We start from the raw sequence: 144,179 nt of genomic DNA on the forward strand, positions 1-144,179 counted from the left end.
AAAGTTGATTTTAAGTACTCATCAGTACACCACAGTCTAAATTGTTTAAAGAGGAAGAAAAACCTCAGCCTGTAAGTCTGTAAGTCAGAGTCCTAAAGTATTAAGCTTGGTGGAAAATAAAACCCAGAAGTCTTCTCAGTTATGACCAAGAAAGGAAATAGATGCCTTTTCAAAAAGATATTAATATTTTTCAGAAGTTTAATAACAAGAGTACAACTTCCTCCACTATACTGCAGTACAATTGTTTCCCTTCTGTGCTGTAACTCAAAGGCAGCTGAAAACTTCCCTATAGGCAGCTACTGCTGCAGATCCCACAGTATCCCAACAGGGATCCCACAGTATCCCAACAGTTTGTATTACAAACTGTTGCCTTGCACCATGTTGGTTGTTATGCTCCAGATTTAGGATGACAAGTTTTGTGTAACCAGGTAACAGTTCTATCACAGGGGCCCATAGTGAATTCACTGGGGCCACTTGAGGAGTAAAGCACTCTTCAGTGGGTTTAGACTAAATTTTTCTTAACAGAGAAGAATTTTGCATTCATTGTATCAGGCACTTTTCCAATCCCAACTTGGACTGTTAGAATATAACATGCTTAGGCTGCCTGACTTAGTGTAAAAACAAGTCATGAAGATGTAAGTGAGCAAAATATTTGATACTTGCTTTTTTCAGAAGACTCTAAAGTATTGCTATGGTCGGCTAAAGGCTGCAGTTTTGTGTTTCCATGTCTCTGGCTTTTTAGGAAAAAATACAGGGTTTGAGGAGGTTTTCTCTTTCAAGAATTTTTCCTAGTTTCCAAAACTACATCTTGAGAGACGTTTGGAATAATTTAATCTTTTCCTCACACAGATTTATCTAGATCTTACTAGACCTAGCACCACTCTAAGATATAGAGAATGGGCGTTATACCAGTGTTAGCAATGAGAGTGGCAACTGTAAACTGAAGCCAGAAAGTTACAAAATAGTTCATCATCAGGCTTACCACATACTAGGAAACTTCTTTTCAAAATGTCATCAGAAGAAAACAGAAGAAAGTGGTAGATCCAAAATTTTTCTTAACAGCATCCCTGACCATAGTGATAGCAAGACAAAAAATACCATAGGTAGATGGTTGCCTTAGAGAATGCCTCAGAAAAACAAATTTTGGAACACATTGGCTATGGAGAAATTTACCTTTCCATGAACAAAGATATCAATTTATTCGGCATGCTGTAAGACAGAACGAATCCACACAACCAAAGTCCCCAGCATCTTTCACTCCTCACTAAAGCAATATATAGGCACCTTATGTGCAGTACTTTGCCTTTACTTGTATTTATAGCCCCATTGAAGAAAAAAGTCTATTGGATGTACTCACCGTGGGACCATATATACTCCAGCATCTGAGCAGGATATAAAATTATCCACCAGATGCAGTGACTGGCTGTGCACTATGCAGTCATCTCTGTGTAATACAAAAAAAATATATATATAAAAAAAGAATTGTGAAGCCATGTCCCATCAATAATACAAGGTATTGTAAAAGGGCTGTAAACTGAGAGAACAGCTTGTTGGTTTGGGCTTTGGTTCTGTTTTGTTTCTTCAGTGAATGTGTTTGTCCAAGAAAAACCTTGCAGTGAATCAGTGTTGTGGTGGTAGCTGTATTTTAAGAAATGTTTCCTAGCTTTTCAATGAGCAGCAAAACTGAGCAGTTGCTTTTAATAAAGAGGTGTTTTAACATCCGTTCAAATTGTTTTGGTTTTCTACATTTGTATACAGAAGATTTGTAATAAGGACACCTTAGAGGTGTGACTGCTGTAAACTGTGCAGCCTTTCCTTGCCCTGTTTGACCCTTTGCCGTGCTGCTGTAGCATCAATCAGAGGGTCTTGAAGCCTTTGGGGAACACTGATTAATTTTGCCAGAGGAGAAGGATGGCAGCTGGTAAGAGCTAGTTCTGCTTCTATTCATGTCAACAGTAGAACTCCCATTGACTTCAGCAGAAATGGAGGCATGCTTATCGGGAGAGAATTCTTCTTCCAAAGAGAAGAAAACAGATGCATGAACTTGCTCCCTTTCTCAAACATCCGTAGACAGCACAATGACAGATAGGGTCAAAAAATCACATGTGAAGGATGCGACAACCAAGGGCTGAGCCTGTGCTAGTGTTGCAGTTTAACCACCATCTCTTGGAGGTGCCCAGCACAGGACACTTCTAGCTGGCTTTATTTCTTCTGCTTTAGATTCTCTTTCTTTTAACTGGGCCAACCCAGTTAAGTGATACATTTGTCTTGTGCTTGAGTATTTACAAATGCACCTGCAGCTTGGACTTTTTCAGGTACATTCAGTGTTCTACATAATGTTTGTGGAGCACAGCTACCACTTTAAATTGCCTCTGCAATGCCATGCTCCACTGTGCATGTTTTCTGGCTGTATGGCTTAGTGTGCATGTTTTATTGATATTCAGGATGAGATCTGTAAACATCTTAACAAATTCTAGAGGGTGGGGGGGGGGGGGGGGGGGAAGGGGATATGGTCCAGTATCTCTTTGTTTAGTTTTTCATTTGAAAAAGAAATCTACAACTTTCCTTTCTCCCAAAATATAAATCCATATCCTCTGTAAAAAAATACTGTCTTTCCCTGTTCTGCACAGCTCATTAGCACTTCCCTCCATACACTTATTTCTGGTGCCATTTATTTCTTCTGATATCATATTATGCAAATGTAATACACAGCCTTGGTGTATAAATAAGAAGCCTTCCTTAGCACTTATTTCTTTTTTCAAGCTCTACAAAGTGCATTTCACAAGCACAGTTGCTCTAAAACAATTGAACAAATTGGATAACAGATTAAAAATATGTGTGGGAAAAAAATCCCCAAACAGTTAATCTTAAAGGTCACAGACTAAAGTAGTTTAACTTCATAAAATGGGATCCTGAGTCCTGAAGGCTGGCCAGGAGAACCTTGGAATGTCTTCTGTGAGGAGAGGTGAAAATCTTTGCATGTCTAATGGCATATTTATGACTAGACAAGCTCTAAGGATGTCTGTGGTTGGTTTTTTGTAATCCTAAACACATCTGTTTTGTTAATTGGAAAGAGCTTTTAATGAAACTGAATGGTGGGTGCTTTTTAAGTAACCCAATTCAGTAACTACATCCTTGCTTGAAAGCTGAAGCAAAAACTGCTGCTTTTCCCAATAGTGTACATATTTGGAAACAATTGTTCAGTTTTATACATTTATCAGGACGTGTCAAAATTAGAGATGGATTTTTCTGCTTGTGTCTAGCCTGGAAAGAATATATTTAAATGTCAGTCTCAGCTGACACAAAACATTTTGCCTGACCTAAGAGAAAGAACTTGATTTTCTAAGAGAGTTGTTTATGGCTTTTTCATCCCAAAAACCAAATGGGTCTGTCAGTTTCAAAATGCAGTGTTATTTTGGAACAAAAAGTCAAAATATTTCACCTAGAAAATGTCAATGAATAACATTTATACTTCTCTGAATTTACTCTTTTGGCCAAACTGTTTTACAACATGATCTGACTTTCTGAATAGTTTCATTCCCTCTGAGACTGCATATCTGTAAATTTTATGTACCCTGAAAATATTTTCAACCCCCTCGACTTAACATGCAGGTACTGCTAAGATCTGTATTAGCTTCAGTATCACTCTGCAAAGGTGGTATCACATCTTCAGGTGGTGAGGTCTGCCCCAGGCTATGACCAAGGGCAGTCCCTGGGACAGGTTGTCTGCAGCTAGGCAGGATCAGGCCAGGTTAGGGTCTCTTGCTCTCAGAATTCATGTGCCAGCTTGCTCTGTGACTCTGATCCTCTTATCTTCCCACAAAGTTTTGTTTTCCCTCATATCTACACATATCTAGGGCCTTATCCTGGAAGTTCTTGCTTGTGCCAGTAAATTCCATTGCCAGGAGATTCCTCTGATGGCAAGGCAACTGTTCCCAATGTGACCAGGAGTGGGTTCCCAATGTGGCCAGGAGTGGACGTGGGCAGGAGCAGACCTACAACCCATGCACAAACACCTGTGCACTGTATTTGTATATGTCATCTTTTACAGTGCTAAGGAAGCTGTGCTGGTAAAGCCCATTTTCCTTGAAGATTGTCAGTCTTAATAAGAACTAAGCAACTAGAACAAAGCCATCGTGAATTCTAATGTATTTGAACATATGGCCCTAGGACCTGTTATTACCATATCAGTCAGATAAAGGAGTGGGAGAGTGGTTGCAACAGCACAGAAGGAAAAATGTTAACACAGCAAAAGGACTCTTTTAATTTTAAGGAAATATTCAGTCTGTGAATTTAGTTTCCAACTTTAAAAAGTCTTGTGGATAGTATCAATTTCTTTCAATTCTTACTCAAATACTGTTTTTTCATTATTGTTGAAGTATTTCTTTTCTGTTTAAAATTGAGCTTTTTTTGTAAATCTGCCTTTAGAGGGAAGGGTGTTTGAAATACTGTATTTACTCATTGTTCATGGTAGGCTAGGGAGGTAAGTAAAATAATCTCAAGCAAAAAGTAAATTCAGGTCAGAGTCCATTTCCAAGGCACATCTAAATAGCTAATCAGTTCTTTTCGTCTCTGTCCTCCAGCTCTGAAATGTATATCAGCAGCAAATGTGCAGCTCCCAGGGCTCCAAACAGCAATCAGCTGATCCTGCCAGTTGCATATGTGTGAGAGAGAGAGGGAAATTTATGAAACCATTTAATTATATGTATCTGGAGCAAGAACTGGACCCAGGGTTGCCACGAGCTTAATGAGAGGTTTAATCAAGTTTGGCTGTAACTCAAGATCCTCTAGAATTCCCAACAATATCAGACATGGATAATGTGACATTTTCATGTTAATCTATTGTAGGCATAATAGTATTTACAGAATTCTTTGAGGAAGCAAAAAGTGCATTTAATAGATTTATACAACTTGCTGTAGGCATGGATGCCTGGCAGCAGGTTAGGGAGTCAGGATGAAAGGTCTGGTTGAGTTTCCTGAATGCAGATGGTACAGAGCCAGGATGGATGGTAGTGTCTTGTGATGAACTACTACCACCATGTTCCAAAGCATTGCACCATCTGGGTTGTGATAATTTCAAAATTTCATGGTTTATATGTCATTAAAACATTTCTAAAGCTTTACTTGGGTTTTATACCAATCTTTCTGCTAAGTTTACAGCTGAGCAAATAAAGAAACATTTGGATAATTGCTTTTAATACTTGCATTAGCCTGCATCAGCTTTCTTTAAAAGGATTTCTCTTTGAAAATGTTCCAGTGTCTTCTGTCCTTCTTTACACAGATACCCACATAAATCAGTTTGCTCAAGATAGATTTATCCTGTATAGAGGACCATCACAAAGTCTGCATCATTTAAGTATTGTGTTTGTGTTCGAAATAGACCTGAAGTGACATCTAAATGCAGCTTAAGAGATGTGCAGGCTTTGAGATGAACATCCCCACAAGGGGAAGTGGAAGGGCAGGTACCAATCTCTTCTCTCTGGTGACCATTGACAGGACTCAAGGAAACAACACAAAGCTGAGTCAGGAGAGGTTTAGGTTAGATCAGGAGAAGGTTTTTCACCCAGCAAGTGGCTGAGCACTGGAACAGCCTCCCTGAGGAAGTGGTCACAGCACCAAGCCTGAGAGAGTTTAAAAAACATTTGGACAACACTCTCAGACATGTGATGTGACTTTTGGGGCTGTCCTACATAGGGGCAGGAGTTGGATTCAATGATCCTGATTGTTCCCTTACAACTCAGTATATTCTGTGATTCTATGCCCAGCTGTGTTTTATCCAGTTTGATGTTTAAGAATTCAGGTAGAGCAAAGCAGAAAGTAGATTATTCTCTGATTCACTGGTAAAATTGAGAAACTTGGGGTAGTCATTTTGACCAATGACAGACTCTTTATATGAAGGCTACAGTAGCAATCCAGGAATGTTTAAGGGTCTGTGCCCATTTGGAAGGATGCATTTAGGGCATTAATATTAATAAAATTGAGTGATAAGGAAATTTCTGCATTGTACAACCAAGAGCAAAGAGCAAGCTGTGTGGTTTTATTTGTTTTATATTATTTCTAAGTTCTAAGTCTATTTTAGCTTCTGCTAAAGGAGAGGATGAGAAAGGAGCCTGGGAAGAGCTGAAGTAGTTCTTGCATTAGATCTGTTTTCCAACAGCTCCAGCATGAAGGAGAGTTGATGGTGGATTCTGGTTCTGGGTTTGCCATGCTCACTGGGGACTGGCATCACCCTGCCTTGTGCAGCATGGCCACGTGTCATTAGGAAATGTAACTTTTGCACTGAAATGTACTCACTCAGCCCAAGCTTTTGTCAATAGCATTTTCAGTCCTACCTTTTGTCAATAGGATTTAGGTTTACACAGTAAGGAATATGATTTTAGCTTGGAAAGGAAAGAATAAGAGAGTTTTTTCTACTAGATTCAGGGTTAGACTGAACATCTAAGCACTTTCTTCTGTTAAGGTTTAGTCAAAGAGGTTTCACAACAGGCTAAACCTCACTCTAGGAATGACCTTAAGGCTACAAGCCTGATTTTTTGCTTCTGACTCAATTTTGCAGTTAAATCTTACTGCAATGGCCACTGGTTTTGTTGGGCTTTTTTTTTTTTTTCCTTTGACATCTCCTTTTGTAATGTATGTTTGTGTCTTTATGATGTTTTAAGGAAACATTTCTCATTACCCACAAAAAAGGCAGGCAGAAAGTACTGTGTAATGCTGAATATGAGCAAGCTTAATACTAACTGACACCTAGTAAAAAGAAAGGGATGAACACCTTCATGAAAATTTGTCAACACCTTGAGATGGGAATATCCCAAAGACTTGCTAAAAACTCACCACATACAAGTGTAGAATTACTTGCCAAAAGCTTCTGAATAAAGCAAAACAAGCCATAAAATATTCACTGACAGATCACAAACAGAATGAGAGGCTAAATTTGTGCACTATAAATTCACTATAATTTGTTTACTCAGCTTCAGCCAGTTTATAGGTTATGCTGGAAATCTGCCAGGTCCTGGTACAGCTGAGGCTCAGTAATTCAAGAAGAAATCTTGTTACTGCTTATGATAAGAGGTTCTCAGTGCCCCTCATGATGGAAAGTCAAATGAAATGAAAGTAGATGTTGATGTGCTCCACACTAAATTTCAGTTCTGCTTGTGGCAGTCAGGTCAGAACATGTCACTGGATGTGTGCCACCAGTAGGGCCTGGGGGCCAGGCTGAGGGGTGGTGCCCTGTGCCAAACACCAGTGTCCAGGAAAGAACAGTGATACCCACACTGAAAACACAGAAACAAGGAATGGCCTAGGATGTTTCCAAGAGGATTATTACAGGGCCTCATGGCCTGAGAGAGCTATGGCCACCAACTGCTGAGAAATTTCTCTTTAGGAATCATGCCCAGCTTCTGCACGTGCTGGAGAACAGATTGTTGGTAATGCAGCAGAGGGCACAATGGAAAATGACCCTTGGAGATTCCATGCTCTGTGTATTTTGCAAACAATAAATAGGCACAGGGTAAATAAAACATAAAAAGACCAGAGCAGAACAAACCCTAAATAGATCCTCTAGGAGTAATCCTCCAAAAACAGAACATTCAGGCAATGGTACAACTTAGAAATTACCAGTGTAAATATTCTTTTCTTCTTATCCTCAGCTTTAAGCAAATCTTCTGCTAAAAGAGCAGGGGCCACAAATCAAACTGCCTCTGGGGCACTTGGAAGCCCAGTGGTTCAGTATCATGCTACTGAATGAGAAATACTGTGTGGAAAAGATTGTTCACTTTCCATTGTCTATGCAAGAAATATGAAGAGAGCATATTCATAGTAGTGAGAAACAGAAATTCAGTATTTAACATCTGTGCACAGTAATAATGGAAAAGGATGTTAACACAGTTGACCAGTTGATGCAGCCTCTGTCCTTCTGATGGGTTTAGTTGCCACTTGCTGAGGAGCAACGTCAGCATTGTTGCCATGCCCTTAAAAATCCAATATTTTTCAATGAGACAATGTCCCTTGGTTATTGAAAATAAATTAAGTTTATTCTATCAATCTGATACATTTTAATCCAATAAAATTTTAAAATCACTTCTGTGACTATGCCCCAGGTTTTTAGGGTTAAACAATTTTCAGTGAGTCAGCTAAGAGTAATCTACTACAATCAGAGCTCTGGATAATGACTATATTTCAGACATACATTATGTGCACTTTAAGTAAATAAGTGTTAAAAAACAAAGTTGAAATAGCCTTCTTGTGAACTGTGCTAATACAGAATGGGAAGGATAGCCTAACTGTGAAACTTGAACAAAGGAGGAAAAGAGATCATTGAAAAAACTTAATTCTGAAATGGTGAGTGTGCGTGAGGAACACAGGAAGACAGAATTATTACTGTGTCCGAGCTCTTCGTGCCCTGCAGAAGCAAAGAGGGTAATTTAGATCCATTTTCATTTACCAATCATGCCTTTTGAAGTGATGGATTTTGGCAAGGGTGTTTACGACTTGTTTAACAATTACTAAATAAGCCTTTCTGTTAAAAAATCAAGCTGACTGTGACTCAGTAACATTTCAGGTGCTACTGCTGGTTGATTGTATTAGATTGAATGATGTCTTGAGACTTGCATGGCCCTCACAGAATTGTCATTTACAGTATTTAATGTTTATTCAATGAACAAAGATTATGCTGAGCTAGAAAACAGTAAGCAAAAAAAAAAAAAAAAAAAAAAAAATCCTGGGTGATTATAAAGACAAGTGTGTCAGTATTTGATTTGGAGAGCTCTGATCTGTCTGCTCAGACATGCAGTGGAGATTTACACTTCCTTCCCAAATGTTCTTTTGGAGATATTTACTGTACCTACAGCAGACTTTGCTGAAATCACATTCTGGAGGATACATGTAATGTGATTTGAAATCAATAAGATAACTCCAGTGCTTCATTTTAAAGATGAAACTGTGAATTTTAAACAAATTCTAAGTAAGCACTTACACTGCAAATATTTCATAAATCATTCCCCAATTTTATCTTGACTGAATGGCAACTTGTTAGCCCCAGTATTTCTCAACACATTTGTTTCATAACCATATGAATGACAGAGGCAAACGATGCTTGTTAAATATACATTGATATTTTTTACTTTCTTTTGCTACTTGAGGTAATCTTAAAATACATGCTTCACCTTCAAACGTGACAGCTGTTGTGTTTTGTTTTTCTTTGAGAGCTTCAACCCATATTAGATTAGTCAGTCTTTGGTGTTCTGCAGAAGCTGTCTGTATTCCAGGCTGCTAAAACAAAGAATATTTTGTATCTGGCATATTAAAGCCAGCACATTATAGAATCAAGCACAGTATCATCTTTACAATATAAAACGCGTGAATCATTTATACATTTTTGCTGTCAAATGTTGTTTGACAATCATCGCACGATAATGAAATGTATAATTAATAATAAAAATGCCAACATCTGTTAGATTGCTATTACAGACTGATTCTAAGTGTACTACTTGGAATATGTCATCATTAACTTAATTAATATTAAAATCCTTTAAATACAATTTGTTTTCATTAGTTGCTAATTTAGGAAGATACAAGGCATACAGAGTAGGTTCTGTTTTTTCACTTTGTCAATAACCAAACTTCACAAATGCTTTTCAAACTGTTTAATTAATGTAAATGTCCTATTAGCAGATGAATCCAGTTAGATGAATGTTGTGTGATTGACTCAGCCTTTGCCTTAGCCAGGCTTGTCTTTTTATTGGGACCCTCTCTCTGGAGGTTGTTGTTTGGTCTGATGTCCTGCCCAGTAACCTCTTTAATTGTTCTTTTTGCTGCCAAAACCAGACATGTTTAGGTGCTCATTCCACTCCTACTGCAATATGCAGGCCCTTGAGCTAATATTATGCAGTTATACAATGCATGTTTATAGCCCTGAGACATTCTCCTGCTCATTGAAGAGAAAAGGTTCTGAGGTCAGGCTCCCCTGGAGGTCTGATCAGCAACTGAATGAAAAAAAAATCCCCATGAATTTATGCGTGTGTATATATATATATATATATATATATATATATATATATATATATGCACTTACCTGTCTATTTACTACATTAACACTTGCAAGGAGAATTACTGGGCACTTGGAAGATTGTGTGGTGAACAAACAGAGGCTGTTCTAGAGAAGAAATTCCCATTTCTTCTATCTTGCCATCTGCGGGGAAGGTCTTATCTGTGGGACAAACTGTGAGGGACTGCAGAAAAACAACCTATAAAGCAAGACTGCCTATCTCTTAACATGCAAATTAAAGTCATCCTCCAGTAGTCTGAGGGCAATCTAGGGATTTGCTGAGGCCATCTGAAAGCTGCAAAGCTGCTCAGTAATGGGGGTGAAAACATCTGGCCATGGAAGAAGATCTCCCTGAAACATCCCATTCTTCTGGTCACAGCTGAATTGGGAGGCATTTTGTAATTTTTGTGCTTGGAGTCTGCTGGTTGTGTGTGTCACTACCATCTTTCTCTGAAAAGCTACTAAGGCTATTGAAAGCAGTAGATCTGCATAGACAGGTTTAATTTTGATTTAGGAAACTGATATTTAAATGTTTGTGATGATTGATAATTATGTTTAAATAATCCCTACATTTTTGCAACAGTGGATGTTGCAAATGTTCATAGGAACAATGCATAAAGCAGAGACTGACCACATTGACCACTTGACATGCAATTAAAGCTGTCCACAAAAAGTGCCCAGATCTCCATTTTCTACCTCGGAAGAGATCAAGCTGGAATAAGTGAGAAACTACTTTTTTTTCCACTTTTTTTTCCTTTTCCTCTTCATTGAGTTCTCCATCCACCACTTTGTAGTGAATGCAATAGAAAGCCACTATTACTGGTTTTGTGGAGTTACAATAAATAATTCATGAGTTGGAATTAACAGATTGTGAAAATACACTAGTTAGGTAAATGAAAAAAGGAAAACCAGCATTTATGCTGACCACAAGGATAAGACAGCTTTCTTCAGTTCACAGTGATGTTAAGGAAATTAAAATCATCAGTGAGGCTTTGTACATAATTTAACAAGAGCAATGCCATATTTCAATATGAGCTGTAGTACTTCAGCCTCCTGTAGTACCTTTACTTTTGTAGCACCCTTCCATTGGCAGGAGAAAGAGGCAGGCACTTTCTCAAATGAAACTTTCCAATCTAAGTTGGTTCACTTTGATTGGCATAAATTTGGGGAGCTCCCAGGTGCAGCTGAGCTGGGTGACCTGAAGAAGCCTCCAGGAGAGGGAAAGGAGTGACCTTTGTGATATGTGCTGAGGGCACCCATCTCTTCCACCAGGACTGGGCTTTATGTCTGTAAAACCCCTTCAGCTAGATGGATCAGTCCAATGCCTATGGCTGAAGTTGGGTAAGTCACACCTTTTGTCTTCATCACTCATGGGAAGAGTGACTAATTTCTCCTAACCACACTTGGGAGCCAAGAGAAGTTTAAGACACAAGTAATTTGTTACAGCTTTAGTGAACAATAAAGCAAGCAAAAATAAGCCAACACTAAAAGCAAACAATAGAAAGGGATGCGGGCAGGAGGTTGCTCCGAGGCTCTGTTTTCATGTGAACAGTTTCCCTGTTGTATGATCTGTGTGGAGCAGTAGGATGGAATATTATTTTCAGGCAGGCTATTAGCAGTGGGTCAGAGATTTGGGGTTGGTTCCACTCCAGAAATTTTTAATAGTGAATTGTAATTCAGCTCTGGATATAAAGACTGCCTGAGTCAATGATTATTGAAGCTATTTACTTTAATGAACTTCGGACTGGATTTTTATGTGAAAATCTGGAGAAGAAAAAAAAAGTTCTTTGCATTTAGTTAGATTTTTCCATCCTGATTTTTAAAAAGTCACAGTTCTGGGCTCACATCCTCTATGGACTCCAGCCTTCTGTTCCAACCCAACTGCAAGAAGTGCCCCAGTGTGCCTGCGGAGCTGCTGTGACAGTGCCTCCCTCCTTCCTCTCAGGCAAAGCAAATCCTTGCTGTGCAAAATGTGCAGACTTGGGGGGTTAGAGGTGTGGGTTGACTGTTGAAGAAGCTTAGCTGGTTGATCAGAGTAAGCCATTACCTCTGGAACCAGGAGTGGAAGCTTATCCATGTCTAAGTGACCAGACCAGAAGCAGGCTGAGGATGTGTGAGGATGTGTGATTCCCCCTGTGCCTAACCCTGTTAGTCCCTTTTCCCTCAGCCTCCCCTTCCATCAGTTTATTCATCAGGAGCAGCTTGGTATGCAGCAGTTGATGTTGGCATTGCTGCTGTTACAGTATATGTGTGCTTTCATTTAAAAAAATGAGAAACTAAGAAATTTGTAAAATCTCTGATCTCGCTAAACACATTTTTGACATATTTGAATATATTACCCTTTAAATAGTTCAGCCAATAAGTAAGCTCATTTCTAAATAAAGATGAGCACCCTTTAGCTGGCCACATGTTTTATGCAGAGGAGATCAATAGTATTTACTAGTCTGCAAAAACTAGATAAATACAGTGTTCTGCAAATAGAGTGTGCTGGGTCTGCACACTGATACCACTGAAACCAAAATTAAAATGTACTGATTTTAATGGGAACAAATTTCAACTTTGATAAACAGAAATAAGGACAAAGCCAAATCAGTTAGGTATTTGTCAAAGAATGTTATAACACTTACTGTAAAGGAAAAAAATAAATAATATTCCTGACACAACTGGTCTATAGTAAGCGTAATATACTAATGCAAATATAATATTTGCATTGGCTCATGTATCCACTTTGTTTCACACATACAAGAATTGCATATGCCTAATAATCTGTGCCTTTAGCATGAGAGAAGCTGGGTGTGGTCTGGCTTCTTTCTTGCAGAAGTGAATCTCTCCACTGCACTTCTGCCACTGTCATTATTTGTCTGTCTAATTCCCATCATAAAAAATGCAAGCAAAAGGGCCTCTGATTTCTGCATTCTGTGTACAGAACTATGTGCCCTCTACCCTTTCCCTAGTCCAGGTAAGATTGTTATCTTAGATAGTATTGTTTAATCAGTGATTGAAATGTAAACAAATCCCATTTTCCCTTTGTGCTGGTAATGGTTATAATGCATCTTTGCAGCCTGCCTGGGCTTTAGAAGACAATGAATAGCTTCTGTGCAGAGGGTGAAGTCTTGCACTTTGTGCATGTACCATTAGCAGAGTGAGGGTATTTTATAAAGCATCCACAAGGTCTGAAGGAGAGAGCCCATCACATGGGGGAGTGTAACCAATCAGGTTTCATTTCTGGGTGTTTCACAAACCTCCTCAAATCCTCAGATTTCAGTTTCGTGGCAGTTCCAGAGTACTTGTATTATCATTTTATTGAATATAAAATAAAACAGTAATACAAGCACTCATTCAGTTCTATGATTTGATATTCTTTCCATACATTCTCAAATAACAGAAAAACTTCAGTGTTCAGATGTAATCAAATGAAAGCATGCATTTACTAAGAACTCTCCAGCTGTCAGAAGTTTTGCTAAGGAAATAAACATTCAGGTGAGAAGGGCAAAGTGGACAACCATGCTATTTACATACCTGAATTGCTTATTGAGACCAGATTTGATCAGTGCTTGTGAAATACAAACCATTGTAGCTCTTTAGCTCTTCCCTGATCATAGCAATTCCCAACCAATGGTGTAGAATAAAACATACCAATGGGCTGGCAGCTAAAATTCGTAATTTTGAGAGTTGCTTCACCCTGTAGATAATTTCTGTAAGATTTTCAGATCTGTCTCCCTTGGAGGCAGGTTTGTATCATGACTTTGGTTCTCCAGCTAAAAGCTATACAATATTAAAATAAAAGGACCCTAGGTGACCCATTCCCACTCTTGGAATGCCCCATCACCCTATTCCCTTCTTTCCCTCACAAAGTAGATGTAGCTCATATATTTCTAATGCTGAATATATTCAAAACTATGAGAGCAGTTTTCTAGGGCTTTTAGGATTACCTCTGCTCTGAAAGGAATCAGATCACATGCTTAAAGTGGCAAAGGTTCAGCTGTTTTGGGAGATGACACCAACCTACAGAGAGGTGAATATGAACACAGTCAAGCAAAGAATAGGTACCTCCGTGAGATACACCAGTGCCAAAGTTTCTGTCTGGCATCAGCAACATGTTTTGCTCCTCAGTATCTGGACTCAATGAATGAATCTTCATTCATCTGGTAACTGAAAGAAGCCTCTGATCAAATTTTGAAAACCACAAGCCAGTAACAGCTGTGTGGGTAGATGAGAGGTCGGATGTGCATCAGAATAAGACTTCCTGGGTGTTTTGATACTTCATAACAAAAGCAGCAAGTGTAGCAAACCACATCAAACTCGTACTGTTGAACCAATTAAAAACACCAGCAAGTCATCTGTGCACTGAAGTCCATAAAGGTTAGTGAGATGAATTATTTCCTCCTTAAGGACCACCACGAAGTAGGGGAAACTGGTCAATCTTCCTAAACAGACACATAGTATTTTCTGCATGTCTGAGTTGGCATGGCAGCATGGAGCTGAAAGCAGAGGCAGGAAAAAAGGAGTAAAGAGTGTCAGTATTCATCACTGTGGATTTATTTATATCTTTGTTAGGCCAGTGCACACCTTTCACTTGAAGGTGGTATTAACTGAGGGGCGTATTCATCATCTCCTTTGTTTGACATAAATTATAAATCTGGTCTAAAGACTGCTTAAAGGAAATTATTTTTGAGGATTGTGTAAAAACCATATTGGTTTGGTTTTCATCAAGGCTGCAGTTCTGGCCACAAATAGCTTAGCAGAACACCATTTAATTGGGCTGTAACTGGCAGCACGTTACACTGCCCTTGCTCCAAAGCTGCGTCTCGGGCCACTCGCTCCCGATTCTGTCACACACATTTAGCTCGTGATGCCTGCTCAAAGAGCAGATAAAGCAGTTAGCACCACTGTATTTATTTTTTGAGTCTAAACTTTGTGCTTACAGTTTTCCTTGAGAGAGTAATATTTTCTATGTAAAGTATACTTTACAATGTATTGGAATTTAACTACAGAGATATATACCTTCATAAGTACAGGCTATTAAAACAATTTACTAGTATGTCAACAAGTACCGATATGTACATAAAACCAGAATAATTTGGTTTGTTTTAATGCACTGAGCCAATCCAGCAGTGTGCTGTCAAGTGCTATTGAGAATCACTTTGCACTAACAGGATGACATGACTGGAATCACATTCACTGCACATCTTAGTTCTAATGAATGATGCAGAGCTGAAATGAATGACTGACACTTTGTGAATAAAAGAATAAAGCAATTGTGCCATTCACACTGCATTAAGGGTGAAAATTTACTTTCATTATATTGGGTGTTAAGATTCACTATGTTAGAGTTCATTAAAGTAAATGGGAGAATGGGACTCAGTGAATAATTAACAATAAGTCATTTATCAAGGAAATCTAGTTTTTCCTTCTGTTTGTAGAAAATCCATAAATAAATCACAGCTGCTTAAGAAGTGTTTGCTATGCAAACTTATTTTTTAAAAAAAATATTTTTTCCCCAATTCTTAGCTGTTTGGATTGATTGCAATTTCTTTGTGAGGCTATAAGGCACTTGCTAGTCACAGAGCATTGATTAGCTAGTTTGTCAGAAAGGTACATGATTAGCTGTCTCCCTCCTCCTCGGATGTGTTTGCCTACTTCTCTAGAGCAAATACCAGCACATGCACATGCAAATGCAAATTTTTTTCTTCATCACAATCTCAACAATGACACTTTGAAGGCTATTTGCCATGAATGCTTGTGCCAAAAAAGTGACATTTCTTGAATTTCTGTGAAATGTAAACAAAAAATCTGATGTACAAATAAATAAATTTGACATAATGTCAATATTTGCAAAGTACTTCTACAATATTTCACTTTCTTTACAAAGTTGTATCTCTGCATGTTCAAATTTGAAAGAAATTAGACAGACAAATAAGCAAAGAGTCAAAAATAATTAGTCTGACATACCAAATAAGCATCAAATAGCAAACATCTGCATTACGGTGTGCGGTGCTTTGTTACAAAAGGCGTATTTTGAATACAGAGACCGTGACAATGTTTTTGCCAAAGCTTTTTTGTGTTTATGGCTCCACTGAAGTAATTTTGCCATTAAGTGCAGTGAGATCAGCATGTTACCCAAAACAATTGACCATTGTCCTTTCTAACAGCCCAGTGCACATTGTTCTGCAGGCTTCCTCCTTCAAATGATAGGATCCCTCATGCCACAAATTTAACTTTCCTCTAGAAGTAAGTGCCAGTATCTGGTTGAGATCAGTGGATTAAAAGCTTTACAGGAGTGCTGAGAATTATTATTATCTTAGTTATCACTACTTTTCAGAAGTATTCCCCAGGACTGGAGACCTGGGGCCTCTAGATTGCAGGGCCAGACAATGCTGAGTGCCTGACACTACAATAACAAGAGAATTCATTCAAATACAAATGGTGGTTTTCTCCCACTAGTTCTGACAGCTGTCAGGTAAAGGAAGGATGTCAAAGGATGCGTGTGGGAGATCTATCTACAGCCCAAAGCCATCCATGAAGTCAATAAAATTAATTTCTCATTCATAGCATATAGAGAAAAAGGTGCATTTACAGTAAAATATAGGTACTGAATCCCATTAGCAAAATAGCACATCTCTTACACTTAAGTATATATAAAGCCCTCTTTGAAGCCCTTTTCAGAGCTCATGTTGCCAGCAGTTATGCCTCAAGTCTTTCATGTGACAAACTTGCCTGCACACCTGGCAGGCAGCGGGCTGTGCTCCCTGATGGGGGCGGATTGGGTTACGGGGGGGCAGTGCCGGGAAAGTCTCGGGGGGGTGGCAGAATTATTTTTTAAGAAGAAAAGCTTCAAATGGAAAGTGTAACCCAATGCTTTCTAAATGTGGAGACATGCTTAAAGAGCAGTGCTATTTAGTTTCTCTCTACTTTGGAGAAATTTAAATCCTCAGTAAATAAATCTTGCTCTTCAAGTACTGAACAAATGAAATTGCCTGATTAAAATTTAGGAGAGCTCCTGCTGCATGTTCCAAAAGCAGGAGGGATGACAAGAGAGTCAGACTTGCTAAAAGAGAACAAAAGCTTAGCCTCTAGCCCACAGAGCTAAATTCTGTCCTTGGGTCAATTCAGTGGAGCTGGGATAGCCTGGGTGTAAGCTGAGAGCAGAGCCTCACCTTCCTGGAGGAAGATCACAGCCAAAGTGAAGGCACTCCTGTATAGAAACAGCTGCTTTCAGAATAAAAGTCTTCCTCAGTTTGAAGCCTACAGGCATGACAAGCACAGGCTTAGCAAAACTAGACAAGGGGAGAAAGACTGGAAAACAGAATATTATAGGAATTTCTTTAAAGCACCTAATGTACGTAGAAAAATTCTTTCATGTTGGTGTGCAGTTGTGATCTCTAGGCACAGGTGTGAGCACAAACACATTCCCCCGCAGGGGAGGCTGCCAGCACGCGAGAGCAGCTCCAACTGTTCATGCTGCTGAAATGCTCTGCGAAAGCACGTGGCTGGGACATGCTCTCATAATATTTGTGCATGAGTATGATCAGGTCTGTGGCCAGAGAAGCAGCGGGGATGTGGTAGGGCTCATCTGCCCTCTTTCAAAAAACAGTTTGGTTTAGGGTTTCCTTTTCTCAAAGAAAAATGTCAATCAAGCAAAAGCAATCCCCATCCAGCAATTCAGCTGTGCCTGTTCACTCTGATGAGTCACTGGAGCAGAGACTCAAACCTGCATCATCGACACCAAAGGCTAATGCTCAAACTTGCTGGATTGTAGGATCCATCTATCATTAAATTGAATAATACTTAATTGTTCCTAAAAGTTGGAACAGCTCAAGAGTAACAGAAAAATCTCCTTTCAAGTGACCAGCTGCTAGTAGTTAGAACAGGTTTGTGGGATGTAAGAAGTTCATGTTTTGAGTCCTTGCTTTGACCCATCCTGAGCAGATTTGAGACCATGAGGTGAAAGATCCTAACCATGAACTTACTGGGTAACTCATTGTCAGGACTTCTCTCAACACTTCTAAAATTGAGAGAATATGTAGTTCCTCCTCATATAGCAGAGAATAATTGGGAATCTCCCTCCAAAATACTTGATAGAAAACCTTTTATGCTCCCCTTGCTCTAGGTAGGAGCACAAGTACATATTTGTATGAGGTGCAAGGAGGTCCTTCAGGTGCAGGGTAGCTTGGACAAACACAAGGTCCCATCTTGCAGAAACCACATTTACACATCTGTGAGGAACCCAGCCTTGTGTGGGAAGCTCAGAAAATGGCTTCTATAGTATTTGTTTCAACTTTTAAGCCAAGTAGGGCGTTACCTTTTCACAGTAAGATCTTTTCACCCCATTCCATGTCCCATTCTACCTTCAGTAGCAATTTTCTTCATTATTTTATCTGCTGTCATTGTTCAAGGTGAGAGTAGTTGGGTATTAAAGCCAGGGAAGAAGATGCAGATGTATGTAACAGTGGTACAAGACACATGCAAACTAAACCCATTCTGCATCCTCTTATGGCCCTTAAAGACTATTGAAAAAGGGCCAAGAGAGGTCCCACAAGACTGAGGGGCCTTCAGTGTATTGTTCATGTTTTTCCCACAGATAATTTGGAAGAAATACAGTGTATTTTGCATGCTCCCTAAAGTAAAATTACAACCAGCTGATAGAACTATCTCAGCAGCAATGAGAGTCAACTCAGAAAGGCAGGTTTTGTTGCCAAATAACACAGATTGTTTATAATGAATATAAACAATTACACTGCTGACCAGATTCCCAGTACACTTCCATCTACAGAATATACAAAATACTGCTCTGGCACTGGTCTCTCAAATATTTGCCATATATTGAGCACTTTCAATGAATGAAATTCAGTGGAAATGACAAAGAGGGAATTCCACACCACACTGTTCTCATTCCCCAGCATTTTTCATTCCACATATTTATTTTTGCCTTTCATATTATAATCCTCCAAAACAAAATGCTTCCCTAATTCTTTGATCCCACATTGATTTTCCTTGTCTTCTCATGTAACAGGTTTAACATTTGGCACAGACTAGAAGACAAGGGGAATTGTTGTGGTAACTCTTGCAGGTTTTTTTCTTACCTCTTTCTGTGTCACATCTCAGTGCAGATCTTGACAATATGACTTGTCTTTCCAAAGCTGAGACCAAATGTATATTGGTGATGGTATAGAAAAAAGGCTTTCCATTGTAGCATCTGTACAGGTGGACTGAGCCTGGACACTGCCAAGCATTTATCTGAAAGCAGAAACTTCAGAGGTTTTTAGTGCACTGTAAAATTTTAAACCCTCCTACGGGACAGTATTGAGGGAACTAAAGTATTCCCAACAAACAAGAAAAATCTTGCAAAAGAAAACTCTTTCCAAAGGTTAAGTGATAGAAATACATTACATATGATGTTAACACAGGTAATTTGCAAGAAAGTTCCATAAATCATAATTTCAATGGGTCATGAACTTCAAACTGTGCATTCAACTCAGCAATTTCATTAGAGCAGAATAACCTTATTTCCATACAAAAAGCAGTCATGGTGCTAATTCTAAAGTAACAAATTGTCCTTTTGTTTCAAAACTTATTAGTATTGTCACTGACAGATACAGGGAAGAAAAAGGAACCAAAACAACTGAGAAAAGCTGGCATTTTCAATGTTGTCCACAGAGGGGAAGTTGGAGAATGATGAAGACCACAGCACACTCATTGCAGTTTTCTGTTGGAAAGAAATGTGTTTTTCTGGCAGAAGATAACTTGTTTTAGTTATTACTGGAGTCAAAAGCAAACTCTGTGTATACCAGTCTGAAGAACAACTTCTAGCAACTGCTTACAGATCTCAGTACTGTAGTCCCACATCTTTGGGGCTTTTTTTACCGTAGAAAGCCACTGGTCCCCACAATGTTTTTCTTGTAAGAAACAAGAATTACTGTTACACATTGAAAAAAAGGTGGTTTTCTCAAACCACTCCCACCAACTTTATCACGAGTGTTAGGAAGACATCTGGATTGAAGCTGCATCTGTCTTTCCAGAAAGCTGCACGTGTGATGCTGCCCCATCACCTCATTGCTACCCCTCTCCTTGCCCATTCCCACCTGGCACCCCACTGGGGTCAGGCACTCAGCAGCAGGCTTTGAATTTCTGACTCTCATCTCAGCTAAACTCACTCTTAATACTGAACTCACTCTTAAAATTCTCAGTTTTACTGAGTTCAGTTGTGAACTTACTAAAGCTCATGACATTGACTATCAAAAACAGCGCTGGGCATGTGATGCTGTGATTAAAGTTTCGGGTGAAAATACAAACTCTCTTGAAAACAATGAACTGCCATATAATATTAAGTGCCAACCAACCAGACAAGTTATTTTCTTGGCTTCCTATAAAACTGCAGGGCCCTGAGTATAGCAAATATGAGAAAAATAATGATAGAGTATGATACATTTGAGTCTGGCCTTGAAAATCTGCAGTTACTGCAGCTGTGGGTGCCTTACACTAACTACATCCTGTTTATAAACAGCCAGCACAAAAATGTCACTTTTCTGATTTGAAGCCATTTGCTGTAGCCAAATATGCATTTCATGATAACAAAAGTGTCTCAGCCAGTTAGAACTCATTTCTCTCCCCTCAAATAAACAGCAATCAACTTGCCCATTGGCGGTGGTGGCTCAGTTTGTGTGTGCAGCTCCTGCTCTGAATATGCAGATCTCCCCACTCTCATTAGTTCCTGAAGTGCCTCTGTTCACCCTTCCTGCTGGAGTTGGTATTTCTGAGCTGTTTGGATGACAATACCACAGCTAAAGACAAAGATAACTTTAAAATGTATATAAAAGCATTAAAACATACTATGTCACAAATCAAACTGACTGTTGAAAACTACTGAGAAATACTAAGAAAGAGTGGTAGGAAAACAGCTCTTGCAAATGGAGGGACCTTATCTGTGAGGATTGGATCAGGCAGGATCTTGTCCCATGCCAGTAAACCTGGTGGGAGTGTGTTTGCAGGGCTAGGTCTGAGTATGGCATGTCTCAGAAATGAAGTTTTTTCAGTGTATATGCTCTTGTTCTCAATATAATAGTCTGCCTTCCCAGAACCAGCTGGTGCTATACTTTCGATGTTGTTCTAGTTTATTTTTTAATAAAAGAGAGTTTAGCATCGTGTTAAAAAATTAAATTCCAAAAAATATGTTTTTGTTATTAAGAAAACCCTGAATCAGCAACTCCTTGTAGGCTTATACGCAGGCTGCATGAGCAGGTTTGCGAAGGGTGTGTACATGCTGATCTTGCAGAGATTTACATCTGAGTGTAACCCATCTCTCTCTTCCCCCCCTTGCCCAGTAGTCTCAGAAAAGCAGTTGTGAAACCACAATATCAGTTAACAAATCTTTACTATGGTTAAGACATCACTGCTTTACTTTTCCCAGCTACCAATCGAGTGTCAGAAATTTCCCCACATTTATTCAGCAGAATGATCTCCAAGACTTCTCCCTGTTTTTCTGCTAGGCTGTTATGGCTTCAAAACTACATGAGGTTTAAATAGTTTAGCAGGTGGTTAAGCTGCCTGCCTGCTTTTGCCCAGAGAGCACAGGGAAGAGGCACGTGCTGTGTTCTGCCAGCAGTTAAGGGGAGCAATTGCTTGGCAGAGGGGCAGTAAAAAGCAGCTGGGCCTGGAGATGAGCAGCAGCACGTGGGAAGGAATGTGTGTGCCCAGCCTGAGCCTGGGCCTGCCCTGGTGCTGGCAGACTCCTCTGCCCCAGCAGAACCTCAGTGCTGCCCAGCACACTTTGGAAAGTCTTCTGGTTCATCTCATCACAGGACTGGAAGCTCTGGTCTCAATCAGGAAAACTGCTCAGTCTGTGTCGTGGTCCTTGAGTGCATGTTCATGGCTTAGCCACCTGCAGATGGAAGGGAACATCCAGGGAACTCAGCTAAGCCACAGGACTTGGCACTGAAGCAGCTGCCAAAGGCTCACACACCCTGCTCCATCCATGCCTTGGTGGGACACAGTGTCTGACAAGCAGGTGGTAACAAACAGCTCGAGGAAATCACTGCATCTGCTTTGTTAAGTGAGCATGTGTCTGAGCCCTGAATCCATCTTTCAATCAAGTCTTTAACAGGCAAATGTAATCCTGAAAATTATATTTCTGAATAGGACCCAGTAAGGAATAGATGGACATTTAGGTATGATTTAGAGTGAAATCAAACCAAAATATTGAAAGTGATGTTAAAAGGTCCCATGGTGCTGAAAGCAATTACAGTTACACCAATCAATTATGAAGTTTGAAACTGGCCAGTCTTCTTGGCTAGTTTGACTTGCAAGGTTGAGTCTATCCTGAACAAAGAAAATCAACAGTAAACCAAAGAAAAATTATGGGGAAACATGTATCCAGTGTTTACATTTCCATCCCTTGCACTGGGCTGTGATAAGGGAGAGACTAGAAAAATAGGGATTGTAAAATACAATCTTATCTTGCTACTCCCCTTTTAAGATTGATGAGTTATAAAAGCAATTATCCAGAAATGTTTTTAAAACTTGTCAAATGCATTATTTGACAAATATATTAATAAATCATGTATCTAGTAACAAACTGCATGAGCTCTGAAAACTACCTTATCATTTTAAAACAACTTGAAAATCTCATTTCATCCATTGATGAATCACCTGCCCACATTAGCAATAAACTGGCACAAGTAGGATAGAGACATTTTTATCTTTCAAATCATATGAAGTGCATTTCAGGACACTTTGCTAAATTTAAGCAAAGGCAAAAAAAGGCACATGTGTGTGTGTTTTGAGATAGTGGAGGCACACACATAGATTTGGGGCAATTCTCTACACCTGTGCAAACTGCCACTCTGGTTTCTCTGCAGGGCCTCTCATCTGCACAGGGAGTGGTGAAGGTCCAAAGCTGAATCTCTCTCAAATGATCCCCAGCCCACCTGCAGCTTCTGAACTGGGAAAAAAACCATTTAATCCATTAGACACCCAGAAAAAGAAGTCACTATAGGTCAAAGTTTACATTCTTATCAGAAACTTCAGTCTCAAGCAGTCAGGTAGCTCCATGCAGACCGCTCATGCAAAGAATCTGTGTCATCTCCAGTATAACCCAATGTATGTCCTTTAGGAAAGGGCCCTTCCTCCTCCCATCCAGGTGGCACACCTTGAGGTTGAGAAGCTCATTGCCCTGTCACTCCCCTTCTTCCCTCTGGCTGAGGTCTTGTCAACAGATGAATTTGATAAAAATGAGAAATTTAAAATCTGTATTTATTTAACCGTTTGTGTAATTGCAAAAGTGCTTTCCCTGCACATTTAACTGGCAGTGGCTTTCAGACCTGGTGGATGCTTCATCTGGCAACTCTTTTTTTGCCTCATACACTGCTCACGATGCATTGTCCCTAAATTGAGTTGAAATAAAATGAACAGAACCAGTCCAATTCTCCAAGGTTATGGACTCCTGTCTGTGTACGGGACTGTAGCACCAGGTTGCTTTGCACTGCCAGGGGATGTACATTGTGTGCTTGGTTTGGTGCCTGTGCAGCGTGTACTGAGCTCCTGCTGGCTTCTCAGGGAGCTCCTAAGCTGTGGCCAAAGCCAGCTTCACCAGGTACTTCTCCAAAAGAAAAGTTAAATTCTCGGTTCCTTGCAATCTGAAATGTAGCCATTCATGGCACATCTCCAAATCATGGTCAGTTCGTGCTGCTCCTGTTATCCACCATGAGAAAGCTCATCATATGTTGTGCTTTTTTTCTGCCATGTACTCACTGACATCTGCAGATGAGATGGCTGCAAGTATGGTGTCTTGGTGAGGGAGAAACAGTTCAGAGGGCCACAGTGGTTATCACAGAAGTTTCATCTGGAAAAGATTTGGACTAGTAAGAAGGAAAAGAAAAAAAGAAAAAGTCCTTTATTTAAAATTAAATACCCAAAAGCGTGGCTTTTGGTGAAGAGATGAGTGGGAATCCACTACTTAGTTTCTCAGACATTTCTGCAAAATAGAAGTGTTGCCTGCTGGATCATTTTCTCCATTTCACAGACAGAATGTCAGGTCTTAGCTGAAAAAGGAACACAAATCTTCACATCTTGAAGAACTGGTACACATTCTCTTGCTTTTTCCTGAGCATTGTTCCAGCTCATCTCTAGTCATTCACAGGAATCCATACTATATATTAATAGACAACTTGGCCTTGGAATTTATTTTGCAGGTTGTGTTATTGCCTCATAAACACAGAGATTCTTTAAATTGTCATAAAAATACATCACCATAAAATTACTGAAGCAATAGAAGAAAAAACTTACAGTACTGCTACACCAAATTCTATTTCAAGTATTGTGCTGCTCTTCTGTGAAATTCAGTGTTCTTGCAGAGATCTAACAGCTTTGCCATATTCTTTCACTGATGTAGGTAGTCCAAAAGAAGCAATCACACCTTTAGAAAAAGCTGATTTAATTTCCATGGGACTGTGGGCTCCAATCTGCTAGGACCATCTTAACTCTTTTTAGTGCAGCCAGCACTAACTGCTGTTCTCTGCTACTTTTCACCTTAGACAGACATTTATGGCTGAGTAAAGTGGCTGTAATTTATATCTGAGCAAAGCAGGTCTCTTGATTTGGAGCATTTTCCATGGGTGTAAATGACAAGCCCAAGGCAGCAGCAAATCCAGCCCAGGAGATACAGTTAGTCCTTTTCAGGGAGCTGAAACTCTGGTTATTGTGATCTGTACTGGGTAGATGTTGCAGGCTGTGTGACACTTTGCTGGAGAGGAGAAGTTTGGTTTTGCTGAGCCAGAGCCTCATTTCCCACACGTGGCATGTGAAGGGAACACCAGGCAGGGATCCCTGTGCTGCCCCAGGTGGGAGCATTTCCACAAGACTTCCTGCACCTCACTTTGAGAAGGGCTTTGGGAACCTCCCAGATGGGCAGACACAGATGATGTTAGGATAGGATCACTGTGATTCTCGGTAAATAAACTCTTGGGAAATGGCAGTACCCAATTAGATGGCAATAAAGATTTTGTTGTTTCAGTTTTATGCATATTTTAAGACAAAATCTGTGATGAACTGCATTGTGTATGCTTGCACCAAAATAAAGAGGATAGCACAGCATATAAATAAGTTTAGCATTGGACCAGTATGTTTTTCAAATTATGACTCACTAACAGAATTTTACAGCAATTTGATTACAATTTTACTGCATGGAGGACTCTTTTGCATCTGTTTCACTGATATCCACCTTATAAATTTTATTTAATTTGTACTGATTTTTCCTGCACTTTCATAAGCAGGCATCACACATCTGAGCACACACAAAAATGATTACTTAAGTGATGATTTTAAAAAATGGATGTACATTAGCACATAAATGATTAATTCTTTTTTGTGAGTACAAGCATCCAGGCTATGGTTGAGTAAAATATTGATGGTACAAAGGAAATGAGCTGTTTCTTAATTTAGTTTTGTTCTGGTAATGTGTAACTAATGTTGTTCCCTTCTAGCAGTATGCATTTAGTGACCCTTTTAAATTTTAATACCTAGTGATAGCTAAACTAATAGTTTCATGGGACATATAAGACGAAATTTTGAAAAGATGTAGGTAGAGTTTACATGCTTTAATTTGAGACTCTGTAAGACATATAACACAAACAGGCACTACAGAAGAACCTAGATAAAGTGTCCACACACAGGCTGGCATTTCACTAGAGAGAAGAGGCTTTTTTTGTACAAGACACATTGAAAGGTAGAGACTTCATTGTCATATTGGTCTCACGAGGCTGTGGCATATGAATCCCAGTTCATCGAGGCCTGATGCTCTTGTGAGGCACTTGAGAGTGTGGGGATTTCTGAGGCTGGAACAGAATGAGACTGCAGAACTGCTCTTTCCTGTTTACTCTAAACGCAGGGGGACTTGAGCACTGAGATTAACCTCTGCTGGACTCCTGCAGCTCCACTCAGAGGTACCTACATTGTGGTTTTTCACTGGTACACAGCTCTTGAGGTCTTTCTGGAAGCTTTTGCCTTGACTACAGCACCCTGAGGTGTTTTCCCACATATTTGCTACTAAATGCCACAGTGGGGAGAAAGGCACTGAAAGCCAAGTGCTGCTCACATGGTCCTGCCCACACCTTCATTGCAGAGCATGGCAGGCCAGGCTCACCCATCCCAAACTTAAACCTGGTGCCAGTAGAGCAGAGCAGGATGGGCTGCAAATCAAATAGAAACCTTTCAAATACTGCATAGATGTGTGTGAGCAGCAAGGTGTGTAAGGACACAGGTTAAGGTAGAGCACAGCTCCAGGCTTTGACATCCTCAGATGGGAATACAACCTTGTTACTCAAGGTTGATATCCAGACTGGATTGCTGGCACTGCCTACCCCCTGCCCATCTGCTGGAATGGCACTTTGCCCACAGCGTGGTGACATGCCAGGTTTCATCTCAAGTAGGTGTCTTCTAACAATGGGTTTAGAAAGCAGCCTGTTGAAGACAGCAACTGACACTTCTTTCTTCAGTAGGCTATTTTTGGAGTGGGAACACTTGCTGGCAGCAAGTGCAAAGGGCCTAAATCAGTTTCTACTAGTCAGCTGCAAGAAAGAAAAATCACATTTGCTACAGAAGGTTTGGGCTAAAAAGTAAAGTGATTGCTTCCATTTGCTCTCCCCGGCTTCACATGAGAGTGTTTATTGTGGATACTTAATCCTGCTTTACCAAACTGCATGGCAATTTGCAGGTGAGAAGGGAAAAAGAGGAAGAGGAATAATGTATTGCTTTTCAGACAAGAAAGGGTGCTGCTTTGTTTAATTTTAAGCCATGATCCTTTGATATTTTCCACTGCTGCAATGGATATTATATGGTAATCCTGCCAGGACATTTTATATGTGAGGAAGAGTTTGAGGGTTGGCTCCCCAGGATGACATTTGAAAAGTACAGTTCACATTTTTTTTTCTTTTGGCATCTGAAAGAACAGAGGGATCTTCACTCAGTCCCAACAAAAAATCAACAGGCTCTCTGTCATCAGGCCTGTTTGAGAGGTTTTTGAAGATCCTAGGGAAAACACAGACTTAGTCACTGTCAAAAGTTCATGAAGGGGTGTAGATCAGAGAGCAAGTTAATGCACGCAGTTCTCCCGAGTGCCATTCTGGATACAGGATGCCTGAAACGTGGGCAGGGTGTAAAACCACATGGCTTCAAGAGCAGCCCAGATGGCCAGCAACCCCAGGAACACATGCACACGTGCTATCCTGATCCTTCTAGGAAGGATTTTGAATCTAAATTGTCAGCCTGACATCAGTGCCATGACATTACTGATGGGCAGGACTGATAGATGATTCGCTTTGCAGAGAGCTCCTCAATTGGGTCTGTAGTAAGAAGTCATATGGCCTCTTCTGACACGTTCAAAGCTCATCTGAGCTTGAGTCCTGGCAGTGTGATGTGATGGGAGTCCAAAGCTGACCACAGCCCTAATCTGCTCTCCAAATCCCCAGTCAGCTGGCTGAGCAGTGGGCAGTCTGCTTTCTCCCCCTTTACTGTCTCCCCCAACTCTGACTCCACTCCATTCCTCCCCTGGCAGTGCAGGGGACTGGCCAGGTGGCAGGGAGCCTGCTAAGCCTGTGCCTTATGCAGCTGGTCTCCACACATGCAGAGTGTTTCTGCATGGTCTGGCTACACCACAGGTGGAGACCTTTCCCTCCCTCTCTGGTTTGGTGCTGAGCTCTTGGCCTGGTGCACATATGTGGGTAATAATGGCAGGGAGAGGGATTACCAACTAGGCATTCTCTGCAGCATGCAAAGTGCATGCACAAAATAAACAATCACTGAGATTCTTCTGAACGTGGGAAGCTATTCAGGCAGCATCTGAAGTACTCAGATAAAATATCCAAGTCTGAAACAGCTTTTGATAAGAAAGCTGAGAATAACCTGTAGTTATCTTTGGCCACTGGACAGTAGAGACTTTGTTATAAAATTATGTATTTGCTATAGCATGACTGCTAAAATCCTGGCACCCTATTATGCAACTAATTTTTTAAAAAGTCAAATCTATAAAAGGAGCTGGAAAACTTTGACTGGAACCACAAATACTGTTTCTTCCATTGCTTCCCAAGTAGTGAACCACTTTTCATGCCCTCCTCTTCCCCACAAAGACAGAGAAGAGAGGAGATCTGTAGCTAACAGCGACAGCAGCTACGACTGCATCACTCCAAGCAGCAGAGGGAACAGAGTGCCTGCAGCAGTCTCTGTGATTTGCCAAGAATGGAGATGTCACAGCTTACTCTTTTTTCCAGCTATGTCAGAGAATAGTGTTGGCATTCCTACCTGAGCCTGTTTTTCTAAGTCAAGCACCATCCAGAGTATTTAGTTATAACTTGATTATTACTGGCTGTTGCTTTGTTGTATGTTTTTGCAATGTTAATTCTTCCAGTATGTGATGCAAATAGGAGATTTTGTAGGATAGACTAGGTGCCATGGCTAATTTATATTGCCTTGGATCCAAAGTGCTTTCTACACTTTTGACCCCACACACCCCCCTCTCCTAGACCAAGCCTCCTCCCTTGACAGCTCCTTTGCATGACTGTTTCCTGCATGAGTTGTCACAGACAATGGTATTTCCCCAGACTCTGTGGAGCTTTGCATCACTCAAGATTAGTGGGCTGACATGCACAGTCATACAAGCAGCTGGCATACTGTGATCAGTGAGACAATGTGGGGCTGAAATGGGCCACCTATCTCATTGTCACCTACTGTCACCTCAAAGGTGAAAATGTGTCATCTTGCATTCTCCAAAGGAAAGCAGTAGGATATGTCCCTGGATCAGTGACTTCTAGACACTGTGCACATTTCAAATGTTGATGGGGGAAGGAGCAACAGTAACTCCAAAGGATCAAACAATCTGCACTCACTTCTGCCTCTTACTGTAGAGAATAGTAGAATAGAGAACATACAGAGAAAATATATAATATATAGAGAATAGTAACAGTGTGTGCTCACCTTCCATAAGTGGAAATTTTTCTTCTGCACAAACATGCAAAGCACAGAACAGAGGAAAGGAAACATTTCATGGATGGCTCTGTTACAGCTGCTCAACAGAAAGGATTTTGCAGCCCACAGCCAGCACACAAGAAGGAACTCTGAGGTACGTCAAAGCTAGAAGTCATTTTTTTCCAAACAAACAGTACTGTTAGATAAGGCCATAAGTGTTGAAAGACTAATTAAAGGTAATCACCTGTGTCTCAAGAACAGAATATCCTAGGCTGAAGTCAGATACTGAGATGTCAAGGGGCACACACTGAGCAGAAACTCAAGGTAATATGCCAAAGGCAGCAGCTCCTGTCATTACTGACTGTGTGTGGGTCATGGACTTTATTGTGTGTGTCACAGAGGTAAAAGTAGAGTTTGATCATCTTTCTTCTAACCTAGGATAAGAGTCTACCCTCTTGCTGGAAAGGAATGCCATATGGTAAGGCTTTATTTCAGAATTCATTCAGATACAAATTTGCAAGCAGTTTGTTTACCTTTCTATTCTTAGTAAGTAATGGTATTAGCTATTTTCTAAGCACCCTCCCTACCTCATCCAAGGATAATGTCTGTCTGATCCTTTACAACTGTTTCACTGTCACCCAAATGAGGCAGGCTTTTGGCTCCTGAGTCAGTGTTAGGCTGGACAGCTGCTGAGCTGTGACAGCCCAAGGAGCTACCTCAGGCTTGCCCAAGGGGGATTCAGACTGTACTAAATTACATTCTTAGAGACTTATTTAAAGCCTTAATCCGTGGAGTTATATTTGGTGGGCCAGCGAAGGAGCAAGGTTTATGTGTGTCTGTGTGTGTCTGTCTGCACATGCACACATGTCCAATTACTTGTTTTCTGTAATACTAAAACCTCCATGACTATAAAATGTCATCAGCTGCTACCTGTGGACTCACCTTTGTGTAGGATGTGATTGTTTGTGTACAAAGTCAAGCCGATTCATGTTGGATTTTATGGACTCTGGAATGAGTAACACGATACAGATCGCTAGATAAACTGATCTGCTGGTATTTATAACCAGTGAGCAATTGCTTCATCCCTTTGCAAGTTTTCAGATGTGACAGTTACAGTAGAAAGTAGCTTTACTGTAGCTCTGAGCTGTTTGAGAATGTGTATGATTGGCTACATTTCTATGGGAATATTTGATTTACCTTAAAGAAAACATCCATCATGTCTTTGGTCATTCTTACTGATAGGGAGTAATTCTTCTTCTTCTTCTTCTTGGTCAAGTCATAAAACACTTAGAATTCTGAGCCCAGTGAAGTAAATAGACAGATAAAATCATCTGCTCTCATCCTACATTATCTTGTAATTTACACATAAAAAAAGAGTGAAATAATGGAATGTTTTCAGGCCTGTTCCTGTTATGAAGGTCAATGGGTCTCCACAGGACAACAGGGACTCATCACACAGAATCAATTACAGGATTAGGTAATCCCCTAAAATGGGACTGAAAAGTGATTTTGTGTAACAGAAGTTGCTATACATAATATATAAATAGGTAACATTAAGTGTCTTGTCATCTTGTGATTATATGCCATAAACACAGATTTGTTACTAATACATCTTTTCATCTGTCTATGCCTGGAAAAGGCAGCACATTTTACTACGAGTGAAGAAAAGTGTAGGTTAACACTGTGATGGTGAATCTGTACTGAGTAGCAGTATGACAAATGAAATTTTGGAAATTAAAATTGTAGGCTGTGAGGAAGATCACCTATTAATCTTGGAAGTGTGCCATTAAATCTAATTACAGTATTTTGATGATATTACCTTAGATGTTTTGAATTCATTTCTCATCAAAAGATGGGTGCTGTAATACACCAAACTGAAAAGCTAATAATTGTACAGAAAATGGAGTTTGTTTTGCTTTCAGTCATTCCTGCAGACATTTAGAGTGCTGAGGGGAGTGAGCAATACCAGGGCTCTGTACCCAGACCCAAAGGGCACCATGGCAGTGCCTTCAGCTCGGCTTTGGTGTTGCCAGCTCTCTGCCCTGTCCCTCACTGGGATTATTTTACAAGATGATTCTTTTGCAAGGACCAGGAACTAATCATGTTTTACTATTGCAGTGATCTTTGTGTGAAAGTGCCATGGCCAGAACCACTGGCCTGAAAGAGTTGGTTTTCCAAAGTTAAGCCTGATGGGGAGCTTACAGGCAGGAAAGACCAGTTTTACAGGACTGTGCCCAGTTATGTTTATTGCTTGAATCCCTTTTAGTGGCTTTGACATACAGTCATCCGGATTTCACTCCAAGCACATTTCATCCAGATTTCACTCTAGGCACATTTCAAGTTGTAAAATACACGGGACAACACATTGCAAACATTGTGTCTGTGTCTCTTCTGTCTTTGCTGACATGGGGTTCTCGCCACAGCCTCAGCAGAGGAGGAATTTCTGGCTTTCCACTGTCTCAGGTTCTTCTGCACAGACAGGATCCTGCAGGATCCCTGCTGGCTGACCCATGCAGTATACTGACAAAGCTTTAAAAAACTGTTTTCCAATTATTTTTATTCATTACTGGCACATCTCCTCTGCCTCCTCAGAGTACAGATGGGGGAGTGGGAGAGCCAACACATGGAATTTCAGCTGGACCTTTGCCTGAGAGCAGCTATTAGATTTATCACTTAAATATTCAATATAGAGATTGTTCTGTGGGCTTCTCAAGGCAAACTGATGTCAGATGATGGTGGGTGGTCATGAATAACAGTGTGAACCCATTTCTTACATCAGCCAGAAAGCTAAATCACAGGAATGAAAGCACATGCACATGCTGGTCCTTTACAGAGACAGGACAAAGTTGCCAAGTTGGGGTGCACAGCCCAGCATCAGTATTGGCAAAAAAATTATCACTACACCTTCAAGTGACAGGCATACAGCATGAGATTTCTGCACATCCCTCTAAATGAGAAGGAAGATTAGAAAAATATTAAAAAAGGAACAATGATGTTACTAATGGTTGGACTCGATGATCTTAAAGGTCTTTTCTAACCTAAATGATTCTATGTTAAAGTGAATTCTTGACAGTCAGAAATACTTTAAATATGACTCTCAATACAGCACCCAAGAAGATGCTATAAAAAGTGTTGGAATTGTTTTCTCTCCTCCCTGTATTTTACAAAATTTTAATTGCTTAAAAGCACCTCCCATAATTTTCTGACAGCTGTCAAGGGTGAAAAGAGGGGTCTTCCATCATTTGGAAAATATGAGAAAATTATCTTCTCTCTTTTAAGCATTATAAAGATCTACCCTCATGTGATACTTTGGATACTGTTTACAAGGTAAATTCATTACATCTTTTCTTAAACTTACCCCTCTTTAAATAATACTTGACTTATGAACAATTATTTGTCTGTATCAACACAGCACAGGCTTGTTATATTAGCAATTTGCTATTTTTAGCCACTTGGTGTAAATCATGAGCAACAATGTTCTGAAATGTCTTACTTCTGACTTGCATTGATACTACAAGCTCAGGACTCAAACAAGGGAAATGGTTGGCTCAGCTTTATTGCTTTGCCAGCCAAACACTGGGATTTTCACCGATATTTCCCCTGGCAACGTTTAGGATGATTGAACAGGGATATGATTTGAATGCACTCAAGGCAGATTAAAGACCCATCTTCTCAGGATCTAAATCATGGGGAACGGGGAAGAATAGGGCAACACCTAAAAAAATGCCCTAAAAAAAGGGCAATACCTTCAGAAGGGATTCATGGAGATGGGGTGCTGAAGCCAGGAATGGTCGGCGTCCCTCTAACAGAGGTAAGCATTAGGAAACATGGAATTCTGCATTGTGCAGGCTGACACCATAATGAGTTATCAGTTTCAGCTTATGTGGCTTTAACCCTGTTCTGCTCATGAGCTGTGAGGCATTACAGCTTGATCTTCCTATTTTCTACATTTATGTTCTTAAAAGTCCAAAGGAGAGAATTCTTCACCAATCGATAGAGATAAAAAGCCTGTTTTTCTTGGAAATTGTCCTACATTTATTCACGTATTATACATGCCTGCCCTGCCCTGTGCAATGGCTCCCAGGATATTGAGAAGACAAGAAGACACATAAAACCAGAGCTGCATGAAAATAACTTTTCTAGGTTGTTAATACGAACAACTATTATCAGGCAGACAAATGTTTACCCTTTCTATGGGAGCATTACTCATTGAATAGCACCTTAAATTGTCCAACTAATTTTATTCACTCATAATAAATAAATTCTATTCTCTTTTACTATTAAACTTAATTACAGTAAAGGTAAGTCATAACATTGCACTTTGCAATTTAGATTTAAGGATAGTGAATATAAAAACTGCATGTGTACTTCATCAGGAATTACGTATCGATCCATATTAAATTACCTACCATTCTTCTATGCAATGCCTTGCACTAGGCAGATGTCTGTAAGCACTGGCAGAAAGAAGGGAGGAAGAAAACATTTAGCTAAAACAAAATGACTCTTAGGGTATAACATCATCACTTCTTGGCACTGCTGTGATTTGACCATCCCCCTGTAAATGACATTTGCTGTTTTTATTGGAAATGACACAGCTTAAATGAACATGTCCTCAAAATATAAGTTTGATGTTTCATTCAGAAGCCATTGTGTCCGTGCATTTGCATGCTGAGTCACTGATGGAGCTCTGGCTCAGCCAAGGGGCTCAGCCAAGGGGAAACCATCAATTCCATTTCCCTCGGTACTTGGTATTTCCTAGGGATGAGCTAACTTTTCCTGAGCTACCATGATCTGAAGGTGGTTTCCCAAACTTGCAAACTGCCCTGCACTTCCTCACCAAATCACCATGTGGCTGAAGTGGTGATGTCAATCAACACACCTACTTGCTGAAATCAGTTCAGCTTTGGTTGTAAACCTGGTGGAGGCATTCAAACAGAATGAAATGTCTGGTTTAAAAACAGTTTAATATTATCTATACTTTAATGAATAAAAAAATCACTGTTATTCTAACAGAGGGTGCTTCTGTTACCAGTATGAAAACACTTTGCTTGTATTTTCAAATTCATGAACAAATGTTGCTCAAGTCTGTAATGCACTTAGAGGGTGAAAAGTCCTTTGGACAGTAGGAATCACCCGTACACCCTACCCATGAGACCAGGTGGGTCTGTTACCACCTGGGACACAGGGACAGTCTCACTGAAGCCAAAGGTGGTCCTCGGGCATTCCTAGCTCTTGGGCTGACACTCAGTCCATTTTATTCTGCCTCTGTACTTTCAGATTCTGTTGATGTGTTTCTTTGGCAAATCAATCATTCTAGGGGTAATTAACATTTAAAAGCCAGGTTTCTTTTAATTCCATTAGTATATTTGTGACAAGAAATGTGTTGGCAGAATCCAAAGGTTAAGAGTTACAATGAAGAACAAGTTTTAGGATAAATGAAAGTTAAGGCCTAAAATAGCCTGACAATACCCCATTAATCTGCACACTATTGACACAATAGTGGTCTGTTGTGTCAGTGAGGATTTAAGAAGCTTTGCAGCACATGTTACTGATAGTTTATCATATCAATAGGAGCCTGCATATATTTGTGTTTAAAAACCTGTGGCTGTGTAATTCCCTGACTGCACACATATTGTAAATGCACATACTTTAAATCCTTCCATAAAGTGGTTTCTAGCCATGCAGCAAATTTTGAAATGATAATAAACTACCATATTTAAGTGTAGACACAAGATATTAGTCTTGGCTGTACCAAAATCCTCTAAAATGCTGTACTTCCAGCTGAAACCCTTTGCCCTACGGGAATGCGATCTGATTCTCAACATTGTGTCACCTGCCTAATTGAAGCAGAAGGAGATTTAAACCATATTAATCTTTCATCCTGATATATGGAAACCTTGAGTCAGCTTGTGGCTCGGAGGTATGGCAGGGAAGAAAGGTCCCTTCCCACAGGCTGCCCTTCTCAGAGCAGAGGAGAGCACGCAGCCACAGCCCAAGCAGTGCCAAGGGCTGGGCATCTGACACCCCCACAGCAGGGACAGCAGAACAACATTGAGGAGTAACTTCTACATGGCAGTCACAAAAGGGGTGTATTGAATGAAAATATGAGTGGCTCTTCCAGTGCTGCAGTCTTCCTGGCTGGCGCTACCATCAGGAGTTTCAAAAGCCAAGGAGCAAATCCCACATTTTTAATGCCCTGGTGTGGGTAGCCTGCACCTAGGCACCCATCCGTACCCACCACAAATCCCCACCACAGTGGGTCTGCTCCGGGTGTCTCACTTCCAGTGCAAAGGCCACAGAGCTATTCTGTGAAACAAATCCTTCTTTGGGAAGCACTTTCAGCTTTGTTCTCCTGAGGTTGTGATTCGATTCCTAACCAAGCAAGTAGTCTCTGTCGCAGCATTTTCATGTGCCGTGCAAATTTTGATGCTTTTCAGATTAGGGCTGTTCATGAAAAAGAGAAAATAATGTCTTTACACCTTTAACCAGGCAGCAGCTCCTGGGGTGCCACATAGCTGTGCTGTGTTCGCTGTGAGGAAGCCCATAATGATCTTGCCTTTAGCCTGTCACCACTAGGAAACATCAGAGAGAGACAGCCAAGGGGGACTGAGTTGCCAAAAACGTCCTATTCCCATGGCTGGGAGATTTTGTTGGCACCATCTCTAAAGAGAATTTACTATGGGCCAAATCCTGGCGCCCTTACTTAGATGAATCAGTTCTCAAGAGGCAACGCTCCCGCTGTGAGTGGTGCGTGCGTAAAAACCTGCCAGATCAGCCCAAAATACTGCTTGGGAGTATCAAGCACTTCTCTTCCAGAGGGGTAGGAGCGCTGTGGGAAGCAACCAGCCCAAGGCTTTGCTGTGGAGACAGTGCTCAGCTAAGGGGCAGGAATCTGGGAACTGCGCATGAAGGAAGGATATATTCCCCAGCAAAAATCTCTGAATTACTTTTACTTGGAGTTTTTCTTATTTCCCATAAAACAAACACAGATGAAACAGTTTGGCAAGTAATCCTTTAATTTTTTTCCCTGTACAGGGGCATCCAAAATACTCCATGGTACTTTAAGCCTTAATTAATTTATCTTTCATGTGAAGAAAAATGAATTAGTGACAGCTATTTCCTGGACTTCATTTCTGGGATTAAACCCTTTGTTTCTGGAATATCTGAAGGGATTTTGGACAGGCATTTAAAAAGATGTCATTTCAAGGACATCCCCCCCAGCACCACACGCGAAGTACTCGTCTGCAAAATCGAGTCTCGTTAGCCCGCAAAATTGCATTGCTCGCAATGACTTTTTCTTCCCAAATAGAAATGAAAATTTCTGTCTTAAGAAGCGAAGGTGGCGTCGACGATGAACAAAACAAATTCTCGATTGCTTCGCCCCAGCTGTTTACCTCCGCGGCCTCGGGGCGGGAGGGGCGGGGGCAGGTTTGCCGAGGTGGGCTGGGAGGGGTACAACTACGGGCGAAGTTTGCCGGAGCTCCGCGCAGCCGGCCGGGGCCGGGGCCGGGGCCGGAGCCGGGGCCGGGGCCGGGGCCGGTGTCGGTGTCGGGGCGGCGCCCGGCGCTGCCCGCGGCGGGGGAGGCGGAGGCGGGGGGGCAGCGCCGGGGCGGTGCCGGTCCGCCCCCGCCCCGCCATGGCGCGACTCGCCGAGCTCCGCCGGCGGCCGCGGGCCGCGCTCCCGCTGCGGTGAGACCGAAAAGTTGTCCGCGGTAGCGGCGGGGCGCGGGCCGGGGGCCGCCGCGGTGCTGGCGGAGGGACGGGCGAGAATAAATCCATTCGCGGGAGGTGGAGGCAGGGGTGGGCTCTGCCGGGCGCGCCTCCCCCGCGCCGCCCCGGCTCCCAGCGCAGCGCCGGGATGGGGCGCCCGGCGGGGGACGGCGGGCGGAGCGGGCCCCGCCGGCGGGCGGCGGCCGCGGGCAGCGGCGCGGCGGCTGCAGGTACCGGGGAGAGCGGCGGGAGCGCGGCGGCGCTGCCGAGCGGAGCGGGCGGGAGCCGCCGCCGGCCGCAGACGGGGCAGCCGGAGCGGAGCTGTCGGGTTTGTCCCCGGCGAAGTCGCCCCGGGGCGCTTGGGGTGAGTTGGGGCTGGCGCCGCGTCGGGGGCCGAGCCGGCCCGGGGCTCGGCGCTGCCGGCGGGGCGGGGAGCCTGGCGAGGCGTGATTTACGGGCTCCCCGGCAGCAGCCGGGCGCTGGGAGGCAGAGGGAGCCGCGTTTCCAGCTCCCCATCAATAATGGATGGAAACAAATACTGGAGTCAGTTCTGAATTATCCCCGTGCCGCGGCAGGGGCAGCTCCCCGCCCGCCCTCCTGCCGAAAACAATGCTCAGGTGCGGAGCGGGGAAACTTTTTCTTTTTTTTTTTCTGGGGGGGTGGGGGCGTTTCATCACTGCAGAAACCGATACAGCTGCTTTCAAGGAGTAATTAGAAAGGGTTTAAAGCCTTCTTTATTATTTATAAGGATGGATGGAAATGAAAGGTCACACAGATATATCTGGGTGGCTATTACGCCTGTGTTTTAAAGGGTTGTGGGGTGGTTGTGGAAGGTTTTTTTTATGGTTGTTGTGTTTTAGCTTGTGAGTTGAAAAATGCGATTAACTGCTTTAGGTTTATGTTTTGAAAAAATTGTAGTTCCGGTGGAAATCCCACTTGTTAGCATGAATATGGCTAGTCTTAAATTAGTGGGTTTCTGCCAATCTCTCAGTTATTTCTTACTTCTGGTCAAGATTATGTCTGTAGCACAGGCATTAGCCTGTGAGTAATTTGAGCCAAATTCAGCCCTCAGTGTGTAAAGTCATTTGTATTTGTGTGTGGCTTAGAATACATTTACTTTTGAGCATAGCAGCAGCAATGATGGTTCATAATGCTCACATATGTGGCACTTGCTGTACAGATGGTATTGTAGCTTATCCATGTACACACACACACACGCTTCACACATAATGTGCAGGAATTACAGCAAACTTCCTCCAGAATACTGTTCAGTGCTCTGTAAATATGTGGCATTTTTTCCCCCCTGGTTATTTCCTTTGGAGAAAAAAAAAAAGCATGCATCTTTATTGGGATACCTTTGTGCTTGAAGTTGTTGGTCTTACTAATGTTCCCTAAATATTATTTGAAGAAACAGCTTCCTGCTGTCTTAGAGGCGTTTACTGGTGGTCTGTTGCTCTCACATACAAATACTTTCACAGAGAATTTTCTGAGGTTCTCTCCTTTTTCCAAGTCCAACAGGAAGCTCATTGTAAAGCTTTGCAATTACTTTTGTGGCAAAAGAGAATAGACGTTTTTTTCCTGCTTTATTCACGGTATAAAATTCGGTGTACCTCTAAAGTCTATTTCAGTTCCTTTCAGTAAATTAAGCTGTATGGAATCATGTTTAATGTTGTAAGTGACAGGCATATTTTGTTATGTTGGCAGATATTGTATAAACATTTACTCTGGCTTAGATAAAAACAAATTGCCAGCTTAGTGCTCTGATTTCTTCTCTATATAATTATAAACTTCAGCAGTTTTTGTGTTAACTAATATAAAGCTCAGGGTTTTTTTAAATCAGGAAGGAAAAGTTTGTAGTAAGAATTTATTAGGATTCTGAATTATGTAGCTCAGATTTGTTTTCAGAAAGGCAGCCAAAAAAGTATAACCCAGAGGCTGTACATTGGTTTATTTAACCAGCTTCTCACTTTCATCTGCACCTTTAGTTACAGTGAACCTTCCTCCCCCATATCCTGCAGTCTGTCACTACCTGTTCTCCTTTATGGTGAGATGCAACAGAGATAACATCATTTTCTAAATGTGCTTTGTGTGATGCAGGAGTGTGTGCCAGGAATACAGTGATGGCCCTGTCAGAGCTCCACAAACCAGCTGTGTGGCTGCGGGTTTTCCCCCCAGCCTCTCGCGCCCTTTGAGCTGGACCATCTGAACGTTTCTGGGAATGGCTGAGCTGAGCTGACTGTTAGAGCAGATATTTTAGCCCTTGGAGCCGCCATAACTTTGCTGTCTATTTATGAAGAGCACATTTGGATAGAATGCTTAATTATAGATGCAATTCACTCGAGGTTGATCTTTGATCCAGTCAGTCCCGTCATGAGAGGAGTGTGAAGGAAAAGTCCACCATGGAAGTTCAGTTCAAAGTGTATGTTAGGCATTTGTAATAATGTATCTTCTGGTCTTACTACAGCTGATCACAGTCAGGTTTCAGTTCTGGTTTTTATGGGTATTAAATTCTTTCAAAACATTAGTGCACTTAACAGAGGACTCAGTATCCCCTGAAGTCAGGTGTAGCCAGTTAGACAGACAGAACCTGCATGGAAATGTTGAAATGCCATGTTTGTTTGTCCTTCTGAAAAACAAAAAGCAATTTGAAATCTGAAATCAAGTGGAGATCAGGGGTGAATATGGTCACTTTTCATCAGGTGTAGAAAAGTGATATGACTGAGACTGTTTCAGTTCTGGTTTTTTTTGGTAAAACAAAGGAAACCTTTACAATAGCTTCCGTGCCTGTATGAGCTTATGTGGAGGTTACTTACGTTGCAGTCTCTGATATTTTTCAAGGCTTAGACTGTGTGTTTGCTAACTGAACAGAGGAGATGATGGTTGATTACATACTCATATGTTAAATATACCTCTAACTCCAGATTGATAAAATCAGATACCTTTCCACTTGATAAAGTAACAATTTGCTCCACAAGTAATTAAGAAAAGATGGAATAAGGCATATTACTGGCATTGGGTAGTACAAGTTATTTTCAGTCTTAGCAACTCTGTATGTAATTAAAACAGTTCAAATGTTGCTTTCGTCAAAACTGCTGCTCGAACAGATGATCCCTTCTTATGCATCCGATAAGCTACTGCAGTTACTGTTAAAATCCATCTAAGCCATTTTATTAAGCTGTTATTTGTTCTGTGAATAGCTGCCAGCCCTGAGTTCAAAAGAAAGTGGGTTCTGATTTGTTCCCGTGTCACATGGAAGAGGTGTGCAGCGAGAACAGTGTTACTGCTCTTTCGATGCTGTTTGTGGAGCTCTGTGTGTTGTCTGCCATAGCCTGCTTTCCCTCGTCGTGGCTTGACAGTAATTACAGTACAGCTAATATCAGAATTTGGTTCCGTTTATTCAGACAGGACAACTGTTAAATTGTCCCACTTCCAAAGTCAAATGTTTGTGTTAACCACAGAGATCAAATCTGTAGTGCATATATACAGCATATGAGTAGTATTGATTTCCCTAACTTCTCTTTTCCATTCGGCTTTTGTTAACTAACCCAGATTAGCATTTTAACAACCCTGAAGTGAACTTCTGCCATTCTCCCTGCTTGGACAGTGTGTGTAGACCATCCATCATCCTGTCCTTGGCCACAACAGGCTACTGGCTCCATAACCATTTGGAGCTACACAGAAACCACCCGACTGTGAACAGCACAGCTGGCTACAGCAATTTTTTCTTCCACGCCACTGGCAGCATTGTCTGGCTATGGTAACTAAAGTTAACATCCAGAACGTGAAGTTTCTTTCATTCTGGCACCCCTGCCCAGCCCCACTGCAGCTCGGTGTGCACACCTGCAGAAGGAAGGGCTGCAAAATAGCTGGGAGGAGTGAGGCAACCGCTGGACTCTTGCTTTTCAAGGCTCCAGTTTGGAGACAGCAACCTGTTGTTTGGAGTGGGATGACATTAACTCTGTCCATAATCGAGAGGGAGCTTCTGGCTGCATCCTGTGTGTGCTCAGTGTGCAGATCGGGGTGAGCTTGGGAAGCGCCAGCTACAGAAACAGAACTTGCCACTTTAACTTAGCCACACAAACTGCCAAGGAGCACAGAAAGAAATGGAGAATTTCGGCTGTGTATTTCACACATTCTTGTAGAAGCCTTTTTAGTTCCACAACGGAAACCATGTGATTTCACAGGATCTGTGCCCAGACTCTAATACTTGCTACAGATGCTTTCCTTGGTTTGTTTTGCAGATCTATGAATGCAATAGGAAAGAAGTTACAGGATTTGTTGTTTTAATTCTGATGTGTACTTTGAATGGCAGGTAACCAGCAGGTGAATGTACTTGTGACTCTACGCTAATTTTACTTGCTGAGATTTTTGCATAATTTAAATAAATTGGCTAAGCATGGCTGTCTGTCATGTGTGAGACACTGCTTTCTTGCTAGAAGAGAACTTTTGCTTTCAAGAGCAAAGGAGGTCAAGAAGTATTAGTGGGAAGGGAGGGGTTTGGTGGGAGTGGAGGAGCAAAGAAGTGGTGGTAGAAGAGGAGGAGCAAGGATCTCAGGCAAGCAAGTGACATTTGTTCTGTCCAGAATGGTTACAAACCTTGTAAATGAAATCAGTCCCTGGACAGCTTTGATTTATATTCTCACACAGCAGATTGGCCTTGGTCTACCTGACCTTGGTAACATAACAGAGGTCGTATTTGCACACAGAGACTCTCCGTGCAAAAAGGTTTGTTGTTGCCGTTACTTTTTTTTTAAAACTGTTACATCTAAGAGCCAAATTGCAGCCCAGTTTCTAATTGGATAGGCACTGTGAAAACACAGAATGAAAGGGATGGCTCCTGTTCCCACAGTGGATGGTTTAAAGAAGAGATGGCAGATGGGTACAGTCGGGCAGTGGCCTCTAGAAGCAGGAGAGCCGTGTTGACCTGCATAATCAGCAGCTGTGCTGGTGCACAAGCCACCTAAACATAGCTGAGCTGCGTGTGTCAGGGACGGGGGCACGCACGCTTTGGCATCAGAGGCAAAGGGGAGCTTTGAAGAGGGCCTGGGATGAGAATGAGGAGTTAATTGGCAGGTGCCTGCTGGGGGGCTCTTCAAGTGTGTGAGGGACAGCAGGGAGGCAAGCACAGAGTTGCTCATCTAGAAAGGTAACGAGTGAGTGGTGGGGAGCAGCATCACAGACTGGCTGCCCACCAGCGCTGGGAGTGAAACCTCAGAAGAGAAGAGAGCTGATCAGCTGGTCACTCAGCTCAGCTATTACTGCAACAATAGGCTTTTCTTAATGTGAGCTACATAGTTCATCTTTATTTTATCAAATGGTCGTGGCAGCTGCGACTGCTTTCTCAAGCAGTGGTAAAGTACCAGCTCACACCTATGTTGGGTAGGGCCTTCCTCAGAGCTTTACTGTGGTGTGAAACAAAAGGTATTTCCCTCAAGTGCTGCTGCCTGGCTTCCCAGGCGTGTGTAGGGGTGCTGCTGGTGGGCAGGGACTGCAGCACCAGCACAAAGTGTTGCTGCTATTTCTGTGTCTGTCATGACAGATGCACTTTGGGGTTGAAAGAAAGTCTTCACACTTGTATGTCAAGCCCTTATTTATGCTGTGCCTCCATTTAGGTGCCCCCTTCCTATGTTGTGTGAGCCCCTACGTGTCCCATCGGGCTGTGTAACCGCTGTGTTTTGGGAGACCACAGAGAAGAAAACTGCATATTTAATTTTAAAAAAAGCTCCATGTATAGTTACAGCTGCAGTATTGAAATTTCAGATGGCACCTGAATGTAGCCCAGCGTGAGGGAGCGTGGCTATGCCTCTTGGTGTGATGGTAGCCAAAGCAAGAAAGGGCTGTGTAGGCAATGTGTGTTTCCTGAGCAGTGCAGTCTCAGGAGTGAAACACCAGAGCACTGCCTGGTGGGTCAGGGCCCTGTGGAAACAACTTGACCCAGCCAGCCTGGAAGGCAGGAGAGGGCCCTCTGGCTCTTCAATAGCTGCCCAAGAGCCAGCTTTGGCACCCCTTGCAAATATAGCTCGTTTGTGTATTGCCACCTGGGGACGAGTGCTGAAGAGAAGGGAACAGATAACAGAGGAAAAGCAGTAGTGGGAAAGCTGTCAACAGTGTGTGAACAATGTCCCCAGGTGCCTCATGAAAGGAGTAATAAGGGAGGGGGAAATAATCTTGCAGAGTTGAATGGTTTCCTTCAATTTGCAAACTTCTCTCTGTGACAGTTTCTTTAACCCAGCACGTGTTTATCAAAGATTAACACCGAAAAGCCAGTAATTTGTTTTTGCTCAGTAAATCATATTTTCTTCATAAAGTAAATGTCGTGTGGATATTTTTAGCATTATGTAGTTTTTTTTTCCCTTGATGATAACCTCAGACAAAAATAATCAAATCTCATGCTTTGGGGATTAATCTGATTTCCTGCAAGGGTATGGATAGAATTTTTTTTTTTTTTTTTTTGTGTTGCATAGCACTATACAGGTTTTACTGTGAGAGTGGATTATGGCTTTTCCTCCCCCTAAAGCATCAGGTTTTCATCCTCACCAAAAACATAACAAACACTGCTCATGGCTGAACAGTGGTCTTCAGCAGCAAGCTGTGCCAGCACAAACCTAAATATTTGGTGCAGATGGGTAAGAAAAATAGACCTGCAGATGAAAATAGTGTGGGGGGTAGGTATGATTATCTTGTCATGTTGTTACACTGGCTAATATTACTAGTGACAACCCAAGGATTTAAGGAAACATTGTAATTGTACTGGGGATCTGGGGAGGCCAACGTGGAAGAGGGAATGGGACAGGCTGTAATAGAAAGCTTTAAAGCCTTAAGTCTCATTCCCTGATTTGGCACAGATTTCCTTCTGACCTTGATTCAAGCACTTGCAGTCCATGTGTTACTGATTTGAATTTTTTTTTATTTTATTTTACTCTGAAAGGTCTGATCTGTGACTTCTCTGTGGCTCACAAGTCAAAATGCCAAAGTATTGTGATGCAAATATTTCCCTGTCTTGCAGAGTGAATGTTATCATGAGGCAGTGGAGCCCAAGTAAAACAGAGAGGAGGGAGAGCTGGTGCCCAGCATGGCTGCATCCAGTTGCAAACACTGCCATGGATATGGCACTGCCTACTTTGCTCTGTGGAAAGTGGGCAGTCCTATGGTGCAGAGTTCCCCAAATCAACACAAGGATGTGCCCAAGCTTGGGACCCAGAGCAGGGAGAGCCATGGCTACACATTTCACCAGTCCTGTCTCCAGCTCCAGACTGGCAACAAATAGGTGTAGTTTACCTGAGTGCATTTATATCAGTTTAATAACGTCAGCAGACTGCAGGGCCAGGAATCAGCCAGATCAAATGCTGCTCTAATACATCTGATTTCTAAATAAATAAAAACAAAATTTTCACCATTACTCTGTGCTTCTGGTAAGCCAGGTCGCTCCAAGAGACCCTCAGCACAGGCACCTCTCAAAGTGTGTCTCTGTCCCTCTGACCATCCCCCGGGTCTCACAGCATGAGCACCGGTGTTCCCCCCTCCCCTGTGAATATGTATATACATACTTTTACAAATACACACTTGGAGACTACAAAGGCAGCAAATGTGATAATGTGATCCAACTGTTCAGTGCTAGGCTAGAAAGAAGTATTTTTCTGCCATTATGTGAAAATTTAGCGTGACTGGAACAGAGTCTGCATTTGATTAGGCAATTTAAGAAATGGAAGAGACTTCATACTGTAGGGCAGTGCTGCAAAACAATTGCTCGGAACATGTTCTAAAATTGGTTTGCTTTCACCAGATTTCCATGTGTTTCTGCACGACATCTCAAATGAAAGTATGAGCAGTCACGTGACAAGTGACAACATTTTGGTATTATGGTAAATAAAAGCAGCAGTTTAAACAATTACTCCAAATCCTGAGGAGACTTTGAGATAAAGGAAAAAAAAAAAAAAAACACAAACTAAAACCAAGAAAACAAAACTCTCTATTTACTGTAAGCCTGGGAAAGACATTTCATAACACATCCTTTTACTGGCATAGTTAATCTTTAATCCTAACAAGATAATAGTAATTGTTAACTTCGAGCTCAAGGTTCCTCCAGGTTTTCATGCCTGTGTTTTGTACATGTAATTGATGGTGCCCAGGAAAGGGGCAGAGCACATGCTTTGCATATACAAGTAGGTAACTGGGTGGCCAGCTACCAGATTTGTCTGTGCAGAAAAAGCAAGGCTAGTTAAAAACACGTTGTTCCCCAGGCTCTGTAGGCTGTGTTCCTGCAGGCAAGGCTGGCTGACCGTTCCAGCCCTGAGAACGGCACACAGAGAATCCCAGCACAGTGTTTATGATCTTTCACGTGCTTCTTGCCTGTTGAGTCCTCTCCTGTCTGTCCCTTTGCATTTTCCGCAGCCATTTACCTTCTCTCTGAAGTGAGAGCAGTGGCATGCAGCAGCCTTTTCCCCAGCAGCAGCAACTCAAGCCAGCAATGCTCCAGCAAAGCACAGTGATGAGATGCTGGAGGGATGTTTGTAGCAGGGGAGAGTGGTGGGTGGAAAGAAGTGATGCTTTCTGGAGTGAGCTTGACAGCAGCATTGTCTGAGGCACAGCCTGTTGAACAGCAGATGTGCCCTTTCCACAGTGCAAATCCCTTTTCTCTCCCTCTGCCCTGCTTGTTGGTGCATACTCCTTCCCCCAAACCTCTCTTCCATTTCAAAACATCCCATTGACTTCATCCAGTAGGCAAACCCTGACCTCCTGGGCTCCAGCCAGGACTCAAACGGGCAGCACTTATCTCAGGATCGGGGCTGCAGCCCTGCTCAGAGGGAAGGCTGCTTAGACTGCTCTCTGCAGGGCTGGCAGACAGCAGGCCCGGGGTGCTGCCAGCAACTCCCTTGGCTGTGGCGTCGGCTGGACTTGTGCAAGTTGTGCCTGAGACCTTCATTACTCCTCACCTGCAAGTACTGGTTTCTACCTGTCTCAGAGTTACCTTATCAGATGATGCCTAATCATGCTGAAATGAGTGGCAGTTTTGCTATGTAAATCATGTTCTGCAGGCTTCCAGGAAGAACACTGACTTCCTTCACTTACAGCACTGACCCACACTTGTAGCCAACCCTCCTAGAGGGAGGAAGAGTGATACTTTGGTCTAGGTTTTAGGCTTTTGTTCCAGGCCAAGGAGGCCAGTTTGGGTGTTACTGAACCTGCATCCAAGCCTGTGTGTACTTCAGGAGCTAATTAGGTCTTTGCCATTATGGTTTAAGGGTTCTTCCTAGTTTTCAGGATAAAGTATTTTGGTCTAAAACACATTTATCAAAAGCATCAGACACCTCTGACACAATTGGGAGCTGGAGGTGCTCAGAACTTTACCCTGATGAGCCGCAGCTGCTCTCCCCAGCTTTGCTTTTCTGGGGCTGGGGTCAGGGCAGGGGTAGGAGTTCCTGCTACCAGAGCTGCTCATGGCCAGGAATTAATGGAGGATCAGTGCCCAGAGTATGGAACAAAGGTCACTGTACTGACATTCTCTGCACCAGTCCGTGGACACCTCCACAAATAAATTCAGTATATCCTAGGGCAGTCCCAGTTGGGCATGAGCAGTTTGAATTAATGAAATGCAGCTCTGCTAAAATGGTGGATCCAGAGCACTGCTTAAGTTAAAGCACCTTGCATTCCATCACTGATAGCCCAGCCCTGGCAAGCTTGCAAGGAAAGCATGTCCTGCAGGAGGTTTGCAGAAACAGAACAGATTTGACCATAGATGTGAGCTGAATCAGGTGCAGGACTTTCATGTCACCCTTGTAAGAGAAGGTAGTTAACATTCAGTCTCAAAAATTAACTTAAAATAACTATAATTGAGGCAATCACTTACAGTTTGCTTAGCATTTTATTTCCTTTCCTGCTGAAACTATCTGGTGTTCAAGTAAATTTCTGATCACAGGAGAATTTAGCCCTCAAAGTGCTTCTAATCAACCACTAAACACTTGCATCATTAAAAGTCACCCCAGCCATTTTGCAAGTTCTGTCAACTCGTTCTAGAGCAAGAGGGGTGCGCTTGCTGCAACGTTCAAAGCCTGCAAACAACTGAAGTGTAGCTGGCAGTGCCATAAGCCAATTAAGATGAAAGCTGTGATACTCACTGGTAGGGTTTCATCACTTTAATATTAAACTATCTTTTTTTACTTAGGCATAGATCAAGAGGTGTTAATGCAGAATCCTTAAAAGAAGTCAAGTATTATCTTAAAATAACAGACCTGTTATTTGCACTTTCATGCTCAATTAATATCTCAGCTCTAAATATCCTATTTTTTTTTTCCTCAGCGCTGCAGACTTTAAAGTTGTTATAAAAAGTAAGGATGGCTGCATACTGCAAGTCTACATTTGGGTGTATGTTTATAGGAGAGAAAGTTTTTATTACCTATCCATTCATACAAAATCATGTCTTATGTTTCTGAAAGGGACTACAAGAATTAAGTACCTTTCTTTTATTATAGCCACAAATATTTTCCTGTGTTATTTGATAATTAGCTGAAACAATCTATCACCAAATTCCACAACATGGATTTATCACATCATAAAGAATCTCTAAGATTTGAATGTACTGTAAACCTTTCTGTCAGGCATTGCCTTCAGGAACTTCATTGAAGTCAGACTTCATTAGAAGAAACATGTACTGGAATGACATTTAAAAGAATTATAAATAAAATCACACTTGCATTGATGCTGGCTGTTGTATCCCTGTTTTGGGAGAACTTACCACGCTATAATGCAATTGCATCATTGGAAAACCTATGTATAGATATGACCTAAAATGGGAATCTAATCCCCTGCCTTTCATATCATAAATACTGATACAGATTTTTAAGGCAAATGTTGCATTCTATGTGGAATACTTTCTGGCTTGTAAGCAAATGACTCATCATACACATTTCACACAGTAAGACATTGAAAAAAAAGACCAAGACAAAAAAATAGAGATAGGAAAAAGAATTGTTGGCTCCTCCTTTAGAGTTTGAAACCCCTGGGCCATGCTGGTCTTATATTTTGACTCAGATGGTACAAAAAGGCTCCATTTTCATATTTTGATTACTAAAACACCCTTTTGCCTGGTTCCCCCAGAGTGTGGCTCTGCTCTGGAGTTATTTTATTCTAATCACAGCAGGGATTAGGTGCTATTCTGGGTGAATGTTCTGGTGCATCTGTGGTTGCCAATGTGTACATTTCTACAAGTCTAGGGCGCCCCTGAAGGCAGCCTGTACCACCTTCATATGTTTTCTTTTGAATGTTTTATCTTCTGAAAGGATTGACCTGGTTGACAAAGCTAAACTGAGCAACACTCTCCCTTTCTGTACTCAGCACTCACTGGTGAGCTGTATTCTCTCTGCAGCTGGCTCAAGAAGTTGAACTTCTCCCACCTGGCAGCAGTTACCATCAGCAAGTAAACTCAGGTGCAAATCCTTAACCCCCTTAAGCAGAGTCACTGCCAGCAGGCTTTTTACTTCATGAAGCCCAGAACTTGAACCCTTTTTAGGTAGTGTTTTTTAACTGCTGTTAAAACTGCTGTAGACCACAAGTGATTTGTACATCAAAAAATAATCCCTGAGGCTTCAGTAAACAAGATTTTTAACCTTTCTACGCTGGTCCTTTGCATCCAAAAGAAGGGGGAGAGGTGCTGAACACAAGTAAGCTCCCATTCAGCCTTTATTTGGGTGCAGGTGGAATCTGTGACTTGCTCTAGCCTGGCCAGTAGATCTTTGTTGCTTGAGTGTTCTTCTGGCTGAAGAGCTTCAAGGCACTGCTTTGGCCAAGGGCTCAGTGCCTGAAGCCACAGGGGTGCCCTGTGCCCCTCAGCAGGACTTGTCTCAGGGCTCACTGGAGGTTGCTGGGTTTTGCACAAGATCAGCTTTGCTCTGCATCAGGGACTGAAGTCTCAGCTGTAGGCCCTGAGAAACTTGTTGAACATCTGTGAACAAGCAGCAGTAAAATATTTTTTGTTCTGGCTTAACTTTTATTATTAGAGTGTTTCATGCTCAAAATTTCAGAAGGTACCATCTGAGAGACACTGGTCAGTGCCTTTGCACTAATTAGTGCCCTCAGGGAGCCATTTGCATGCAGGAAGAAACAGAGGACAGCAGGGATTTCCTGATTTGCCCAAGTCCAGTCAGCTGGGATTGTGGGAAACCGCATCAACATAAATTGACTAGGCTCAGCATATTATTAATCAATTCTGCCTGGCCCCCCATAACATTATGTCCAACTTGTACTTCCAAGCACAGAGGGGATCCTTGGTCTCACCTAACAGCCCAAGTCTGGTGGAGGAGGAAGGTGATGCAGTCATTTACTCAGCTTTTACTATTGCAACCCTTTCCTCCATTCCTTGCCAAACTCTCCACAAGTGAGCTAACTTTTAGGGTGTATCTTTTGTTCTGACCTGTCATGAACTTGAGCCTGGATTTACTGTACTGCACTCCTGCCTGTGCTTAGCATTTTGAGAAGCATTTATCGTATTAAGAAGATTTTTAAGATTTTTTTTTTTTTCAGTAAGTAGAAAATATTGCATCAGTCTGGTTTGAAGCCATTTTATATGTTGCTTCTCCCCAGCTGGCTGAATGCCCTTTCCCTTCCCCCTTCTCTTTTACGTGGCAGTGCACGGAAAGATGATTGATGGAGCGTCACCAGCACGTTGTCAAAGGCTGGAATAGATTAATGGGCAAGAAACACCAGCCTGTTCCCCTTCATGTGTGATTGTTTGAAGGCAGGCTCATATTTTAACAGGAATTATATCCTGCTTCTCTGGATTCCCCCAATCAGGAATTGAAGGATGGGATTTCTATCTGAGATTGAAGGGTGGCAGCCACAAAGAGCCAGTTTATTACTTGGGACAACTGCCTGCTTCCCATCTGACCAACAGCATCTCCCTGAGGCCTGTTTCAGGCAGGTTGCTCGCCTCCTTAACAAGGTGGATTTTTGCCACCAGTTAACATTTACACCTCTAGTTCTTTCTCCTTGCAGACACAACTCATTATGGCATAGGCCACGTGGAGCTCTGATCTGTAACCCGATTTTCACCTGAGGGACACTGGTCAGTGTGCCTGTGCTGCAGGGAAGGAGCACATCTGACCCCAAGCAGCTCAGAATCTTTTAAAAGGCCTTTTTGGTGATTGGCTTGGGCCACAAAGTCAGCCTTGATCTGTGCCTCTATTCCCCAGCTGCAAAACAAGGATAGCAATATGGTAATTTCCAAACATTACGCTTGCCATGGATTGTTTTCTAGCTGAAATGCTAGGAATGCAATTTATAAGAGAAATTAATCAAAGACTGGGCAAGGGAAAATAATCAAACTGAGAGTATTCATGTTTTCTGCATTTTCTTGAAGGTAGACATTGCCAGCATTTCGTAATCAGCTATTTCAGGCCTAACAGATATTTCAGCATTGTTATTTGTAGTCCCCAGTAGTGGCCTCCACTAAAAGGTTTGAATGTGGCAGGAATTACGTCTTTCACACCAGTCTATCTGTGTCTACCAGAAGGCTACACCTGGCTGTCATAAACCCCTGCTCCAAGGGCTAGATGGAGCCCATTTTTCTGATTATCCAGGAAACAGCTGTTCTTCCCAGTTTATTCTCTCTTCAGTGGTTCTGATCTCAAGCCTGTGTCCAACCAGATAAAAGCTGCATTTAAGAGCCTCTTGAAGCAGGTGCATTTTCTTTTTGTATGTAGCTGGAAAGCAGAGCTACTGTTAATATTCTTTTAGTAATTTTGCAAACAAAATAATAAAGAATTCTGTACTTGTTGCCTGGCTGGTGAGAAGTGATTACCTGTGGCTTGCTGATCCAGTGCAGCTCTCTGTCTGCTTTTCTGTCTTGTTGTGACAAAGGTCTGTGCTTCATGTCAGTATTTTCTTTGATAGAGATTTGCAGCAGATGATGTTTAGTTAGAAAAGATAGCTGAACATAACTATTCCTGCCCTGTATGTTCTTGGGGTTCATCTCTGGAGTATCCTGAGATGTTTGGGGAATGTGAGTTTGTTTCTGCTCTGGATGCAGCCTCTGGGGAAACGCATTCTCTGGATTTACATTTACAAGACTTTGCATTCTTTTAGGGAGTTTGATACCCTGCCTGAAATTTGAATCTGTTTGAGAGAACTGATACTTTGTTTACCTGGCATTTCAGTTGTTTCCTGTTTGCTTTTGTGACAGTTTGCTGCATATTGGCCATGATAATCATGACCTAAAAACAAGTTGCCCTTTGACAATTGTGACCTAAAAACAAAAATAAATTGCCCTTTTTTCTGCAGCCATTTCCTGGAGTCCAGAAGTCAGCATCTGCCTCTGTAAGGCAGGTTACATGGAAGTTTTGTAATTGTCGCCCCAGTCAGTTCTTCTCAGATGGAACACTGGAAGGAAAAGGAAACTTCCTATTACATGCCCTTTCTTGGTACAGGTGGAATTTGTACAGTTTGCAAGTTGTGAGCAGTTTGAAGCTGGGCCAGGGTCTCTTTGAGTCATGATGTGGGCCACAAGCAGCCTCACCTTCTATGCTGACTGCTCCCAGCCTAAATGTCTGGGAGAGCTTCTTGCTCTTTGGCAATTTGTATTCATTTCTTCTCCAAGAAAACAAGGCTTCAGGGAAGACTTTTACTAAGCACCTTATAGATGTTACTGTGCACCAACTCAACATGCAGTTTATGTGTCTCCTCTTTCTCTTTCACTGGAAAATGAGTGGGCTGGATATTTGGAGCCTGCTTTTCCTTACAAAAAGCCCCAAAAAAAAAAAAAAAAAAAAAAGAAGAAGATTGTGTAAGCATTAATGATTTGTTATTGTGTCTAGGAGCCACAGTGCTGCAGGACTTTGCTCTAATGGTGCTTTCACAAGAAAGAACTAATTTGACTAACTTTATTAATTCCAGTTTGTTTTAAGTTTGCTCATTAGTAATTTAACGCAAGATGCTTCAGCTGAAGAGGCCATGTCAGGACAAGGAAGAGCAGAGGGAAAGTGCCAGGAATCATTAGTGTTTATTAACCACTGCACTCATCAATCTTGACTAAGAGCACAGCCCATTCGTTCTGGACTGGTGGTCTGAGATACAGAAATATCATTAACAGTGGAAAATGCTTCTTTCCAGGTCAGTCTGCAATGGGCAGGCATCCAGACAACACCCCCACCCCCATCCCCAAATGTTCAGCTGGTCTCCTCACAGTCCAGCCCAAACTGACAGCTCAGCAGCCTCTGGAAGGAGGAAGCCCTGCCCCTAGCCAGCCATAGTATCAATTAATAAATACAGCATTTTCGTCCCCCATAAGCATTACTGAAAGGTTAAGTGTTTTTAAGAAGGGTTTTTTAAATTGCTTTTCAAATTATTAAATGATTAATACTTTTGTGCTTTGCTGGATCAGGTCTGGCGCTTTGTGTTGGCAACATATTCTTCTCACTGAAAATCATGAAACATTAAAATGGAAAGGTTTCTCCTTTTTTTCTGTTTAGACAAAGCGTTTAATTACAAATTTCAGCAACTGCAAGGCACTGAGCTGATGACTCAGAGCTCTGACCTGTGAGTCGGGGCTGAATGAATGCATCCAAAAGGTTGGAGGAGGGAATAATACTACATTTGCCAAGTTTCTAATGAGAAATATGACCCCTGCCCAGTCCACTTGCACTCATTAAGGATCACATTTCACTTTGAAATGTGTTTTCTTGCATCCTACCCAAATTGCAACTTGAGTGGTTACATTCTGCTCACTAAAATATCCCTGTGGTTTAATTGAAGAAGTTATGTTTCCTTTCCCCTCTTGAAGGCTTTGTTGTATAATGTTGTGGTGCTGTCATGATCTGTGCTGTCTGATCTACAGAGCACACACACACAACCCTCAGGTGAAAGCCTCTGAAGCCTTTGACAGTAGGAAATAGAATAAGGGGGAAGTGGCACCTTGGGAAGGTGGTTCAGCATTGCATCCCCATTTGAGTCTCTTGCCACCCTTGTGAAGTGTCTGATAACGCTGTCACACTGCAGGGGCAGGATTTTGCATTGACTTTGCACATGTTTGAGTCACTGCAAAGGCAGAGCATCAGGTGTCTGCTCCTGGGCATCAGGTCTGTGCCAATGGGCACATTGGACTGAGCACTGTGATGGCACAGCCTGGAAACAAGCAATGTCATTAAAACACAGCATGGATGTTCAGACACATTGTGTGTGTCATGATGTTTTGTGGATGAGATTTAGGTACTTCATGGGAAAAGGGTTTGTGTTGGATGACATTCGGTGATTGAGGGGATGGAAAGAGATTGCAGTTTAATTAAAATTCTAATCCCAAGTTTGACAATTTTTCTTGCCAGGTCAGCAGCCTGTATGTTCTGTTTCTGATTCTGTGAATTAAATGGGCTGACAGTCATCAGCTTCTTCGGAAATGCCTGTAAATCCAGCTAAAAATTAGGAAACATCAATATGTTTCAGAGCAGCTTCGAGCAGGGCTGTGTCACGCAGCAGTTTCCCATCAGTGTCCCCTGCTGCCAGTGCTCAAATCCAAACTAAACCCCTCTTGTGCAGCAGGAAGTGGCGCCGGTGTCCCCTCACGGCTGTGTCCCTGTTGGCAGGTAGTTGAGCAGTGCTGTCACCTGTCCCCAGCCATGAGGCTCCCCGTGCTCTGTGCCTTGGTGACGCTGCTGAGCCTGTCCCGCTGCCGGGCCGTCAGCTTCCCCGAAGACGAGGACCCCATTAACGTCGTGGACTACCACTGTAAGTAATCTGCATAAAGTGCTGCTAAACATCAGGGAAAAAGTTCTGATGTTGATTTTTTTTCCCTTGCCCCCCCCCACTCCAAGGGAAATTTTTAAAAAATCTGAATTTCCTTTAAAATTGAAATGTGTTTACTGGCTTTGTGTCTTTAATAGAACACTTAATCATTTTCTTTAAAAAAGCAATCAGAAATACAGCAATAACTTCAGGAAAAAGAACATTTGCTGACATTAGCCATCTTTTCCTCATTTATATTCAAGACATTACTCAAGGAATTTAGTTTAAACCCTTCTACACCTAGTATATACAGCTAATCAATGCCATATATTGATTCTTTAGCTCTATAATCCTGAGTGATGGTGTAGCCCATTTTTACTTGCAGATTCAAGGCAATATCCAGTATTTAGAGGACGCCCTTCAGGCAATGAATCTCAGCACAGACTGGACTTCCAACTAATGTTGAAAATTCGAGACACACTCTATATCACTGGCAGGTAATTTTCCTTCACTCAGTTTATTAGATTAAAATTCTTTTCTCTTCCGGTTTTGCATTTATGTGTAAAATTAATTTAGAAAAATGTGCAGAATATGATAAAAATTAGAATTGGGGCAGAATTTCCCAGAGAAATATACCATATCTATGGCCAGTGCATGAAAATTGGATTTGAAGGCTGCAGTTACTGTAGTTAAGCTTAAACCAATGATCAAATGCTCTTTTCCCTCTTTTATATTACTGCCCTGCCTGATAAAAACCTCTCTTGATCATTCTAAACTTGGACTGACATGTCAGGGCTGTAGGAAGTGAGGATAACACATTTACATATTTACAGCCCAGGTTAGTCCTCAGCAGAATGGGCAGACAGGGATGGTCAGCTGGACACTGCAGGTGCTATCTCAGGACCACACCAATAAAAATCAAAGCCACCCCATGTTACACGTGAACAACCTTCTCCCATTTACATTAAACACAGAAAATCCATAAGCATTTCGTAGAAGTTGTTGGTCAAACATAACATTCTGAAAATAGACTTAGCTTATCAAATAAAGAGGCACAGAATTAATGAATTTACTTCTGTCTTTTTACTTTGCAAACAGGGACCAGGTTTACACTGTAAATTTAAATGAAGTTCCGAAATCAGAAGTTATCCCAAGCAAGGTGAGTAGATGCCCACTGGAAAGAGAGAGGTGTTTTCTTTCGTTTTAATGGGTTGTTTTAAGAATTTGCTGTGACAGGGAATTCAAATGTTCCTTTCTGGTCTGCTTTACAGAAATTAACATGGAGATCAAAGCAGCAGGACAGAGAGAACTGTGCTATGAAAGGCAAACATAAAGTAAGTTTAGCACATTATATGACACTAGTATTTATTATATACATGAAGTTTGTGATTAATACATCTTACTCTCTTTTCAGGATGAATGTCATAACTTCATTAAAGTCTTTGTTCCAAGAAATGATGAGATGGTGTTTGTCTGTGGAACAAATGCATTTAACCCTATGTGCAGATACTATCGGGTAAGAGTACTGAAGATGTCATTAATCTGTTACTGGTTTTACTTGCACTGGTTATGCCATAGTAAATACATCCACTGTGCCTGAAGAGTGCTTCAAGGTGAAATAAAACCAGACAGAAGCCAGTGTGCTGAATTAAGTTTTGTGGAAAGACAGTGTTTTGCTTTTGTGCCAGTGCACAAAATAGAAATGACACTATCACCCATTTCTTTTTCTTCTCTAGTTGAATACATTAGAGTATGATGGGGAGGAAATTAGTGGTTTGGCAAGATGCCCATTTGATGCCAGACAAACCAATGTCGCCCTCTTTGCTGGTAAGAACTTTTACTTGTAATGAGTCTAAATGATTAATGACACCAAAGGAGACAGAGAGCTTTTACAGCAAGCACAAGAAAGCTAAAGGTGTCATGGTGCCCCTGCTCTTAAATTTTTTAAAGAGCCTCCAAAGGATTAGAAGCTGACCTGTTAATAAATAGGTTACAGCAGTCTGGGGAAGTGTGACAGTAAAGAAATGGGGAAAAATACAGGCTAGTCAGAATTCTCTAGATTATTAAAGGCCTCTTAATACCATGTTTTCAACTTCCATTTTAGATGGAAAATTGTATTCGGCAACAGTAGCAGATTTCCTGGCAAGTGATGCTGTTATTTATCGCAGCATGGGGGATGGATCTGCCTTAAGAACAATAAAGTATGACTCCAAATGGATAAAAGGTAATTTGGGGAGTATTTTCCCATACACATGGCAAATGTAATTTCAGTGGCACAGAAGGTTAGGTTATTCACAGTCAGCCTGGTTTACACATATGCTACAATGTCAGCATATATGAGGCTTTCAGAATATTAAAAAGCTGCATAATGAAAAAAAAAAAAAACCCAGACAAAATTTTTGTTAAATCCTTCAACAAATGAATTTGCAGTAACAAAATACTTTAGTTGATATACAGTTTCTGTGGGACCTTGTTACAGTCCATTAGCCAATGCTAAAGACTTCAAGTTCATTTAAACTCCAGTGCACCTGTATTTGGACATCCTAAAGTATCTGGAAGACTGGAGCTCACCTTGGCTGGTTTGGACCTGGGGAGGAGCTGCCAAGTCTCACAGTGTCACTGTTGTGTGCCCACTGAGCAGTTCTTTGAAGTAACTTCTCCTTGCTCTTTCTTACAGAACCACACTTCCTCCATGCCATAGAATATGGGAACTATGTTTATTTCTTCTTCAGAGAAATTGCTGTAGAGCACAACACTTTAGGCAAGGTCAGTATCATCACCGTGAGCGTTGAGTCACAGCAGAAGGAGCTCATCCTAAAACAGCATCAGGAACGAGCACAGTTCATAATATGAAGAAGGACCTAGGACAAAGCTTGCATAGTTTTACCACGGTTATAATTTACAGGGATGGGAGAAAAAGAGAACTAGAGCAGTGCATTCTTCAACCAAAAAGCTGTTTCTGTTCTCCAGGCCTCACTGTTAGTGAGCTCACTACAGGTGTCTTTCAATGTGCTGTTGCCTTAGTGCTGCTGTTGCCTTAACTCTTACGCCAAGTACTGGAAAAGCTGAGGGTGTTTTCATGCTTATTAAAGAAACAAAAGAAAACAACACAAAAGGAGAGCTTCAAAGAAGTTTCTCTAATGTCCCTGGATATTGAATAATTCAGTCATGCCAGTACAGAGTATAATACTCATGCCTCACCATGGAACGATATTCTACAATAAATTATTAAATCCCTTACACATGGTTAATTAAAGTCTTTAAATCTCACTAACAATATGATTTTGAAGGTGAAAAGGGTGGGAGCAAACTGTGGAGATGCATTTGCTTGGTGATACATTAAGATGCCTGTGCACTGCAAGCTGAACACCATTTGCTTTCATCTTCTCTGTGCAGATAAATGGCAGCTTCCTGTTAACAACATTATCTTGGTGTTTTATTAAGAGCTCAGAAACAAGCACTGTTTCCCTTGCATCTCTCAAGCCTCTCTCCCTTCTTCCTTCTTTTTTTCTTTCACAGGCTGTGTATTCCCGTGTGGCACGCATCTGCAAAAATGACATGGGAGGCTCCCAAAGGGTCCTGGAGAAGCACTGGACATCCTTTCTGAAAGCTCGGCTCAACTGCTCAGTTCCTGGGGATTCATTCTTCTACTTTGATGTTCTGCAGTCTATCACAGACATAATAGAAATCAATGGAGTGCCCACCGTTGTGGGTGTATTCACCACACAGCTCAACAGGTAAGAGATGAGCAACCTTTCATCAAAGGCAGGTCTCAGGTTCTCTCTTACACTGAGATTGGTGCCATTGTAATCTGAGTTCTTGAAACTGTTTTTTGAATTTTACAGCATCCCTGGTTCAGCAGTGTGTGCTTTTAGCATGGATGACATTGAGAAAGTCTTCAAAGGGAGATTTAAAGAACAAAAGACTCCTGACTCTGTTTGGACAGCTGTACCTGAAGACAAAGTACCAAAGCCAAGGTAAAAGGTTCTTTCTCGTGATGTCATAACATTGTCCCTGTAAAGAGCTACCTTAAATCAGCTGCACTCTTGAGTGCCTTGCTGGGTAAAACCCAAAGCAGAGCTTGATGCTTCAGCCATAAGGATGCTCATTAACCGGCTGCCTTCTCTCATTAACTAAAATATCAAGAGGAAAACAATATTGTTCTCATTCCAGACCTGGCTGCTGTGCAAAACATGGCCTAGCAGAGGCTTACAAAACCTCCATTGATTTCCCAGACGAAACGCTCTCCTTCATCAAATCTCATCCGTTGATGGACTCAGCTGTTCCCTCAGTCACTGAGGAGCCCTGGTTTACCAAAACACGTGTCAGGTATGACAGTTCAAAAGTAACACCTGTGAAAAGGAAAACAGGACAACTTGCTGTTAATGATGTGCCTTCTGGTCTTGCTAGATACAGATTGACAGCAATTGCTGTAGACCACGCTGCTGGACCATACCAGAACTACACAGTCATATTTGTTGGCTCTGAAGCAGGAGTAGTACTTAAAATCTTGGCAAAAACCAGGCCTTTTTCTTTGAATGACAGCATATTACTGGAAGAGATTGAAGCATATAATCATGCAAAGTAAGTATTACCAGAACATCTAAGCTCTTCATCTAGTCCTTGGTACCTAGCTAAAAAAGATTATGGTAAACTAGCTCATTACAACCAACATCACCACTTGTTTGTCATTTCATCGTGTTCCTCATGTTGAATAACCTGAAAGTATTTGGTCACTTGCCATTTTGCATGGGTTGAATGAATAACCTAATTCCACTCCAGTGACGTCAGTGACACGGTCTAACTCTCCCACAAATACTTCTGAAACGTCAGAAGTACTTGGTGATGTTAAAAAGAAATTATCTGTGCTTATCTTGAGGGTTGCTCAAGAGTGGCTGATAGTATAACCTGTATCTGATAATTTAAACTTGCTTATTTCTCGGCACAAAGAATTTGGGAGTGGAAGCATTCCAATTAGACTCTACAGCCATCCAATACAGGATTCCTCCTTTCTCTCATGATACTTATGCTGACTGAGAGAACAAAGGAAATGGATTTTAATTTTTTTTTTCCTACATAGTTCAGTGAACTTCTCACCTAGCTGTTAGCAGGAGCCAGAAGCCAGCATTTGATAGCTCAGAGGTTTGTTTAGCAATGTCTCAGCAAAGAGTAGTAGGTTACATTTATGTATGTGAAAAGTTTCTGTTCTGTAGCTACACAGACAATAAATAAAATGTTTACTGCACAAAGTACTACAGTCACTAACGCAGTGGCCTGCCCTTGTTTTTGCTGACTAGGTGTAATGCAGAAAGCGAGGAGGACAGAAGAGTCATTTCCCTCCAGCTGGACAGAGACCACCATGCTCTGTTCGTGGCATTCTCCAGCTGCATCGTTAGAATTCCCCTGAGTCGGTGTGAGCGTCACGGGTCATGTAAAAAGTACGGCTCCATTCCTGAACCCGCCCTTAAAGCAAGGGCACCAACATTTCCTAGGAAGGAAGTAAAAAATGCATGATTTTCTGGGGTTTTTCTCTTGCAAGGGCATGTATTGCTTCACGGGACCCGTACTGTGGCTGGTTAGACCATGAGGCGTGTGGAAGAGTGACACCAGGCATGCTGTAAGTACTCCTTTTCAAGTTAGCCCAGCATCTCTAAATATGCTTTACACAAGCTCATGCCCTGTGCCTCTTCCCTTGCACACAGTTATTAAATCTCTGGTTTTTTAAAGATTTTTTTCAGTGCACTGTATATGTAAGAGAACAGAATGCTAAGTCTGGCCTAATTCTGGAATCTCTGGGTGGAGACTTGCTTTCAGTGGGAGTTCTAGATGTGTAGGAGGACAGGCACACCTGTAGGAAGCAGGAGGGCAAGCAATTGCAGCATGCAAACCTGAGCAGCTCCAAGAGGACAGGACACAGTATCTCCTCCCAGGCATGCTCATGGTCAGGGCACAGGCAATTGCAAATATGAAAGCACTGGATTCACAGTGGGAAGAGCAAGGTTGTGCCTCTGTAGTGGAGCTAGGGTGTTATATATGCATACCAAAGGCATTTTGCACAAATGAAGTCTGTAATATATGGTGCACTAGCAGCTGTATCTTAAAAAGAGGCCTTTGTAGCAGGCCAGTGCAAACATTAACTGGTATAATTGGATGGTTGTATCTAAACCCAAGAACATGCCCAATGGAGAAGACATGATATAGTTGTTAGAAAATGGGATTATTTTTCTTCTATTTCCTGGCATAAGCACACAGAGATAGTTTTAAAGCTGGACTATCCTGTACATTTTGTACAATCCTTTGGGCCATATACTGGCTGTTGTGTATGTTTCCATCTGCTGCTTCCAGAAAAAAAAAAATCTCCATTTGTATCCTTACTAATACTGTTAATTGCAGGTTCTCTTTGTTTGTTTCATACAACCACAGCACTGGAGGATATGTGCAAGATGTCGAATACGGCAACACAGCACAGCTTGGGGACTGCCATGGTAAGGCACAGTCACTGCTGCTCCTTTGGAATGTCTCACCATGGTCTGTGGCCACACCTCACTGTGGATGTTAAATTTCTGATGAGCTTTTCAGTAACATGATGAACACATCACCTGGTGTGACTGTGAATGTTCACAAAGCTGAGCTTTTTAGTCCTGGGTGGCAGTGTTTTTGTCTTTCCTTCACCAGTTTACAGCTATTTGGGGTCTACAGCAAAGTATTGAAGAATTTATTTTTTGTAACCAGTGGTATTTTAGTTTTTATTTTCCATTACTCAGGTTTGAGATCTTTTGCTTTCTTTTTGTTACTTTTTACTGATTACTTGTTCCTTTAATTCTTTTAGAAATTTTGCCTACTACAGCTACACCAGATTACAAAATATTTGGCGACCCAACATCTGGTTAGTTTTTTTTTAATTTTTTTGAATTAATGACCTTTACTTTCCTTCAGTTCAGCATTCTCAGCCCTTTTTTCCCTCCTTTTGCACAGTTGGCAATCCTCCATTTTTGTGCTTTTACTCATGTTCCCACTGATGGTAAAGATAGTCAGACTCTTCTCACTCAGCACTTCACCCTGTGTAGCCGCATGTTAACAGCTCATTATTTATTGAGACATCTTTTATTAAAGAGCCTGATTAACATAGATGACATCTTCACTGCACGAAGTCCACTAAGCTTTACTCTTGATCCCCAGCCATGCGTTTGTGAATGCCCCTCTTGGTCATCTCTAGTCGATGAATGGCAGAACTTCATCATCCTCCTCCTTACCTCTCCTTTTCTCTTTTCCTTCTTTCCCAGCAAGCTTTTAGCACAAATACACATTTTCTAAAATGTGTATTTCTTTATTTTTGAAATGCTTCAAGTAGTTAATGCTAATGGGAAAAAATTTAACATCACGAACTGTGTAGCTGAATGAGAAATTGTGTAGACAAAAGTGGCTTAGAAAAAATGCTGTGCATTGTTGTCAGATGGACTTTTGCATCCTTTTCTCCTCCAGTGATTTTTCTAATAAAGTGTTTACCACCAGCCCCTGGTGTTCAGGGACACCCAGTGCTCTTCTGTTGAACTCAAGAGCAGAACCTGTGTTGACTTCAACAGGAGCAAGACTCAGGCCTTACTTTCCAGTCTTTGCTTTTGGAACTTGGGTCTTTGCTTTCAAACCAAAGGCACATTTCTGACTGACAAATAGGAAAATAATCTGTTTGTATGTTAAATTTTTAAGAGTGCAACAAGAACATTATTTGTGGTTTGGTTTCTGACATTTTCACTTCTGTAACTTGACAAGAAGTAACATTCGAGTCAAATATTTTCCAGATCTATTTACCCACAATGCAAGTTAGACTCACTTAAGGAAACAAAACAAAACTGTCACACAGAAATGCTGCCTGGCTTTATGAGTGTTTATCAACTGAATTTTCGAAGTGATATTTTATGGCACAGATACAACTGAACCTTATTTTCAAGTCCTGAATGAGTGTGCTTTTGAAATACATTTCTCAAGTCTGATCTCAAGCCATAGACTTTCCTGCCTAAACCTACTGGGATGGTGAACACAAAATACTCAAGGGTGCAAATGAGACTGGACTGAAAACCCAATTTTATGAGTTTCCTCCTCTGTGCATTTTCATGTAGGCTGTGGTGGGTCTGTTCAGCAAACATATTACAGAGGAGCCAGAATCTCTGCAGGATTGTTCCTTAGGAGCCATTACGAAATAGGGGTTAAAAACATTCATTTTATCCCCACCTGCAGAAATGGCTCATTCAGCAGTTCCTGGTATACCATAATAGCAGTAATGGAGCTGATCTGGTTTCTCAGGCATAACCTGTCATGAGTGTGCATTGTTCCAAGTAACTTCTTTTCTTTTGAAGATGTTTAAAAGGCAGCCAAGTATGTTGTCTCCAGTGAAGAATATAGCAATTAAGTTGACTAAGTTGTGCTTTTCACCCCCACAGTTGCTTACTTTAACTTTTGCACTGCTTTCACAGTTGACTTCTCTGGCTTTTTGGCTAGCAGCTGTTGAAGTGTAAATGTACTATTTTCATACTTCCAGTTTTGAAGTAATTGATTTTAATCAGCCATTTGTACTTCTGCAGCGTGTGGGGGGGGGGGGTCACATTTTGCTCTGACATGTAACTCCCATAAAATACTGTGTCCAGCTATAGCTTAGATGTGCCATGAAACACATTAATAAAAATCTGTTTGCCACCACAGACATGGAGTTCTCCTCAGCTTCCATTACCACAATGGCAAGTATCCCAGTTATATCACCTAAAGTGATTGGTTCCTGGAAACCTAAAGTGACTGGCTCTCGGAAATTTGTAGTTCAAGATGACCCAAACACTTCTGATTATTCTGATCCATTATCAGGTGTCCCAAAGGGTAAGGCCTTACCAGGGAATACATTGCAGCTGAATGGAAACCTGATAGTCTCAGCATTGTCTAAGGCTTAAGTTAAATGTAACAGCTATGATTGTTGGGCTCTATTTTACACCCATTTCCTGTGAATATGCAGACAGTGCAATCATGTTTTTCATACCTACTTATCCCATGGACAAAGTGCTGCTTAGAGCTTATAATGGGAAACACAGATACTACACTCAGCTTTTTAATCCTGGAGTGGTCCAAAACTCCCATTGAAATCAATGGCAGTTCTGGATACATTAAAAAAATTACTTTCCACACCTCTGTTAAATCTTAAACTGTTTAAACAGTAACTTAAACACTGGCTTAGACTGTTAGTCCTCATGAATGGTTGCTTATGTTTTGGGTTTTTTTCATTTGGGTTGGGGGTGATGGCAGTAAAACAGAACACAAAGCAGAGCTCCATGAGATATCCATGTGTTAAATGGGGCCTATCCCAACCTCTGCTTGCCTAGAATATCGTCTTGATCAAGGGTTAGAGTAAAAAAGTGCTCTTTAATTTTCATCCTCTGGATATGAGCATCAGTTTAGAGATGATCTCAGTACATAGTGAGACATCCAGAGGTTTTAAGCTGAACACAAGAAACCTATTCTGCCTGTAGTTCATCTTTCTCTAGACATTCTTTCAGCTAAGTGAGCCTTTGATTAGGCTCTTATGGCAACTGAGACTTTAATTCAATAGGACTACTGCAGTCAACCTCAGGATTGAGAAGCTTCCAATCCCCTAACCAAAGCTTAACCCAAGTCTCTCTCAGTGCATAGCACAGCAAGGTGACAGACATGTTTGCACAATTCTGTATTTACTGAAAAAATCTCACCAGCCAAAAACCATTTCTGTTTTATTACCATTCACCAAAACATATCAGGTTTCCTATCAGCCATTATGGCCGTGCATTTGTCATTTTAATTTGTTGCAGTTATTTTCTGTTTGCTTTAAGTTTTTATTATCATCTGCTCTTGGTTCTCAGTCACATTTTGTGTCATAGCTATTTAGTGAACTTTACTCATGTTTTTGTTCTGCTTCTGCACAGTGCCATTAAATCCTGTAACCCTGAACATTAACAAGATTCAAAGGCCTTGCCTCTAACAAAAAGTGGCTCTGTTCCTTCCCTCTTGCTCTTTCATTTTAACATCTCTTGGGATAGCAACAGAATTACTTTCATTAAAAACTAACATTGTCTTAGCTGCAAGATGTCTGTGGTTGCTTTAAAAAATCTAAAAAAAAATCAAAGGGAGCTAGTTAATACCCAAATAAAAAAATTAATCAAATATTAAATTTCTTGGTCTAAGCGAAAAAGTTTCTAAGTTTTAACATTCTCTAATAATTTAACCTAAGTTGTTTTTATAATGTTATGCAAGTATTTATGTTTGTTATTGGTAAAAAATAAAAAACAGTGCTCTAGCAGGATCATATTATCTTCAAACTTGGACATGTATAATGAGTACAGGTGTGCCACTCCAGGACTAGCAGCCTGGGAGTGGAGGAGTTTACAAGTTTTCTACTGTATTCCATTAGCGTGGCTGTAACAATGCAGTATATATGTTATACATTTTTACACAACATTTGCATAATCTTGTCTCTCCTTTGATACTGATTTATGAGTTGGGCAGGAAAGTGAGAGAGAAATCCATCCATGAGTTATTAATTGCTGTCTGGCCAGTAGGACCTTCTAACCTCAATTTTCCAGCAGAAATCATTAATGTTAATAACATAAGGCCCCTATTTGTGAGCCTTAAAAGAAATTTGGGGACAGGCTAAACAAAACATAATATAAGGAGAGGAGCTGCGACAAGCATTCCTCATTATCAGAGAAAATGGACAGTCTTCATTTAGTCTTGTTGGTGCACACACAGTCATTTTATAATTTCTATAAAATTATTTGCATTCACCAGTGGAGTAGATTGCAGGATCCTACTGAGTTACACCAACACCACAGCCAGAGCACTTAAAAACACTGAATAGACACTTCCATGAGGAAGGGTGCCTTCTTCTGAAATGTGTCAGTATGAAATACCTGTGGATTTATGATCTCCTGCCTGTCTTTTTGCAGGTGTGAGGTGGGAAGTACAATCAGGAGAGTCCAACCAAATGGTACATATGAATGTCCTAATCACTTGTGTCTTTGCCGCTTTTGTCCTGGGAGCCTTTATTGCGGGAGTGGCCGTTTACTGTTACCGGGATATATTTGTGCGAAAGTCCAGGAAAATCCACAAAGATGCAGAATCGGCTCAGTCCTGCACTGACTCCAGTGGGAGCTTTGCCAAATTGAATGGGCTGTTTGACAGTCCTGTCAAGGAGTATCAGCAGAACATTGATTCACCCAAACTGTACACAAACCTGCTGACCAGCAGAAAGGAATTGCCTCCAAACGGTGATACCAAGTCCATGATGATGGACCACAGGGGACAGCCTCCAGAATTAGCTGCACTTCCAACTCCAGAATCTACTCCAGTTCTTCAACAAAAGACTCTGCAGGCTATGAAAAGTCAGTCGGACAAAGCGCATGGTAACCTCAATGCTTCACGAAAGGAAGCCCCACTAAAAAGCCCTCAGTTTTTTCCTTCTAGTCCTCCACCCCACTCTCCTCTAAGTCATGGACATATTCCCAGTGCTATTGTTCTTCCCAATGCTACCCATGACTACAACACATCTTTCTCAAATTCTAATGCGCACAAGGCAGACAAAAAGATGCAACATATTGATCATCCACTTACAAAATCATCCAGCAAAAGAGACCACAGGAGATCTGTTGATTCCAGGAACACCCTGAATGATTTTCTGAAACACTTAAATGAAACTACTAATAATCCCAAAGCAATTATGGGAGATATTCAAGTGGCCCACCAGACTTTAATGCTGGATCCAATGGGCAATATGTCTGAGATCCCACCTAAGGTTCCCAACAGGGAGGCATCTTTATACTCTCCTCCATCGACTCTGCCGAGAAACAGTCCCACAAAACGAGTGGATGTTCCCACCACTCCTGCAGTACCAATGACCTCTTTGGAAAGGCAGAGGGGTTATCACAAAAATTCTTCACAGAGGCACTCAATATCTGCCCTTCCTAAAAATTTGAACTCACCAAATGGTGTTTTGTTATCCAGACAGCCAAGTATTAATCGTGGGGGGTACATGGCTCCCACGGCAGGCACTAAGATGGACTACATGCAAGGGACGCCTGTCACCGTTCACCTCCAGCCTTCCTTGTCTAGGCAAAGCAGCTACACGAGCAATGGCACCCTGCCTCGCACAGGAATAAAGAGGACACCCTCCCTAAAACCCGACGTGCCACCGAAACCCTCATTCGTCCCTCAGACAACATCAGTCAGACCACTGAACAAATACAGCTACTAGGACATGTCTGTGCTAAAACGAGTGTGGCACTGACCTGTACAGGTTGTGAAATGATGTTGTGGTAGACACATAAGGCAGAGACTTGCTTGTTACTAAGGAGAACAAAGTGGCCAAAGAAACTGTCTTTACTTGAGCAACATCGGTGTCTTGCCACATGTAGCTGTAGCAAGACTTCGTGTACTTGCTACGAGCAAACACAAAAAAAAAACAAAGGAAAGTGCTGGTCATTACATTTCTTTTGTTTGGAGCTAAGGAGACATGTAGCACAATGGGGTGGGGGCTACGTTACTGTTCTAAATAGCTAAACAACAGTTGTTGGGAAAAAATCAGTAAGCAAATACTTGAAAAAATGGGTTCCATTTTAGACTGCCATTAAGTGTGGTCATTCCCATTAAATGTGAACATTTTACTATGTATGCATTCACCTTGCCTCTTGCACAAATGTCAGAAAACGGTAATGTCTCAATGAATAGCTGGGTTAATAATCAATTTGCTGGAATTAAGTCTCTGGCCCAACTGTAGCATTATTTTTTTCTCTCCATGTGTGTGGCATTTTGTTTTTGCCACAGATAAAGCTGTGCGTGTGTTTGGATGTGTGTGTGTACTGTACACACTAGGATGTACTTAGATTCCCATTGCATCTTTTATGCTATGGAATTGTTTACATTGAGCATGACTGAACAAACAGATCACTCTGCCTTCTGCAGCCCGCTGGGCTCAAGCTCGGAGCCAGCTATGGATGAACTGCGCATCTCTGACAGCCTTCTGAGGGGAACGCCTGGATGAAAGTCACCCAGTCAAAGAGTGCAGATATGTTTAATTCTTCATAACTGTTATGCTGCTATTGATTCAGAGCTGTGCATTTCAAATCTAGTGTTTTGGGCTGGAACGGGGGAGTTTTACTGTGTTTCCACAGTGCCTCCATCCAAAACCTGGCCACTGTGAACTTGAGCCCCTGTACTTCTTACTGAGGGCAGCTAATAGTCAGTTCGCTTGGCAAATGCCTGTGTAACTGGAGAAGGTCACGTTTTTGTTGCATTTAATAACGCCCTACACACTGATAGACTCTTGTCAATAAAAAAGGAGAAACATTAATTGGCCTGGCAGAAGCAGTCTGTGAAAACTCAACAGTAGTGCAATCAATTTGTTTTTGTTGTGTAAAGTAAGGTTTGTTTTTTTCCAAAGTCATGCAGGTAATGACAATATTCTGTAAATATTATGTGTGAGTTTACCTGAATCTGTGCATTTTGTGCCTTATTCATGCAAATGATAAAAGTACTAAAAAAAAAAAATTAAATCTGTCAAGTGTTCTCACCATAGCACATATCTCCCGAGTGCCAGTTGTAAAACCTCTCAACAGCACCCGAAAAAAAAAAAAAGATAAAACGCAAGAATAATTAATGGTAACTAAAGGCAGCCTACAATCCAAGAAGACAGCAGCATTAAATCACCTTACCATGATAAACATTCCACTCCAGCTCTCTGAAGGATCAAACAGTTATAATGTGAAATCAAATGAGGTTTCTAGGGTAATGGAACACCTGCTAAAGTTGTGTAAGCTATTTAGTAGGGTTTACAGTATCCACTTGCAGCTGATGTTCAACACAGATGGCTATTTTAGCTTGCAAACTACACACTACCACATTGTTTATTGAACATAACTATAGAAATAACCATGGCAGAGGAATATTCATGAATTAGTGGGACAAATAACTGCAACGGGTTTCAGAGACGGTGGAGATTTATATTATGTGTTCAAAGGAGAGAAAAGGTTAGTCACTAAAAACTGGATCTCTGTTACAGAACAAAGAATAAAGGATAGAAGTAGTCATTTTTTTCTTGTAAGGCTGTAAGGGACATTTATTTCCTGAGACCTCTGGATCCAAAAATCAATGATCTTTCTTCCTAAACACTTCTGTCTTGCAACTAAAACACTACAGATTAATAACTATTAAAATGTACTCAGTTGTCAGAAGACACAAACTGATCCGAATTCACTTTACAAATATTAATACAGACTTGTGTGACCCGGAAGATAAATGTATGTGAACCCTGATAACCTCCTGTAACATTGTGCTGCCTTGTAGATGGTAATGTGAGTTCTCTCAGTATTTATGTTGAAATTTCTAACATTCAACCTAGTCCTTATTCTGTTAATTTAATAATAAAAGATGCTTTATCCATTTGTGCAAAGGTAAACGCAGATTGTATCTTTTTTAATGGTACGGCATAAAAAAAGTAACCCTTAAATGAAGCTGCTCTATTACTATAGAGTACTTTAACATGTATAGATATCTTGTAAACTTGTATTGTGGATGTGTAAATAATACGTTCTTTGGGTTTTTAACACCGCATGTAAAGTCAAAATAAAATATTCCCATGTACTGAGTGTGTAATTTCATTATTAGTGCAGATGTGTTATAGGATTACTGTAGGGGAAAATCTCTGCTTGCCTTCAGCAGCTCTGCGAGGAGGGCGCGGAGCCCTCGGCCACTCCCTGGCCTGCAGGACTTGCAGAGGTGGGGTGACACACCAGGGTCCTGTGTGTCCTCTCCAGCCACACTGAGCTCTGTGCCCCTGGGGCAGAGTCTGGGTCTTTCAGTGACTTTCAGCCTCCTGAGGCAAATACAAAAATCAGAGTAACCAGCATGTGGTGGCAGAGCTCAGTACAGAATCGGGGCTGCCCACACAACACCAACACCATGTGCTGAAGCTGATCCCTGGAGCTCCATCCAGGTTTCAGCTGGGCTCTAGTTCCTGCAAACCTTTCTTATTAAGGTCAAAAAAATACCAATTTTGTGCAAATACGGTACAGTTTTGAAAGAAGGTAGTGTGTTCCTTCTACAATGTAGATTACAAAAGATAAAGCTAATTCCTGGCTAAATTAATTACTCACATAGCAGGACATTCCTAAATACTTATTAATGCTTAATAATTGAAACTCACATTTCAGGCAGTTAAAGCCCAACAGAAAAATAGATGCTGTATATTTCATATGTGCCAACATTCCACACAATTTTAAAATAATCAAGGTAATTTAGTATCAGAAAACAAATATAACAGTCTTTTAATTAAAAGTTGATTTTAGATCGTGGATATAAACGATTTTTTACAAGATTATGCTGTCAAGGTATTAATCATTTGAAATTGCTGTGCATGTTATAACACTACAATGGCACCTACTTGTATCTTACAAAAAAAAATTCTGAAGGAAAAAGACATATGGTGCTTAAAAAGTTCCAAAGCTATAATGGCTCAATATATATTTTCTAGTACCAGAATTTCTATTTTTTTATTAGTATGGGGTTTTCTTCATTGGATGTCTTTATATATTAAATGAAGCATCAAACACATACAGCTCTCACAACATGCTACTTTCCCACTTTAAAATTAACTCTGCCTTTGACACCAGTGTCAGCCAGTGTGGCTAAAAGCTTTCCCTCCGGAGGGGCTGTGCCTACCTGAGTCATCTTCAGCCAGGCATTAAAGGTCATCATGAGAAAATTACAAATAGCTGTTTTAGTGATGTGTAAATGTGCATCTGCAGCACAAACCCAGGGATATTTTTTGTTCAGAAAATGCCTCTATTTTATCTAAATTGTGTCAAGTGATCATTTTCTGGAGTTCCATGGTTTGGTCTGTATTGAACCAGCCTTTCCTTAACCAGTGATGTGGTGGCTGGATGGGTGTAGCCAGACCATCATCCCCCCAACATGCTCTGTTGGACTACATGGTGCATGCAAACACCACGTTTTATTTATTTTTATTTTTAAATACATGCAAATAAATATTAAGAATTTGTTAGAAAAATAAGCACAAGAAAACGCTCCCTTTACTAACAGAGATGGCTTGTATCCAATGAGGATGCCAAAGCAGCCACCTACAGAAGCCCCATTCTGAAAGGGAACTTCAGCAATAAGAAAAAGCTTAGCAAGAAAACGGAGTTTTTCTCCTCCAATGCTTTCCTGGGTGAGCCAGTTGGCTTTAAGCATCCTAAGGTCTCTGGTGAAGAACAATCCAAAGCCACAGGTGATAAAGGAGCACATGAAGGGTGCTTGATGTGCCCAGGGTCACCCCTGCAATGGGAGGTCCCAGCTTTGTGGGATGTGGGGCAGGGCAGCTGTGAACACAGGAGGGAAGAGGAGAGGCTCCTGCTCAGCTCTGCCTTGCTTTGGGTTTTCTAGAAAAAAATAGTTTTGAACAGAAAACAGACAAAACACCTGCTGCAGGCCTGTGCTAGTGAGATGATTGCAAGAAAACCAATTTGTAAAGCTGTGAGTAGTTATCTCTATGACTGCACTGCCAGAACAAACCTTTGGCCTTTTAAATTGAGGTCTTAAAGTAATCACAGTAGTTAGAAAAATCAGGATGCCTCTGTCTTAGTGCTGTCTTGCTAATGAATCACTCTGTGACCCTGAGAAGATTATGCAGGGTTTATGCAGTAAAGGCTCCTCAGAATGCAGTGGGTTTAGTGCAGTTGGTGTGATCTGTACTGTTTTCTTCTTAATGCTTCCTTCTCTCTCTGTGATTCTGAGCACTAGCAAGGACATCTTGCAGGTAAATAAAGGGAAAGAGAAATACCTTCCCATCTGGGAAAGGTTAGTATTTGCAGGAGTAGGGAAGAGTTGGTTGGTATTTCCCCAGGTGCCTATTAATTTCATGGCATGGAAAAATATTTTTTAAAAATTGATCACAACAAAATACCTCATAAATGCAGCATCTGGACTTCAGCTGGGATGTGCAAGCTTTTCATATAAAAAGTACTACCAGGAGACCAACATACCAAGACTGCATTTGTTGTTCAAATGTCATCATATCACAGTATGAAAGAGCAAGAAAGCAAAGGATTTGGGAGGAAAAAAAGCCACATTAAATATTTAATTAGATTCAGCTTTGCTCAGAGAAGTAGAGATTCTCGCCTTTTTATTCAACCCTGCTAAAGTTCAGCTGGTGTGAGGACCTGACTCTGGTCCAGCCATTGCTGCCTGCTTGCAAACACTTTCACAGGCATATTGCATTGGCCCGACACACATCTGAAATTATAATCTGTGCCGAGCTCTCAACTGAGAAACTGTTTCTACTCTGCCTGAAACGAAATTTATTGGAAGCTCTGATTTTATTAGTGCATTCTGAATTCATCTGAGGGCCTGATTTATGGTCTCCTCACTTGCTTTTCTCCGATAGTCACTAATAACTTTTCTGAGCTCTTCTCATTAAAATTGTAACTACATCCCAGCCTGTGTCCTGCAGTGAAGGCTGCTGACCAGACCACAGATGCTAGAGGGTCCCCGTGTTTAGGTAAGGACTGAGAATTCCTTGGGCTGCAATGGTGGCACTGCATCGTCCCTACCAGACTGGTGCCTCTGCCCTTCATGTCAGCCAGAAAGAGCGTTGCTTAAGCTCCTGTAAGGGTAGGGGAGAAGAAAATCTACCACATAGACAAGCTGTCCTGGCCATTTTCAGTAATGATCCCCATTTGTCAACATAAAAGGAATTTTATGACAGAAAAACTTAATGGCCAAAAAAAATAAATCCCAACCCCAAACTGACCTGCACACATCTTGCTGTCTTTGTTTTGAGAATGAGAAGCTGTTTTCCAGGGCAGAATCTCACTGCACAAAAATGAGCAAAGAATACCAGTTTTCAATGAAGGCCCTTCTGCAGGATCATACCTGGCTGTAATAGCTGTTTTGTAACTTTTTCCAGTAGCTGACCTTAGCCATTGGCAGAGGCAGTCCATGAGCTCAGTGGTTTGCTTCTGCAGCAGTATTGACAGCCTCTAACATATGTCTGTTCCTGCAGAGAAATGGACAGCTGCCTAGTAAGAGAAGAAAGGTGGCAACTGGCTTTTAATTTGGGTCACTTCAAGCACAGGGTTATTTCTAAAATCTTTGATTTACAATACTGGCCTCACATGAGGAAAAAATAATCAGATCAGAGCAGATGAATCATAAAAGCAATGCATAAGCTAGCTGCACCTTCCTTTTCTGCACACTGAAAATCCATGTGATTACTCTGATTTCCTCAGGAATACATGTTGGTCAATTAACAGCCTGAGGTTTTTTTTTTGTGGTTTTTTTTTTTGTTGTTTTTTTTTTTTTTTGTTAGAGACTAATGGCAAATTTTTATGATCAGGCCGTGTTGTATAACTACGAATGGCCATTAGTCACAGGTTATCGTGCCTGGCCAACAATTAGGTGAGAGAGAAGCACTTCCAATATTAATGTGGCGTGTGAGAATTGATTTCTGTGAAAGCTTGTGCATGCAGCTCTAACATTCAGTCTCTGTCACTGCTGCTTGGGTGAAATACTGCCTCCATCGAGGGAGATGGCAGAGCTGCTTAGGGCCAGGCCTTTGCCCTCACTCACTCAGACGTCCCCAGAAAGCAATTGTTAAGGAGGTGTGAGCAAGGCCAAAGCAAAACGGGATGCACATCTGCAGAAAAGCATTTGCAGTCCCCAAGATCATCTCTGGCCACAAGTGTTTGATAGGGATCAAGGCTTCAGGGTAAGAAACATGTCTCTGTAGGAATTACCTTCTTTTTCTGGTTGTTGGAGAGTATTGCAGCAGGTACTGTCACAGGAACTGAACAGGCTTGCTTGGGCCAGCTGACATTTTGTGTGTGGAAACATCTTGCCATCCCTGGACTGCCATGTGTGTGGCTGCAAGTCTGCTTTTAAATTCGCTAGCAAATCCCATCAAATATTGGACTCAACTGGGACAGAAGGTGCCAAATGCTGAGCTTCCAGGCACAAGAGAAAAGCCAGGTGAAGGTACCCAGAGAGCTCATGGAGACTGCTGGGAGGGCACTCCTGGTGCTAACAGAAGCACAAAAAGGCATCTTGAGTTTGTTTCACTTCTACTGGTAAATCAGGCACATCTAAATATAAAAATCACAAAATCACAGAATGACTGAGGTCGGATGGGACCTCTGAGATCATCTGTTTCAAGCCCCCCTGCTTAAGCAGGGTCACCTGGAGCTACTTAAACATTCAGGAAATCACTACCTACCTGAGCTAGGACCCTGGACTGAATAACAGTAAAAATGATAATTCATCCTTAAAACCCTTTCTAGAAGAACTTTCAGATTAGGCAGGTCTTCTAGCAGACAGGTAAAGTCTTCCTTCTACCCAGACTGAGGGGAGTTTAGATATCCAACTACTCTTTTTATTGCAGCACTTACTTCTCTTTGACAAGCATAGAGTGCACATCTCAAACAACCCTTCTCTGTTCAGATCCCAGAGGATATCTGCCGATCCTAATGCACAGCGCACCGTTCTCCGTGCGAGCCTTTCATCTGAAATGACATCACGATCAAAGGCAAGGTTATACAGAGTGCAACACACTGAGAAAGTCATGTGATATTTCAGAGCTGCTTCATTACTGGGACGAGAGTTCAGAAAGTACTTGAAAATGACATTTTACTATACATGATATGTTCCATATTACAAGCATTCCTTGCTAGTCCCTGCTGCTTCAGTTAAACTGCAGTACTTGGTAAAAGACTGGATTTGCTCTTCCACAGGAACCAAACTCCAGGTAGAATTACTCCCCATACTTTGAAGGAAGGGATACATCTCAAAAGGCTCTAATACAAAAGGTATTCTAGACCAGGAGGGACAAAATATCACATAGGACACAAAGCAAGATCAGTTGTCAAAAATATACTTTTTGTCACATTTCAGATGAAAACCATTTAGAAACCTGCCATCTCAACTTGATGGCAGGAGGGAGGAGAAAATGTTTGCCCTGAAACTGGTTGACAGAATGGACAGCTTTTTGATGTTGTCTTCTAATAAAATCTTGCACAAATGCCACCCAGCTAACAATGTCAGCAGTTTCTATCTAAATCCAGTACTGGAGCTTTTACACTCCTCTTTGTGTTCTCTGAAACACAGTCTAACTTGCTTTGCACAGAACAATAACTAACCTGTCATGAAGCTGCACTTTACTATTTTAGTAGTTGTTTGGTTTTTCATAAAGTCCTTCCAATGAAGGCTTCTCTCCTAAACTACTCCTTTTTAGGATAATACAGCATCACTCTCCTCTGCTTCAGATGGAAAGTGAGGATCAGAGGAGCTCAGCTTCAAAATGGCAGACTTCAACTTTGTTATACCACCCAGTCTCACCCCCAAGCTTGTCACACCATGAATGACAAGGCAGAACCTTCTCCAGGATGGTTCCCTATTAAGTCCTTCCTATCAAGCATGGGCTCCTTCATCTCATCAGTGTAAATCAAGTATTGACATTTGTCTCTGAAAATTTCCCCAGATCCCCATCAAACACCCATAAGTAGCTTGTCCATAACAGGGTCAGGGAGAGCAGTGGGGCAACAGACCCAAACCAGGGGTCTGAAAGCAAGTTTGGAAAACTGACAGAAACGAGCAGAGGATACGCGTCTAAATGCCACTCGTGCCTTTGAAAATCCCCTCAGCTGTTAGGCCTATTTAATCCTTGCTCTCTGTTCAGACATTAACAAAGACGCCGGCTCTGATGCATAACATTCACCCTGTAGACATGGGGAAGACCCATGGCATCACTGGACAACACACCAAATCCCCTAATCCCAGCCCTACAGACACTGACTAGCTCCTGATGACAACAGAATTTCAACCAATAACCACAGATTTACAAAGCCCCTAATATCTTTTTTAAGAATTTCTCTACTATCCAAGGTTACAGAATCCGTTTCCATTTTGGGGGCTACTTTCCTCGCTGAGTTTTTCTGCTGTCATGGCTGTTGTTTTAAAATAAAGCAATTCTGGAATACTAATAAGTCTATGTGAATTCTTTTCCCCCTAAGATTATTACAAACGTTGACATTAAATGTACTAGCCTGAACTCAGTTTCTGTCTGATTTAATACATTTATGCCAGCCAACCAGCAATTTTTTTTTTTAATTAACCCTGGAGGTTAAATGGAAGTTTACTAAAATGAGAATATGTTAAATGAATAATTTCTCTTGCCTTCTTTCAGGAAGTCTCTCTCTTACCCCAATAATCAGTTCAGCTGCAAAGAGATCAATAAGGTCTTTCAATTCAATGAGTAGAAGGCATACATAAAAAGGTTGGTAACAAACCTGATATACTGGAGAAGATATTTCAGCTTTTATGGGTTTTTTTGACACTAAATCTATCTGCTAAAAATTCTTGAGAAAAGGTTACTGCCCATACACTAATATTGCCAAATGGCATAATTTGTTAGCACTGCTTGGGAAGATATCCTGGCATTTATCCACAAACACAAGTCTTGTCTGTTAAATCCTCATTACAGAATAAAACACACTTTTAATCTTAAAGCGTAAAACAGCTTCAGAAGCCAACCGTAGTTGGCTCTTCCCGTGCCATAAATGAGCACAGCAGGTTATACTTTCCTAGACTGTAAAATCCCAGTTGAATTCTGCCCTTCCCATGAAGGAGACTCCCACCTAACAGCTCACCAGGCACGGTGTGTGCAGCCCAGTACCCTGCACACACCCCCTTGACACTTCTATTAGGGACCCATCTCTACACAGGAACTGGGTATTGCTCACCTCAGGAGTGGTCACTCACAACAGTTCAGTGCAGATCATGCTTGTGAGCTAAGATTAAATCCACCATGATTTAGTGTCAGTCTCACTGAAGGACATGGAACAGTATAAAACCCTTCAGTTGTATCCTCTTTTGGGCTGTAATTATACCAATAGCTTTAGATCATTAAATGTACCCATCATCACACGTCTATCGATCTCAAGCCAAACGTGCAGGCTCCCAGGGAGAAGGAGTGAGTTTTTAAGAGAGTTGAACTGGAACAAGAACTCAATGACAGCATCCATGCAGAGCAGCAGAGCTGAGCTATGCAGCTCCCAGCAGAGCAGCCAGCGTGTTTACATCCACTGCAGAAGGATGTGTTCTGAGAATTTCATGCCGCAGAATCCTCCCTGTGGATTTAAATCCTCAGAGACACAGAAGTCTTGGTTTATTCCTGTGATACTTCAGTAAAACAGAAATCACCTGGCAGATGCTTCTAGTCATGTTTGGCAGGAATTTACTATCACTGGTTCAGTTCTCATCATAGTCTTGAGTTCTCCTCAGTGGCCCCATTTAGTTCTTGTTAAGTAAACACAACTAGCACTCAGGAAAGTGCTCAAAGTAAAGCACTTTATATGAGGTGCCTGACTGAAATAAGCATTTCAATTAGATTCATTAAGTAAGTTATTACTTGCTAATTGAATAGCAACAGACTGCTAAGGATCACTTACTGAGGTCTAATAAGTATGTAAGAGTGAAATCTACTCTTGATGTAATTCCATCAGCAATAAACTAGTATAATTAGCTTCTTACTAACAAACTTAAATTGTGGGGAATGTTGAGGCAGATAATTGGCACTTTGGAAGATACCTATAGCAAGTTAGTGGGGTATCAATTAACGTACTTATGAAATGTCAGTTTAAACTCTGAACAAATAATTTATACCAATGGGCTTGGGTTACTTACTTAAAAGCTATTTAAACGCTTAAACTTTCATGTTCAGAAAAAAAAATTAAAACAAGTCCTCTCACTGCTGTTTTTAAAAAATTATTACATATGCTTCATTTCCAGGTGCATAACCTATGAATTACCTTCAATCAGTAAGGACTCTGGGGGTGCTGGCTATAAATCCTGACATGTGAGTGGTTCAAGGACCTATTTTCCCAGGCTGCTGTCTGCTCAGAAGCATGCTTGCCTTTCACCCCTCACTCTCTCACACCATCTGAAGCCTATTTAGCAATCTATTTTCACAAAATTTTGCTTCTAAAGGAGTGTTAATCACCTGAGAAAGAGCTAATCCCTGCTCCCTGCACTTTCAGACTCAACCATCCCAGGACCTCACCTTAGTTTGATCAAATTAGGGTTCATAACCTATGACCGTCAAGTCTCATTTTATTACATAAAGAATCTGAGGCACTAAAGCAGCAACTTTTGTCCAGTGATGACATGGAAAGACCTTATGGGATCAATTCCTTCCCCAGGAGCTATTAGATAATGTCTGTGTCATTTGGACCAACCAACATGAGTGAGAGAACAACAAACATAGTAATTGTCTGGTCAGGAGAAGCAGCAACAGAACCAACATTTATGCCTCTAGTCCTGGGACCTTACCACAGCTCCATCTTTTCCTAAATATATTCTCCAGAAATTCTTTGTCTTCATGTTAGAAATTGAAATCTCTCTGCTCTCTGACTTAATATGCAGTTTGGCTGCAGGAAATGAAGCATTTTGCAATGGCACAGTGTGTATGGAACACTGCTGTTGGCATGCAAAAAGTCTGAGCCCTCAAACCCAACAGAGGCCTTGGGAAGAAGGCAAGAAACTCTCACTTCAGGGAGCAAGGGCATCTCATGGTGGCAGACGTGTTGGACTGGAGCCTCAGTGCAGGTGTTTGCCTGCAGTGAAAGTGGAGGCAGAGGCACGGAGGTGGGAGGATGCCAGGGCAGAAACCAGGCAGGAGAACTGAGAACAGCAGGCAAGAGTCGCCAGCTGGGCACATCAGGATGTGGAGCAGACCAGGTGGAAGGGAAGGGGAATACAGGACTGGGGTCTGAGCCTGGGTGAGGAGGACAGGAGGGCCAGGAAGCAGGAAGTTATTGGCAAGGGTAGTAGTACTTGCCATTTAAAGGGTATCTGTGCAAACCAATTTTAGAAACGTCTATTTTAAATTGGGTTCACCCTCCCCCTTCCCCACATACAGAAACACACACTGATCCATCATCTATTTAAAAAAATTGTCAGCATATCCTCGTCAGCTAGCTGTGTTTTTTTTTTCAGCTATGCCAGCAAAAGCCCTAATGTAGGCACAGATATAATATGAGCAAAAAGGGGAAAAAAACCTTTATTTTTGCCAATACAGCTTCTTTTGCTCAGGCAACTGATACAAGGTATATTTTTGCAGGTTTTTTCTTTTCTAGTGTAAGCTTCTGCACTCTGAGTGATTGCACTGTCAGTGCAGCTGTGCACTAGGTTCAAAAAAGGTGTCCACAAGACCTTAAATTGTGTTGGGGAAAGAACAGCACCCAGCACTGTGAAATCCTGTCAGTGCCTGGAGCTCATAGCTATGGATGAAATAAAAATACAAAATAATCCAGAATTTCAAGTCCACCATTCCCAAGCTCCAGAGTAATGGCAGCCAAATTTTCCTCATTTCCCAATCTTACCAAGAAGCAGCTTCAGCCCAGTGCAGCACTGCAGGTAATCACTGCCTTCTTAGAGTAAATTATATCCTAAAACTTAGAGCTGGTTCAGTGTCCAGAAGCTGAGAAGTATGAGAAGGACTTTTCTGTTTTGTATGAATGGAACAAAACTTAAGCATCGAGAGGGAAAGGCAATCTCAAATTATAAATAATGCAGAAACTCCAACATACCTTTTAAAGCCTCAGTCCCCTTATAATTTAATGTTTGAAATGCTATGCTATTCCTTTGGAAGCTTTTCTCTCCACTGCTGATGATGGTCCATCTTCTTAGACACTTGAATAATGTCTCTCTTCCTCTTGTAACACCTTTTTTGACTGCTGCTCATGCATAGTAATGCTAATAATCTTGCAGCTTTCAGCAACATTTTTCTTCCTTTAAATGAAAGCCTGTTTTTTTGCAGGGATGTTTTGTTCAGTACCTTGTCTCCTGCATGCCCCTTTCACTGCACGGGGTACCTGTGTACATATAAATATCTATTTACTGCTGCCCACTATGAGCTGTTCATGTTCAATTTAGCAGCACGTAGGAGAACAGGACTAATTGATTACCTATATTGTATAAATTTTAGCAAAGCATAAATGATACAGTCAAGATTAGCTTGCCATTATATTCACTATTTTACAAATCTATATGTAAGCATAATCCCTCCCAAAAGAACTTATACCATCATTAACTAGAGACCTTGTGCATGTGAAATGGACTTGATACCCAGCAAATTATACAGCAGATAATACCATGTGCAGTCAAGTAGAAGGATATATCTTATACAACCTGACAACCACAGAGTTTTACAGTTCTTTCCTTAGAGAAGATGAATTCAGATCCTATCATCTCCTAAATGCAATAACGTAAATATAGACAATAGATAAGTATTAAGCTCATTTGTCAAGGGAAACTAGGCAATTCACCTCAGGTCATGAAGCAAGAAAGGACAAGAAAAGCAAACAGAATCCAAAATTTAACTGTTAGTCTGGTCCTATAACTGGTGGGGACCACACTAATGTGCTTTGTGCTTCTAAGTTATTTTTAAGCACCTTCTCAGTCATCATTAAATGTTAAAAGGATCTTGTATCTTTTGGAAAGGGTGCAGTTGAAGATCCTGGCTATTTCCAAAGCTTCCTGAAATAGAAATCCTCACGTGTAAATGGCCAGTATAGAATTACAACTGCATTTTATATAAATAATTCTGGTAGGAAACCTGGACTAAAATCATTCTAATGACTTTGATGCAAGTGCACAGTTGGTCTGTGAACTTGCAGCCACTGCAAAGAGTAATCACATTAATCTGAACACTATTCCAATGGCAGCTGACAACGAAATGAACACCAAAGTAGTCAGCTCTGGCCTCTCCTGCTTATTTAACCAATGTTCCTGCTGCACTTAATATTATCACTGTAAAATCCAGAGAGAACCCTTCTCCTTAAATATAATCTGGAGACAAAGTCATAGGCTGCATTCTCAGAAACAGTCACACACTATTAAAACAGAAGCAAATTATAAACAAGAGCTTAGAATAAAGGTGAACAACACAGACACCTTCAGAACACTGAACATGATTACAGCAAGTGCCATCATTCGCTTTCCCTTTGAGTTGCTGTTAACAAATAAAGCATTTTACTTGTCTTTGTTTACCAGGAGAACATAAATACTGCATAAACTACATCTTCTTGCCAACTAAGCTTTGTCTGCAGGATGGCAGTTTGTTCTAACTATGCTTTCACTTTCAAAGAGTTGAATGCTCAGTGGCTGAGCAGGAAAAATGTAGAATGCTATATACATGTGAAATGCATTCTTCATTAAATAAGTACTTGAGAAACCTTAAATAACTCAGCTGGAGATTGCCCAAAGGTCTGCACTGCTCATCAGGATCTATCTCCAACAAGTATTTCATGAAACACCTGAATTTGGAGCCTAGATCCTAGCCTAAATAGAGGCTTCCTAGGGGATTTAGAGCCACCCTTCCTAGGAAGAGGATCACAAAAGCTCTCAGGTCTTTCTGAGGTGCAAATGCACTACTAGACAATCCAACAGTGCCCTGCCTAGGCCTTCTGTGTGTTCTGGCTTCCCTAATTCTTCCCAGAGAAGCCCCTCTTCCTCGTGACTGCCCAGAGCTCTGCAGGCTTCCTTCAAGGAGCTAGCTGCCCCATGCCTTGATGCACTAACACCAAAGCAGCTGGGATCCTGGTGAAATCTTCCTATTCTGGGTACAGCATTGCCAGGCAGGGCTGTATAAACACTTACAGTGCCTACAAGCTTCACAGGGCCACCTGTATGGAATAATTTTATACACAAGAGCTTCAAGATGGCTCTGAATGCCAGCTCAGCCACAGCACTGAGTGGGCTCCTCGTGGATATTCTTGCAGAGCAAACACTGAGTAACAACAGGGGAGGGTTCTTGCATTATTGTGTGCTATTTTGTGGGGACAGAAAAAAAAGCCCCATCTCTCCTTAGCTTCCCACCAGGCAGGCAGGGGGGTTTCAGCCAATTCAGCATGAGCTGATCTAAACTCAACTGTTTCAATCTGCCTATGATTGGCTGGTTCTGCCTCCAGAGCTGCAAGCTGGCTGGAGATCTGGTATTAGAACCTATGGATTGAGAGGAAGGAGGAATAGTTTCTATTGGGTTTGAGCAAAAATGGAGCTGGGCTTATGAAAGAAATTATATCAAAGTTTGTCTGTTAATCAACCCAAGGATGGAATGCCGTGAGTGTATTTGCCTTAGAACAACGTATTTCTGATTTCCCATTTCCCATGGAAGCAAAACAAAAGAAATTATATGCTCCTCTATCTAATACAAACTGGGCTGTACTCCACAGATTGCTGGATGAAAAATTAGCATCAAGTACCGGCATGCAGTGTGTAACATCTGGAACAAAAAAATTATAGAGCCATCTTCATTATATTTTAGAAGAGAAAACTGTAAATTGTAGAAGGTAAAAGAAGAAATTCTAACAGATTGTACATTGTCAGGCACTCTATTTCTAGCTGTGGAAAACCTGATAATAAAGCACACTATCACCTCAAAGTTCAGACACCAATAGAAACAAGGCAGCCCCCATGGAGAGCTTCCATGCAATATGGGCTTTCAAAATGGCAGCTCCCCACAGGTAAGAAGCAGTCTGGATGCTTGGAGAAAGTTTGAAAATGTTTAAAGGATCAAGGTATAGCCTGGACTAAGGTATTCCTTTTTTTTGTATCTTTGGGGGACATTTTTCTTGTTTTGTGCATTACATAAAAGAGAGTGAGGACACTTTACTTATAATAATATCCTCGATAAGCATGTATTTCTTAGGAGAATAAAGCAAGAATGATTAGAAAGCAAAAACAAAGGAGACAGGAGGAATTCTAGGGACAAAATGTTCTTGACTGGCTGTGGAGGAAAAAAAATCAAGAGCTGCAAAACAGCAGCCCCTGTTATTTGCAAACACGTAGCAAGGAGGCTGAGAATAGATCCAATGACAGCTGCAGCCTAATTGATAGGAGACTCGCCTAACAGGTTGTCAGACTGCTGCGTGGCTTCAGTCCAGGCCACGTTGCTGGAGGCACAATGTTAGAAATACTGACAAACGTTTACTAAAAATAAATAAAAAAATATTCCAGGGCAAAGGGAAATATGGCTCCAAGTGACTACTTGCAAAATTGTGTTAGATCTCTAGGAAAGAGGAAAGTAAGCGGCAAAACATGTGAGAGTCCCCCCAGGGCCTGCAGGACAGATGCAGGCAGCCTGCCAAGGCACTCCAGGATTGTGCTGCCTGTCAGGAACGTTGGCTCTGGGTGTGCTGAGAGCAGCTCTCCACAGAGGCAACAAAAATAACCACCAGATCAGCAAAGAGCACAATCAAGAGAGTTGACTGGCTGCAAAAGAAAATTATATTAGATGTATAGAGATGGATCTGTTTAATGGTAGGAAGGAAACCACAGGGCAAGTCTTCGAGCTCTTTTTTTACTTACCAGGAAAAGGATGTGTGATTTCCTTGGCCAGTAGGAATGGGAAAAACTATGAGAGAGTTGAAAGTGAGTTAGGTAGGCCCTCAGCCCATCTCATGCAACACACTCACAGCCAGCCACATTTGGAAGTGTTTGAATGCAATCAGCTACATGCTAGGACAGAAAGCTTGAAAGAATCCTTGGTCTTGAGCTCCCAAGGCAGCAAGGCATCCAAGCAAGCTGCAGAGCAGAGAGGTGAACAAGAGAAAGCTAAAGCAGAAGGGGGGGAGGGGAAGTGAGAAGCCACATGGATGAAAGCCTGCTAGGACTGTGAAGGCTGCTCTCTTTGAAGGAGATCCAACCTTGGTAAAGCTGAGACTATGTGGGAGGAAAACAATCTTCTGAAGGTAACACCTAGCATTTTAAGAGGCACCTAGGGCAGGAATATTGCTGTGCATGTGTGCACAGAGGAACAGTGGGACATGAGTACACAGTCCCTCTGGATTTACTAGGACTACTGATCAGACAAGTAAAGTCAATGCCTGAAGAGAACTGAGAAAAACAGCACTGGCTGAGTTCTCCATCTCTCCTTGTTGTCTTGGGATTACTGCACTTGACACTTCTCTGTTAATCTCTGGTGATAATCAACAAATTAACACATTCAGAACTCATTCCCAAAAAAATACTTCATTAATTTCTATAGAAAGGAACTTGGGACCAAGCACTTTCTTTACTTGGTCATAACCCTGATATTAATTTCTGTCTCTGAGAATGTCCAAAAACATTGTGAAATACTCATAAACAATGTTATGCAGAACTAACCAAGTAATTTGAAACAATAAACTCATAAACCTCCCCATCTTCATACACTGCAAAAGAAAGGCAAAATGCAGTCAGGAATAATTTGCTGCTCTCTCCTTTATGGAAAGTGACATTAGGTCTTTATGATCCCTGAATTTAAACTCAGAGGGCACTGAGTTTTTCCACAGCAACATACAGAGATCTAACAGAGGGCCACCATGAAAATCAGTGGAGAAGCTATATGGCTAACAGCTCTCCAGGGTATGTTCAATATATGCTCCTCAACACCGAACAAATCCCTAGGTAGCTAAGGTGAACAAGAAAATTACTCACAAGTCAGGGCAGTCTGGACGAGTGGAGCTCACTGCAGCCAAGGCTGCTGCTACATGACAGTGAGGCACTGGCAGAAATGGGTTTCAGAGGTAGCTTTCTGCAGAAATCTGAAGTCCTAGCCTCCTCATCACAATCTCCCCCTGAAGAGCAACTGCTAGGAGACTCCTTCTCCTTTATTACGTAAATTCAGAAACCATTTCCAGTATGGAAAATAGGGAATAACAAACAAGAAACTCAGAGCAAGAATCATGAAACAAAGTTACTAATAAATGGAGCCAAAATTCTCGAAAGTTTTATGATTGGCAGATACCTGTGCACATACAAATACCCAGTTTATGCATGCTGACAGATCAGAAGACTGTCTGATAATTACAGCAGGAGGTGAGCCTATTTGCAAGCTTCACAATCAAATCACCTCTGGATTGTGCACATTCTGAGAGTATCAAATTAAGAAAATGAAATCACACAAAACTTTGCTACACATTCACAGCACCAAATCTGGCTTAATCTATTAGTTACCTCCTCTGCTGTTAACTTTAATGAAAACCCAGTCCCTCAGCCATGGGGAATATAAAGTTCTGCATCATAAGGCCTAGTACTCAGTACGGTCCAAGGTGCTGTGTGGGAGAGAAGACTGTAGACAGAACCACTATTTCTGTATTGTTTATGAAATAGGCTCCCTGAAGAGCATCCTTGCATCGCATTATTGCAAGAATGGTATTACAGCTTTTGCTGGAAAACAAGCATCTCAATTTTTCACATGAAGATTTTTTCCCCCCTTATAAAAGCCTCTTACTTGGACTGGGTGAAATTTAGAAGCATGATCCCCTTATTGACCTTAATAGAAACAAGACTGAGCTCTATAATAAGCTTTTATTTAAGGCAGACAGGCTCTTTTGTACTGTGGTTTTTTAACTTCACTAGACCTTAGAAAGCATTAACTTGTTTTGAATTCGCAACACTACTCCTTAAATAGTGGACTCTCACCCCAGAGAGTAAGGATGCTGGAACACTGACCTCCCGCATCCAGGGACTTTGATCATGACTTTGCATCCCAGAACTGAAGGTCAGGTTTAGATCTCAGCTCAGTATATGAGCACATAGTGGGAGTGAGGAGTTATTTTCTAGGGCACATGAGTCAAATGCTCCATGCTGATAGAGAAAATGGTATGGTTACTGAATGTAAAGGAGTTACTGCTTCTTTACAGCCAGCCCACTTCAACAGAAACCTCTGCAGGAAATAATGTGGAACACTTTCTTACTGAGCAAACTACTGAAAAATCTTTTTTATTGACAGGGAGCAAGAGATGTGAGATAGCAGAGCACAGGAATATGCAAATACAGTTTGGAGTTTTACCATAAAAACATCTTTCTGCTTTTAAATGGAGCAAACTGTAGTTAGTCCATTTCCCCAGACAGTACAATCAGAATTTTTGAAATGCCATTAATTATTCATAAATTGCATCTGTGTCATCCCAAAAAAACCCATCTAGCCACAGTGCTCAAAATTCAAAAAGGGTTTCACGTGTCAGAAGGGGATCCAAAGCCCCATACACCAAACTGCCAGAGCACAGATATGCACATTAGAAGTCCAATCCCTTACTGGAGCATAAATCCTGGGCGAAGCTGCAGGAATCTTCAGCAGGGCTTCAACACTCAAAGTGACACAGCCATCTTCTGTATAGTTTTTTTGAGCTTTCAGGCACTCACCTGAGCTCCTGCTATGCTACAACCAACCAGCATTTGATTCACCTTTCACCTAAAGAAAAGTGTTTTCTACTTTGCTTTCAGTAGTGTAGTTTATAATTAATTCATAACTCAAGTGATTTGAGTTTCAGTTACCATTATTCAAGGCTGACATACAGCAGGGATTTGCACCACAGGTCAAGGCCATTTGTTGACCATTCCTGACGCTCTCCAACATAGCAACAGAACTGCTCAGGAACATCCTCTTTACAATTTGAGAACTGCAATATCCAACTGTGTTCCTTCAGCAGGTTCACACTTCCTTTTGGCTATGACAGTAAAACTCATCTCTGTGGGATACTACCCAGGACAAAACTGTGCAAAGAACTCCCCAGAGCCACAGTGCCTTACAGCCCCGCTGTCCGTGCTGAACGTATTTCCAGTATTAAATCCAAATCCCAGCATAGATGACAAGAGAACAAAAAATCCAACTCCCTAATATAAACACCCTAAACAGCCCCCAAATGACTGTTGTTGGGAGGTAATAGATGATACTATTCACAACAGACAATGATTTCAGGTACTATTTGGAGGAAGGGCAAAAACATTATACAGCAGAGCACTGCTGCCATATCCTACAAGATCATTAGCACAGCGTTCTAGCTTTGTCCTTTAGCACTTTTAGGATCAATTCCTCATGTTTTACTAAAGCAAACAGACCATAAAACTAAGCCCACATCAAGTCCTTACTCACTATCATAAACATTTCCAGGTACACACACTTTCTTCCACCAGAAAGGAAGAAGCCCAGTACTACCAGGGACACCCCAACCAGCAAACCACCCTCTCTGCACACCACTGCAATAGCCTCAAAGAAGGCACTGGGCAATGCTGGATCAGAGCCTTTCTTCATTCTTCCACAGTCCTGTATGCAGTGACTAAAAGTTGCATATTGCCCATCAATGTTTTGGCACTAACTGCAGGGCTGGAGTTGAACAGCTTTTGTTTGGCTACTGTTCACCACCCCCCAGTTAGTGGTTGTCTTAATCATGTGAATAACAGCTGTTTTGTCAAGGAGCATTTTTTAATCACTATCAGTTCAAATAAAGATTTGCTAATCCTTCAAGTCATGCAAAACAGGCAGGTCACAACTGTTTCAGGGAAATCTTTTATACTTACTGCTATCACAAAGGATGCTTTACCTGAATTGTTGGTATTGGAACTCTTACTGTTTAAAATATTCAGCAAGGAACCATCTTCCTCACAGGTGCTGCAACAGCAGAGATTACATGTTGGTTAATAAACTTCAAGTGTCACATAGGAAGATTAAGCATATGTACTAAACATAATTTGTACAGCTTTGGTCTCATAAAGCACACCTAACAGCCCATTAATGATCAAGTTGTCACTATTATTATTTACTGAAAGCAAACACCATGTCATGGCACAAAGGGAAATAAGATCTACTCCTTGCCCCAGTAAGTTAGAAAGATTCAATCACTTGGCTTCAATAAAGAACTCAAAGGGGCTAATGAACAAATGAGTGACACTTGCCATAGACCATGCGTGAAAACATTCAGTGGCAAGAGAGATGCCTTGGAAAGTTGTAAGGCTATGAAAACAGAGGTGTAACCTTCAATACACATTAATCCTAACCAGTTAGACTTAACCTGCCAGTAAGTACCAAGCACTAACAATACAAGAAGCCTGAAACTGTGAGAAGGCAGACAAGCCCTTACCAGTCTGCCTGGTCCAGCTTCCTGGCTTTAAACTCCACCCCTGTAAGCCTTTGTGATGGCCCAGGTTGACTGACTTTGAGAGGAGTGCTTGTGGCTTAGGCAGACATTAGATTGCAGGTGAACAGTAGCAATGGCCACAACCACCTAGTTCCCAACAGGATCACCAGCTATTGCTTTTGCTAGGCCCTGTTTCATCAGGATTATTGTGTAAAGGAACAGCATAGAGGGTTAGCAAAGGAAAGATAACCAAGAAATTCAGGTCCTTTCTGCATGACCAGCAACATTCTCTGCCCTGCATGTGTTTTAGTCCCTCACTGGTAAACAAGGGCCACCCTGAAGGACAAAATGCTGTGTGATAATCCAGTGAGCAATCTGTCATTTTGAAGGTGTCTAACAGACTGTATGTTACACAATGTAACATATCCATTTTAACGTGCTAAGTTTAATTTTATTTCAAATGTATGTTTTTTACTGTCTAGCATAACAATATTATTATGGGTCACCCCTTTACCACATGGATTTATTCTATCATTCTATACTACAGTAGCAACTTACTCTGTATAGTATGACAATTATGACTATGTTTCCCAGAAAAATTCCCGAAGAACAAAAATCTGTTAATTATTGAAATTATTTTCTCCATGTGTGTCAATTCACTTAATCCTGTGTACAACTCAGCAAGCTTTAATCCTTCTGCGTATTTCCAATTCAGTTATATCACCCTTTTAGCTACTGCATTTGCTCTTAATAGAAATTTTCCCTTGTGGCTCATTTATATTCAAGAGACTATGCAGGTCACCCAGTGCAAATATTTTTGGATCATTGGCGATGTCATTGTCCAGAATCATATTCACTCTATTTCCTCCATTCCCAGAATGAATTTACTAGGTATGGGATGCTGGAAAAAAAACTCTTGTTCTCATTTCATATTTTACTGAAGAAGCAAAAGAGAAAATAAATTAAGTCTGATTTGCATGAAATCATGCATTCTGTACCTTAGTGTTGAACAAGAACACAGACATTCTTGGAGTTCTTTCATGTCTGTTTTTTATATTTAATTCATCTCCTTGTCATCTTCTGTTAAATTAAGGGAATGATACATTAAGTTATCAATAACTTAACATCTTCCACTTCATCTGGCTACTAACCCCACCCTAACAACACTGCCTTCCTTCAAGCTGGAGATGCAGCATTTGTCTCTCAGTACTCACAATCCTTAACAACCAAATGCAATTTAACCTGTTGAAAAATCCACAGAAAGAGGGAAAACAGGGAAGCTCATCCTCCCTGTTGGCTTCCCAGCGGAGAGCAACAATACATTTATATTCTGCAGCTCCTGCTTCAGAGGACATTGTGCTCCTTTGCTCTCTGGTGCACTTTGATCCCCCAGGCTGAGCGGTGCCTTCTCAGCCACCTCCAAACTCTGCTGCAGAGATAGCCCCAGACAAGCCTGTCTCCTGGAACTGCCAAGTGACAGATCAAAGCCAGAAAATTACCCTTGTTTCCAGTGCTGCTTCTGCAGTTAACACTTTGTGCTCTCCCCGCCAGGCACTCGAGAGGCCTCTCTGGCTCCTCCAAGTAAAACCTGGAGCCTGAAATCCTGTGGGTGTGAGAGACAGCCCCAAACATACCCCTAAAGGCCCAACAATCAGATGATGTGCCAAGTTACATGAAATTAGCTCCCTTGTTTCTCTTAAAAGAGACAAAGGAAATGAAACTCAAGCTGGAAGCGAGGCTGTGTGTACCCCCTATTCCTTATCCGGCCCCTTCTAGACATTATTTACAGCAGCACTGGAAGTGCTGGAGTCTGCCTTTTAGAGCTCACTGAAGAAGGCAGTGGGAACTTTTCCAATGATTCTGTGGCCTTGCTGAAAATTGCTGAGGTTTGGTCTGCGCTCCTTTAAGGCTGCAGTGAGAGTATGAGTGGTGGGACACAAGCTAAACTGAAACTGCTGTTGAAGGAAGGGGTAGGGGAAAGAGACACAACATGAAACTATTCTCAAAGTTGAGAAAATAATAATTAAAAAAAAAAAAAAAAAAAAAAAAAAAAAACACCTTCCAAGCATTTTTTTTTTCAACTTTAAAGAGCAGCTGCAGCTGGAGTGGTGCCCAAACTGTGCAGACTCACACAGGCTGAACATCACAATAACTTCGGGTATTGATGGTTTTAAGACCTGAGGAGCTGGAAGATAGTGTTGCCTATTCCAGCCCCTTAACCCTCAAGCTGGTGCAGAGGCCAAGGAATACCTACTGCCACAAGAGGCACAGGTTTAATCCTTGCACAGCCAGCTGAGCTCTTCATCTTGCACAGACAGGTAACTTGAAAATCCCACAACTCATTGAGCATAGGCTGCTGTGACACAGCATTAAAAACGGACTGGAATGGCTTTGCAGCATTTTTCTAAGTGTGTCAATTCACCATAGCACTCCCTGTCTCTCCATTCTTTTGTAGCATGCTGGATGAGATGGCTGCCATTACTGCCATGTGCCAAATTTCTGTGACCTATCAGAATTAAAACAGCTGCATAAACATAAAATGACAGATAATCACAAGTGCCTGCAATCTTCAGATAAAAGCAACACACAGAATAACAGAACTTCTTAAAATAATATGATTTAAAAATGCAGCTTCTTTTCCCCTGGCACCACTGTTCAGATGGACAAACTTTACTCAAAGGCAATCTGTTTATTGTGGGTACATATCTGTCCATGCTTTTATTTAAAGAATACTTTGCTCTGCTTGAGTATCATGATTTCACATCTCCTGTATTAAAAGAGGGGTTGTCTGGTACCACTCTTACCCTGTTGTGAGGGAGAATCCTCAAAAATGGCCATGCAGGAGGAGCAACACTGCAAGACTCCAGCTAACACAACCTTCATCAGCAGATGGATTTGAGGGGCATGTTAATTAAATCACTCCAAGCAAGGATAGAATGACATGATGCTGTGCTGTCACCCAGAGCCTCTTACACCCTAGTGAACCAGGTATCACTAGCACAAGTGTTGCTTGTGTGGGCTTCAGTGAAGAGTTTGATATATATTTTCCTAGTGCAGTCAAACAAACACAAACAGCATTTCCTGTATTACTCCCTCTGCTTGGAGGATGGTGTGGAAACTTCATCTCCTATTTCCAGAGATGTAAGGAGAGAAACAAGGAGGTGAATATCTAGAGAGCTGGCAGAAGTGCAGTAAGAGGAAATAAAAGCAAGCCTAGGGAAAAGTAAGCAAAAGTAGACTGAATGCCCCAAACTTGCACAGTGGTCAGTAAACTGAATCAGGTACTGTGAGAGAAGTGGAGTTAAAACAGCTTTGTGTGGTAAACACATCCAATGTAAGTCCCCAAAAGAAGATCTTCTACAGGTGGCTTTATTTCCTGATTCCAAGGGAACCAGCAGAGCTCAGCAGGATAAGGCAGCAAGGAAGCAAAGAGATTAGTAGAAACTGAACAAAGGAAAAGGACAGGGGGTGAGGGGGTGGAAGAGAAGGATACAAATGGGGACGGGAATATTATTTTGTAGAGAAATACAGTACTTTTCTGGGACACAGCCAACCTGAATGTACCTTAAACTCCTATTTCCCATTCTCTCCCAGCTGGAGAGATAATTGCCTGACTCTAGAAATATATTAATCATTTTTATGTCTATGATCTCCAATGCCAGCACAAGGAGTGCTGTTAGACAAAGCTATGTCTCACCATAGGCTACAAGTACAGAACAGGACCCCCTTCCCCTCCTGTATCTGAGATCAGTGTCTAAGAAAAGCACAGGAAACATCAGGAATTCCCAAGGATCAATGGGGTAAGATCTTCCAATGGTTTCAGGCATATATATTGTATTCCTTCCCCAAGACTTTCATATGCAGTCTGATTTATTAGCCTTAGTCAGCATTCTGTCTTGTACACCTGCCAGAAAAGCACAGTAGGATGAAACATCTGGTAAATTTGCTCAAATTCTATTATGAAATATCTTCAATTCAAGTTTTAGTGAAAAGTAAACAAGTCATTGTCTTTAAAAAGTGCTTTGCTTTGCTGTCAGAAAACCCTGTCAATCAGCAGTAGGCATTAGTCCTCTTTTCAGGGCTGTCAAGGGAGAATAGCTCCCATTGTGAACCACTCTGGACCAGGGAGATCATGTGTATCACTGCTAGTTCCGTGACATTTGACTTGTTCACCAGTGTCTGCTGTGGCGCTGCCGTGCAGTGACATTTGCTTATACTTTAGGAGCACCTGGGGATGCACAGAGCACATGGAACACAGCAGGCTTCTCCTCCCTGCAAGGCAGAGTTCTGAGGAGTCTCCCAGCTCAGTTCTGAACTGACTCCAGATCTGGTGCAGTTTGACAATGTGCAGGTTCAAGCCTCCCCAGAGACAGCTTGGGAGTTTCTGACAGTACAGCACGGTGCCTTGCAGGTGTCACCAAATGCAGGCTGTGGTGATAAACAGGTACAGCCTATTGAGCTCCAGGCAAGAAAAGGAGGTACTTAACAAATGCTTCTGTATTCCTCCATGTTGGCTTCACGTGTACACAAATCCATTGGTCCCACATTATCCTTCCATATAGGGCAGAGGCCAGAGGCCATTTTTTCAGTCTCTAAATTGGAACAACGCCTATAGAGAACCTGCTCTTCGTTTCTGCAGGTGAGTTCCAGCCCTCTTCAGTCACTTGGGCTGTTTGTGGAGACAGGTGAATGTCCCCCACCAAAGGAGTTTTTGGTGGTAGTTTAATTCCTAAAGAGAATCATTCCCCTCTTATGGTCAGCAACTTTAATAAGTGACAGTGCTGCAGGAAATAAATGTATTGGTGGATCAAACTACAGCACTTGACTGTATGGATCCACAGGGGATATGTTTTAATTGGTAAGGAGCCCTTATAGAGCCATCTGACGTTCCTACATACCTATGGCGCACGGTATATTTGAGACAGATTTAGCTACAGAAGACCAAATCAAAAAGACAGTGAACACATTAGAGATCATTACACAAAACAGAACTACATTAAGAACTAATCCATCTGTATAGGAGCAGATACATACATTCATGGCAGGTTGTACACTGAATGATGGTACAGCAGAGAATATGCTTATCTGTGCAATCCACACAACACACTGTCTGCAGTCAACACATTCCTACATGCGCTGGCATGAGCCATTCGAAACTGATTTTCCATTTATGCCAGTTCTCATGTTACACCATGCCAGGGTACTGGAGGTTGGACACTGAATGAGGCAAATCCCTGCCGCCCTCTTTGGCTCAGGGTAACTTTGGGACAACCAAAGTACTTGGAGTAAAACAAGATAAGACATACAGTGAAAAAACAAACCAATTAGAAGTGCCATCAGAGCTGGAATTTCTCTGGGAATGTGTGATACAACTGGAGAAGGTTTAAAAGTGCTGCAGACAGTAATGTGGCTGCCAAAAAGAAAGCAGCTGTCAGAGCAGGGAACTTTTTTGGGTCAGGGCTAGTCATAAAGAAGATGACATTTTTTGCAGTTCTCATTTAATCTGGGCAAAGAAGGCTGAGTGGGGAGAGGTGACAGAGACAGGAGCAGAGCTGCAACCGTGAAAGATTAAAACATTTCAGAGTTGTGTTTAGAAACAGGCTGCAAAAGAGGCTTCTGTCAACAGAGAGAAATTTTGGACCAATCCAATAACAGCACCAGTAAGGGGTGCTTCTGAGAAATCCTCTTGAACCTGCCAAGAAGAGGAGGTCAGTCAGTCCAGACCAGAACTAATGGGGAGAGGACAGTTCTCTTCTGTTGCAGGCAGGAAAGAGAATGTAAACTGCCATGAAGAACGAGACTGGAAGTGGAAAGGTGAAAGGAACCCACAGCTGGAGCTGAGTGAAAAAACAAGACATGAAGCTACAGACAAACGCCTATCATTTGGAGAAGAGGCACAAGAATGTGAAGGAGCTCATTTGAATGGGATCACAGCATGGATATCGCAGGAGTGCCAGAAACAGTGACTTCAGCAATGAAAGAACCACCACAGATACAAAGCAAATGAGTAAAAAAACCTTCCCATTTACCAAGCAGGACCCTTTACTAATCCCCACTGTGGGAGGATGTGAATTGTATGCTTGAATAAATAACGAACTGGGAAAGAAAGAATATGTGATAAATAGTACCATGGAGAAAAGTACAGACCCCAGGGTAAAATACATGCCAAGGTCCTGGTCTCAACAGAGTGAACCAAATGTGGACAGAGGGGAGCAGAGCAGCTGGGGATGCACTGTGGGGCAGGCTAACTGCTGGGCTGGCAGAGCTCTGCCGGAAACCAGGGACAAAAGCACAGAGGAGGAGGAGGGATGAGACAGATAACAAAGCTATTGTAGACCATTTCTATGGGGAGGAGCCAGGACTGGAGGAACCTTGGTCAGCCAGTACACTAAATAGATGTGAAAAGTTTTACTTCTCCAGTGAAGTGTGTAACTAAAGCCACCACAATGATAACATAAGGTAGGATTAAAATACTATTTCACGTTCTGGTGAACTGTGTTTTGAATTAAGCTTTTCTCCCTACCACAAAGAAAAATTCTTTTGTATAAGAAAGTAATGTAGCATTTGCTGCATCTGCAAGTAATGTGTCCTGATCATCATGTTTGGAGGACACAGACAGTAGCTCCCTGCAAATCTGCAACATGGATAAAGAGCACTTTCAAAATGTTAGAATTACACAAAGGGTTATTGCCTTGTTCAAGACAGCATAATTCCGCTCTGCCAAGCAGTGCTAACAGAGCAGATCAGACCTGTCACCTACTTGCCCATTCTGATATGGCAAGGGACAGCTGCAATCACACTGCCCCAGGCACGCTGCAGGAGCCTCCCTCTCCCTGTACCTCTTCCTCACCTTTCTGCCCTGCTAGGAAGAAAAGGCCATGAAGTAAACTAGAAGTACGAGCTGTAAGAAGCCTCCCAGCCAGGACTGCTAGAATTCACCCCAATCTAATGGATCAGCAGAAATCCAACTTGTTCCAGGCTCAGAGACTCTGGGAAAGAGCAGCAGGGGTAAGGACATGGACACACAGTGGGTAGTGAATAACTGAGAGAGGCTGGTGAACAGTGATGTGGAACAGCTTTTTTTCTGTGAGTCCCATCAATGTGGGAGCCACCTCCACACTCCAGTTGTCATACAGGGCTCTAGCAAGCACCTTTTTTTGTTGCTTTTTCTAACTGCTATCTCAACAGAACATTGTTTTCATTACTTTTCCCTATAATTACACTTTTTCTAATCAATAAAGTTAATGATGAATGATCAAGAAAATACAGCAGAGAAGAGAGGAGAAAGCTGGTTTGTGCTCTGAGTGGGCTCTGATCATCAATGGCAAACTGTTTAGAAGCCCAGTCCCAGCCATCAGAAAGCAACCCCTCAGCCACTCAGCCGTCCCTCTCCACCCCTCTTGTTCCCTTTGCCACCCTCAGCTTGGGCCAGCCTCTGGTGCTGGGCTGCATGGGTAGTGACAAGGAAAGTGGGAGGCAGGATAGAGAATGGAAGAGATGGACAAGCTCCATATTTAATCTTCTCTGTTCCTTGTAAAGCTACCATTGCCTTGCTCTTCATCATTTCCCCCCTCTTCTCCATGGCTTAGAAACAGTAAGATCTGAACAACACAGAAAAAAAAAATTGTAATGCTTTAGGGATGTAATCAATATAAATTAATGGATTTTTTTTTCCCTAGGGAAGGACAGACTCCATATTTCCTTCTGTCTTTTCTTGCAGCCCCCAGGCCTTTTGTCCTCTGGCAAAAACTTCCCATTGAAGTGCATGGCATTTTCTGGGCACTATATCTTCAGTATATTCTTTTCAGCAGTGTATTTTTTTTTGATAGTCATTTGAATAATCAGCAGTCAGTGTTAGAATACAGCATTGTACATTGACACCCCTAAGCCCCAGGAAGCACCAGAAGATGAAGAGGGAAGCCTGCAGTTCTTCCTGGCCTCATTTTCTTTCCTTGAGAACTGGCTCTTTCTTTCCTACCTACAACTACCCCACACAGTTAAGGCCAGCCCTAGTTATCTACATCCAGCTCTTGTTCCCATCTCTAATATCATACAACTGGACCATGGGGGCTGTTTAGGCCAGTAAGGGAATAACACAAGCTTCTAAAATTGTACCAAAATGAGTCATTTGCACAACAGTACTCTGTATTTCAACCTGAACCTCTCTTTAGATGTGGCAGTACTTAAAAAGGCATGTAGAAATTTTTCTTTTTTAGGTCTAAGTTGATTTTTTAAATGTTACCACAGGGTTAGTAAAGAATCTGGCTGCTTTAGGTCCTACCCTTTGAATACCAGGATGCATTTTGTAAATAATTAAACGTGACAGAAGAAATTAAGGAAGGAAACACAGAGGCAAGTCTGAAGGAAGGAAAGACTGTTCTTTTATCACAGCTGAAACCATTTGCTTTTGTTACATGTACTTATATGATTTCTTAAGTACTCAGCTCTTTTAATGTTAATTCAAGCTTGCTGTTTCTTGCTGACAGCCAGCCATATGTGACCCCCTGTTCTTTATAAACATAACACACCGTGCAAGATGATTATGTGGTTGCAGACAATGGGTTTTTTCCTCTCCTGCAACAATAAATTCTATCATCCTGAACCATTGGCTTTCTGCCTCCTCTCCTGCTCTGAATTTGCAGCATCAGAGGCTGAGATGTAAAAGATTTTTCAGTGAGGAGCGCATCTTACTGGAGATTTCTTCTGCTTCCCTGTAGTTTTATCCTGTCCTCTTCCAAGAGTACAGCTGTTTAACCAAAAGCTAAACTGAAAACCAGGAGAGGGGATAATCCCACCTGAGACCATGTAATGGCTTTCAGAGGGTTTGTGGAAGTGCCATCATCTTTCTTTAATCTCCCTATCTGGTAAGCAGGAGGACTTTTGAAGTCCTCAAAACCTGCTCAATTAGCTGCATTGTTGGAAAGTCTGCTTGTGGCCCACTGTGGCAGGGTTGAAGAGAATACAATCACAAAAGAAGCCATATTGGCATTTTTAACTTAGGAATTTCTGGTTTTGTGATTGAGCTCTGCAAACACATACAGAGGCCTGGTCTGGAGAGACACAAAAACTTCAGGCAAGACACTGCACACTTACCAAGCAGAAGCTGATCTAGAAATCACAGGGATGGGGTCAAGGCTGAAACAGAGTGAAGCAAGGCCAAGTGGAAGCTCTGTCTTACCACAGTCAATAAGTGCACTCAAGCAAAGCATCTCAGAAAGAGAGGGAGAAGGAGAACAAGCAGGCTTTACTGGGGAGAAAAAAAATTCTACAAGCAAACTGTGAGTTTGCCATGAAGGAATCTGGGGGAGTATCCCAGATAATTATATTGCTCCTGTTTCACAGGGAAACCAACCTCTAGGAACAGGGGCTACCATTTACCCCTAAAAGCAAGTGCTGTACTTTAGCTTTAAACATGATCACAGTTTCACTGAGGACAAGCACCACCAAGAGTCTACTGCTTGCTGAAACCCTGACAGCCCTTCTGAAGTTGTTCCTTTTAGATACACAATGCACACCAAACCTTCGCTATTTCCTTTCTTATAGGTTTCTTTTCTTGGCCTTGGAAAAGCCAAAAATTGACTGGAGCATTGTGTGGTTCAGCAGATTCAGAAGAATAAAGGCCATCCAGTGAAGTAAAATACAGGAAAAATAGACACAAAAAGAAAAATTAATGCGTGCATAACTAAAAGTTATGAAAGGTGTATGAGAAAAGGGACATGATATCAGTAAGTGAGCAAGTGCTGGAATAAAACTAAAAGAATAAAATCTGGCTAGGAAAGGCTGAAAGGAAGAGTAGAAAATATTTTCAAGGAATAAAGAAAAATAAGAATTTTTCAAGTATATAGGACACAAAATGTCAGCAGGGTTCTAAGAGAGTGCTAGGGTTATTTAGTAAGAGATGAAAAAGATTGCAGAAAAATGAAATCTTTACCAAGTGTTCATAAGAAAGGATGTAGGATTGAAGTAGGAGAGAGAATTACTTTTTCTGCGAGAGGGGGAAAATGCTCAAAGAACTCTAGGTCACAAATAGAAGGAATAAATAAATTACAGCTCTGCACAGAACAGACAGTCCCCCTGCCAATCATAGGTGAGGCAAGGTGGTCTCCTAAGAGTGAATTTTAAATATCTTCTGTGAGAGCCAAGAACAGAAGAAAAATGGATTCCTATTATATTCATCCATTGCACTCATTTGTCCAACATGAAACAGAAATCAACCTTCCAATCTTAGGTACTTGAGAGCACAGATCATCCTCAAGAAACTATAGTTATGCTATTTTAGTCCCTCTGATGCTGCAAGGGTCAGATAGGGAAAGACTGGTTTTGTGTGTGCACACAAGAGCTCACATCTGGCCCTACTTCATACCCCAAAGCTGCTGGGGGAACAACCCTCTGAATCCCTCCTCCATGTTCATAACTCAGGAAGGGATTTCTGGATGTTGCAAGGTGGACCAAGCTTACCTATGAGTTCAGTCAGTGGCTTGGAAGAATTCTGGAAGAATTCACCAGATGAATAATGAGCAGGGTTAAGCTGCATACAGAAAAAAGTTGCTGGGACTTCATAATCCAACTCTATCCACTGTTCTGATTCCTTTAAAGAAAAAAAATAGTTGTTTGCTTGAGGGTTTTAATTTTTTTTTTTTAATTAAGGACATGATATTGACAAGGCACATAAGCACATGGCAAGAGAAGGACCTCCTCATGTGGCCTCTTCTTGAGAGTTACAAAGTGCCATGGCTGATGTGCTTTGAACAAACCTCATCTGGATGTCTGTCCCAAAGAACAAACACTGACAAATGGCTGTCACCAGTGTGCACTCTTTGAGCTGCCTAGCCCTTAACTTGTATACAATTTCATACTTTATATTTAGCTTTTGAAAACTAATTGTATTGACATAGGATTGCTGTATTATAGCATCTTAGGGAACACTAAAGAAGTAATAAATATTGTCAGATGCTGATCCTTTCTCCTTAAAGAGTTTTTGCTCAAACTTGGCTTTTCTCTCTGCCATATCTCTATGCTTTCTGTTAGAACACAAGGTGACCTTTCCATGCTTAATTATCTGAACAAAATACACAGAACAATAATGCCAAAAATGCCCCTTGTGCATTCTACTACATTTGCAGATCTTTGAAATAATCTAATCTAATCTCTTCTTTTTCAGGTTAGGGTGAATGTAGTGTGAAATAACCAAATGAGTAAACATGGGAAGGGAGGATGGACAAACACAAGTTGACAAATACAGGCCAAGTGATAGAGTCTGTGTGCATGCACAGGAAACTGCTCCCCTGCAGAGTTTGACTCTGTTCTGAAGCAGACACTTAATAGCACTTTGCCTTTATATAGAAATGTTCATGTAAGCATCTCAAGGCATCTTTCAAACAGTCACATGCAGCACAGTGTGGCAATCAGAAACTACCAAGAATAATCATTTTACAGAAGAGTAAATTGATTTATATGGTCTGGATGATTTATCCTCCTTCTTCACAAAAAAAAAAAATCAGTGAAGAAGTTGGGAGTACAACATGGAAATCACTACTCATGAGGCTCTAATTATCATCTTTGCTCTGTGTTCTTCAGCCTTGCAGACCGACAACACTGCATAGTGTGAATTCCCCACTCTGCCCTTGGGAAGGATGTGCTTCCTTCACAGGAGCACACCTCTACGGGAACACACATTGATGTATTTTTGCTAGCAGGAACTGAAGCCCCACACACTCACCTCGCTACCTGTAATTTGCGGCACATTCAGCTGACCTCTGGTACTTGAACTTCTCACCTACTGTTCATGTGATGAGGCTATTTCACATGACTGGCAGCATAGCTGTGCTGGCACAGCCAAAAATGGGGCTCCAACTCCATTCATGCAGGAAGAAGTGAAATTGCAGGTACCTTCAAGTCCAGTTGGGCACAACTATGCCATGCTGGAATAGGAGAAACAGGAGCTATTACCATGTCTTATCCATGGACTAGCAAAATAGTCTCCAGAGCTCCCCCAAGATCAGGTTCTGAGGGAGGTGTGTGCCTCGGGGCTCTCAGCTAGATGAAGTGTTAGGTAACAGCTCAACTATCATGCAGCTCTCCAGGCAGAGGCCTTAGAAAACTCTTCAGTTGGCTGGAAGCACAGTAAAGCTCAGGCATACTTCAGAGGAGTTAAAGTGTGACAGAAAAATGTTAGAACCTATTTCTATATGAAGAGGTACTTAAGTAGTTCAGCCAATTAGACTACTTGATTGGCTGACATTCCAAACACTTCCATTTTGTACACAGGGTGCCTCATGCACGAATGAACTGAACATGGCATTTGAAGGCTTTGCTTTTTGTCAGTGCTTGTATGTTTCTTTGTGGAATATTCTTGTGCATATTCATTTCCCTAACATTTTTCTATAAATGCTCAGGGCATCTAATAAATTAAATTACTGTTTATTTAGTTACTGCTCGGTTATTTAAGAACTTAAGACAAACATATGTAGTGACCTGAACTTGATTTACAGAATTCCTCATTTGCAGTTCAGCTATCAAGACAGAATAGCTCAGCTTCTCTTCACAGTCCTCTAGCCTGTCCAAGTGGACACAGAAGCAATTGAGACCATTCAAATGGAGACACCCCCAGGGTGTCACATGCATTTATAGCTAATTGAGAAATAAGAGGAACCTTTAATCCAGGAGAAAAATGTCCCTTAGGCAAAAATTTCACTAGGAACTAGGGACTTGTGGGATAATCCCTTTCCTCCACAAATGACGCAGTTCAGTCTTCAGCTCCTTACTGTACAAGCAGTCCTATAAGCTTTTGCAAACCTGCTCTCTTTCCTGCATGCTAGAATTAAGAAGCTCTTAATTATACAAATAATTTCTCTTGTCTTTCACTAGAATACTGCTAAACATTTATACAAAATCCTTCACTAAACTCACTCATGACACATTCGTGAGGTTGGCACTCACCATCTCTCTTTCCTGGATGGCAAGAGGCATGGAAAGAACAGACCTAGATTAGGAATTACTTCTTGAGATTTCATGCTGAATTCAAAATAAGAAAGGTTGTCTTCTCACTTTTAAGGCAAGTGAAGGTGTCTGGATTCACAAACCTTTGCCATCTCACAGGGGAAAGTAATTTAGCCTGAGGTACCCAAATTTCCAGGAGAGTCCTTGGGTACATTTCTGCGCACACAGGTGTACACAGACCTCTATTTCTGCTCCACAGTGCCTGGACAAGAGCCTGACACAATTTAAACACCAGTTCACAGCAGGCTGATCTAGTACACCTCACCCTACTACAGCACTAGTTCTGTGAACTTCTGAGTGATGTCCCAACTAATGGCTTAGCAACTCATATGAACTCTTGCTTTCCTCTCTGACTGGAATAACCATCTTGAAATAATTAATTATTTCAGGAGAACATAATCATACTCATTGACATATTTACTAGACATATTTACTAGTCCTTTAGGACCTGCATTACTCCAGTAATACATCTCTCCAGTAATAAATTACTCCAGTAATAAATCTCTTAGATCAACCAATTTCAGATTATCTACAGAGGTTTAAGAATAATTAGTCTGATTTACCTTTAAGTTTCTTCATTTCTAAACTGATAAAAAAAAATTGCTTCAGTGCTACTACAATCCCAGAGCTGGAACAAGGTTGAACTCTGCTTTGCAATAAATCTGGAATAATATAGCATTTTGGGAGGACTGGTAAGGAAAAATGTCCAGGATTTAAGTGGTCCTTATTTGGGTCTCATGCTCTTTGAAGGGTCAGAATCTCACAGAATTGCAGAGGACCTCCAGAAACCACCTCATGCCCTCCTGCATGGTGGGACCAGTGCACCTCTGACTCTCTTGACAGATGTTTGTCCAATCTATTCAACAGTGCTCTAAACGAGCCAAGAACTTGGTCCTTGCCTTTATCTCAATCCCCAAGCTAAGTGAGAAATCAGGCATGTTTTCTGTATATGTCAGAGAAATTAAAAATGCAATGGATTTTTATATCAGACTGTTGAGGACTAATTACAACAGTGTTTTCCAGCAAACCAGTGATTGTAGGCTAATTTTCTGTTATGAAACAGAAACCAGGGTTAATGAGGCTAATTGTGTCTACCAGTGTTTCAAACAAAAAGGAAGCCAACTCAATTTTGAAGCAAGTTCTTTGTCAGGAACAAATTGAGGAAAATTGCTACAGTTGTACCAGCATTTCCTAAAATTGCCTAGTACCATGCTTGGGAAACCAACACTATAGAACACAAGCTAGTGGCACAGAAAATGAAGCTTATTAGACAGTAAGTATACTGAGTTTCAAATGCATGGCTGTGTGACATACCACGATGGTTGAGCTGTTGAAAGCAATGCAACAGGGAGTCAATAATAGAGTGAGTGACCCTTATTCCAGCTTTACTGAAGTACTACAAAGAGAAATCAAGGTATGTAGTAATATATGTCAGAAAAACAAAATCTTCAAGTTCTATGTCTCATCTGTAACCGATTAATTAATTACACAAGCTGGACTGGTAAAAAATGAATTCATTGCCCTGCAAAGCAAAATTCACCAGCAGAAGTCCTTTAAAAAAATAATCAGTTTAACCTCTCTTGCTATGAGCTGATAATTGTATTAATTACTCAGAAGAACTGACTGACTTCAGTGACCAAAGACATAAACAATATATACAGCATAATACAAACTGGTGCTGCTGGGGAAACCTCATCAAATGCACCTCAGCATTAGTGCCCATGCTATTCCCTTCACAGTCATTGTTGAATCCCCAGCCGGGCCAATCAACAGTGCTTTGAGTTTGTGATGTAACCAACTGGAACTAAAATGCAGCCACATTCATTTGCACTCCAGACTGGTGCCCAAATCAAGCCAGTGTGTGCTAGAAAGAATATGAAGGCTTTCAGCTACAAAACACGCAGACACAATGCCTGCAATTTGACCTTACTGCAAAATTCAGGCTGTCTTGCTCCTCTGTGTGCTGAAGGCAGAAGCATCCTGGGATTTACAGGAGAGCCTTACTCTGTGGCAGGGGAGCTTATGTGGAGGAGATCTAAAGAAAATGCACATCTATACGTATGGCTGTGCAAAGAGGAGCTCCTTAGGATGACAGTGCATAATAAAAAATTATGCACAGCAAGGACAAAAAAACAGGAAAACAGGCAAGTGAAAGAGGTCCTGTGGGGAAAAATGTGTCACTAAGGAAAGAATTAATGTTACAATATATCAACATAAGAGAGAATAAAAAAGATATGGAAGAAAGGGAGAATCTTAAAGATTAAACACAAATAAGGAGACATAGTAGTTAAAAAAAAAGAAACAAAACCGGGCATAACATTAAGGTCAGTAAAGGTCACCAGGATCCTTGACCTACATTTCCTATCTGAAAATCAGTTCTGGGGAAAGGTGGCAAGAGGAAGGAAAGAAAGTCTCGAGACAGGAGTGGGAAGCACCTGGCTGAGATCTCGACTTTTATAGTGCAAAGCCCATTAGATGTTGTTCAGCTTAAAGTTACAGCCAGCGGCTACCCAGCTCCAGTGGCTTCCTCACCTGGTGCCTTTTGCATTCTGTAAGGTGTTCCCTGGAATTGAAGCTTCCCTTTAGAAAAACGATGTCTGCAGCCCTTCTGGTTTGCCAAGATATAGCCTTCAGTATGTAAATCAGTGCTGTGCTGTCTTGTTGAATCTGCAGCCTGAGGTATGAACATCTCCCATTCATCTTAGTGGGATATTAACCTCAAAGCTTCATTGTAGCTCTCCAGATGTTAATACTATATTAAACAAGTTGTTTAATATACAAATGCTGGGTTTAAGTCATTCACATTTGTACAGCATTTGTGTAGGAGAACTGGATTTTACTTTGATTTTGCATCTGAAAAATAGAACAAAACAAATACCTGAATTTCCAGTCACTGGTCATTCTGCAAATCAGCTTTATTTTGGTTTAGAGATGCAGGGAGGGACTTTGGCTGAATGACTGCTGTTTTTGCTATTTATCAGCTCCAGGTGATGAGTGATTCTTCTGTTTGCTTCCAGAACTTCAAATCCTTCTAAAGCTGGTGTTCATATCACTTGGGTTTACAAACCTTTCAATTCACTTTTCTGCACCAGCTTCTACACTCTTTATTCATGCTTTTGGCTCCTCAGAAGACCTCAGCAAGGACATGGAAAGACAAGCTCAGTGATGAGGCACCATGGGACCATCAGGAGGTACCAGTTGCCCTTTGCTCTCACTGTCCAGCTGCATGGGCAGATAGATTCAGCACTGGAGCAAGGCAAACGCTCCATCTCACAGTGCCCACAAGGGGTGAAAACCCAGTTTCTAGAAACAGCAGACAGCTACAAATGTTGTGTATTCAGGTGTCAAGTGGAATCACTTCAAATTTTGGAAATTGCCAATATCCACCCTGAAAAACCTTTGAAAGCTTTGCAGTTAAGCAACCAACACCTCTGGTCTCTGAGTTCCCCATTAGCTCTAGGAAATTGTAGGTAAGAGCCTTAACCAGAAACCACTATCAAGCCCCCACACTTTGGCCTTGAATAAAGACTTCATTACTGGGCTTACTACCAGAAGTGAATGCACATCCATCAAAAAATAGATCAAAAGACAAATGAAACTGCCTGCTCAGATAAAGCCCTTTTCAAAAAGTTACAAGGGGGAGGGGAGGACCATGCAAGAGGATGTAAAGAAATGTCTATTGAAAGATAAAATAAGGAAGATACTGTGATGAAGAAAGTGAACAATTAAACAGAATCCAGTACAGAGAGATCAAGTGAAAGAAAACCACATTACTATTTACAGTAAAGATCACTCATCTAACATGTATAATTAGAAATTCACACACTAAGATAAAAGTGACCAGTGAACACTGTTGTAATCAAAAATAATACAGCATTGTATATATTTTTAAAAAAACCTAACACTCTCCAAAAATAGGAATAATGGGTCTCATTAATAGAGTCTTCATCCGAACTAAACAAGTTCCCTTTATTCACATCGCAATTTTTCCTAGCCTGCCAAAAGAAACCCTCACGAGAAGTCGTCACAGTGCAGCCCCCCCGCCCCACACATCTGTGCCCCGATGAAGATCAGTTGCAGACAGGACAATGATACCCAAAGAAACCCATTCACATTGCAAAGACTTTCATTTTCACACGAGTTTGCGTTGCTTGGGCTATATCTGAAAGTACAGCACAGAACTTGGATTTTTCTCTTTGTGCAAAACAATGGCTCACAACACTTCAGCACTCCACTCAGTGCACACACATCTTTGGCTGAAACACAAATGTTCAGTGAATATACGGGACAACACACTACAGTGGAAAATCCTGAAGGGCAAGGAGTACTGAGAGAAGGTAATAATTCATCAGGACAATTTGGAAGGCATAAAATATCTGCTTAGGAAAGTGTCTGTTTTTCTTTAAAAAAGAAAACGAAACAAAAATTAAAACCAACCAACCAAAACCACAAACAAAAACCCAAGAAAAAAAAAACACACACAAAAAACACCACAAAGACCCCAAAAGAAACAACAAATAAAACCCCAATCATCTTTTAGCAATGAGAGCAAGTGCTTTTCTCTTGGTTTCTTGGAATTTTAATGGTAGTCTGTTTTTACCAGCATGCCAGCATCCCAAGCAGACACAAGTCAGAGACAGTTGCTATTTGGAACTTGTAATTGAGTAGAGAATCAGACTTCCACACAGGTGACAAGCAAGAGGGTTTGTAACCAGACAGAGTCCCATGAGACTCACCAAAAATTCAGCCATGAAAGCGAGCAAATCTGTGAAAGGGGACATGATCAGGTTGCAGCTATATTATCATAACACTAGAAAATTACAACTGACTATGTTATTTACTATTCTTTCCAAATCTGATAATATGCTAACAGTACTTTGTACTTAACAAGGTACTCCCAAGGGCATCCACGACTGCTGACATTGCACCATTCAATCTCTGCCTAGTGAAATTATGCTGGAAAGGCCATAACCTACTGAGCTGGGTTGCTTCTGGTCTCCCTGGGCTGTAAGTCTACCAGAAACAGTGTGATCTGGAAAGCTGTCACTGAGCAGCTGCCAACTCTTCCTGTTGTGTTAAAAAGGACAATAAATATTGTTACATGGCCTGAGATTTATCCTCATTATGTCTCTTATGTGCCATTTTATGCTACAAGAAAAAACACTTGTTGAGAAAAAGGATGGAAAAAGAAGATGACATAAAATACTCATCTCTGGATTTTAATTTGACTTTACTATGCAGGGTTTGCACGTTTGGGTTTTTTTAACATAAGCAGCCAAGTGTTCTGCAGATTCATCTGTGGGGCAAAGAGAGATCTCGCTGGTGAGCACCTCTGAAAAGCTAAGTTAAGAAGCTGTGTCCTACGGGTTTAATATTTTAGGCTTATTAGCAAAGAAAAGAATTGTCATTAAATCTCTTAATTGTTGTCATTTACATCTTTATCTTTTTCTTAAGTCAGCCGTACTTTTAATCTAAACCTTATTTTTTTTATTCTCCCAAAGTTGTAAGTAATAATTACATAACTAGTGCAAATCAGAGGCAAACATAAGACAGGAACAGATGTCTAAAACTTTCAAAATATATTTTTATATTGTCTAATTAAATATATAGTATACCCCAGGCATTCTTATTATTTACCAGTAGCCATCTCAGCAAATATTCACTGAATTCACACCTTAAAAAAAAAACAAAAAAAAAAAAAAAAGAGGGAGAGAGAGGAGAGATGCAGACAGATGGAATACATCAGTAAGTCAGGAAAACAACTATCTAACCTTGAGTCAAACTTTTTTTTACAGGAAACAAAAAAGGGATTTCTTACTTTCTGAAACAGTTTACAACATACTAGTAATTATTAGAAACCTTCCTGCACATTAAGTCTTTATAAACATTTTCTACATGTCCAAAAGTCTGCAAGAAACCTGTGGCAGAGAAACAGTAAGGATGGAGAATGATAAACAATATATGAAGAAGGGCATGGCAGTTTTATGTGCTCTCCTAGTGAAAACATGCTACAGAATTGAGTAGCAAACACCTGAAGTTGCATATATGCTCCAAGAAATATCACAAAATCCAGATAGCAGCATCTGAAGATAATGGAACTTTCTTACTGAAGTCAACAATACTTTTACCACTGACATCACCAGGAAGACTGGGGCAAATAAATTACCATGGATGCTCCTGAGGAAAGCAGTGCTAGTACTTGGCTGTAGTGGTCTGGATGAGCGTTCTAAAGGAAGACCTTTTTCTTCCAAATAACCTGCTCTAAAAAGTTCTAAACAGCATTTCATAGGACAGGAAAAAAAACTCTAAGTCATTAAAATACCTATCTTCAAAGGACAAAAATAAGATTCTGCTTATGTTCTTCAGAATAGAAAAAAAACATACATTTAAACAGAAAACATATTTAAGTCACATTCACTGGTTTAAGTTTTTTGCCGTCCTGCTGAAACATCTCTCAATGTTGTTCTGAATTTGCGTATACAATATGACTTTAAATTAGCATATGATCACTCACCAAAGACGTCAAGTGCATTATCAAGACAAGCCAAGTATGAAATACTATGGAGGGAAAAATATTTCAAAGAAGACACAAACTGACCTAGTTTCACAGCCCGTTGTTCCATATTATCAGGATTTCACTAACGACTGCATTTGTTTCATCTTGTCAGAATGACTTGCAGCTTATGAAGTGCATTGATCTACTGGTGAGAATTAATTGTAGAACCCAGTGACTTCTGTCAAAGTAATATACTTCGTTAAAACCTTTCTGTTGTATATCTTTGTTGGTGTCTCCAAAATTAAAATTCAAAGTTAGCAAAAGCAGAACTCCCTAGGAATCTCAAACATCAACTGAATGCAACAATTCTTTCTCATTTTGTATTCCACTCTAAACCCAAGGTCAGTTAACAAAATATATTCTGTGAATAAAAGCATAATTATTGGTGTAATTTGCAGTGCAAATGAAAGAAAATCATTACTGCCTAATTAACAGTACATATGTCAAGAAATCAGTAAGAAAAATACTTAGAAATAAAATAATAATATTTTTTAATTATAGAAGCTTTTTATCTTCTGCTCTGAGCAGAAACCTCAAGCCCTGTTTGTTGCCTAATTTCTTTTATAAATCATTCACTCCAAATTGTGGACATTTTCCATAGCAGACATTTAAATCTCAAGAAGGATTAGTGCACTAAAGAAGAGGAGCTTCATTAATCATTCTCTATTCCTTGAAGCCAATTTTTAACTATGGCTTCTTGATAAAGAAAACATTTTTTTACTTCCAAGTTTTGCATGAAAGCTTTCAATAAAAACTCCTCTAGGATGCCTGAGACACTTCTACAGATTTTTTTTTTAATTACTACTTTCTAACAGAACACTTACAAATGGAGATATTCCATGAGTGTGAAGCTCTTGATGAAGGCAGAACTACACTCAGCTGCCAACAAACCACACAGTCATTGAGGGGGTCAGCTTCCCAAATTAAGGTAATTCCGATCACTGGCTTTATCAAAACAAAAATAACTATAAACACAGCTGTAAAATTATGACACAAAAAGGATTACAGGATGTGGCCCTGTAGGCTCTCAGGTAGAGGAATACAGTCTGCCAATAATTTTGTAGCAAAGATAGTATAATCAGGGTAAACCAAATTTTGGACCTATCCCAGAAGTGAGAAAATTCAAATAAGAGTTTCCAAGTAAAGAAATATAGTTATGCAGCTGATTTGAGAATTTTTTTTAAAATAATATTTTCAGCAATTGTTTTAAGTATCAGAGAAGTTGCTTATATGTAGTGACATATGACTTTAAAATGAAGATTTCCCAAACACAAAGTTCTAGACTAAGCTGATCTAATAAAAGCCACAACTTAGAGAAAGATATCACAATGATTAAATTACAGTAGAATTGTATCAGCAAACAGGTGTTATTGAAGATAGTTTATCCCCATCAGTGTACAAGTCAGTAAAGGCTTGCTTTCCTATCTCATGTCTTAGGGACACCACCAACACTGAGCAAACACTATTTCCATTCCCCCATGTAGGTAAATGTTTGGGTTTGACTCTTTTTTTTTTTTTTTTTGTTTTTGTTTTTGTTTTGTTCCCCAATCAACAATATCAAAAGCTTATAGGCAAAGTGAAGAAAACAGAGACAATAGAAAGCACAATATAACAGTTCTGTAAGAAAACAAAGCCTGTTAAAAACCACCCACCCAACCTCACCATAACAGATGTGACATGCCACAAAGCAAGGGGAGAGCACAGACTGAGGGACAGCAGATTGCAAGCTGGTCTGAAGAGGCAATATTCCCTGGGTGAAACCACAAGGTGGCTGTGGATCGTTCAAGCCTTGTCTAGAGATATTGAACTCTTGAGAGGACAGACACAGCATTAGGAATAATTAACTGCATTAACATTCACTACACTGCCAAGCATTGTTCATCCCCTAGTAGAATGAACTTTGGGTTTTGCCTTGATTAGCCGCCACAATCAAGGAAAACATGTCTGAAATTTGCAGACAATTTTCATGCTTGAGGAGAGAGCACTGTCTTATTCTGCAGCACAAGTGCTGTATTATCCTTCACTTCTACAGAAGAAGATGTCAGTATGAGACACACTATATGTGACAATTTAAATGCATGCCCTAGGGCTTAAATCAGCACAGTGCCAAAGTCTAGAGATACTCTCAATCACAGACTGACTGACCTCAACTGCAAGCCGCAGAAAATAGACTACATTTCCCAAATTCTGAGCTGGACAAGGCCTCTTTATAAAAGATCCTGGGAAGAAGCTCATTTCTCTTCTTAAATTGCATTGTCTGTCAACAACTACTCTCAAGCCTGAAAGTAAACAGAAAATTTCCTTACCTAATTCCATTGGTTTTCTTTTAATAAAAATTACGTTTAACAATTTTTTAATTGTCTCCATTCAAACAAGGTATAATGTGTGATAATGTACATTATGGTTTCTGAGTCAAGCAAGCACAAGAAGGGAATTCAAGCTTCTCCAAGAGACTTTGAGGGGTGGGGATGGATAGAGATATGTATTTTTCCACAAAAATTGGAACTACAATTACAGCATTGGAGTGGAGTGGGATGGAGCTCCCTGAGAAGCAGCAGCCCACCCCAGTGACGGATGCTCACCCCTGCTGCAGTGCAGACCCACTTTTCATGCTGGCTGTTTGCTTGGACTGCAGACTGCTTCTCTACCAGCATTGCTATTGCAGTTAGGTAAGCAGTCTGGAGCAGCAGCATGATGTCTCCCAACACAGAAACAGCACTATACTGATAGAAAAAATGGCCTTAAAGCGTCATCACAGCTTATTCTCCTCACATGAGCTCCTTAAGGGTGGGATCACTACACAAACACACAGTGTTATTAAGGGGTTACAAGCCTCTTCACACACTTACAGCTATATAGTTACTGCAATATGCTCCAGCTATTCTTGCTGAAGAACCAGGTGGTGCCTTTCCAAAGCAAAGCCTTCCGAACTCAGTCATCCATCTCACACTCTCAGATGGCTGTAATCAAATACTGCTCATTTTGCTTTGCATTTAAAAGGAGCTCAGATAAACTCTTTACTGTGTTCTTTTCACATTTGCACTTGCCTGGACCTCAAAGAGCAGATCCATACCTCCCATGTTATTTCTGTCAGAGGCGTCACATCACTTCCAACGTGCCAGTGAATGTGTTGATATCTGAATTCCATGGCTATTCCCACCGTGGGCTCTCCCTTTGCTGCCATTTAACATGTAGTTCTAGTGTCTGTTAAGGAACATGGTCTGGGGCCAGCAGAAGAAAACTTCTCATCATTAATCTGCTATTGTCAGCTCTTCATGTATGAAATAAGCACAATGCAGGGAACTATTCTGGAGGAGAGCTCTTTGCCTTAGAAACAACAAACAGCTCTGGATATAAAACATATAAACATGCACAAATCTGTACACATTTTTCAACACAGATGAAATCCATTTAGAACTAACCATCAACCATGGGCTGGAGGGGTCTGTAGATCAGAACTCACGGAGCCTTCTTGGCAGCATTCTGCTTTCACAAATCCTCAAATATGGTTTTCACACATGTGCCCATCTCACCAAGCATTGCAGGTACTGTATGAAATTCTGCATTCTGCACGTTCCTCCCAAAAACTTCCACAATGGACCACGTTGTCTGTGGCTGAACAGCTATGTGAACTGTTGGGGGCTGTGTCCTACACACAGTGATGCTACAAAGCCAAAGTGCTCAGCACCTTCCAGAAGAGAAGCATTACTATTCCATCATTTTATGGCAGTGCTGACAGACTTGGCCAGTTCCACGAGCAGGCACACCAGCTACTCCGAGACAAACAGGCTGCCTGCACTGCATTCCTCCTGTTCTCGCCAGCCTCTGTCTATCATCTGTTTTCCATTTCAGCCCTCTACCTCCCATTCTTTTAACATATCTGGAGGGTTGAAAAGTATCTGCTGGCTTCCTGGTCTCTGCTGCTGGAAGCAAAGTCGATTTTGTTACTTGTTCCAGAGAACAGGCCAGAAGCCGACAGCCAAGAAGAGCATCAAGCCAAGAGGTGGAGTTTTAAGGGGTTCACGGGTTGTTTTTTAACTTCTTGTAATCTCTGCCTTCTGCCTTGAGATTTTCCAAGCATATCCAGAGCCACTAGGCCTGGCCATGACATGTGCTCAAGGTTAGGCCACATGGTCATGATCACAGGCTGCTGTGAATCACTGAGCTGGGAATGACTCCCTCCTTCCTGTACTCACTGCTTCCCTGATTCAGTTAAAAATTTTAATTGATTTTAATTCAAATAATGCAAATTCCTGCATGATGCTCTCAATTTAGTCTAAGAATAGTTTACTTATATTTACCCCACTAGCGCCTAACCAATTAAATCAAAATTAGCCATTTTTGTGCTAAGATCAGTGCTTAAGTTTAACTAACCCAGAGCTGGTTTGTCTTTCCAAAAGTGTGGAATAACAAAGAGCATATGGAGGCATGCAGAGAGTATTAGCTCGGACTGTGAAATACAACATTAATCTGTCACCCCCCGACCCTGTGCTGCATTGCCAATATGTCAAACATTTTCACTCTGCTTAGCTCAAGCAGATTTTTTGCACTGTGCTCTTTGTCAAAACCATTCGAATAGTTCTCTGCCAGTAAAAGTCACAACATTTTTCTGCCCCAGCATTGCTCCCTCCACACTTTTCTCCTTGGCACCAGCCATTAAGGAAAATTTAAATGAAAAATATCTATAAGATTTCATTGTTTTTAAGCACACGCAAAAAGCAACTCCATCTGCTTTTTCCCTTCTTTGATGGGAATGTAATGCCTGCAGATTTGTAATTCCAACTTCAAGTCACACCTGAAAAACTGAAAACTTGCTTTTATGTGGGTTTTAAGAGAACAACTTCAGAGCTCCTCAAGAACAGTTTAACTGAATTTCAGCAGTCCTACATGAGAACAACTTTGCAAAGAGCTTTGGGATCCTTCAGCAGAGGAAATGCTCTGCAAATGGACAACATTTATCATTTGCACAATGCACACACAAACACAAAACTGACAGAAAATATCTCTTATCTCTAAGGCCGGGCAATATCCACTTCTGAAGCACAGCTTGTCACAGCTGCTCCTCAGCCCACTCTACTGCCTCTTACCACAGTAAAAGAGGTAGCCTGGGCAGGAGGGGTGAGTTTAAGCTTCATCTTTTGGCTGGAAAGTACTTCTTTTAATATCAGTGAGCACAAGAGGCACAAGAAAAAGGAACCAGCATTGTTTGATACCTTTTCGGTGTGAGGAAGAATGCCAGCAATCCCCTGGAGGGATCATGCATGGATCCCTGCATATGAAAAACACCTCAGCAAGCTACAGGGTGAAGGAGGGTGAAGAGGCAAGAACCTCTGGGCAGCCTATGAATATTAGACATTTTAAATGGCAAATAAAGGAAGGGAAGTATGAAAATATGATCAGTTATTTGGGAAGTGGGTTTTTAATGAGTCTTTTGAGAATTTGATGTTTTGGAGAAAGGAGAGAGAACATGTCTAATCCTATTTGGAAATGCAATGAAAACCTTCATCCTCTATGCCTCTTCCATATGTAGTCCCATGTTCTTTCTGGAACATTTTTCCAGAAATATTTGTGTTTATTCCTCTTCTAGACTTAATTCTATGACACGTCTGCAAAGTTGTGCTGACTTCAGTGGGACATTACAAAGGTGGGGGAGACGTGCCATTAGACTTTGCTGTGGCACAAAGGTTCTAGTGAATTATTTGCTCTATTGACACTCTACATAGTAATTTCTAAATCCATCATGCAAGTCATTCTACAAAGAATTTACAGTTGCAGAGACATTCATTTCTTTAGACCTTTAACACTCTACTTTGTAGAGGGACAGAGTCTTGAACTCTCTCAATACTTCCTGTTCTCAGTCTTAGAGTACATGGTATCAGTAACTTCAAAAAGGAGGGAATAAAGTAATGAGGGAAAAGCTATAAGAAATATTTATTTCCCTGTTCATGCCCCTCCTGCCCCCCCTGAGTTTTTATTTTGGCTCTCTTAACTGAAACATCCCATTTCTCTCAGGAAGCTTTTTGTCCTTTTGTACCATTTTCCCCAAATAGAAAGCATATCACAGCAGCTCAAGTGGCTCTGTCTTGCATGCTGCCCTAGAGCTTCTGGCCTTGGAATAACTTCCAACTAGCCACGATTTATCTGGCTGGTCAGAGGTTACTGTACACAGAAATGCAATTCCTTCCTCATACTTGCTCTAGCCTTCTTTGGCAACTCCAGGTGTCATCAACAATCTGCTGTATGCCATTTTGTGGCCTTTCCTCCAGTATTTTATTCAACTGATAGCCCTATTGCTGAGCAACACTGCCTAGAAAGAACTAGAGCCCTTTTCTCTGTATATATTTAATTAGTTTAACAGCTGATTTATGTGCTAAAGAATTGAAAATTCATTTATAATAGTTCTGTCCTTGCAATGCTGCCAGTGCCTTGCTTCATCTTGACATTTGAAAAAAAAGTCTTTTTATTCCTGACTGCATTCAGGTCTGGGTTGATGCTCTTCTCTGGAAATTAGTGTTCAGAATTACCTGGCTACTCCATGGTTTCTCAGTTTTGAGCTACATTAAATACCATTAAGGTTTTACATTGAGCTTTCTGAGTTGTGTGTTTTGATGACCCTCTTAAGCCTGCTTACTGACAATCTCAAAACCTCCTTAATTCCAGCAAAATAAATGAATTTTCCCATGCTCCTGATAATGTTTTAAACAGGAAGCAGGAAAACTGTATCAAAAAAGCCTTTACTTTCTTTGCAAATCTGTTGCTATGCTGTTTTATCTCTTCTTCTGCTTTTAGATCAGCCCCACAATGATCCACAGTGACCCAGATCAGATTATTGCTGACATCCACTTCTTGCTAGTTAAACCTGGGGGAAAGTCTGCACCACAGCTGAGTCTAGTCTAGCATCGGAGAAAATACATGTAATTTTATCTCTTTTTAGTTACTTTTTTAGAATATTGCCAGTGACTAGGACAAATTATGATCCTTTATTTCATCTTATTAGGTAAAGGCAATGCTACTCTTTCTGCTATAAATTTTTGCAAATACTTCCATCAGCAGCCCACAGTTTTAATTTAACAGCAAGAGAGAAAACCAAATGGACATAAGAGACAAAGTAGCTTTCAATGAAATCATTATAATTACTAAAGTCTTGAGGATTTGAGATTATAGAAAATAAAATTTTACCCACAAACACTGCTACTGGACTAACTATAGCCTAGACCTGTGCTCCTGGAGAGAATGGGAGTTTTTAGTTATCTTCAATGTAAACACAATCAAACTCAGTAAAGCAAAAAATGCAGCATTGATCTATGATCAGAAGGGCAATTCAGAGTAAGGAAAGGCACAAAGGCACGTCCTTTAAAGGAAGAAGACATAGTTTCCATTTTTCTTACTAGGTGTTCTAAGGTGCTCCAAAGCCTGATTTATGTCACCCAAGATTTACAGCACTCGAAAATCCTGTGTACCCAGATACTTTCTTCTTTTCTTAATCTGAGTCTTTTTTGCCCCTATTTGAAATAAAACTGATGTTTGATTATAATCTGCAGCAAACCCCCGTGCCAACATTCATCAAATTAGGCCACTAGGTATACTGCTAGCTCATTTTTAAAATGCTTCTGGCTTGGGCTGCCTGGGGTTTTCACCAAAGCAGATACACAATTACAGCTTTATAAGGCTAATTTTTAAGCACCAAGGATTGAAAATATTGGTCTAACAAAAAGTCAAGAATAATAACCCCTGTCAGTTAGAGCTGGCTGATTAAGAATGAAGGTGGCACTAAGAAGTCAGCCTGTGATCACATTAAAGAACATGATCCTGTTATAGAAGCACATGACAAGAGAAACAGAAGCAGGCTCTGAGAACTGCTAAACCATTGAAGGAACAAGACAATTCTAGCTCTGAATATTTTCTTTTTTAGTATTTAAATTTAAGCAATTAATTTTTAGGCATGTTTTAAAATGACATGTAATTTACAAAACATCTCCCAAGATGACAAGAAGAGTTTTCTCAATCTCCCTAGGAAAACAACAGAGAGAACTCATATAGTTTTGGGCACAACTTTGCAGAGGGTCAAAGCATCAAGCAAGAAGATGAACAAACGAAATGTTATAAAACTGATTAACTTCAAACATTTACATTAACTGCTTTGCCAGAAGTTATATCAATATTGAGCAATACCTTCAGCAACAAATCTATTCTGAAATGTGTATGAACAGCCCTCTATACACAAACTCCCACTCAATTCACTGATAGCCAGTGCTCACATCACATGGTCACGCTCCTGTGGTTATTGAGGGCCAAGGGGGCTGCAATGCCTTTCAGTAGATTAGCTGCAGACCCATGCTAAACTGGTTGGTACCTTCGTTACTGACTCTCACAGAGACACTGGCCCTGTTTGTGCCGCTCTTCTTTCTCTCTGTTGGCTTTGGTTGTTAACTTGAACACTCACAGCTCAGACCGCCTGAGGAAGCTGAGGCAGTTCCACACAACACACAATCCAAAACTTTTGCTGTGCTCACTGATAATAACTTTAGATTAACATTAAGCACATGATACATTGGCTCACATTACATTACTTCTACTGTAGCATGTCATGTTATGTCAGCCAAGGTCAACATTCAGTGTGACATGATACAATCTAACACGGTGCAGGGTTATTGCCTCCTGAGTTAGGAATCTCAGGCTAAGAATCAGAAAGAGAATGAGCAGATGCACATAACAGATCACTTTATAATACTCCTGGGAAAAAAGAATCATTTAATGCATTGCAAATTTTGCCAGTATCCTCCCTCTTGGATTCATCTGAACCTCCAAACTACCATGATACGTCTCTTTCTTTTCTCTTCTTATTTCTTTCTTTTTTAAAGTAAGACATGAGGCTTGTTGAGTCAATCAGACTGACACTTGGACCTCACCACAGGAAGAATTTCAAATAATTCAGTGAACTTCACAAGCTCTGATCACTCTGCTAGTACTTTCTGCTCTCATAGACTTCAGTGACCCCCACTTCATGAATAATGTGAGTGGTAGTGCTGCAAGTCCCAGAGGATTCTGATTCCACTGAGCAACGTGGGGTTTTGGCCTGCAGGGTGACAAGCTGTAGGAAGGAAATGTTTGGCTGTATCCAAAAACGGGGAAATTTTAAAAGAACTGTTAAGTCTTCTGGAGTTTTAACTTGTTTTCACACACTGTGGAGCTTCCAAGTCACAATCTCTGCTCCCTCCTCTGTTACACCCACAAAACTGCATCTGTACTTCAAAGACCGAGAGATACCAAAGTTAAACTCAGCCATATGAGTCAAAGGGCTGGTTAGATACAATTCTGCTACATGGCAATAACCTCCCTGATTTTATTCATGCACCCATTATAAGCACAGCCAATATGTGCAGTGTAAGGATGGTAATTTTCAGCTTTACACATGCAAAAGCTATCCAGATTGCAAGAGACTAAAGACAGGAAATTCTCATGTAAGGGTAAACCTTTAGTTTTCAATTAGACATAATAAACTTGTAAAAACTACAACAGAGTTATCAATGGCCACTGAGATAATTTTTTATCTGGCAAAACAAAAAAAGCAGAGCTTCAAGAGCCCATCCTGTCTCTGATATAACACAAGGATGTATCATTTTTAGAACAGAGGCTAAGCTAATCACAGCTGACTTCACATTTCTCTGTTTTTTGTTCACCTTTGTAAACATGAAGGTAATGTTTTTCTTTTTAGTATTCTGTGACAACAGAAAACACAAGCATTATTTTATTAACCTTTAAATGCAATTTGGTTGCTCTTTCCATTTCAGCTCTGGAGCTTTGATGTCTGAGTGACATTGGATATACCTTAAGGGCTTAAAAAAAAAGTTCAATAGTCTTCATAGCCTCAGCATAAAATACAGAATAAGAAGAGAAAATAAATAAATAAGTAAATACACACATATTTCCCTCTTTTATGACTTTGAAAAGCTGCAGCTGTCATTTGGTTCCTCACTCTTTCCTCAGGCTAGAGATCATCTGATCAGATAGGAATGAGCATAGTAGAGTCCTTAGATTGGATACAGAGAAGCTGATATTTTTACCTAGTCAGTCATCTCAGTGAAAAAAAAATCAAAGAAATAGAGAACTCCTCAGATATATCCAGGGAACTGCTCCCCAGACTCATCAGCACTTACCTGCACTAGTTAACTCCCATTTCTGTGTAGTCTCCAGAATCAAGAAAAAAAAAAAACAATCTTTAACCTTAATCTTCAAAATTTTTGTACCAAGGTTTTAAAAATCTTGAGCTTTGAACCATCACCATGGAATTTTGAACCACTTTTCCAAGACTGAGTCAATTTGGGTAAAAAAGTGACCCAAAATCAATGAAAACATTAATTCAGGCAAGAAAAATTAATCCTTGGAGTAAAACATAAGGCACTGTTCATTATTTTGAGACACCTTCAGCACCACAGTTCCAAACCTTCAAAACAACCTGGTAGTACAGAAAACAGAGGGTAGGTTTAGAGCCCTGTTAACAACAGGCTCTTCTAGCACTGCACAAAATAAGCTGGATTCTTGACCCTTTCAATATCTGAGCCCCTAACAGAAATGCCAAAAAAAAAATAAAATCCCAAAATTTTCAATTCAGAAGTGGGATTGACTGTGCAATAGTCAAGAGGAGACACTGGTTTCTACTAATATCAGTTTTGATGAATTCTGTGACCTGTGTCTTGATGGATAACATGATCTCTGCTACCCTAACCCTAAGCCTCAGCATAACTCCTCATTTGGGTGACAGACCCATTGCTTTCACAAAAGCAATAACTCTTTCCCTTCCAGCACATCACCTCCTTCTACAAAAGCTCTCTCTGGAGGGCTCTTTACACAGTCCAGTAAAAATAAAAATGTCTAAATTTTTTGCTTAACTAACAATGAACTGCCCAATGTTTTGAACAAACTTAATATGGCTTGTTATTGTTGTGAATTAAGGCTTGATAAGGACTGTGAAGATACCTTTTGTATCTTACAGTGTCTTAGAGCTTTGTTTTATTTCCTGTATTTCTGATATTCAAAACAGAGCTTATACTTACTATTGCATGCAGCTCTACAGAAAATAAGTAAATAAAAACCTGATCATGCCCTGACAATGGTGACTCAGTTCATTTTCACAAATAGCACAAGCTCCCGAAGTGGGAACGGCAGAGCAGCATAAGCCAGGATGGCAGGTGTCACTACTAAAGTGACAAATCATCTCTACTTGATCTTTAAAACAAGGTTGCATCACTAGCTTAAAACATGAAACTGAACTCTGGTTCAGAAACAAGCAGGTGAGCTTGTACCAGATTACCTGATTGCACTGACCCTCCTTTTGTTTGCATTGTACTGAAACAAAAATAAAAATCACACCCTTATCAAAACAAATGGAGTCGAGTTACATATTGCTTGTACTACTCTGTCATTTGTCAGGGAGCAAAGGCAGAAAGCAAAGCAGCAGTGTGATGTAGTGACTATAACTAATGTTGCTAAATATCACAACATTTTTAGCAAGTCTGGCTTCTCTCCTCAGTAAACAAGAGACAGTCAACTGAGCTTGGTGACAATGAAGAAGAATCTGCTTCTTTGTGGAGGTGGGTGTATTTCACTGCCAGAATTATGGAAGATCCAGTATCAGTGAGATATTCTGATTGAAGCTAAAGGCAATCCTGTCCTGAAAGCTGATAAATTCCCAAGCATATACCCAGGCAAAAGTTAATGTAAAGGACAGTTCAATTTCTTGCAAGGGATTATAGAGAAGAAATGGACATTTATATTTCAATTCCACAATAATATTCACAGCAAGTCTTTGCTCTCCTGAAAATAAACCTGACAAACACTTTTTTTTTCTTCCCCAAGGCTTCCACCATACCTAAGCAGGTTGTGATTTTTAAAGATCCTGAACCTCTAGAATAATTTTGTAAAAATCTTGACTAAAAATTACTATTCAGGAAAACCACAAAGCTACAAGAACTCACATTAAAATAAAAATGGGAGAAGATCCAGTAAAGGAAAACTGCAACAAAGAGGCAAAAGAGCCAAAACCACTGACCATCCAGCAGGGACAAATCACAGTGGTGGTATTACCTGCACTGTTAATTAGGTTGGGCAGTTGTCAGTACAGGAACATTACTATTAAGTGCCTACCTGAACAACTTAGCATGCTTAAAATATTCAAAATCCATTTCAGTTAGAATTAAGAGCATTTTTTAACCTACAGTAGGTTTCAAGATGGAATGAGTAACCATGGTACACTTCACCTGTAAATAGAATTTTTTGGCTTTTATACCACATACCCTAAAGCTCTGTATTTTCTCAACTGTCAATCTTCATTATAAAAATTCCCATTCAAGCTGAATAACTGTCTTCTAAGACCTCATCTGCTCATGGCATTTATTCCCCAGTTGAAGCCAGGTCTCTGCTGGAGATATCATCTTCACACCCAGCTGCAATGTCATATGCAAGGGATTACAACTTTAGGTAGGGGACTGGAAGATGATATAGATGCAATTAAGGAACGGACATGGACAGTAAGCATAGAGACACAGATCACAAAAGGTAGTCTATGCTGGAGGATTTTAAAATAGATTTGGGAGTTCTAAACTGCCATGGAAATGAGCAACCTCTAAATAAAATGCTTGGTATAGCATACCTCACTGCTGGCAAAATTTAAATTTGGGATTTTAGGCTACAGGGAGAGAAAATACAAGAAAAAAGAGATTGTGCATTATTCAGATGGAGTTACTCTTGATGTCAGCTTGGATGAGGTTACTGACAAATACATAAAGATATTTTAATCTTGGGGAAGGGTCCTGTGCTGTCTTTCCAGTCGAAAATTGTACTAAGAAATTTTTATATTGGTTTGACTGATATTTGGTATAATGATCTTCAAAGCAGTAAACCCATTCTTAATCAAGTCTGCTTAAGTAAAGTACATGTTGTCAGAGGATGCTGCAAGGCAGCAACAACCTCTGGGTTATTTCACCTAACGAGGACCGTCCCACAGCAGGGCCAAGCCTTACAGCGTTGCAGCGTTCTGATCTGCCAGGAGAACCATACTGCTGGCCTTGAAGCAGAAAAGCTGAAGCAGTGCCATGAACAAGCCTTAGCTTGATAAAGGGGGGAGAGATGGGGGATTCCAAGAATTGGATTAGCTTTTACTGGAATCCTTTCATATCACCAGGATAGATGTATAAGCAGAAAAACAGAAATAGGTTAAACTCTGCCAAAAAGCATCATGCCCTAGTAGCAATCTGTGCAGTAAACTTAACACTCCTGCTTCATCATATGTTTTCCAATTCCAGGATCATTAAATAGCAATTGTTCTGCTCTGCTTCCTGTTTTGAAAAATGCTGCTTTTTTCTCTGCCTTTGTAACATCTTAAGTCATTTAAGTTTTAATACTCTCACAATGAATGGCTGTGAGAAGGAACCTTGCTGAACTGTATAAATTTATTTCAGGGCTTGAAGATGCTATTATTTATATTAGTTCATAATTATTGTAGCAGTCACTTCCAGATGCCTCATAATGCCCCCATGAAAAAGGGAAGTACTAAAAGGAAAATTTTCAAAGGATTTAAAACTTCTATTGTGGTTGTTGGATACAGAAAGCTACCACATTTAAGCAGCTAAAGAAAGAGCAGAGAGCTCTTTCAAGAATGTGACCATGAATGACTTGGTCTCATGGATGTCTGTGTCAGAACTGAGAACAGGCCATGCATCTACAGCAGTGAAAGTGCTACCTTTAAAACTCAGCTTACAACTCAGGTAAGGTAGAGAACAGCAATAACAATTTGCAGCATCCCAGTATTTTACCTTCACAGGATAAGGGTTGCTTTTCCAAGTTCAAAAATGTCAAGCAAGGGCATGCAAATTCAGGTGAGGGCAACACTTCAGTTCACAAAAAACAAAATATGTGAAGTAGGAAAGGGAGAGATAGGAGATTGTAAGAAAATGACACAATAGAATTAAACCTGAGCAAGCAAGATGTAATTCTGATAAGACAGGGAGGCAAAAGAAAGCGTTAGTAAGTCTCCTGATGAGGAAAGCATTTTTCTCAGCCACTTTACTATTCAAATATTCTCTGTCACATGTTCTGCTGCTATAAAGCAGGGTCCCTGATCTGTGGTACTACCACTTTCCCACTGAACTCCACTGTGGAAATAAAGGTGTGTACTTCTGCTGCACTTGACAAAACAAGGCTTTTGATAAACGCAATGCAGCAAAAAAAAATCAAAGAATCAGGCACAGAAACAGGATGGCAATGACTGCATTATGTCCTCAGCACCCCATGGGTTGCTCAGCTAGTGTTTCAGAAACACCACCAGAGCAGAAACCAGCAAACTAAGACATTCTTCACTGTCATCACATGCAGGAGGTTTATAACCACCTTGCAGCATTCATAACTGTGCTGCTTTGTAGCTGTTTTCTCCAAGCGATATTGGGCAATGAGCACACGTCAGCGTGCCTCACCTCCAGCCAGGGAGTGACCATCAGTCCACCCAGAGCAAGCTGTATGCCTACTGACACATTTATTGCTGACTTTGGCAGGGGTTTGAGTCCCCACTCACAAACTCAACAAAGTCAAGCTGGACCTGCTGCCAAGAGGGCTGTTTCACCAGTGTCAGTGGTGACATCTGATTGCTGCACTAATGTCCCACATTTGACAGAAAGCTGCCTGCTGATCTGCTGCTCACCCTACCCTCTGCTTCTGACTGAGGATTTTGCTGCATTCCAACCTGCAAGTTTTTATTAAAAAGGCAGAAATTCCCAAAGCCCTCTTTGGTGCGCTTCCTCAGAGCCTCTGGTTTCTCAGTGGTGCATCTATAGCAAGAAAGGGTCCACAAACTGCAGAGGGAAGTGTAAAATCTGCTATCACAGCTGCCCTGCACTCAGCAGTGGGGTTGAAATCTGTAAAAGAGGGCTCAGGAGTAGGACCTAAGGCTGAACAGTCTGGAATAAGATGTATTTGAAAGAACCTATACAGCAAAGGAAAGAGGATGTTCAGATCACTCCAGATATTGCTTCAAATCTCATAGAAATTAACTGCAGTGCCTGTGCAGAACTTCTCTGAACACCCATAAACCCCTCAGGAGCTTCCAGAAAAGGGTAATTACATCAAAATTTGGAAATCCTGTCTTTCAGCATGAAGGTCACTGACATTGTGCCACCTTATTTTCTGCAGAGTGTGTCTAAGAGTGTGTTTAGTAAGACAAAAAAAGCTAGATCATATATTCTCACATCAGCATGTTCACACTCACAGAGACAAGGGAAACTTGCTAAAAGCCTGCACAGTGAGAACCTCTCTGCCAAAAGGATATTCCCCCAGAGGCTGGGCATGTCACACCTGGAGTCTCTGCAGCTGCCCTACCACACTTTGGTCAGCCCAGCCTTCCCTTAGTTTGGGATTCAGCAATTCTGGCTACATTTCTCCAGAATTCTTGATCTTCTGGGGCCAAGGGGAAACAGGGCAGGAGATGCTCCAGGTACTGGAGCAGGGATTCCCCTGTACCCCTGAGGAGCAGGGGGACCCTGGGAGACTGCAGCCCATCGGGGTTAGTTTCTCACCAACCAGTTCTGTTTTAATTGGCAACAGATGAAATTAATTTTCCCCAAGTCAAGCATGTTCTGCCTGTGAGGGTAACTGGAAGTGATCTCCCTGGGTTTATCTCACCACAAGAAGATTTTACATCTTATTGAGGAGGTAAGTGGGGATGTGGGGGACATGTTAACCCAGCACACCATGTTTAGTAATTCCCACAGAGATAGTTAACATATTGCTGAGAGCAAAATGTGAAAGTGTCATTATACCCACTCAGAAATAAAATTAATTCTAAGCTTTTATTCCTGGAAACCCCAGCTCTGTCAGTGGCATTACAGCAAACATGACCTCCCTACCTCTGTACAGTTCTTGCTACATGTAAAATATCCAGAAGAACAAAAGCAAAATGAACTATTTAAGGAGAGAATTCAACTAAAAATTGTGAGAACATACATATGCAAGAAAATCCCCTTACTTGGTATTAAGGCTCCTAAAATGAAGTCAATGCCTCTTATTCTAATTGCTAATTGCCAATAATGTGCTTTCTCACCAGTATATCTAGTTGTTTAAAATACAGTCCCAGTCCTGGTCTAATGACAGAAGACTGCCCCAGTAAGCAATTTCACTCAGAGTGACTTGGACACTGGACATTCATTTGCAATTACAAGTCAAAGTTAACTGCTAGAGACAAGCCAGCAGAAAACACCTTCTAAAGGAACACCAAAACTGTGAAAAACGTTTTTGTTCAGAAGACACTCTGTCTTGATAAGTGTTCTCAGACAGGCAAGACTTCCATACCTCCCTCACCTCCTTTGGGTCCTGCATCCCACTGGAGGTGAGAGAAGGCAATGAGGCCCCTCACCTCCCAGGGGAGAAAAATGGAAGAGGAAGAACCAGGGGCTGCACAACAGCCCTGAAGGGAAGCTGAGGTGCAAGGTGATTGGAACTGCTACACAGAGGAGCAGTTCTTGGTGTGGTAAAACTGCTCCTCACCTCACCACTCCTTCCATCCCCTCCCCACACAGGCAGGAAGGGCTGCACAAGCCAAAACAGCCGACCATCACCTCCCCATCCCCAGGCAGACTTGACAGGCAGCTACAGGCTGATGAATTAGGCAGTGGCCTGTTCTTCCAAGGCCCAGAGCTGGCGCTGGTGATGGCCTCTTGGAAAGCAAGTACAGACACCTGAGTATGAGCAATTAAAATGATGCAATACATGACACATATCTGTCAGAAATAACCTAGCAATTGGGTTGCTGGCACACCATGCTGCAGATAAGGCAGTGCTGATAATACTTGAACTTCTACGTCTCTCACTGAGATGTTTGCCACAATGCTATTTGTTCTCTGCTCTTAAATCCGTATGCTCACTTAGCTTTAAGAACTGATTGCAGAATAAGACTCGGATTTGCCAAATCCAGAAATAATGCGGCTTGTTTGAAGATGCATTTTGCTGGGTTTTTTTCTCATTGATTTTGGAAGTTATGCAATAATATTAAAAACTGGGCCATCACAAAGAGCACAGCATGGTACACCAGAGAAACAGGAACAACCTGGATAGCCCCCTTCACAAGTTGTTTCAATGACTTATCTTGCACACAAAGAATATTCACATATTTAAACACCATTCTAGGTTCTGACAGAAGGCAAGAAGTTCGGTGGAGGGCTCACCCCACGTTGGTTGTGCAGTGACGTACTGATGGAGACGAGGGGTTGAGCAAGTGCAGCACCTGGCTGAACAGGACAGGCAGGTGCTCTTGCAGGTACAGCTGCGCTGTGTGACGTGAGGTAGGCAGCTCTTCCTCTACCAGGCATGTCTGCACAGCACAAGGCGGGGCCAAGCAGAGAAACATGACTCAGTCTCTACATAACTCATTCACAACTATCTTAGATCCTAAAAACAACAGTCATGTTAACATGGTGCTCCTGCCTGGGCATGGCAAACCAGTCTTCCCAAATATTGCACAAGGTAGCTGTTCCTCTGTTCCACAAAACCCAGTCATAGGAGCAGATCTTCTCACCCCCTTACTGTGCCTTGTGAGTTTAGGTCTGAAGCACCTTCAGAGAAGGTTCACTGGACTGGTTAATAGTGCCACATTCCAGCCACAGGACTGTCAGCTGGAAGAGGCTGCATGAGGATCTCTCAGTGTGAGTATGGTTAAAGTAACATGACCCAGAAGTTACAAAATGTTGAAAATCATGCAATTGTAAAAAAAGCATTAAAAGCTCAGATCTACACATGAATGGAAAATTATGCATCAAACAAGCAGGTAGCTTGTTTCTATGTGCCATATAGCAAATGCTTGATATCTGCTACAGCAATCCCTGTAAAAATAGATATCAGTTCCCTGAGGTCATATTTACTAGTGTTCCCTTCAACTAAAACACCCACAACAGTTATTTTTGGAAACAAGTTATCTGTATGTATTTGGTGTCCTACTAGTATTCCACACATTGAAATCTTGGCAATACCTCCCAGTCAAACACAGCTACAGGTCTTACCCAGAAAAATTGTCCTTATGCACACAAGGCTTACTCATGTTCAGTAGTCGCACGGATTGGAACAGCATATGTACATGAGTTAAGATTTGCAAGAAAGGATCTTGAATGATGACGGAGCAGTCACTAAATTCATAGCTAATTAAATAAATTTGAAAAGGTGTATTTATGGTTAGGTTTAGACTATTAATACAATAGATTTGCAATGAAAGCATATATTTTAATTATAAAAGAGCTTTTGGAGAGGATATAGTAATCATAGAAATTCTGTAGTTTGATATATCACATGCTGTCAGGATGGGTTTTTTTTGCTTTTTCTTTGCCTAGGTCAACCAACTACATACCATGCCTTGAGCAAGAAGTAGCCATTGAACTGATCACTCCTTAAATTTCAATTCCTAGTCACACTTAATAACTGTCTATCCCCAAATCCCTGCAAGGGACAGGAGAGTATCACAATGATACAGAGCTCACATCAATTTCTATGACACTGACTTGGGTACTGCTGGCATTAGACACACTACACTTTCAGATTGTGAGCCTACAAGCCCAGAGTACAGTTTAAGGAATAGAAGAAATATTAAGCAAAAAAACTAGTGAACTGGGACTCTGCTTCTTATTTTTTCTTTTTTCTTTTTTTTTATCTGACTTCAAACACAACTATCCAATATTTTTAAAGATACAGATAACAAGAAACTGAGAAAGGAGCATCACTGCTAGATGCACTCAATACTTACGCTTCAAGTGTTCCCTCAAATTCTGCAGATTTTAGTCAATCTAGTCACATGCATGCACAACTGAGCTTTGGCTCTTTCCAAAAGGTAGCAAATCTAACACTGTACAGCTTGGAAGCAGTCTTTAAAGTATTTTATAAAAATTGCTTATTGGAAAAACTGAGTGACCGTTCCATATTCCTGAGCAGTAGACTCTGGTCAGGAGAAAGTGGTGAGTTTCAATATAATTTTCTCCCTACCAATTTATAAAGAAATCACTCATTAATTATGAAAAAATATTATCAATTAAAGTAGAAACTACTCCTCCAACATAGTAACTGTGACTTTGCTACAAAAAGGAGCAGCGAGTCAAGTGTGTCCAGAGAGCGCTGGACTGTCTTCAAACAAGTTTGTTGGCAGCTTAAAGGCTGCTGAACATTATGATTTTAATACAGCTGCATTATCTTGTTCACATTAATAAACACATGTGTGGGAAGGTTCAACTCTCTGCATGGCAAAGTAGTTCTACCTCTTTGGTTTCCAATGGGACATTGTTTTAGGCTTAGTCCTGAAAGGAGATCAAAGTTGGTGAAAGCCTCTGAGTGGGTGTTCAGTGCTGCTGCTGGGCTGTGCTTCCAGATGCTGTTGCAGAGAAAAGGCATCTTGCAAAGAATTGACACTGTATTTCATCGATGTCATTCATAATCCTTTTTAACAGATAAAAATTATGGGCTGTCTGGTTCTCAAACACAACATCATCCAATTTGCATGGTCCAGGTCCTCTTCTGCAATGAATGATGGGCTTAGTAAGTGATATTTACCAGTCCATCATGTCACTGCACTGCATTTAATACACACTGAACCTTCAGAAAGGCAGTGTGGAATTAATTCTCAGAAGCAATCAACATTCATTTGACTCTTTTCCTATTTCCTCTGCATCTCCAACTTCAGTGATTTCACATCAAGAGAAATAAGCAAACCCTTGAGCACTCTCAGCAAACATCAAAATGTAAATTGCTAGAAATACATAGGGAGACTGCCAAAGGCACCAAATGGCAGCTAGAAATTTAAGTTTCACTGATGAACCATGATCCAGAAGTCAGCAAGCATGGGATAACTTTGCTGGCATTTTTATTTTTGGAAGTCTCCCCCTTTGGCCACTTACATGTGTCTACAATTGTGCATTGTAAAACCAAATGCCTTTCTAAAGCACACACCCCATACAGAGGCACACACACAGACTCACAACACAGATCAAATGCTTGTTTTGCCCTCCAGGAGTCTCAAGGGCCTTCAACTACTGAAATTAACCCCTGTCCTTCGGTGCGCCCAAGCCTATGGCTTTACAGCATTCCACAGCATCTAAGACAACACAACTATTTATGTTCCTGCACATACTGAGGTTTTTAGAAAGACCACATCAGAATCCACATCATAACCATTCCTCTTGACAATAGGAGTGTATCAGGAACACTTGCAATACATAACAAAGAAACCATCACAACTCATCTGATGTTGACATCTGCCTGAAGGATCTGCAGACCCTATATTGCTCTGAAAGTGACATTTATATCGATAAATACGTGTCTAACTTTTGTTTGTTTGTACACACACAGGTAATATATGCACTCTACTCCCACATAAAGACTTCCTTGTGAAACCAAAATATTATAATTGCCATTTTACTGTCAGTGGAGCGATATACAAACTCTAGTCCAAGGCACTGCCTGCAGCTGCCCTGAGCAGCTTTTGTCCCAAGTATCTGCAGTAGAGCCCTGACACCACCTAAGCTCTGGGAGTCACGGGGTGGTTGCCATCCTGTCCACAGGTAATTGCCCAAGCAGGTGGAGGGAAGACAGGCAGTGCACTCCCCGGTGTAATACAGATATTGACATCTCCTACAGAAGAGAACTCTTAAAGCAATTTGTTAGAAATAATCAGTGTTTCATTTACATCATTTCAGAGCACAGTTAAGCCTGAAAGCACAGCTACCCAGCTCCAAGATTCCTGGCTCAGCAATGTCACCAAGTGCTTCTGGGTTCCCCCTGCCCCATCAGCCCAAATGAACCGACAAGGGGTTCAAAGCCCTGCGAGCCATAAGAGAGCAGGAAATCACAGAGCTTGGGAATCATGGCTCCAACACTTCCAGTTGTATGGCATGCTGCCCAGAAGACCTCAAAGTACCCATGGTAAATGCCAGGTCTTTGGGGATCTCCAGAGGCAGCCAGCATGTCAAGGCTATCCCAGAGCCACGGACCTCACAGCTCGCCAGGAGTCATGAAGTCAGGCATGAAGCCTGTCAGAACCCATCCCATGTCTTTCTACAAAGTCACTAAAAAATGATGTTTCTGCAAAATATATTTTGGTATCAATGAATCTGCCTTTTCTGACGGAAAATTATTTTGGCAGAAAGTTTCCAGCTAGCTCCAGTCTGTCCCTTAGGCAGGTTAAAAAATTAGAGGAACTGCTCCACTGTAGTCCAAAGTTCTTATCTAAAATGATTTACATAATTAACTTACACTTCTTCACAAATATCAAACTTCTACTGAAACACCCAAAAGACACTATTTCCTTGTAAATGAGGTAGCAGACTAGACCTGCATTTCCTTATCCATGATCACATTTGTGTTTTATCTGCAAGCCCTTGCGCTCTAATATTTTCCTTTTCTTTGTCCCAACTACAAGTGCTTTGAGGCAGGGCCTCCTGACAAGCAGCATGTGCTATCATGAAAGCAACAATTTCGTATCAGTAACAACCCTGGCATTTTCTTTTTCAGAAGAATGACCTCAGCAATGCATTTCCAGAGTGACTTGTCCTTCAGAACCAACCAGTTGCAAGAGCATAATACTACCAATAAATTTAAGAGCATTTTACATAGAAAATACTATATTTTAAGATCCACACAAAAAAATCTCTCATGTAAGGATCTGGGCTCTTTTAAAATACTCTTGGAATAGAATGAAGTGTATAAATTTCACTACTATAACTTTTCTCTCTAAAATAAGGTGTTGCTGATTAAACATGAAATTGATGGTTTCTTGGTCTCACTGTTGTACTGCCACTGACTGGATTTTGCATCTTTTCAATAAATGACACAGATGTTGAATCACCACCAGGTAGGAAAACTCCCCCCTAAAATGTTTAAGAACAAATAGGGAAGGACATTATCTTTTTGTTCAAATTAAAATCTTAGAAAATATTCTAAGCCCTGATTTTTCCATATAAAAAACATCTAATACATTAAGTAACATCACAGGTTATTACTGCAAAACTTACATCACAAGCCCAAGCTATATAAACCAGCTGTAAAGCTTTTAATTTGTCTGAAGAGATAATTAAGCAGGATCAAGCATACTCAGGTGTTACAACTCAACAAAGGAGTTGGGCAATTCTTCCTCTGACAAAAGAGCTGCAGTAACCAGTATCACTTTCGTCTCAAGTGATCCAATATGCAATACCTACTGCAGCAATAATTAATTTTGCCCACATTTTTAAATGCTTTGAATTTTAAAATAGAACAATGATATTTTTAGAATTTTATTATAATTTTATTTTAGAATTTCAGAAAACCTTGTTGTGCTTTACCTAAATCACACACAACAAATATTTGCCATCAATTCAAGTCCATGTATATTTCTTCTGATGCAACTTGTTCATACATATTACCTGAAATTTGACTTCTGATTCCAACTTTCTTCTAAATTGAACTAGAAAGCATTATTTTTATGCTAAAATATTAATAGTTCAAAAAGTTAGATTAATAAGTATTTTATAGCCTCAGTAACCTCTTTCAAATACTTCATAAGCAGGAAGAACCTAACCTAATAAAAGCAGAGTTTGAAACCTACTGCAGAATCTGACCTAAAATGCACTGAAGAGAGTTACAAAAAATTCATCTGAGTCTCAGAATTTCAGGTGAGGACTCAATAAATGACCTCGTAAAGATAGTGATCACAGCATCATAGCTTCCTATGCTTTTTAAATTTCTCGTTAGCTGCTACAGAGTTTCACAAGTTGATGAAAATATTTTTCAATCCATTGAGACTTTCAATCCATGAGAGAATCTCACTGGGTCTGAAATAACATGATCGCAATAGTTTCAGATATTCCATGGCCTGAATTTAGCTGAAGTCTCCAGCAAGACCTGAAAAGCCACATTCTTGCCACCATCTGACAGAAACTTCTAGCTTGCCATACACCTACAAGTGTTGTTCCTTGTTTTGCAGTTCAGAATAGGCTCTGTATTATGTACTATAAAAAGAACTGACATCACACTAACAGATGTTCATTAAATTGCATGCACTGTGACTTTACCATGTACAGCAAAAGCTGGTTCAGGGTTCATCCTAAATCACTGGCAATTGGCATCTGCAGAAACCTCCCATCTCTATATCTTTTGTCTTCTAGTCTGATAGTAAATTTTGTTTCTACTTCATATTTCAATCCCTGATTTAAGTATATTTGAAAGATTAGTAATATCCATATATTATACATAATGATATATCACTACCTATATATTTAAGAACTAACTAGCTCCCATCCTTATCACCTTAGTATTGAAAGATGTGCGATTTTAACAATGGTTAAAAGCTGACAAGCTGCCATCACTGCTTGCTGCATAGCCTGACAGAGTTTTCCCAAGTCCTTCCATTCCCCCCCACCTGTAGCTTGTCCCTGTCTCTTGCCAAATTCTCACTTGAGCATGTACACCATCTGACACTGAGGCCTCTAGTCAATAACCAGGGCTCTTTTATACTGCTAGCCTCCAAAATTTAACTGCATAACATTGCATTGGTGCACAAGCTTCTTTATAGGGAAATGAAGTTACAATTTGTTTCTATTTTCATTTTAAGCTGCTTGGTAAAATTTTTGTCAAATGCAAAATTTTCTTAGGAAGAAGTTTGATGAAACACTGAGTTGGCTACTGATTACAAACCACAATATCCCAAGTGGTGTGAAACTTAGAATACCCTTAGTGCTACATATAAGGGGAACCTTCAAGCTTAGCCATAAAAAGAAACCTCGTCTTTTTCTGAGCTATATCAAAACAAAGCTTGTAAAGTACATAAGGATCATAGTCATAATGTAAGTAAACACTTCCCTGCCTCAAAGTCATAATTTTCAAATACTCAAACTGAATAAGTATTCCAAAGAGTAAGACAAAACATGCAGCGACAATGTTATAAGAACAATAAATAAAACTCTGGTTGTTCTAGGTCAAGAAAAATGCTGCTAGCTGTGGAACTGCATAATGAAAGTAAAGATACTGTGTTAGAAGAATTAGAGTTCTTAATGATTCTAAAATCTATACAGCAGCACAGGTCGCTCAGAGCTTTTCACTGAATTTAGCAACTGAAAAATTTGATCCTCCATTTAATTTGATTTAAAGCTCTAGAAACAGAGCAATTGTGTGTGCAACTATTTCCAACCTTTTGTTTTGATCAGTTTTCAGCACTTGTTACAACAGTATCTACTTCACAATTGCAATTTAGTCACTGACTTGTAAAAAGAAGAAATTTAATTAAAAATGCCAATTTTAAAAGAGTACAAGAATGGTCCATTGAAAGTTAGATTATATGGGTCATTGGTGCCATTACTGACACTTTCCTGTTAAACAGGTTACGTGGAGCAACTTCATGCCTATACATGAAAAACACGAATCAGCCACTTTTACTGATTGATGAAACAGGAACAGATGTTTTGAAGGCAGCAGAAAATACAAAGGTGCACATGGAAATTGAGTTATCTTAGTCTACTGAGATCTACTGCTGCACTGTGTGTTTGTTTTCTGAGAATTTGACAGCCGTTGTACTGGCCAATACACGCTCACTGCTGCAGTGTCCTGGATCTTTTTTCCTGGCTGAGAATTTGACAGCTGTACAATTATTTCTAGAGCAGAACAAGAAAATACACCGATTATTGCCATCATCTTGCTTTATGAAATTCAGTGTCTGTACCACGCTACATAGCTGCTATTCTTCCATGTCAGCGGCTTTCTGGAACTGCAATTTGGCAATGAAAACACACAAGATAGGCCTTAGGTTAACACACAAGAAAAAGTCTTGATAATAATCTGAAAGACTTATTTTTTCCATCCAGACAAAAGGAACTCAAGATGAGCTGTTTTTCTAGAAATGAGACTAATGTGATGACAGCCCAGCAGATTTCTCAGTGATCTTAATGTTCCAATCAACTTTCTGATTTTCAGCTGATTAGTGGTGATGACCCTTCAAAGACTATTTGACCAAAAATAGTCTTTGAAGCCTCTTTCCTATTTCTCATTAATTGTTCTACATCAGTTCTTGGAACAACTGCCACAAGTATCTCTCTCAATCTCACATTTCTTCACTACCTTCCATCCATTTTCTCCATTTTCTTAATTAAAAAAATAAAGATGTTTCGTGCATTGTTTTATTACTAGTTTTCTATCCTCTGCAGTGATTACTCTCTCTCCCTCCCTGCCACATCCTTGGAGTCTCTCTCACTCCAACTCAAGAGGAGCTGCATGTTGCAACTGGTGAAACTCTGATGTGGTTAAATGCTGTGCCAAGGGCTCTGGAGAGAAGAATAGACGCTGAGACTGGCAGGAAGAGGGAAGCTGGATAATATTCAAGAAGCTGACTACCGTTTTGTTCAGAAGAAAGAAGAACTGATTTCAGAGTAATCACTAGTTATGTGGCTTTTCCCAGGTCCAACCCCCAGTCCCTAAAAAAAAAAAAAAAAAAAAAAAAAAAAAAAAAAGGATATTTGCATAGCATTTCTAATCCACAGGTCTCATAACGAATGTCACCACCCCTTTACCCAGGACAAAGCCCAAGTCACAGAAAGGTTGGGTGATTTTCCTATACAGTAAGGGAAGGGCAGAGTCCTGGCTAAGATCTGGTTCCCACTCATGCAGTGACTCCGCAAGGTCCCTACAAGTCTCCTCTGCTCATGACAGCCCAGAACAAAGATCTCTGCAGCATAACAAGGGTAGCACAAAGTTCCAGCACAAGCTGAGTGTCTCAGCCATCACCCCACTTCTCAGTGGCCTGGCAGCCCTTCCTGACAGGCAGCCTGTAACACAGCCCTGAAATGCCGAGCCAGCTCGGGCACCAGCGGCACAAACCAGCAGGGAAGAAGGCAAAGGCAGCCAGGCTTCTCACTACATGACACCAGCCCTCCAGCTGGGCTGCACCTCTTTGGTCTGAAATCTCTAGGAACACACACCTGAGCCCTGTGCTGCTGGGTGACACTGCTGCCCACACGTCAACCTACCAATTTCAGACCAATCCTGGTGAACGCACAGGCTTTAATGTGGAAGTTTCCCACATATCCTGTAGGGAAAAGATAAGAAACTGCAACAAACAAACAGATTTCCCAACTCACCAGGGAGACTCTTTTCTAAAGGATTATTCAGGAACTGTCACCAATTTACTGGCTGCCTCTATCAGTCTTAAATGTGCATGATTACTGTGTTTAGTTTTCCTGACATTTGTGTTTTGTTTAAGGGTCTCTTTGTGCAATCTTTTGTGTCTGCTTTAAATAAACACACTTCCTGTGCTTGTTTCAGCATGCTTGGATTCAGCAAGATGTCTATCACTTAATAACCAAATGAAAAGTTTAATCACCCAAAAGCTAGCTTTCAACCTGCAGTTAAGAAAACAGAAAAGCTAAGGGTGTTCCATATGCATTTTTCTTTCTATTTCTTCTGTTATCACATTTGCTAGTCCAAGCAAGTTTGATGTTGTGTATTTAGGCCTGTAAATATCAGCTTAGCACATGGAAACAAGAACATTTATTCTTATTTTACAGTAAGAATCAGTGCAATTAAAAAAAAGCCACTCACTGTATTCCTTAAAAAAAATAGTTGGTTTTTTTTTTCATACTAATCACTGAGAATGTATGAAACAGAAATATACTCTAATAGCTTGTTGAGCACACTGACTGCAGAAAACTGGGCAACCATGACACGGAAACCAAACAGGAAAATACAAGTCATGCCAAGGTGTCATTTTTACAAAGTGACTTTAAAAAAAAAAAAAAAAAAACAACAGGAAGACAAGTTAATGTCCCAATATGGGACAATAAAGCTATGTTAAAAACACTTGCCATTACCAGCCATCTGCTCTCTGCAATTTGGGGGTAATTTTTATGTACAGCTGACAGCTTTGCATCATCTTTCCTCACTTGTGAAGGATTGTCTCTGCCTCTAGTGTACAAAACCTCTGAGAAGCTGAATCTGTCCACTGCATTGTAGCTCTCAATAAGCTTGTGCTGCTAAAAAACACACAGCATTGTGCACTGGATTCCCAAACAGAAATCAAACATAAGGTTTGGGGGAAAATGTATCTCTAGATATGCTAATAATATTCCAGCTCTCTCTAATAATATTCTGCTCGTGTCAGCATTGCCTGTAAAAATCAAGAGGCAAAATGTGCTCACTGCCCTTGACATATTGTGATGGTAAGAAAAATCAAGACTACTTTCTCACCGTTCTCTGAGTGCAAGGGTAAATCTCTGCTTAAGCCTATCTTTCTTGATCAGAACGTCTCTGGTGTCCTTATGCCTTTTTCTCCTGTTTGAATTTGTCTCTTCAGAATATTTAGTAAATACATTTCATGTTCATACCTAAAGTAAAGCTACCTTCTTTTGTTTTGTTATGCGTTAGAAGTCCTAAAATACACATGCACAACAAATGGCAGGGTCACACTTCTCTCATCTGCAATTCTTGCAAAGAATAGTAATGCAAGCAAAGTGCAGAGAAAACGAAAATTCTATTAACATTCAAATCATACTCTACCATTTCCATTCTTCAGATCTGATATAATTTTAATATACATTAGGAATAAGACCAGGGGAAAAAAAGAAACTGAAGCAGTTAAAAATGATTTCTCTGTTGCCTTGTAGTGCTCCCTTTGATACACAAGAGATGGTGATAAGATTCTTCCACCAAACTCAAACCAATTCCTTACCTACATCCCACCCACCAAACACCCTGTGAACAGTGGGCACATGTACAGAGTATCTAACACTAAACTACACAAATTAGTGAAAACCCCTGCAACGCCAAAAACTGTTGATGAGTCTACACTCAATATGATTTCATTCCATATTTCAAACATTCCAAAGTTAAGGAGTTGGTTTTCATTCACTTGAGGGAAAAAAAAAAAAAAAAAAAAGGACCATTTTCACAGGTATCCTTCAGGGTCAAGTTACAAACATCTTCAGCTGAACAGTATTTTCTTCAACTTGTAGCAACCTACAGAAGGGAGCCAAATTATCATACCGGTTTTGTTTCATGACCTCAATTCCTTATACTTGGGGCTGACCCAAACCCAGAAAAATAACAATGGAAAGATATACAATTTTTACTTGATTTGGTTCCAAATCAGTATCAGGATCTGGTATTTTTCTTCTGTGTCATACCTGAACCTTGGTGCAGATGACCTAAGAAGAAGTTTCAGGAAAGAATTCCCCATGCAAACTGGGAGCCTGATGTTCAACAACAGTGAAGCAGACATGGCATTAATGCCTGAAGAGATCCAGTTAAACTACAGCACACACCTTAAACCTGAACCTTTCTTCAGGTTGCTTTTTGTTTCGCTATAACAACAGCCATTCCTGTGGTACAATCCATCACACACCTCACCTCTGGACTGCATTGCCAAGGTATTGTAAATACTCCCAAGTCATTAGAACATCACTCCATAGGGTCCTTTTTGAGAATATTTTACCCTCCTAACTCTGCATTGTTCATAAGAATCAGCCTCACCAACATTCAATCATTTCAGGTAGGCCCTAATTCCCTTACCCCTTTTCTAGGTGTTCTGCAGCAGCTGCATTCATAGGCTGAGATTATCATCAGATAATCACATTTCTGCCTCTCAGCATGACATTCTGCAGCTCCCCAGTGCTACTAAACCACAGCCATCATTTAGCATCCATGCTGGATTTCCATAGCTCCCCCATTGTACATGAGCAGAGAACCTGCAGCACCCCTGCAGTCATTCTGCAGTTTCTCAGTGTTTTCCTCATATGGCTGAGCTACATGCAAGTAAATTCCAGTTAGTGTGACTGAGCACCATCATAGGGACTACTCTGTGCTCTCACATGCCATCTTTCAGTTTAGATTTACAGGTGATTTCAGCCTGGGTGCTTTTCCCTACCTGACCAGTATGGCTTGGGCCTCTGTTGGGCTGATTCCACAGTCAGTGCTCTCCTCCTTGTCAATGTGCTGAATGCTAACTGCTGAATCTCAATCTCTGCACTGTTGTGCTTGGGGTATCTTCCACAGGAACTAAAGCAAAAATAGCATAATTGATGTTACATTTTTTGCTGTCTCCTCCCCAACTCTATTTTTTTTCAGCCACTCACCTTAGGACCACCTTTCTGCAGCTCATTTCCCTGCCTGTCCTGTCTTTCCTAAATGTTATAGTTCACTGCCTATAGTTTTCTTCCCTTTGAAACATTTTGATTCAGAACAAAAGGGAATTTGTGCTTTGCATGTCTGTAGGCACAGAATCATGCATGTGTTTCACATTATACTGCTATGAATATTTATTTAGTCATCCATTCTAGCAATCCATATACCTTACTTCCTTAAGTATTATTATTAACGATCCACTAGAACTGAACGACGCACTACTTTTCACTGATGAAAATTATGTATTGTGTTTTAGAGTATCATTCAATTCCTGTCTCCCACTCAAATCAGAAACATTAGAAACTATTTTTTTACCAGATTTGCAGCACATGGAAAATTTCAAATGTCTTTGCAAAGCCCAAGATGAGGAGTACAGCTGGTACAAGCAAACCATTTGGAATTTGCAAAAATCTTATCAGCTAAGCTTTGATTCTGTAGAGTAAAACAGATCTAAAGTCCATTGAACCCACACAGAATACCCTCTGCAACTTCAGATAACCAAGTCCTATTTTACCCTTTCTATATAGAACTATAAATCTATGAATGACTGAATTGGGTTAAAAAAACTAACCTCAACCCACATCTTCCCCAGAATTCATCTCAGAGTTTACATGTCTATTTTTCCTGAGATTTTCCTACTGCTTCTTCCTGTGGGGCCTGTAAACACACTCCAGGAAAGAAGCTTGCCAGGATATAAGAGAAATCTCACGAGAAATTCTGTTGTTGGTTCATTTCCAGGAAAATTCTTTGAACTCAAGACATACAAGTAAATTTCTCCAAACTTGGGACACAATACCTAGGATATCTCTAAGAGCAACAGTGATCACTTCCTGAAAGCTGCTCTTAATAGTCTCATTTCTCAAACCCCACTTGGATGTGGAAACTTCATTTCTAGACTGAGTAGCACAGTCATAATCAAAACTTAATCTAAAATAGTGAATTTAAGTTTTACAGAGGGTTGCAGATAGCTTGCTTGGAATTTAAGAAAATTAGAGGATGAAAAACCTGTACTGTTTCTCCTTCCCTTATTTTCTTGGGTTTAAGACCCAGGTGTTTGTGGGTGTAACAGAAACTGGTTGTTCTGCTTGGGCCCAAGTCTGTGATTCCACAAACATATCTTTAGCAACACCATTAACCTAATTAGCTGCTGTTCAAGGAGGAAAGCAAATCTCCTGAGAATGTGTATGGGGACAAACAAGGGTCTCAGAAGAACCACCACACTAAAAAGGGAGCACCTCAGCATACTCAATGAGAAACTGTGTAGTACTAGCAAAAAGAGAAAGGAAGATGACAGGAAGGCACCTGAAATCCAGGAAACATTTCCTCAGAACTTAAACCAAAGTTAAATATCTCTGTCTGATTATGATCCACAGCTTAGAATGCTGTTGCAACACCAGAATGTCATCTTCCATCTCAACAAAACCTACCTAAAAAGAAAATAAAATACTGCCAACATTGAAATGGATCATTTAATAAAATCCCCAAGTAGTAATGACCACTGGAGTTTCCCTAATCCCAATACCAACACACTATCCATTCCTGCATACTCTTATTTTGCCTAACAAATTAGACCATACACAGACATTTTTTCTGAATCTAGCTGCCTCCTAGGAAGGGTTACTGCCCTCCTCACCATCACCACTTTGATGTAACTTACAGTGCAGGTGATGCCTGAGACCAAGTAGAACATACTCACACAGCCAGCTTTCCTACCCTGATCAGCAGCTCTGCTGTCTTCCCTAGTGCACAGACAGCTCAGAGCCCAGCACTCCCACTGCACATGCTATAAACATCAGCCAAAGCAGGCTTCTCAGGGGAGACAGATGGAGGAATCCCACTGCCCACTTCTGATCGTGTTTGGGTACATCCTGGGCAATGGACTGCTCTGAGTTGGAGCTTTCTAAGTGTTCACAGTGCATTACAAGCAGCTCAGGAATATTATTATTAAAAACATATTCATGAAACTGAGGCACCTCTAGGGCCAGGTAGTAACCAAGCTAGATCAGAATTTCTTTAATTTAAATCCAATTTTAGACATGTCTTGTTTTATGAAGTCTAGTTCTAAACTGCACACTTTATCCTCATTTGAGTAAGTTAAGAGAAATGCTTCCTTGTTTAGTATTCTTAAGCTATTTGCATACAATAGCTTCTAAATAATTCAGGAGATTGATTGGTAAAAGATAAAGGCTTTACCAAAGGCTGGAAATAGAATTTCTGGAAAACACTTCAGAGTACCCTAGTTCTGCTATTGAGCCTCAAGTGCTTTTAGTTATCACTATGCAAGGATTTTAATTTCTAAGGCACATACTAATCTTTCAGAACACATCCCTTGGACACACGCACATATCCATAGTACACCATTAGGCAAACAAATGCACATTTTCCCACCTATGAACCATTTCCCTTGATTTTAGTAGGCAATTTTTGCCCAGTTGCTAGCCATAAGTAAAGTCCATCATCTTACTTTCATCAGTTGTAACAGAGCATTCTCACTCAGTAAAATTAACATCTGACCTAATGCCCACTGAACACAAAGGAAGAAACCCTCTGATTTCACTGGGTGGGGAAACGAGCAGATAGCAAAGTGATGTGCAGCTATTTGTTGACTAAATCCTAGCAGCTTGAAATGCATATAGTTTACTTCAGGTTATATTGACTTATAGAAAGTTAAATTGTTGACACAATCAAAGAAAGGCTGCATATCCAGATCAACAAAATCACCCAAGTTCTGATTTATGACCTATAAACTAGTGTGGACAAAGAGTTTCCTGATTGAAGACTAAAATGCCACCTTTTCACATTCTCTTTTAACTTTTTCAAAATGTCTTTTTGTTGGTTTACAGTGAGGTAACTATTGAATTCAGCAGGTCAGAGAACCTAATGAAGTCGCCAATTTAACCCCACATACTGCAGCCCACGGCCACAAAGATATCATTTCTGCAACTGAAATCTGTTAGTGAGCAACTCAGCGCAGCTTCACAGGACCCCTGCTCTTGGGTGTCTGTAACTTGCATCTTCGCAGTGTAGCAATCATATTTCCACAATAAAACTTGTAGGGATAATTTGATTTTACGCCGCCAGCCAGCATTTCATTGCTAGTACTTATGATGCATTACATATTTGTCTGAGAACATTAGCACTCAGATAATTAACTCTTCTGCTGGGTGTCCAGTTTATGCTCTTCACTGAAAACACTGCTCCCACACAGGCATGCCTTGCATGTAAGCAAATCTAATCCCTAAATCTATTATGTGGTCAGTCAATTAAAATCTAGGTTTGTAGCAGTTAAAATAATTCCTTTTCCCCTCAATTTTTTCTTCTTTTTTTGGCACTTTCTAGCAAAACAGTTCACATACAATCACTCGAAGGCTGGAAAGTGGGCTTGGCAGGAGGAGCCAAGGCTCAGCATGGCTCCAGTCAAGACAAATGGCTGAATTATTGTGACATTAGTAAACAGGTAATTAGCTTTGCATGTCATTGTTCACCACCTCAAGCTCATTACTGAAGTCTTACAACACTCTCTTTAAAAATTCAGACCTGTTTGACCTGCTACCAGCTATAGTGCATTTCAAGTACTCATGGATAAAGTGCAATCTTGTCAAACTGAAGACACCTGCTCCCAGCAGGAACACTACTTATGAACTGCCAAGTCTTTTGTTACAGTACCTTGAGAAGCAACGATCTTTCCATCTGGAATAACCAGCATCAACTTGGCTGTGACCACTGTAAAGCAATCTTTGAATATTTATTACCACACAAAGTACACAGAGCTCTAAAAGCAGTACGTACACAAATGCAAAAAGGGAGAAGACTGCTCCTGATAAATTTTGCTGTTTGCCACACAAGTGTTTCAAATTCATTTTCTTTCAAAACTGGCTGCTGGTAACAACTTTCAGTTCTTTTTTCTCTACCACCAGATCTACCAGGGTGAAGCTCAGCCCTGTACAAATAACTTATTTCACAGCTGACGCATTTAACTCAATGTAGCTCCTTTTTCTGTTACTCTTGTGCTCAATTTTTTGTCAATGATTGTTCATCTTGGGGTGGATAATTCACGCTAATAATTCATGAGTCTCTGTCCTTGTCTCCCCAACAAGGCCCCAGCATGGCACACCGCTTTAGGCCCCACTCCACCAATGTTGCTTCAAGCTGCCCCACACCCTTCCTTTTGCAAGCTTTGCAGAGGAGTTTATACTGCACTATTCCTTTTTGCTTAGTCTTCAGCTCAATCTCATTTCTTCAGCTATTCATCCTGCTGGGTAGTGGACTATGTTCCTCAGTTTACTTCTGATTAACAGCTGTGATTAATCCATTCTGATACAAGAAAAGCACTGGATAATTCTCCCCTTGTCATCTTTATTTTGTGAGGGTACAAGTGGTAATTAAATATAATTACATTTTATCACTGTGGTCATTAAAAATCCAGTAAAAGCAGTCTAGGGCTTGGCTGAAGGTGTCATAGAATTTAGGTTTATTCCCTGCATTTTGTTTGCTTCAGTGCTTTCCACAAAGGCAATGAAAAGCCTGATCAGAAGCTCAGTGCTCCTCAAACTTCCAAAGGCAGTTTAATTCAACAACACATCCTTGCTATCTTCTCTGCCCTTAAGAGACCTCAATGAGCAAAGTCCATTCTGCATCACTTAATCATATAGATGTAAATGTTGCATTTAGAATTTGGAGCCCATTGTGAGCCTATTTTTCTTAAGCTGTTATTTTAAAATGCTCTTTAAATCAATTTTGCAGTAAACATGGGGTTTGTTCCAATAACAACCATTTTTCTCCTGATTAGTAAATTACTGTTGTTTCCAATGTTTCATTCTAACTACTACTTGCTCAGAGTCATAGGAAAACAGAGCACTTAGTGAAGACAAACTTCCCTTTATTTCCATCTCAGCAAAGCAAGGTCTAGATTACTTTCAGAAAAACAGTTTTCAGCTGACAAAGTGAAAAATGTTGCATAACAGCAAACTTATAACATGGTAAGAAAGTTTTAATAGAAGGATTACCACTTGCTGTTGTAACTAGTTTAAAAGTCCTTTAAGACTCTCTGCTAAGAACAGATGATTATATTTGCAGTATTTATGTAATTTCTATTGGCTGGCTGTGTAATAATTTATGAAAGTTGTGACAGAACAGTGCTTTAATACAGATTAAGCTATATTGAGAGAGGAAAAATACAACAAAATGCCAGTGTGCTGCACAGAATACAAATCCCAGGATCATCTAGAATTTTAAAACAATTCTGTTGGAAAAAACAAATTGTCTTATTCCAACCACTGAACAACGTCTCAAGCACATGTTTTTCTATGTGGATATGCATTAAATGTGTCTCTTTGCATGAGGTTATCTGTATTGTCAGACCACCATTATACAGGCTTAGGAAAAGAAGCAAGTGATTCATGTCACCTTCATCCAGAGACAACACATATCCTAAATGTTATATCCTGGTGCATTGAGCATTGGCCACATGTCTTGAAAATGTTATCAATGCTATTTGTATACATTTCTATTTGTTTAGCTGGGCAATCATAATGCAAGTATTAGAGGAAGTGGAAGGTTTTCACTTTTTAATTCATGGCAGAACTGTCCAAAACAACTTCACAGAGTCCATACAAAATTATTCTGATTGTAGCAGGGTATTGCAGTAGGGAAAAAAAATGTGAAGTCTGTAAAAAGCTAAAGCAGATCTCTTTACACTGACACTGCTCCCATCCACAAGCCTGGTAGTTACTGGAAATAGTTTTCTCATGAGGATTTTTATTTAGGGTAGTAATTGGAGGATAAGTTAGATTTTACTTTGGTTTGAGGCTGGTCAAGAACTTTGATGTCCAGTATAAGTTAGATTTTTATTTAGGGTAGTAATTGGAGGATAAGTTAGATTTTACTTTGGTTTGAGGCTGGTCAAGAACTTTGATGTCCAGGAAATCCACGAGCAGATCAGTAAACTGTTAAGAAGTAAAACATAAAAACAGCTAATGACAAAGATTTCACATCTTTATACCTGTTGATGCACACAAAAATGTACCTGCAAGCCCTAGACCCTGTAGATAGGTCTTTCACATTTGCAAAGTTTCCATTTTAATTAATATCAACTGTAACCATATGGGAAACTAGGCATAATAACAGTAATTAAGGCCTTGGCCTCTTAAAACACACCAGACGTACACACAAGGGCAAAATCCAATTTGGAGAAATATATGAAGCATTCAAGGGTCGATATGGAGATAGCCTATCTAGGCTACCTAAATAAACAGGCAAATCAACCCTATTTAACAATGAAAGTGTTTTTCTTGAGATCTCAAGAGGATTTCCAATTATTCACAAATGACTAACCGTGCACTCCTTTCCCAGAATTATAAACAAGTCACCAGAAAATAGCAAGTTTGACAAAATTGTCCAACAGCCCATTAACTGTACAACTGTGCTAAATAGCCAGAGACAAGTCTAAATCTGCCAGAACCACTGTCTCTTGAGTCTGCCAAGGGGATAGATGTTTCAGCTGCAGAGTATCCATTTGCAGCTTGCCACCATCTGGACCCTGGAAACTGAGTACTCAAGTGATGGGCTGACACGATCCAGCTCAGGAGTGACCCTCTTCTTCTTAGGAAAGTCTTTAAAGATAAAGATGGTGTTACTGAAAGGAAGTCAGGCTTGCTTGCTTGCGATGAATATTTGAATTCACAAAACCCCAATTTTACCTGCATTCCTTCAAAAATCTGTTTAGCATGTAATTCTAAAGATTTACTAAACATATCAACAGCTTTAGTTTTTGTGAGGCTCAGCAACTGGAATTCTTCATATATTCAGATTTACACCTCACCTCAGCTGACTTTAAGTTTATTCACCCAAATTTCACAACATGAAGATGCAAACAGATAATTGGAAGAGTCCTGTCAACATTTTTATGAAATTAAACTGGGCACATGGGGATCACCTGAATGCAGTTAACAAGGATGTGGCACAGTGGTGCAGCAAACATTTATTTGAGTTTCAAACCTTTACAAAAAGTCATAACAAATTGGTCAAGTCTCTTCCTCTTCAAGCTTTGTTTTCTGCAAGTGTGGAAGGGGAAAAAACACCCCACAATCTTGATTTTTTGGAAGAAAATATAGTACTGCATGCTTTGAGTTAAAGCAATACATGGAAGTGAAGGAAGGGGACACAATGACTACAGCCCATTGGAAGGAAAATTACTATAAAGGAATTTTTGCCAAAAAAAATACACTATTCAATTTTTTACCAAATGTACTTGTTTGTACTACCTTTATACAAACAGGTTTATAAGGCTGTGCTTGCCTCCTTTTTGGATTGACTGAATACAAATACTTCTTTAGATCAGGGCTGCACTCTTCAAGCATAGAACTCTGTGAAGCTTATCCCTTTCGTAATACCCCTAGAGAAAACTAACATACAGAATATTGTTTTGAGGTTATGTTTGAGCATAATCTAACTTGTGAGCCTGCAAAATGTTTTTGTTCATCTAATGTAAGATGATTTATAATCAATTACAGTTCTTATGTCAAAGGCTCCCAGTTGTCTTCAAACCATCAGATCCAGAGCCATCACCACCAGCAGCAGGCATGCTTAGAGTTGTACTTTTCAAGTCATGTGAAATCAACCTATCTGTATTGGTTATCTCCTGAAAAAGCACTGTTCAGTCTTCTTTGAGGCTCATGCTTGACCCTGACACAAGTGAAACAAGAATGGTTCTGTTACACCAGAAGTTTCTTCTCAAACTATCAGACAGGTTGTACATAACATCCCTGATCTCTGCTCTGGAGGAAGCATACACAAATGTGGGTCAGGCATGCAGATTCAGGTTGCTAGTTATAGGAATATTATCCCAGGTTCACTCCATTGAGCACTGCAGGTTTAAGAATTGCCTTTGGAGTTCTAGAGCTGTTTCTGTATTTGAATTGACTCATTTACAAACTTAAGACTATTGAGCATTCTTTAACCACCAAATTTCATTAACCACTCCTCTGATGATGCCTTTCTACTCACTAACAAAATCTTAACGTTCTTAGGAACCAATAATAACTCCAAATTTTTGGAAGTGGGCCATGGTCTTAAGAAGGGCTAAGCACAAGATCCTGAGCCAGATGATAGGCACTTGCACAACTGGCACATTTGATTAAACCTTCTCCTAACTTTAAGAAGCAATTCTTTATTTATCAGCAAAAGTTATGCAGTGATTGAAAAGAAAAGAAACTACCCTTTAGGGCCCTTTGGCCTTCTTCTAAAGACACATTATCAATTTCTTTAATTATCACACTGGTAGGAAAACTTGGTGAAATATTTAAAAGTTAGTGGGGGGAAAACATGTGTTACACTCGTTTAGGACCACTTGAAAACAGATTATTCTGAAGATGGAAAGAGAACCATTAAATAATTAATCTCAGCAAATATATTAAACACAAAACAGTGAAACATTTTGACTGATTCAGCACAATTAGCTTTCACGGCTTCAAATTTGCTATTGCTAAATTGCCATTTGCAGGAATTTCAGCATAGCACAGTGTAACTCACTAGTCAGTCATGTGCCCCAGGCACAGGCAGAATTAAGATACAGACAGCCTGGTGACAGCCTGGCTATGATAACTAGATAGAAATCATGCAAACAGACACAGAACTTCTATCATGTCCATCTCTCTGAGCAGCTCCCCTGTTTATAAAATATTAAACCCTGGACATTTATTTTAGTTAAGATTTACAGCAAGTCATCTGCCATACTGTTGAGCACTAATAGGTTTCTATGGCTGAAAAGCAGAGAGCATAATTTCTCAAGCTTCATTGTTTGCTAGAAGACGAGAAAATTAGGAGCAATAGTCTGGTTAAGACTGCTCCTACCAGTGTCTTTATCAGAGCAGGAAGCCAGGATGAGAAGTAAGTTTTGCTGGTTCAGATGAGCTGCACCAATTCCCTGATGCATAGAGCATAAAGAGCCAAAAGCAGGCAAATGCACAAGGTCAAAAGTAATAAAAGCAGTTTCTTAAAAGCTAGTCATCTCTCTATGCTGGATTTTCATTTTCTTTTTTTTTTTTGGGGGGGGATGAAGTGTCTGTGTAAAACATCTATTTTTTGTTTCTTTACATGTAAATGATACCAG

The 144,179-nt window shown here is 40.8% G+C and overlaps 1 protein-coding gene and 1 long non-coding RNA gene across 10 annotated transcripts; one reads left to right on the forward strand and one right to left on the reverse strand.

Annotated features, from left to right (window-relative positions):
* Positions 1-36,985: 36,985 nt before the first annotated feature.
* On the forward strand, positions 36,986-68,065 carry SEMA6D (semaphorin 6D). 7 transcript variants are annotated; one of them, XM_053988168.1, is made up of 19 exons: positions 36,986-37,067; positions 53,269-53,410; positions 53,793-53,904; positions 54,506-54,566; positions 54,679-54,741; positions 54,822-54,923; positions 55,144-55,234; positions 55,512-55,631; positions 56,085-56,173; positions 56,927-57,144; positions 57,253-57,384; positions 57,581-57,736; positions 57,818-57,991; positions 58,705-58,845; positions 58,947-59,024; positions 59,801-59,892; positions 60,237-60,293; positions 62,105-62,272; positions 64,366-68,065. In XM_053988168.1, the coding sequence occupies exons 2-19, from the start codon at positions 53,302-53,304 to the stop codon at positions 65,667-65,669; spliced, it is 3,267 nt and encodes a 1,088-aa protein (XP_053844143.1). In that variant the 5' UTR covers positions 36,986-37,067; positions 53,269-53,301; the 3' UTR covers positions 65,670-68,065. The 7 variants fall into 7 exon arrangements, with proteins under 7 accessions (XP_053844143.1, XP_053844144.1, XP_053844147.1 ...); XM_053988169.1 differs by having other exon boundaries at positions 59,831-59,892; XM_053988172.1 differs by lacking the exon at positions 62,105-62,272.
* On the reverse strand, positions 57,674-85,895 carry LOC128813246 (uncharacterized). 3 transcript variants are annotated; one of them, XR_008438971.1, is made up of 7 exons: positions 85,828-85,895; positions 78,049-78,333; positions 72,853-72,966; positions 72,205-72,487; positions 71,384-71,465; positions 71,220-71,281; positions 57,674-57,759 (listed from the first exon to the last, which is right to left on the reverse strand). It is a non-coding gene; the product is annotated as an uncharacterized LOC128813246 (long non-coding RNA). The 3 variants fall into 3 exon arrangements; XR_008438972.1 differs by having other exon boundaries at positions 71,384-71,487; XR_008438973.1 differs by lacking the exon at positions 78,049-78,333 and having other exon boundaries at positions 85,828-85,875.
* Between the last annotated feature and the right edge of the window lie 58,284 nt (positions 85,896-144,179).

This window comes from Vidua macroura, chromosome 12, assembly GCF_024509145.1.
Source record: "Vidua macroura isolate BioBank_ID:100142 chromosome 12, ASM2450914v1, whole genome shotgun sequence".
Lineage (NCBI taxonomy): Eukaryota > Metazoa > Chordata > Aves > Passeriformes > Viduidae > Vidua > Vidua macroura.

What these genes read in the sequence shown, in the direction of transcription:
- SEMA6D (XM_053988168.1), top strand. Translation starts at nt 53,302, where the DNA reads ATGAGGCTCCCCGTGCTCTGTGCCTTGGTGACGCTGCTGAGCCTGTCC. An exon ending in CTATGAAAGGCAAACATAAA is followed by an intron (nt 54,742 to 54,821) that starts GTAAGTTTAGCA and finishes CTCTCTTTTCAG; the next exon opens with GATGAATGTCATAACTTCAT. An exon ending in GACAAAGTACCAAAGCCAAG is followed by an intron (nt 57,385 to 57,580) that starts GTAAAAGGTTCT and finishes TTCTCATTCCAG; the next exon opens with ACCTGGCTGCTGTGCAAAAC.